The 144,179-nt window shown below is 29.9% G+C and overlaps 13 protein-coding genes across 15 annotated transcripts in view; 9 read left to right on the top strand and 4 right to left on the bottom strand.

The window, feature by feature from the left end:
* Positions 1-2,160, top strand: part of LOC114181164 (probable glycosyltransferase At3g07620) — a 3,039-nt gene extending 879 nt beyond the window's left edge. Inside the window, exons 1-4 of the mRNA XM_028067522.1 lie at positions 1-53; positions 140-270; positions 403-736; positions 1,383-2,160. The exon at positions 1-53 is cut by the window's left edge and continues 879 nt beyond it. Coding sequence (XP_027923323.1) covers positions 1-53; positions 140-270; positions 403-736; positions 1,383-2,051 — 1,187 coding nt within the window. The 3' untranslated portion in view covers positions 2,052-2,160. The remainder of the gene's footprint in view (positions 54-139; positions 271-402; positions 737-1,382) is intronic.
* An 11,658-nt stretch (positions 2,161-13,818) lies between these two features.
* Positions 13,819-15,370, top strand: LOC114181471 (ethylene-responsive transcription factor TINY-like). The gene has a single exon (XM_028067938.1). It carries the CDS (start codon positions 14,303-14,305, stop codon positions 14,978-14,980), a length of 678 nt encoding a protein of 225 aa, XP_027923739.1. The 5' UTR covers positions 13,819-14,302; the 3' UTR covers positions 14,981-15,370.
* Positions 15,371-39,439: 24,069 nt separating this feature from the next.
* On the top strand, positions 39,440-44,452 carry LOC114180407 (protein unc-13 homolog). The gene is made up of 5 exons (XM_028066726.1): positions 39,440-40,054; positions 40,894-41,760; positions 41,844-42,299; positions 42,764-42,953; positions 43,048-44,452. The coding sequence occupies exons 1-5, from the start codon at positions 39,644-39,646 to the stop codon at positions 43,965-43,967; spliced, it is 2,844 nt and encodes a 947-aa protein (XP_027922527.1). The 5' UTR covers positions 39,440-39,643; the 3' UTR covers positions 43,968-44,452.
* Positions 44,453-44,815: 363 nt separating this feature from the next.
* On the bottom strand, positions 44,816-53,834 carry LOC114182196 (dolichyl-diphosphooligosaccharide--protein glycosyltransferase subunit STT3A). 2 transcript variants are annotated; one of them, XM_028068995.1, is made up of 23 exons: positions 53,560-53,834; positions 52,787-52,849; positions 52,540-52,595; positions 52,349-52,420; positions 52,094-52,199; positions 51,963-52,013; positions 51,549-51,644; positions 51,266-51,325; positions 51,067-51,180; positions 50,489-50,575; positions 49,581-49,684; positions 49,395-49,490; positions 49,068-49,188; positions 48,898-48,978; positions 48,685-48,816; positions 48,348-48,575; positions 47,555-47,698; positions 46,734-46,920; positions 46,565-46,662; positions 46,350-46,429; positions 46,176-46,263; positions 45,204-45,293; positions 44,816-45,100 (listed from the first exon to the last, which is right to left on the bottom strand). In XM_028068995.1, the coding sequence occupies exons 1-23, from the start codon at positions 53,677-53,679 to the stop codon at positions 45,044-45,046; spliced, it is 2,331 nt and encodes a 776-aa protein (XP_027924796.1). In that variant the 5' UTR covers positions 53,680-53,834; the 3' UTR covers positions 44,816-45,043. The 2 variants fall into 2 exon arrangements, with proteins under 2 accessions (XP_027924796.1, XP_027924797.1); XM_028068996.1 differs by having other exon boundaries at positions 48,691-48,816.
* Positions 53,835-56,949: 3,115 nt separating this feature from the next.
* On the bottom strand, positions 56,950-57,726 carry LOC114181567 (lachrymatory-factor synthase-like). The gene has a single exon (XM_028068051.1). The coding sequence runs from the start codon at positions 57,655-57,657 to the stop codon at positions 57,139-57,141; it is 519 nt and encodes a 172-aa protein (XP_027923852.1). The 5' UTR covers positions 57,658-57,726; the 3' UTR covers positions 56,950-57,138.
* A 15,470-nt stretch (positions 57,727-73,196) lies between these two features.
* LOC114181612 lies at positions 73,197-74,143 on the top strand. The gene has a single exon (XM_028068113.1). It carries the CDS (start codon positions 73,288-73,290, stop codon positions 73,867-73,869), a length of 582 nt encoding a protein of 193 aa, XP_027923914.1. The 5' UTR covers positions 73,197-73,287; the 3' UTR covers positions 73,870-74,143.
* A 7,390-nt stretch (positions 74,144-81,533) lies between these two features.
* On the top strand, positions 81,534-90,363 carry LOC114182040 (golgin candidate 1). 2 transcript variants are annotated; one of them, XM_028068783.1, is made up of 21 exons: positions 81,534-81,800; positions 82,291-82,371; positions 83,092-83,141; positions 83,216-83,830; positions 83,916-83,978; positions 84,102-84,179; positions 84,287-84,490; positions 85,036-85,092; positions 85,193-85,267; positions 85,353-85,424; positions 86,164-86,226; positions 86,334-86,432; positions 86,979-87,056; positions 87,167-87,235; positions 88,387-88,434; positions 88,508-88,603; positions 88,683-88,759; positions 89,352-89,397; positions 89,496-89,594; positions 89,686-89,730; positions 89,856-90,363. In XM_028068783.1, exons 1-21 carry the CDS (start codon positions 81,773-81,775, stop codon positions 89,925-89,927), a joined length of 2,115 nt encoding a protein of 704 aa, XP_027924584.1. In that variant the 5' UTR covers positions 81,534-81,772; the 3' UTR covers positions 89,928-90,363. The 2 variants fall into 2 exon arrangements, with proteins under 2 accessions (XP_027924584.1, XP_027924582.1); XM_028068781.1 differs by having other exon boundaries at positions 87,167-87,247.
* A 4,612-nt stretch (positions 90,364-94,975) lies between these two features.
* On the top strand, positions 94,976-108,129 carry LOC114182675 (probable RNA-dependent RNA polymerase 5). The gene is given in 19 exon segments (XM_028069589.1): positions 94,976-95,527; positions 96,164-96,296; positions 96,830-96,904; positions 97,299-97,488; positions 98,530-98,728; positions 98,851-98,938; positions 99,022-99,162; positions 100,140-100,220; positions 100,332-100,403; positions 100,755-100,777; positions 100,779-100,850; positions 102,029-102,177; positions 102,300-102,522; positions 103,853-104,078; positions 105,678-105,838; positions 106,205-106,376; positions 107,168-107,306; positions 107,489-107,649; positions 107,855-108,129. Coding segments are annotated over 19 exon segments (2,913 nt in total). The 5' UTR covers positions 94,976-95,162; the 3' UTR covers positions 108,098-108,129.
* A 1,646-nt stretch (positions 108,130-109,775) lies between these two features.
* Positions 109,776-112,061, top strand: LOC114181842 (SNW/SKI-interacting protein A-like). The gene has a single exon (XM_028068446.1). It carries the CDS (start codon positions 109,905-109,907, stop codon positions 111,741-111,743), a length of 1,839 nt encoding a protein of 612 aa, XP_027924247.1. The 5' UTR covers positions 109,776-109,904; the 3' UTR covers positions 111,744-112,061.
* A 6,605-nt stretch (positions 112,062-118,666) lies between these two features.
* LOC114182184 (NADP-dependent malic enzyme) lies at positions 118,667-123,588 on the top strand. Its single transcript, XM_028068985.1, has 19 exons — positions 118,667-118,941; positions 119,500-119,620; positions 119,846-119,920; positions 120,116-120,267; positions 120,351-120,456; positions 120,565-120,630; positions 120,802-120,897; positions 120,981-121,052; positions 121,135-121,218; positions 121,296-121,394; positions 121,791-121,838; positions 121,930-121,983; positions 122,085-122,183; positions 122,264-122,353; positions 122,451-122,528; positions 122,654-122,728; positions 122,821-122,911; positions 123,049-123,177; positions 123,290-123,588. Exons 1-19 carry the CDS (start codon positions 118,790-118,792, stop codon positions 123,376-123,378), a joined length of 1,776 nt encoding a protein of 591 aa, XP_027924786.1. The 5' UTR covers positions 118,667-118,789; the 3' UTR covers positions 123,379-123,588.
* A 99-nt stretch (positions 123,589-123,687) lies between these two features.
* Positions 123,688-126,366, top strand: LOC114182185 (pentatricopeptide repeat-containing protein At4g21065-like). Its single transcript, XM_028068986.1, has one exon. The coding sequence runs from the start codon at positions 123,872-123,874 to the stop codon at positions 125,582-125,584; it is 1,713 nt and encodes a 570-aa protein (XP_027924787.1). The 5' UTR covers positions 123,688-123,871; the 3' UTR covers positions 125,585-126,366.
* LOC114182186 (2-oxoglutarate-Fe(II) type oxidoreductase hxnY) lies at positions 126,128-130,388 on the bottom strand. Its single transcript, XM_028068987.1, has 11 exons — positions 130,190-130,388; positions 129,928-130,123; positions 129,334-129,432; positions 129,145-129,196; positions 128,486-128,607; positions 128,296-128,396; positions 128,152-128,210; positions 127,759-127,815; positions 127,424-127,469; positions 126,877-126,956; positions 126,128-126,606 (listed from the first exon to the last, which is right to left on the bottom strand). The coding sequence occupies exons 1-11, from the start codon at positions 130,358-130,360 to the stop codon at positions 126,516-126,518; spliced, it is 1,074 nt and encodes a 357-aa protein (XP_027924788.1). The 5' UTR covers positions 130,361-130,388; the 3' UTR covers positions 126,128-126,515.
* Positions 130,389-136,381: 5,993 nt separating this feature from the next.
* LOC114182148 (putative ABC transporter B family member 8) lies at positions 136,382-143,747 on the bottom strand. Its single transcript, XM_028068931.1, has 9 exons — positions 143,393-143,747; positions 143,227-143,281; positions 142,772-142,950; positions 142,221-142,678; positions 140,791-141,331; positions 139,671-139,850; positions 138,154-139,440; positions 137,426-137,841; positions 136,382-136,960 (listed from the first exon to the last, which is right to left on the bottom strand). The coding sequence occupies exons 1-9, from the start codon at positions 143,639-143,641 to the stop codon at positions 136,603-136,605; spliced, it is 3,723 nt and encodes a 1,240-aa protein (XP_027924732.1). The 5' UTR covers positions 143,642-143,747; the 3' UTR covers positions 136,382-136,602.
* Positions 143,748-144,179: the final 432 nt, after the last annotated feature.

The following is a 144,179-nucleotide window of genomic DNA, read 5'->3' as shown; positions in this document are numbered from 1 at the left end:
CTTCAATGACACATATGAGCTCATTGCTTCAGAGTTTTAACTCTGCTTCTATGGTATGGATTTCAGCTTTTTGGTTCCAATTTGAGCCACCAGGAATCTTTATGGATCCTAATTTTCTTGTGTTATGTATTGGTGACAGAGGCCAAGGTGGTCTTCTAGACCAGACCGGGAACTCTTTTCTGCAAAACTAGAGATTGAAAATGCCCGTGTCATATCAAATTCTTCAGAACTCTATGCACCTGTTTTCCTAAATGTTTCCAAGTTTTCAAGGTATCCTTGCAATTCTTTTATGTTAAATGTTGAGCATTGTGTTAGAGTCTTTTACTTTTGTTCTTGTATTCTCTTCTCACCCTCTCCCTGTTTTTTTCCCCTCTTAAGCACATTTATGAATTTGTTCTTCAGGAGTTACGAACTGATGGAGCGCAAGCTCAAAGTTTTTGTCTATAGAGAGGGAGCAAAACCTGTATTTCATCAACCTAAGATGAGAGGAATCTATGCCTCAGAGGGTTGGTTTATGAAATTGATGGAAGGGAATAAAAGGTTCATTGTGAAAGATCCCCGAAAAGCTCATTTGTTTTACCTACCATTCAGTTCACAAATACTAAGAGCTACTCTTCCTAACCAGAAGCAGATGGAGCAATACCTTGAGAAATATGTGGACTTAATTGCAGGAAAATATCGATTCTGGAATAGAACTGATGGAGCCGACCATTTTCTTGTTGCTTGTCATGATTGGGTGAGCTTTTAATGCATCCCTTTTATTAGCATTAATGGAACATTTTCACAGGATAGTGCTGGTAAAATTCTCTTTTAAGATTTGGTGGAACAATGGACCCAACAAATAACAAACTTCGCTATGATAGATTTTAATTCATGACTCTGATATTCCGATAAGAAATAGACATTAATAGACCCAACAAATAACAAACTTCACTATGATAGATGATTCTGATATTCCGATAAGTAATGGACATTAATAGATCCAACAAATAACAAACTTCACTATGATAGATTTTAATTCATGACTCTGATATTCTAATAAAAAATAGACATTAAGCCTGATTCAACCTTATTGTGCAACTCCTTTTGATCTGAGCATCTTTTTCATAGAGTGGTTTAGTTATGTCATTGCTCATAGTTGTTGAATACTTGTTCTGCTCAGTCATGGAAGAACTTTCTCATGCTACAAAACCTATAACATCATATATTCCACATGTTTTACACAATAAATTTTGTAATTTGAAAATGTTCCACATAGGGCTTATCTATCTAGTGAAAAGGGACAATGTCGCCATGCTATATTACTTCAAGTTGCTGAATGGATATATGTTGTAGCTTGAGTTTTCTGCAATATTAACATAGTATGATGTACACAATTGCAGGCCTCCCAAATCACAAGGCAACGAATGAAAGGTTGTATTAGGTCTCTCTGTAATTCCAATGCTGCTAAAGGCTTCCAAATAGGGAAGGACACTACCCTACCTGTCACCTACATACACTCTGTGATGAATCCACTGAGAGAATTTGTGGGGAAACCTCCTTCAGAAAGGTCTATTCTGGCCTTTTTTGCAGGAAGCATGCATGGTTATCTCCGTCCAATTCTGCTGAAACACTGGCAGAATAAAGAACCTGACATGAAAATTTTTGGTCCAATGCCACGTGATTTGGAAGGTAAAAAACTGTATATGGAATACATGAATAGCAGCAAGTACTGCATATGTGCTAGAGGCCATGAGGTTCACACCCCAAGAATAATTGAGGCCATTTTTTCTGAGTGTGTGCCTGTCATCATATCAGATAATTATGTGCCTCCTTTCTTTGAGGTATTGAATTGGGAAGCTTTTTCTGTGTTTGTTCTTGAGAGGGATATTCCTAGTCTCAGAAACATACTTCTCTCAATCCCAGAAGAGAAGTACCTTGCACTGCATTTGGGAGTGAAGAAGGTTCAGCAGCACTTCCTGTGGCACAAAGTTCCTGTTAAGTATGATTTGTTTCATATGATTCTTCATGCAATATGGAACAATAGGCTTTCTCAGATCAGACCCAGGTGATGATATCATTGATGTGAATAAGTTACTTGAAAATTTGTAGAATTCAGCTTGAAAAATTACAGAAATGGTGGACTGAACAAATTAATTGCAGAAAGTTATTTCTGATGTTTTCAATGTGTCATAAGGCTTATGAACCCAAGCTGCACTATGCATAAAAAAGTTATTAATATTAATATATCTGTATAATGTTCAAAAGAATTAAGGAATGTCAGAAAAATATATGAATATCAAAATATTTATATCATGCTTCAAATGATAAGATATTCTTAAGAACACAGTAGAGTTAACTATGATGTAGACCTAAAACTTAGATGAACAAAATCTTGTTAACTGCTACTACTTCATGTACGGGCTTTTTTGTTATGCACCCACATTATTACTAACTGCATTTTATGGTATTAGAAAAAAAAAACTTAAACACTCTATTAAATGCAGCACATCGGTGTTGCTTGAAATTATGCGGGTGCAGGAAGAAAAATTATTTGCTTTGACATATAGAAAGCCCAACACAAGCTTTTTTGTGACCTGTGCAAACATTGAAGGCAAAAGTGTCAATTTTATGAAAGGAACTAAATAGATTATAGACCTTGGTTGGTTCAGATACCTAAAATTATTTTTTGTCGTTTCAAATTGATTTTTTAAAAGTAATGAAATGATGTAAAAATATTTTTATATAAAAGGAAAATAGGGTTCGAAATAATGTGTGGGTTGTACTAGAGTCCGTAGAGTGTACATACTAAGGAATCGTAATTGACAAGACTAATTCCATAAGTGCCCTGATTGCATTTATTTCTAATTGTACTACAAATGTTTTTGGGCCCATAGTACAGTCACATATTTTTCTTTTTTTAGTGTACATTAAATCACGTAAGAGAGTAAAAAAAACAAGAATCATAATCTCATTTTCTTTTAAAATATAGAAAAAAGTTGTTTGACACCATTTAACGACCATTTGATAACTTGTATAAAGGTAAAATAGTTTTAACAAAAGTTAACTTCTGTATCTTTAGATAAAAGAGAAAATAAATAGTTATGAGAAATAGTGTCAAATGATAATAAAAAAATGGTGTCAAAAGTGTCCTAAAATATAATCAAATTTTAAAATTATCCAAAATTTGCCACATATAAAAATTTATGAGAATATTTGAACAATGGGACAAAATGCTAATTTAATATGAAAAATACTTTAAAAATACAATTAATTTTCTAATTATATTTTCAATCTTCATTTCTTTTTCCACCTTCCCTTTCTTTTAATAACAACCAATTTATTGCTTTCTTCTTCTTCCTTCCTCTTTCTGGTCCCTTTTTCTATTATTTCTTCTGTTTCTTTGTTCATTTATCACCAACTAAACATCAAACATATAAATAGTCAAAACATTGTCCAAGTTCACCAACAAATTTTGCTCACCAACGTTTATTTAAGACTGGTTTTAGGAACAATTTGAAACATTTTTTCATTCCCTAACATAAGGTTACACCATAGATTTCCATTTATAAGTTTGTGTTGTGCTCAAGCATATACACTCAGAATTAACAATAGAATAAATGCTAAGGTGCGGTATTTAGTTTATAATGTTTTAAATCAAGGAACTTTCGTACATTCATGCAAACAAATAGCTTCAACCACAAACAAAATTAAATTCTATAGTATATTTTTTGATGAAAATTTCATGACAGACTAAAAATATCGTAAATTTATAATACACACGTGAGTATAAACTTTATTTTACAATTTAGTTTTGTAAAATTGAGTTATACTTAAAATTTATATAGTAATACAACATCAACATTGTCTCAAATATATCTTAACAAGGTTTTGTTGTTTGTTAGACTTATGATATTAATATTAGATTATGAATACAAAATAGATTATAAGAAGCGTCAAATCATCGACATAATAAATTATTCCAAATATTAAAAACAGTTCCTAATAACAAATAGTATGCAGAAGCGTACTTAATTAGTAATTAAGAATAATATAGATGATAAGTGATACTTAATCTTCCAAATAGAATCAATGAAAGATTAAAATTGTTTAGGTGCTAAGACAATATGCTCTTTTTCTGGTAGGTTTTTCCATAACGCATCTTACATATGTGTTTTCTTCTCACAAAATCGACTAATGGGATATCAATTTTATATCCTTAACAACAGAGACCAGGGACCTCTCAACAAGTTACTCAATACTTAAGTCCACCAAAAACCATTAATTGAACAATCCAACCCATTACGAACCGTTCATCAGAAACCCAATATGTATTATCTATAAAATTAATGATATTTACTAATAATACAATTTATTAATTAATATTAATCCACAATAATAATAAAATAGAAAATAATAATCTTATATAATAAAATTATATAAAATACAACTATTAATTGTTATCGAACTATTCATTTATATATAATCTTGTACTTGATAGATATACGTCTGAGAAATAAAATAAAATAAAAATTTGATTATTTTATATAATAAAAAAAGTGAAAAATAAAAATAGTTATTATACTAATATTTCCCTTCAACCCTCCAAAAAAAGCATAAATATTTGAGAAGTTGAGGAAGAATGAAGATGCGTATTTAATGCAAAAAAGGGAACAGATCCATTAACATTTACATATGTACAATATTCAATTCGATTCACCAATTCATATGTACGCAGTTATTGAAGTTCAGAATTTGGTTTATAGTGTTTCATCATCCATAAAAAGAGAACATACTCGTCGTTTTTTGCTTCAGAGAATGAAAAGAGAAAAAAATGATGAATAATGTGTAAAGAGTTTGAAAATAGATTATAATTAAATGAGTTGTGAAGAAATACGTCTAAATGAGGAAAAATGAGTACCTTTTTTCAGATTCCTGTTTATGTATTATGGAATATATTTTATTTTATTTCTGTCTTCATAACTATATGTTATTATAATTCACTATTTTATTCCCTTTTTTCTATGTTTTTTTTTCTCTCTGTCAAATAAATCATTAATGAGTTTTGGAAGGTTGGTATTTTTCTTCTCTTTTTTTTTCTAAGACTGCATAGATACAATAACTTACCTATACACATATTTAAAGAATTATATAAAATAATTAGACAGTTTTTTTACATAAATATATTTTTACAACTATTTTTTGTATAATTTTTTTAAAATTAGAATACTTTATTCTTTATAAGCTAAAAATAATTTTATCATCGGACAAAAAATAATAATCATTCTACATTTGGATTTATAAATTTTTACTGAGTTTTAATATTATTTATAATACATCTGATTTTAATAGATTAATAAAAAGGAATGATATATTTTAAAATGTCAATTTCAAATTTACATTACAACACAAAAACCAACCTATTAAAGAAACCAAATTCCTCATTCTACATAAAAGTAACTTATAACCTGTCTCATTGATGATAACTTTTTAACCTTTTAACTCAAGATAATTACTCCAAACATTTCATGATTTATAATTATAAGTAAACATCTTGTTCTCACACTATCAAATTTTTATATTTAATTTCTTCAACTTTATACTCTTTTGAGTTAATTATGAAATTATTATTTTTATATATTTAATTATATGATTCACTTTGATTTTTACAATTTTTTTTACTTAATTGAGTAAATATAGTTAATGTGAACTATTAAGTTAAATTGATCTTAACATTGTTCAAAAAGTGTCACACATTAAAATCTAAGTCATTTTCAACCTTGAGACCCATATGGTTTAACATGTAACATTTCATATTTTTGACACATGACATTTTGCAAACAATTTAACAAAAGACACATTTCAAATGTCGTTAAATTTAATAAGTTTTAAATATATTTAATTTGGTCTATTCGATTAAATTGATGTTAACACTATTTAAAAGATATCTGTGTCAAAATCCAAGTCATCTTTTACCTTATGATCCATTTGATCTGACATATGACACCTTTTAGATTTTGACACGTAACATCTTTTAAAAAGTTCGAAATTGGACACCTTCCAAATATCGTCAATGCCAATTTAATAGAAGTGATCAAATTGACTATATTTAAAAAAGTATTGGAACTTAATTGATTAAAAAAATATAACCAGATCAAAATGAATCATAAACTTAAAAATAGAAACCAAATTATTAATTAAATGTACTATTTTTCAACTTGTGGTTGGTTACTGTTAAGGAGTAGACTTTGAACCTAACTCAACCCCACAAAACTCATTAAGGTGAGGTTTGCACCAACATGTATAGTCTAAATTGGTCTTATCTATAGTCGATGTGAGACTTTCTACACACTCCCTCACAGGTATATACATCTTATGCATTGGAGTAACATTATGAGTAATCCAATAGTGGCCCGATGGCGGGTCGAATAGTAAACCCAACAAACAATAAATTTTGTTGAGATAGGCTCTAACTCATGACTTTGATACCATGTTAAGAAATAAATTTTAAACCTAACTCAATCCTTCAAAACCATCTTGTAGGATTAGATTTTCACCGATATATATATTATAAATCGGTGTTATCTCTGATGAATGTAATGTAAGACTTCTAAACATTACTATTAACAAACACGCACATAACTAAATGGATGATTGATATTGTTTTAATGTTTTAAGAATTGATTGTTTAATAAAAGAGGGCATTAATTTGAGTGAAGAAAATTTCCTTTTGTGTAAAAGTTTGAAAGAAGATGTAGAAGAAATGGCATGACTATTAGTAGCATGTGGTTGTAGTAAGGGGAAGCCTTGTTGAGAGTGGCAGTGATGGAGTTGCATGTGAATGGCAATGGCATCTATCAAAAAAAAAAATTAAGAGGAAAATGAAAGCCAATAACCAAATGGCTCCACTCATTTATGAGATTAAATTTTTGGGTCCTTCTTAGTACATTACCTTTCTCTTTCTCCCATTGCATCCTCAACTCAGTTTCAAACCACTAATCATTTTCACAATCCATATCTCAATCAACAAAAAAAAAATCTTCTATTTTACTACTTTTATTGTGGTAAAACAATTTTATTGTAACTTCTTTATTTATATGATTGAAAAAAATATCACATAATCTTGTAAGATTTTGTATGTGTCAGATATATTAAGAGATGTGAAACAACTGGTCCTTACATTGGATTAACTGGTTAAAGGATTATCAAGATATTTTTAATCATTTAAAATTATACTTGATCAAATATTTAAAAATATATATGTGCTTAAAAAAAGCTTGAAATAATTAATTATATTCTAATATAGTTTATTATACAATAAGTATGTGAAAACTAGGTTTGTGCAGATTAATCGATTAAATGGGTATCTTTAAAAACCATTTTTGAATAAAGATAATTGATTATTTTTATTACAATCTATGATTTCATAACCATATTTAAAAAAGTACTAATTTCAGCTTCATAATTTACTCATCATAAAACAAATTTTCTACTCAAAATCATTATAGAGGAATCCAACTTTTACAATTTTATACTACTATGTGAAGAAACTTTACGAATGTTACGAGAACATAATAAACAAAGTGAATATGCCTTTTGGCTTTTAACTTTTTGTTTTGCAAACAAAAGTAACACTGTTTCAACCTTTTTTAATTTATTATTTGAATAATAATAACTTTTTTATCACATAAAAAAAGCTCTATTTAACTTAAAATTTCTTTTTTGTGCCTTTTTTCATCATTTTTAGTCGTCGAACTTTTCAAAGAAATATTCATCTAGTATTTAATAAATTTTGTTTATTGTGATGTAAAACTAAAACAATCGTACTTATTTTATTAATATTAACAAATTATTATATTTTATATAGAGTTCTCAGGGAAGAAGATAAAAAAATAATAGAAGAAGTATTTCTGAGAATAATTAAAGAGTAGGACCACAGGAATTTATATGATACATACCATTAACCATAATTATGTTCGAAGAAATTAATACGGATCATATATATCCTATCCGATTCCGCGGGTTTTAATCAATTGTTCATTTATTGAGAAACTTTCAAATAACACAAATGATTTCAGCAATAATATTTATCTATAACTTTCTTGTTATAAAATATGTTATCCTATAATTAGGGATGCTAACGAGTGGATAGTAACTTCATACTCGTTCCGCTTTATAAATATTTGTCTCGTATTTGTATCTATATTTATGTGGATATCTGTTGTGCGGGTACCGGCATATTTGTTTAATATTCACGGATATTTGTCAGTATTTATAGAAAAATAATTTAATATTTAACGACATATTTAACCATACATTCAAATAAAAATACAATGCATAACATTTATAAATTTTAAACAAAATGCAAATAACTCAATTAAACAGTGTTGAATGACAGTTTACAAATAAATGAAGATTTTTTGAAACTAATAGATAAAAAATAACACATTCAAAAATCAATGTGTTAATGTTTTAATCATGTTTTTTTTATTTAATTTAAATTAAAGTATAACAGGTATAAATATTCACAGGTACAAATACTATAATACCCATACCCGTCCTATTATATGCAGGTATAAAAAGTATTCGTCCCCGTTATTCACGGGTATTCGTTCATTTTCTATCTATTATATGTTTTATTTCCAGATATATGCGGGTGAATTTTTTTTAACATTCCTTAATATAATAGTATATGGAATATAAAATCTATTTATAGTTAAATTTTTTATAGATAAAATAATTGAGTATCATATTTAAAATCAATTACTTTTAAACTATTTTTTACTTCCTTACATAATCAAACAGAAAATATTTATTTATTTTTTTAAAACCGATAAAGCATATCATTATTCCAAATATTTTAAATTTATAATTTAGGTAAATTTTTTCGAAATGTCTCAAAAGGGAAAACGAAATATATTGCTTCATAAACTAAAACTAACTATTAAATAATTCAATATAAAGGAATTTCTACAATTATAGTTTTGCATAAATTAATCTCCAATTACAAAATACTTACGTGTCAATAAATTTATCTAAATTTGTAACGCTTCAATTAGAAAATGACAATAAGATATAAATAACAAAACTTTTTTTTTAACAGTCACTCACTTAATTATTGATTGAAATTTTTAAAAGTACACCTGTAAACCCAAATTATTTAAGAAACCTCACTCACTCATAAATCTCAATGAAACTGCACTAATAATAAAATATATATTAAAATAATATGTTAGGAAAAATATATTGTAATAAGAGCATGCATTAATAGGTTTTCAACTACAAAAGTACTGCAGTAGATATTCCATTTTTAAGGCTTACTCCATTACAGACCCATTAAATTTGGAAACATATATAAACTTCCAATAATATACAATGCAATAATAAGGTTAGGTATATATATATATATATATATATATATATATATATATATATATATATATATATATATATATATATATATATATATATCAATGGATTGCTATTTTACCTCATTTAAATATCCATAATATATTTCTTATGAAACAAAGATAACATTGTTATTATTCTTGCAAAAGTTCAAATTTCATAAAGTTTTGGATATGAAAAAAATAAATTAGAAAGCAACAATCATATTTAGGCAAACCAATTAAATTGTGTTTATTTTGCTATGTCCACCAAGTAAAAATATAATTGAAAGAGAGTATACAATAGTTCACAATTCAAGTAATATCACCAAATTAAATCAATATATTAGAAAGTCAAGTGAGAAATCACGATCCAAGAATTACAAAATGTGATAAATGCATTGATATAAAACTAATCTAAATTATTACAACTTGACCTTAATTAAATTATTACAAGAAATGATATAATGAAAAATAATACTATGTGAGATAGAAAAGAAGGATATGCCCAATATCTTCAAATTTAAAAAAATGTAATATTTGATGATAAATTAGACTTTAGATTACAGGTCGAATCCATCAATTCACTTCAATCACTTATATATTATATTATTTTAAAAATACATATATACATTAATATTATATTTATAAATTAAATTTAAATTATTAATTATAATAAAATAATTGTAAAAATAATAATTATTTTAATTTATTTAGTTTAAAATATTAATTAATTAATTAATTAATTAAAAAATACATACACAGATTTTAAAAATACAAAATAAAAAAAAAAGTTTAATTGATGGGCTGAATTAGTACGAATTATAACCAACTCCTAATAAATTTGTTTAAACTTTCAATTATTTTTATTTTCCATTTTATATCCCCAAACTTTTAAATGGAAATTAGTAGATTTTATAGATTTAATTTTCTGAATGCAGTGTGCATGATTTTATCATACTAGCCTTTAGTTGAAAGAAACCTTATATCTTTAAAACGTCAGTGAATTCGTATTATATAATTTTATTTTATAAGTAAAGGTTAGTCGTTAATTTTGTTAGTATTAGGAGTTAAATTTACAACTTCTCATTTACTCTTTTTCAAACTATTCAAACCAACCTTAAATATTTTAAATGTTAGTAGAATGAGTTAAATTCACAAGCTTTTTTATTCTTCCTTTAGACTTTTACCATTAAGTTAACTTATAGCTTCCAATATGTAATTTTATTGGCCATGATCAATTTGGTTTAAGTCTTATCTTGGTAAAAGTTGAGTTCATATTCCCAACCAACAAGTTTTGAAGAATGAAGACTTAAGTGAAAAATGACCTAACCAAATTGTCTAGCACCCAACCTGAGTTTGCACCCGAATCTATAAATAAATACGAACCAACCTATCTTTGACATGGCTTTTTATTGGTCTGTTAGGACATGCTATGACTTTTTGGACCTAAAATTTAAATTTGGTCATTTGGGTTCCGATCCGATGCTTGAAGATGAATGGTACGCCTAAAGGTCAATCTAAAGTTTAGGTGAGAAAATTGGGCCTAAGTTCGTTATCTGAATAAATGACATTTTATTAACAAATATCATAGTATACGAGATACATTGTGTTTCATTATTATCTTTGTATTTTGTTATTATTTTTTATTTTATGTAATTGAAATATTCTCTTATTATCCAAAGAATAAACGATTTGTAAATCACTTCATCTTTAAATATAAGAGCACTCTCATAGTTAAGAAACAAAACTATATTAAGAAAAAATAGTCATAGAGATGTCAAAGCGAGTCTGGTCTAACGGGTTGGTCCGTCCACCAACCTAACTTAAAAGGATGGGTTGGGTTAGGTGAATGAATCCGTGAAGTCATTGTACGGATTTGTGCAGATTGCATGGATTTGTGCGGACCAACCTACAACCCGTCTATACCTCGTTCATGTGTTGCTACTTTTGTTTTCCTCAACCAATTTTTATTTTCATTTATGTGTTCGTAATCAAGAAACACCAAGACAACCCTTTATCAATCATCTCATCTTTTTGTACTAGGTGTATAACCAAAATCAAAAACATACCATGCACTCACAAACACAAATGTGAAATGCGAGAGCTGCCACCACCACTATCCATAACACATCATTAATTAGCCAACATTACCATGCGAGATTAGGAGAGCAGGTGCACACGAAGCCACACCAAGAAGTGCAAGGAACATCGAGATTAAGAAAGGAAGCGCACGGCGATTTCAACAACGGCAATCCTGATAGAGAGGAAGGAGGCAATGATTCCCTTGATTTTGTCTTAATTTTGATGATTTTGTTTTGTAGTTTTTTAATCTTATTTTAATTTGATTTGTGATTATGTTGATTGTTTTGAGCTATACATATATTCAGATTTTGGTTTCATTATTGATTTTTTGGATTTTTAGAGTTTTTTACTCTAATTGTTTCTTACTCAAATTTGAGTTTTTAGGATTGTCTGCAAAATTGACATATTTGTCTCCTAACTTGTTCAATTACAAGAAGAGTTTGATTTTTTAAGTTATTTTTATTATAAAGTTCAATTTGACTTTTTTTAGACTATTAACAAATCAGACTAAAATATGTTAAAATAAGGGGTTTTATTACCCTTTAATTAGTACCTTAGATAGTAATTAACTTTGAATCAAAAGAATTCACTTATTCTTCTATTTAACCATCTCGGATGACCATAAAATGTTATGTTTTGATAGCACTCGTTACACCTTAAAATGCAATTGGTCCAAATAATATTCACTTGCTTTTTTTTTACTATTTTTATTTTTTATAATCGTTGCAATACAAATATATATGTGTACCTAAATTAGTACACGTCTCATTTTCTCTGAAATAATCTCTTCTTGAGGAGACTTCTAGTTTACTCATTTCTTTTAAAATAATGATATATAATACATGTCCTCTTTCCTCACCAATTATATTATTATATTGGATTTTGGCTAATATAAAATTAAATTGAGGTACGACTATTATTGCTGGGTCCATATATATATATATATATATATATATATATATAAAAGTATAAATATCTACTGTCAGTTTTATTATAAAAACTAAATAATCTGAGTATTTAGAAATCAAATTTGCTATTGATTATACATGTAAAATTCTAATTTTGAAATGTGGATTTTGTTAAATGTTTCTTTTGGAAAAGGTAAGCTTGTAGTAAAATAAATTATACAAATAAATTAATTATAAAATTTAACATGATCTATCAATAAGATATAAACAATTTCTTTATCTAAGCATATTTATAAAAATAAAACTACCTTTAATAGATAAAAGCATATTTTCATACACATAATCACACTTTCGGCTTAATTACCTTCAAGTTCCCGTATTTAATTAACTTCTGTTAAATTGGAATCACTTCAAAACAAGAAGTAAAATTAGTAAAATTTTGTAAATATTTTGACAAGTTTCAACTTCTAATAATAAGCGAGTTGAAAAAAGTCTAAGCGATGATGTTTTAATAATATTTATTCTTTACTTATGCAAAAACAAGACTGAAAGCTGATATGATTATATATGCAAATTCATCTTAATACTAAATTTTAAATAAAAAAAAAGTATTTTTTTTTAATTAAAATAAAGTCAAAGTAAAATCAATACTCACAAATTTAGGTTTAATTTTTGTCTATGCAAAATATGGTACAAGAGAATAATAAGTGACTTTAAAATGTAAACATTGCCCCTGTTTTTTGTTCCCTTTATAAGACCCCTATGATACATGAACAAAAGAGGAATACACAGAGTAAATTTAAACTCCAAAAATTTACTTTCATAGTATGAAGCTTGTTCCTCTTCTTCTTATCAGTTCTATCTCTGCAACTGCAACAACATGAACCCTAACCAGAAAAACACTCCATAACAGTTCCTTATAGCTCTTAAAATCTCTCCCCACCCCACCCTTTTGGTACATAGCTTCAATATATACAATGCCACCGACATAGTTTACAATATATTATTTAACTAACATGACATAATCTTAACTAATTAATTCTACTACCACAACACTAACAATGGGAAGTGTTTTCTTTTCTTCTTTTCTTTGAGAGGGGACAAAAAAGGTGGCTACATAGGATCGTCTTCGCGTATAATAATAATAACAATGTGTGTAATGTGTCGAAAGAAGTATAGAAGCCATGAAGGGTAAATTAGTGATGTTTTTCACGGTGTTTTGCTGGTGTAGTAGAAAGCTTAGAGAATGGGACAATAACAGTATCCCTATGCCACAAAAGGGTGATAGGTGAAAAGGGAAAACCAAAAACAAAACAACATAACTCGTAACAAATATTTAAGATTAAATTTAGTTTCAGTGATTTTTACTGTTTGGTTCTCCCAAGATACAGACAAGAGAAGAAGAGTGTAAGAGTTATAGATATATAAATATTAGGCGATGGCATGGCATGCCATGAAAACTGTGGAGAAAGGAGTGCCAGGCTGTGAGTGAGGTATTGTTATTATTATTATTATTATTCATGAGGGTTGTGTTGTGTTGTGTTGTGACCTTCCTTCATCCTTCGGCACCTCCAAACAAATTAACTATAAAAATGTTAGAAGCAACCTTAGTTATGGAAGTAGCATGTTTATGTTGGCATAGATAACCTTGTTTGTTTGATGATGGGGTTTTGAAAGCAGAGCCATTCGTGTGGGTCTCTGAAGGGTCCTTGCTTACGTACATAACCCCCCACGTTTTCTTTTCTCTTCCCAATTAATTTTCCCTCTTCTTCTCTTTTCTCTCCCTCTACTAAAACCCCCTCTTTTCCCTCAAACTCTCTTCATCTCACTTTCCTTGTTACATTTTCTCACTCTTTCATCGCACACACTGTGTCACTGTCATAGGGACATTGTTACAAACATCAAACCAAGAACAGCAACAAAGAAAGTTCTATTCTTTTTAACATGGTCGACCCAGCACCCTCCTCGGAATCAGAGACAAGAAACGCCGTTGGTTCTGGTTCTGGTTCTGTTTCTTCGCCGTCATCGTCATCGTCCAGTTCCAAGAAACGAGGTAGAAGCAGCGACAACAATGGTAGTAGTAACGACGGCAAGCATTCGGTGTACAGAGGAGTCAGAATGCGGACGTGGGGGAAATGGGTGTCGGAAATCCGCGAGCCGCGGAAGAAGAACCGAATCTGGCTCGGCACCTTCGCCACCGCCGAGATGGCGGCGCGTGCGCACGACGTGGCGGCGCTCACCATAAAGGGCTCCTCGGCCATCCTTAACTTCCCCGAACTCGCCGCCTCCCTGCCGCGCCCCGCCTCCAACTCCCCCCGCGACGTGCAGGCCGCCGCCGCCAAGGCCGCCTCCATGGAGGCGCCTCCCCGGACCCCTCCCTCCCCGCCCGCAGCGCCGGAGGACGACCTCGGCGAGATTGTGGAGCTGCCGCCGCTGGGGTCCAGCTTCGACTCGCCCGACCCGAATACGGAGTTCGTGTTCCTCGACCCGGATGAAGGGTGGCCCTATCCTCACCCGTGGTGCCACGGCATTTATGACGGTGGGTACTTCATCGGTGACATGAACATGAACATGGTTTCAATGCAAGAGTCAGAAAGCATGGTTCTTTCCTTGTGGCCTTGAACTCAGGCAACAAACAAATTATTACACTAATGCTACCCATTGAAGTATGGTTTTTTTTTTCTTCATATTTTTGTGTGTGGTATTTAGTTCATCATCGTGTTTGTTTTTCTTAAAGTATCTGGTAAAAAAAAAAATTCGATTTTTCAGGCTCATGTATATGGAATAGAAAAATAATATCTATTGACCTGCCAAAATCGATACAATATATCGAGAAATTATACCATAATTCTCGATTAGGAACTTTAGGTTCAACAATTTTCATTATTTTTGTATTTTTTTTCCTTTTATTTTCTTTTCCTGAATTGCATAGTACTTATTTATCATATGGGCCCTTCGGCAATTTTTTCCTTTCAAGGGTCATAATATATGAATATTTTTTTGTTTCTTGCTTGTAATTACTCTCTCTATTCTTCATCTTCCTCTTCTGGTTTGTTACGAGCTTCATACACAAAAACAATGGTGGTAGGTGATTGGTGTTCTGGTTTCATAATGATGACGATAATGACGATGGAAATGCAGCGAAAGATACGTGTAGAAAGTTGTTCTAAGCTTACATTATATAGTTCTGCTTTTAGAGGACAAGAATAAAGGTTAAAGGAAGATTCTCCATTGGATTTTTATTTTTATTTTTTTTATTTTTACAGCTCATTCTTCCTCTTTTCATTGTTTTTTTGGTTTCTCTGTTTTCAGAAAATGACCCTCTTGACGGTAACAAAATTACAAGTCTACATCGTATATGTATGATCGAATAAAACAACAACCATAATAATTATTAATGTACTACGTGCACCCTTCCTTTTTTTTATAATGTTTTTCCAAACAGAATGAAGCTTCGAACACAAATTCAACTCATGGAGTCATGGTACATACAGCTAGCAATGAAGTGATGATGCTGTTCTACACACGCAACCTCAAACTTCATGTTTTTCATTTTCCTTATTGCAAATTCAAACTTTCTGCAAAAAGTAAAAAAAAAAGTGAATTTTCCTATTTTTTTACTTGTTAAGAAAAAAAAGATAAATTTTTATTCCGTCCCATGTTAGGATATTTTACATTATTTAATATGATGCGATGATTTGATTATTATAAATATTGATGGCAGGTAGCAGGAGTTTAATGAATATATACTTAATGGTATCACTATTTGACTAAAAGTATTATTGCATTAATATTATATGGAACTATTGGAACTAACGTATATTCCATTTTAATTGCGACTTTAGCCTTAATATACTGTGGTAGCTAGTTACTTCTAGATGCAATAATAATAATTTAAAGGCATGATACATGTGATTGATTTTTTGATGATATCATGTTATTGATTTTATATTTTGTGTCGTAAATAAAAGAAATGATGGAAGAAATCTAAAGAAATAAAAAAAGAAAGAAAAAAGTAAAAACAGTACTTTTTCCCCTTTTCTACATGATTTATATATGCACCTGACTTTAGTGGCGGTGTGGGGTTGTAATAGCTCTTTCTAGTGACAGTTTATTTTGATGGCATTGTTGTGACGCGTGTGGATGTATGTTTATGATGTCTACACTTTACAATATGGTCAAACACACACAAATTCAAGCTTGAATCATAAAGTAACACTGATAGCTGCAATCAAAAGTTGTAGTACATACACATAAATTTATATATATATATATATATATATATATATATATATATATATATATATATATATATATATATATATATATATATTTAATTAATCGGATGATACCCACTTTCGTTCAAATATGTCAGTTTGATATCCATTTTTAAAAATGTGTCAATTTAGTTTCAATTTTTGAAAAAAATATTTTAATCAGATATCTTTCGGACAAAAATTACTAAAACTGTTAACTTAATTCGTGACTTTTACCATTAAATTTTGATATAAATATCAATACTTAATTTTATAAGTCATTTTAAATATCAATACCGTTAACGGTGTTAATAATTTTTTGTTAAAAAGGAAACATCTTTTCAAAAGTTGACACTCAATTTTAACATCTTTTTAAAAGTAGATATCAAATTGACACATCTAAATAAAAGTGGGTACCATCCAACTAATTAAATATATATATATATATATATATATATATATATATATATATATATATAATATTATATCAGTGTGGTGGATCACCACATTTTATTTTATTTTCTTTCTTTTCCATGGTTGCATGTATGGTTCTCAATGAGCCAGAGTTGTGTCTGCTCTAATATTGTCAGTGTGACTGATGTTTCTTGTAAAATCATATAAATGAGAGAATAATTCTTTAACATCATATATTTTTCTATTATTGTTGGACTTTGTTAGAAGCTATATAAAGTTATATACATGAGTAAAATTTACTGAAGCTAAAGTGTGATTATTGCCTTTTTAATAAATTTTAATGGCTGTGGAAAGTATGAAATTACATGGTCACGTATTTAAATTATTATGAGAAAATTATTAAATAATTACCAAATTTAAAAATCAAAAATAATTAGTTATTAAGTATTTTAATATAAATTAAAAACTATTAATATTTAAAATCATCTTTATTATTAATAAAAAAATATAATAAACTTATTATAAATTAAAGTTTAAATTAATTTCTATTATTATATATCAAAGTTTTAACTACTAACTTTAAGTTATTTTCTATTTTTAGATTAGTGATCAATTTAAAAACAACAATAAATAAACTAAAATATTAATAACTAATATTAGAAATTAATTTAGACTCTAATTTATAAATCAATTATAATTTTTGTTAATAATAAAAATTCTTTTAAAATTTAATAATTTTTAATTTATAAAATGGTGTCAAACATAATTGATTTAAATTTTATTATTATTTATTTTTTTAGTGAATAATTTATTTTACAAGAAAAAAAATTAAGTTCTATGTAAATTCACAATGATCACTATGATCATATCATTGTCACAAGTAATCTTCGTGTTGAAAAATCTAGATTTAAAATGTCTCTGGTAATTTAAATAAGAACAGTTTTAGTAATTCATTCTCTTACATATTTTTTTTCTTTTTTTTAATATTAAAACGTATAGAAAATATTATGAGTGAAATTCATGAACTAAATAAAAATATTATATATATATATATATATATATATATATAAAACAAATTTTACTTAATGGATAATGTGTTAAAGGACGTTATAGCATTTTGTTAAAAATTTCAACTAAAAAGGGATAAATTTATATAAATCACATCTTATAAATTGATTTTAAAATTTAATTAAATTCAAAATTTAGTTGTTAAAAAACAATATAAAAAATATTCTAAACCTATATGTTTGAGATACGTATATTTCTTCACTTATAAGTCAATTCTATAATATTAAGTCTTAATATTTATTTATCAAAAAAAATTATTATTAATTTTTTTTATGATGATATTTTCTTCTTCCTTTTTACTATCAAATTAATTCTTTCTCTTCTCTTTCTATCCATTTTATGATCTCTGGTTGACACAGAAAAATTAGGTTTGGTTATATAAGGCATAATAAACATCATATATGAACATTGTATTGTAGTACACTTTGGGTTGTGAATTTAAATTTAGATAGTTATTGTCATCAGATATGAGTTTATGGTTAGGAATTATAAGTATCCCAACCTAAATCACAGAAGCCACTGCACAAGTACATTTGATTCGAAAAAAAAAATAAATATAAATCATAGTTTTCAACAAGAAAAATAATAATAATTAAAAAAAATGTAACCTTAGACAACCCAAACTAATATACAAGAATCTCTTCCTTGTTTTCTCCAACCTAACGTGTGAAGAGAGGCATTCCCTTGATTTATGCAAATTTGCTTAATGCTGAAAATGCTGTGTTCACACCACTCACTTTATTAGGGAAAGTTAGCCTCTAAGAAATATTTAGGTTAGACTATATATATAAAACATGTGTGCATGTTATTTTTTATCAAAAATAGTCTAACTACGAGTTAAAAGTCCTACATTAAATAAAATAGAAGGAGTTAAACACTATATAAGAATAAAGGTTCATAACATCATTGTCTTAAAATTTTAGAATAAAAGTGGTATCAAATATTTTATATGTGTAAAACTAATGTCATATAATCATATAAAACTATAATCTCTCGACACATGTAAATGGGGTCATAAATGTATTCGTAATTTTTTTTTTCATGAGTATTCCCAGATGTTCAAATAAACAATTTTTCTTGCTTTGAATTATGAAAAGAAAAGAAAATCTATTTCCAGTACATGCAGTTGGTGGCAAAAAAGTAAAATAGTATTTGTGACTTCTTCTGGTAAGATTTTGGTCGATTTTCATCTACGATTTACTACAATAAATAGAAACGCAATTTATGATGTGGTGGTCTACTGCTAGAATCTTTGTGCTCATGAATATGTGAATACAGTAAGTTTTGGTAACCCTGAAAATTTAAAACTATACTATGAACGATCAAAAGCATTTAGCTTTACAGAGGCACATTTATTGTACACTCTTCATGAAAAAAAGAAAAAAAAGGAGAGGAGGAATAAATATAGTAAATATATACAATTTCACCGAATAAATATTAAAAAGTAGACTTTAAAATCTCTCAGGTCCATATATATATATATATATATATATATATATATATATATATATATATATATATAAAGTATGAGATTAGATAGTAATGGGTGGTTTGATTACATTTCGATAGCATATGGTACAATAGATTTAATAAAGAATAAAATTCTTCTAATAACATGTGACATAATAGACCGAATAAACAACAAATCTCGATAAACTCTAATTCATAATTTCGGTATCATGTTAAAAAGTGAACAGTCTAACTCAACCTTACAAAACTGACTTATAAGATCAGGTTTATATCCACTTATATACTCTAAATTTGTTTGACCTCTGATTGATTTGGAATCTCCAACAATAATATTATTATGATCAATTATCACATATTTAAAACTCTTATAACGATTTTGTCTTTAAAAAACATCTCGTAAGTTAAAGAAAAAAATATTTAAATTGTTCTTGATTTCAACTCTTAAACGACGTGTAATTATTGCATGTACGAAACCATAAAAAAATCATAATTATATGTGTGTAAACTCTTTTTGATTATAATTTTTGAACACACATCATTAAACATGGCTTCCAAAAGTGGTTTAAAACACCTTTTGTTGATGCTGCTCTTACCTCTAACACGGCATTATTGGAAGAAAAGGAAGGTAGGTGCACTCAATTACAAATAGTGACTTTTGCTTCAATAATTGAGAAGTAGCCTTGCACCATTTCTTACACCTGTTTCAACATTGCAAGATTGTTTTCCCCACCATCCAAGGAACTCATTTCAAAAATGGTGTATATGTTCATGACCCCATCAAATAGCTGTAAGATATCAACCAAAAAGGACCCATTCTTTTGCTTACCACCCTTGGCTTCTAGCTATAGTACTAAAAAACTTTAATTTTTTTTCTCTTCCGATATATTGTCCACTTTAAAATTTTACTCGTCACAATTTTTGTTTTCAATGAGTGTTTCGAAAGATGAAAGAAAAAAAAGACATTTAAATTACTTTAGACTTCAACTTCTAAACGATGTGGAGACTATTAAATTAATTCGCGGCACTTTTCTTATCTCAAGTCTACGTTAATTAACCTAATTAACTACACCATGATTGATTTCAATTAAACTAATACTTAATTAACCACCTATCGTAGCATTAATTAGTATAGTACGTAAAAAGCTTCTGGGTGGTGGTGGTGGATATTCTTTTCGTGACTATTTTATTATTTTTTTCGTGCCTTTTTTATGGTATCTAAGAATAATTAATCATCCAATCAATTCTTGCATTATGGAACTTTGTTTTACGGGTCATTCATGTGCATATATATTTTATTTTTAAAGTGCTGTGGGAAATTCTTGTTGCACTACAAAGAGCAATATTGTTGATGCATTTTGACCTAATTAGGTTTATAAAAGCACATATTTTTATCGAGATGATGCTGTTCCTTTTCGTTTCACACGTGCTCTTTTATCCAAAAGTTGACTCTAATTAACGAAGGAATTAAAACTAAGTCATTTCTCTAAACAAAACATTTCAAAATTAATTGTTCCGATTTCGACTCAAGTTCGTTCGACAATCATGTTAGAAATAATTATCGTATTTCTGATGTATTGTCCGTTTTGAAACATTTAAACTCCGTCACAATTTTGTCCTTAAAAAATATTTCAGAGCGATGAAAGGATATAAAAATATTTGAACTTCGTTTAATCTCCACTTCTAAACAATGTAAGACTTATTTGATGTACCTGTTCTCTTATTTCACATTTAACCTATTTTAGTCATCAACCAAAAGATAAATAAATACCGTCTTATCATTTGATAAGATGTGAAAGGGTATCACTAGTTTTCTATATACCTTTATCAGATTCTTTCTTTTTCATTGTTGTTGCTTCAAGTTTGTTTTTTTCTGATGACGTGATTAATACACTGAAATTCTCTAATCTTTGTTTAAGACAAAAATAGAAACTATAACATCAAAATCTAACACACTATACCTAGCTAGTGAAAGCGCAATTAATAACTCACCTAATCATTGTTTAGCATAAATTAAATTCTAAAGCATGTGCTGATTTAGATTTGAGACCAATGTTTAATTTGTTTTCGAAGGAAAAGACTATGAAAAATAATGTGGATTCCATGGTCACATGCTTCTGCATATCGTTGCAAGTGCTTCAAACGACCAAGTCAAAGGTTTGCTTCAATTACCAACAAAACAACCATAAATCATAATTAGATGCATCAGAGAAAAACAGTGCCTGAAAGTACCAGTAACATATATATATATATATATATATATATATATATATATATATATATATATATATATATATATATATAAAAAATACTTGGCATTGCTAATCTTAACTAAAAGGTGGCTGAAAAATCGTATCTCTGCATAAAATCTGATGAAAGAGTTTGACTCAAAACCCTAATGAAAAAAAAAAAACCCTTTTATCACTGGCTAATTTTTTATGCTTACGGTATTTGACTTTAATTATAATAATTAAGCATCAATCTTTATAAATGCCTTAACCTAATTAAGTACTAAGCCCCAGCAGTGGCAATAAAGTGTAACAAACACAATAGGACACAAAAGTCTGATATTTTAATGAGATACTATTTTATTTTGAACTACAACATGACAGTTGTCTAACGATAACCATAAAATATATAAAATATTGCTATTGCTATGTGAAAACTTTTATAATATATAAACAATCAGAAAATATTATTATGTAAAATTTTATAACATATAAACTCTTATATGTTGTTTGATTGTAAGTTTATATCTACGTTTGAAAACAAGAATTTAACTCAAATTTTATAACACTCTCTATTATAAGAATATAAAAAAATAAAAAAATTTAAATACAAATTTAAAATATGTTATATAATCACTATTATTCACACGAGTATTTATCTAAGTGATATAAAAATTTTTAAGATGTATTATTTTTGTTAACATAACCAATATCTATTTAACAATACGTTGAAAGTTTTACATCGATTAGAGATAAGATAATTTCATAATATATAAATAAAATGCAAATCTCAACTTATAAACTAGTTTCTTGTAAATTAGTTTTGTAAGATCGAATTAAACTTAATTTTTTTTTTAATATGATATATGAGTTAAAAGGAGAATTTTCATAAAAATTGGTGTAATACTTCACTTTCCATATTAGTTAAAAGTATAACTAACCTTAATAATGGCATTGTAGTTATATGTATCAAATACAATGAATTTTAAGCATGTCTTTTAGCTACAATTTCAATGAATCCATTATTAGAAGTTTGTCACACTCACACACACACCATTACCAATCATTAGACATTCTCAAGTTTCAACCAAATAAAATTTATAGCCCTGGGTTTAACAATGTGAAACAATTACATTGCTCTAGAAATAAATGGAAAATTATGATGAATAATAATAATAATAGATGTGAGAGTGTGAGTCCCTAAAAGTGGTTGAGATGATTTGATGGCAATGGGATGGGAGACCCTAGATACATCTCTCTCTAAAATTTTTGTCTCTTAAGAAGGGTATGCTATCTTATTCCCATAGGACAACCCTTGTACCCCAACGGACGAATCCGATTTGGGACCTCATATCACAATAGGACAATGAGACAACAGTGATATGTGATAACTCTAGATTTCGTTGGAAATTTCCATTGTTTTTCAGTGTCAGATATGATCATTATTGTATGAATCTACAGATTCTCATGTGGCCTCATTTCCACTTTACAATAACATTTTCAATCAAAACAACATCAAAATAATGTTCCACTAACATATATTTGTCGTAATATCAATAACTGTACCAAATTATACAATTAATAATATTAATAATGGGGTTAAATATGTTTTTGTCTTTAGATTTTCAATGAAAATTGAAATTAGTCCTTTTCTGAAACTTTGATCCAATTTAGTCCGTCAATTTTAAAATTGCGTGGATTTAGTTATTTTAACCAAATTTGTTATATTTATTTGATGTTTCAAATGTGTTTCATAATAGTTTCTTAGCTAATATTGAAGAAAGAATATGTCAAATGGTGTAAATGTCTCAAATGCTATCATGAAATGCGTTTAAAACGTTAAATAAACTTAACAAAATTTGCTTGAAATGACTAAATTCATGCAGTTCTGAAATTGGGAGACTAAATTTGGCCAAAGTTTCGAGGAGGGACGAATTCCAATTTTCACTGAAAGTTGAGGGAACAAAAACATATTTAACCCATTAATTATTTCACTATGATAGTTTCACATCATTTAAAAATTGAGGTCAAACACAATTTAAATATTTTTTTCTTCTTCTGTCTTTCAAGATATCTTTTAAAATTATAAAACAATCATGAAGCTCCATGTTCCAAAACAAACAATATTTTGAAAATATAATAATTGATCCTAACAATGCTATCAGACTTGTGTTCAAAACATTTGTGTTCGAAAATTGACAATAATTATTCCTAATAATACCATCAGACAGACTTGAATCTAGTCAAAACAATAATAAATCGAATAACTCACATTTGCTTATAATGAAATGAAGCCATATATATATATATATATATATATATATATATATAAATTTCTGCAGCAGCTGACACCTGGGAACTTGATTTGTTTGAAAAATAAATGGGACATTGTATTAGTTGAAATTAATTAATGGGTAATCACAAAAATGGAAGTATAAAATTAATGCAAGAGTATTGAAAGTTCCTAGTTCCCCAACGGCATTCTTAAATTTTTCAGCTGCTTCTTTTGCTTCAAAAGCAGTAATATTAACAGGAAAAAATGTCCCTGTTCCGTTCTTGTGTGTTTGAATGTGGTCCAAAAAATTTATATATAGTTTCCACCTCTTCAAATGGGGCACATTCAAAGCCCTTGTCTCATCCACTACCAACATAACTAGTCAATTCAATGGATTTTTAACAATAATTTCAGAACAAAAAATAATGTACTATATCCAAATGTCACAGGTGTAATTGGTATGGAATAATTTTATTCCTACCCTCTATTCCAAGGGTTAAAAAAAAATGATCCTATGAGCTATGTGGTTGCATGAAAATATATATCATAATTGCAATTGGTAAGAGTTAGTGTAATTATTGCAAAATGAGGTTGGTTGAGTGTGGGAGATATTTTCTGTATTTTGCTTGCACTTTCTATTGTTGCTAAATGGTATAAAATTAGAGGGTTTTCTACAAATAAGGGAAGTTGGGCACTGTGAAGGCAATTATTTGAGATATATAATGGAAGGGTAATTAATGAATGGGGTGCCTTTCATACAGGAAGTTGTTGGGTACTAATCAGATGGGGACACATAAAACCATTGCCTTCTGTAATGTGCCCACACACTTGACCTATTCATTTTTTTATGTTTTTTTCTTTTTTTCGACACTTCACTTCCTAGATTCCACCCTAATACTTGTTAATATTCCATAACATTTATAAAATTAATATTTAATAAAAGGCTATTGTATCCAAATTCACTTAATAAGTTTCGAAAATTTAATTCAATCTTACAAAACTAAATTATATAAGATCATATTTATATTCACTCATATATCTTTAGTCGATATGAGATTTCCAATACATCTTATGTCGAATTATTTAAACCTCAAAGTATGAGATTAGATATTTGTGAGTGATCTGATATAGCATATAAAATAACAACAAACTCCATTACGACCTATTCCAACCTCACAAAACCGGCTTGTAAGGTGGAACAGAATGTCCAACAAATCTCGCTAGGATAGACCTTTTTTTTTAAATAATGACTCTGATACCATGTTAGAAATGGACTTTAAATCTAACTCAATCCCACAAGATGAGCTTGTAGGGTGAGGATTACACCCACTTATATATTGTAAATTGACTTTATTTCTAGGCGGTGTGAGATTTCCAACACTAATACCATTAAAAAATATTTTTTAAATTTAATTTAATTCTACAAAATCGATTTATACAGGTAATAAATTTCACATGTTAATACAAATACCAATACAACAAATCATAATGCAAGTAGTGCTATTTATTTTGTTTAAGAATGAGAGGTGACATAATCTAAAACTAACACATAATTAGATGTTATTAATGAGAGGTAAATCCAGGTTAGCGAACACTGCTATATAAAGGAATCAATAGCTAAAGGAGAACAACAATAACGATTATTGTTTGCAACCTTCAATAAAAAGAACAGTGAACACTGTTTTAAGAAGAGAACAAACTCAGGTATACTAATAACAATTATGAATTTTTGTTTTCTTTCAGTCATGTTATATTTTGAAACACAATATATAAGATTGTGTTCAGGAGAGAAAAATATTTTAATGAATATATTTTGTTAATTATCTTTTTTTTTTTTTCTTCTTCCTGTTTAAAAGACGACAACAGTGATTGTGTTGGAATATGATTGTATTTTGTCTGAAAGTGTTTGCAATGGAGAAAGGGCAATGGTGGTTTGATAAAGCATGAAATCCTTGTCACTGTGTGCTGGGTCTGGTTACAGGGATAAAGCATAAAATCTGTGTGATTGAAAATGACCAAACAATTGCATTTCTATTGCCATATTTTTTAAATATTAATTCTTCTTGGTGGAACACATTCTTTAATTAATATTAAATGTTTAGTTAAAATGAATTCAATGAATATTTTAATTATATTCAATAGTGTTAATTTAATCTAGTTAAAAAAATAATAATTCTACATGAGCAATAAAGTGACTTAGTATTAAGAATAAATGAAAAGAACAGAAAGATCGTGGGTTTAACTAATAATTTAAAGAAATAAAGTTTATTTAGTGAAGTTTAGAAGTTTAGAAGAGAGGGTGAGAAAGTTTGTGTTCAGAGTTCAACTTTCTCTCTAATAAAATCTATCCCTAATAATCGATAAAAAGAAATAATAAAATTCAAGAAGAAATGTAAAAGGTAAATTATTACATTTTTAATATTAAGGTCCTTATTTGTTTTATATTGAATTAAACATATTATTACATTTTTTATATCAATATATAAAGTGCAAATTTTATAGATGAAGTCTTCTTCAAACGAAAATCAAACCCAAGATTTACAATAGGTAATAATTATCCTCATATACTTTCAAATTATAATGTTATAAAAATGAATAACAAATATTTACTTTATAATTTTTTTTTTACTTTTTTAACATCCATATAAATTGTAATAATAATTTTACTATTTTAATCATTATTATAATATTTAATTTTTTAATTCAAGTTTTTATCATTATAAAAAGATGTAGACACCCAAATGCATAGGCTTATGTGTTTCGAGTAACTTATAATATTTCTAATATGTATTTGTCAAAAGTGGTGCCTGATTTTTATACAATTTTCTAAAAAATTACTAACTTACTATACATTACAACTTTGTCATTCGACAACAACATAATAAATCTATTTTTCACCTTGCTGTGCAAAACCTATTCATTTCAAATTTAGAGAAAAATATTTAGTGCCTCAAACTTTATATATTTCACATATAGATATTTTAAATTTTAACTTTATTTTAATTGATTTTAAAATTTTATCTCATTTGGAAATTAGATAAGCATATGAACTTTAGTTTTGTTAGAGTTGATTATTAAGCTTTGCTATTTATTGTATTATCAAGTTAACCTAAAATTATTTATTTAAAATATTAATCATTTATTAATATGTTGTTTGTTATTATTATTATTTGTATATTAAAATATAATAAAAATAGGAATTTGGAAGAAAAAAAACACAATATAAAAGTATTTATTTGATACTTTAAATTTTCAATTTCATTATATTTTAATGTTTGAAAAAGGTAAATAATAAAGACAAAACTACTAAATGAGTAAGGTGATTGAGATTTTCATTTTACACTTAATTTAACACTAAATTTGATATGAATCATTAATAAACATGTAAATTTGAAGAATTAGTTGAGATTAAGGTGTCTATTTGTAAAAATTGTAAATTTTAAAAATTAACATTTTTCTATGAGTTCACTCTCCTCTTAGCTATTACACTCTACATCTTGCTATTTTTTTATCTTACCATTGTCTTTTTGTTTATATATATATATATATATATATATATATATATATATATATATATATATATATATATATATATATTGTTTTCTATACATGATATCCTCTATATTGTTAATGTTGATATTTCATTAAGTTTTACTTTTCATCTAAAGTCAATATTATCAAATCAAACTAAAAGATAGAGAGACATATATAACTCTTTATTTAAGAATGTAGTAATTTAAATATCACCGTTTAATTATAATCTAGTTGATCTTATCCTATTATCCTATAATGAGAAAATTGATACGTTAACCCACAGCAAATTATACATGATTCCTCGCATTAACATGTGTAGAAGTATAAAAATAAAAAGTCGTAGTAGATTTGATTGGAATGGATGACCAAAATAATTAAAAACAAAATTATTTATTTGTATTTGTTTTAATTATATTTTTCGTCCTAAAATAATGTCATTGTGATTTTGATCTATCAAATCACTTTTAACTGAAAAATAATATTAATTTCTAGATTTCTAAATACTAACAAAAAAAAAATTGGTTAAATTTGTTTTTGGTCCCTCAAGTTTCAGTGAATTTTGGAATTTGTCTATCTTTGAAACTTTATACCAATTTAGTCATTCATCTTTAAAAATGCATGGATTTAGTCTTTCTTACAAAATTTTGTTAAGTTTATTTAACATTTTAAACGCACTTTATGATAATATTTGAGTTAACATTGAAGTGAAAATGTATCAAACAGGGTAAACAATTCAAATACTATCATGAAATGCGCTTTAAACGTCAGATAAAGTTAACAATATTTAGTTAAAAGGATTAAATTCACGTATTTTTAAAGATGAAAGACTAAGTTGGTCAAAAGTTTTGAAGAGTGATTAATTCTAAATTTAACTGAAACTTAAGAGATAAAAACATATTTAACGCAAAAGAAAAAAAAAATCAATATTACTAACAGTCAATTATCCGTTGGCAACAAGTGAATTTATTGATGGATATATCTGTCGATAAACTTGAATACATTTACTATTATAATCTACCAATAACTTGAAATTATTAACATATTTTTATTCTTCATTAAATTTTCGGAGATAAATAATATATTTTTAGTAGTGGTAATGTTTAAGCTGTGACCAATTACATGGTGTTATTGAGTGGGATTAAAAGAAGTGGACCCATTTTCTTTTATTGTTACTTTGCTGAAGAAAACATGGAGGAGCAACATATTGCTGCCAAATTTCTTTTATCCCTTATGTCAAACCATTTCAGTGCTGGCTAGGTTATAGAGTTGAAAAGAAAGTCAACGCAAATCCTTCTAATGCTTAATGCAACACACAAACCATGTTCTTGTTCTTGTTCTCAAAAAACACTTTAACAAGTAGAATTCATAATTACCTCTAACTTACTGCGACACTTATGATTACAACGTGGTAGATATTTGACATATTTCCCACGAAAAAACAAGAAATAGTGGTTTTTTTTTTTCTCATGGATTACAACAAAGCATTATGATATCATTGCATTATGGATTTTGTTTTCGCCATAGATAGTTACATTAGATGTTGTATATATAGTGTTTTGTCCTTTCTCAAATGGGCCAATGAGTAAAGTGGATCTTACTCAGTTCTTCTGCTTTGATAAGATTTAAAGTGAAAGAAGCCTAGAAGGGTTTGGTTTTATTATTTTTACTTTTCTTAAATTTGTGTAAATTCATTATATTTTTATTTTATCTTTTTGTTTCATATTGTGATATCGAAAGTTTCACATCTATAAAAAATAAGAACAATTTATAGTCTATGAGAGAGTAAATATTTCAGCGAGTGAGTTTTATAGAATTAAATTAAATTTAAAGTTTTTTATTTACTAATATTGTATAAAAGTTACTGATTGGAGTTTATCCTAATAAATTTATTATTTGTTAGATTTATTATTTCATTAATTATTCAGATCATTATTTATCGTCTTGACATAAAGAAGCACGAAACACTGTTAAAAATTTTATATCAACTAGAAATAATATCAATTTACATTAATTATATAAATGGATGTAAACATTATCTTATAATATTTTTGTTAAAACAGTTTTAAAATTCTTTCTTAATACATCACAAACTTCGATTAATATCGTTTGATACATGCATATACGTGATTTTTCAGATTTTTGAACTTAATATATTAATGTTAATGGAGCTAATAATTTTACATGAAATTTTAAAATCAATAACCATAATACAACACCATAATATTATTATGATCCAAAAAAAATCCAAATTCATATATATCATCGACGCTCATCAGATACACCAAAAAAAGTGGTAAAAAAACAAAAATAAAAAATAAAAAATTTCTCTTTCTTTTTGGCGGGAAGAATGGCAAATTTGTGAAGCAAGCAATAGAATAACATGAGCGACACCACTTTTTTCTTTGACAAAACCACCTTAAAACTCGTTACTCCTTAAATCATCATCATTATAATTGTCTAACCTATTTGAAAACAAAAGAAAAAGAAAATAGAATAACGTAAAATTAAAGGTACACACGTGACACGCATGTGCATGCAATGCAAAATATGAGAGAGGAACATTGGGTTTTTAACCTCACAAGAGAAAGGGCCACGCCGTCGCCGATGGAACCGTCTACGTTTATATTTATGTGTTATTATTAATATAAATATATAATTTCATTTTAAGTTTAATTATGGTGAATGTGTAGGTTTCTGTGTTACTGTCAAAATAAATATTAAATAAATAATAAAATAAAATAAAAAAGGGGGTGTGAGGTGAATAGTGATAATGAGAGGCTACGGTGAGAAAGATTTTTGAGAATGGTGAGTGTGACCAATCAACAGTGACTGTCGGCATTGTAAGCGTCACAGCACATGCAATGTCACTCTCAATGGCTTATTAGGTCGCGTAATAACCCACCACTTTTATATGAACCAAATGATATTAAAACTTTTCAAAATATTAATTAAGCTATTATAGGTATATGATAAATCATAAAATCACTACATTTTAATTTTGTTATTTTTCAATTAAAAATAGTTTGCCGACGTCAACATAAATATTGTAATGAATTCATATTTTACAAGACTGAACAAACATTTTTAAGATTAATATGTTAAAATAAATTAAGTCGGTCCAAAAGTTATATATATTCACATTTAGAAGTTTTCTTAAAGTAATAAATAATCAATTTATTTTCTGCTAGTCTTCAAGAAGTAGACACCTATTATGTACTTCACGCACTCTTAAAATGTGACTTACAGAAAGAAAAATATGTGCTTTTGGATTTTTTTTCGAAAACATTTATATAATATATTATTCGTATAAATATTAAAAGACCGTACTTATGATTGAATGTATTATATATATATATATATATATATATATATATATATATATATATATATATATATATATATATATATATGTTATAGAATTTCTGTAATGATAATTCTCAAGATTATCTGTCATGAAAGATAAAATAAAAAGAATATTTTACAATATATGTATAGATTTTAAAATATTCTTTAATATAATTATAATTAATTATGTAAAGAATAGTTTTTCCTATGCAAGGGCAAGTTAAAACTAGTTGGATAAAATTTTGTAAGGAAACTTGAAAATATTAATTTGATAACATATATTACCCAAAATCAAATAGAGCAACCAAATTTTAATGTATATGTAATAATTTTGTAAAATGTATGTAAGTGTAATAAAATAATGTGATCGGAAAACTACTTCTAAAAAATGTCTTCAAATAAGATATTTCAGAAAAGTTAGTACATGTATAATCGCCAAAAGTTAAAAAATATTTCAGAAAAAAAAAAACTTTGAGTTCTTAATGTTATGAGTTTGTTTAATTTAATATTTGAATTTGTAAATATTAAAAAACACAGTGCGGATTTTCTGAAACCAGAAATTAAATTGATGAAGGTTATATAAACTGAGACTAAAATGAAAATTTAGTCCTGACCAGTTCAAATTAAATCCTTAAAAAATTTTTTTCACACTGTTTACCAATGAAGACTAAATTTATAATAAGCTACACGCTGACATTAAAATTAGGTGCCAATTTGTTAAAATAAAATATTAATTAAAATAATATTAGTTGCATTAATTTTAATTTTACCTTTATAATTATGCATGTTAAAAAAATAATTAGAATATAATCATCTTTTCATATCAAATCATCTTGTTAGAGACTATCGCGTAAAGTGTTTATAGATACATTTGAGTCTTCGACACCTCTTTTGTTTTCTTATATTCCTGCCATGGATGCTACGGATCTTTTTTTTTTTTTATATTCAAATTGTCATTGACTATGTTGTAAAAGAAAATGTATGCTTTCACTTTTATTGTGTCAAAAATGAATTTTAAATATACTTTTAACTCGATTTAAAATTTCAATAAAAAAACTTATATGGTATTATTGGTATACTCAACACCTTTTTGGATAATTTTATTCTTGTCATACATGATTATTATTGTAAATTAATCATTTTCTTTTTTTTTATCCTAAATAGATGTTTTTCTTATTATTTGGTTCTTTTATTATAATTTTGATCTAACAAAGATATAACACTTTTGAGTGTATAGGAACATTTTTTTAACGGTATATAACCTTGGTTTATTTATGATCAATCCTCTCTCTTTTTTTGTGGACATAGGGTTCAATTCTTAGGTTTTTTAAGGTAGCAAAATACGACTTTTATTGAAGCACATAGAAGATGTAAAATGATTGGAAGAATGAAGAATGGAAAAAGATAGTGAGTGATAAAGTGGGGTAGCGTATTATAGGCTTAATCATATTGTTGAAGGAATAGAAAAGTCCAAATAGCACAACCCAGAAAATAATTGCATGAATCAAAACAAAAGTGCAAGAACGGCAAATTAGACCAAATCCATCTTCCAAAGATTAATGTGCAACGACAAAAAATGGTGGAAAGTGGGTGGTGCCACCCAAATCAACCATATCATTTTCTAAACCCCAAAAACAATCCAAGATAACAAATTCATCACATTGTGCAATTCTCTTACAGATAGTAAAATTAAAATAGAGATAAACATGTTTATAGTTTTTAAGTATTTTCTAAACTTCAACACCGAATTGAATTTTTATTTTTTTCTAACTTCGTTGCATTTTGATCTTTAAATCTTAAAATAAAACTGATATAATCTTTCTAATCCACTCATGTTTATTTTTTTTAAGTGTTAGATGTCGTTTTAAGTTTACACTTGTCAAACTATTAAATTATTATTGTTGGTGACATCAATTGTCTCGTGTTAGAGGTCAAGTGGGTTGGGTCACAATCAAATTGTGTCGCTTGGGTTAATACGCTCTTAAGTAAAGAGTTATGTCCTGATTAATGACTATAACTTTTGACATAGTGGTAAGTGTTCGATTCTAACAATTTGTATCACAGTCAATGTCACAAGTTCACAAGTTTGATTCCTAGTAAAAGATTCTTAATAAGACAATTTTTTAGGGAAAGATTGTTGCACGTGATATCAATTATCCCGTGCTAAAAGTCAAGTTAGTCAGATTACAATTACTATAATTTTTGGACTTTTAACCTAGTGTTAAGCGTGATATAATAGTAAATATGTTTGAACTTGTAAATAAATGTACATAAATTTAATGTTCCACACTTTAAATATTCAATTTTAAAATTTACAAACAAAATTATATTAAACTTGATATAGGGACGAATTCTAATTTCAAAGAAAAAAAATACATGTCATTTCACCGACTAGAAATCCAAATATCTTATCGAATAACGAGAGCAAATTACGGCTTAAAATGCTAAGTTTTTGGGTCTCTGGTTATCACTCTTTCTTTTCTTTCTGAATTGTCCTGAGGAATATTAGATTGCTTCATGTGTATTTATCCTCTTGGATCTTGATTTTCCTTTTTGTTATCTGGGTTGTGGGAACTTTAATGTTACGTCTTGTTGTGTGGCTCTATTATTTTGATGTTCTTGACCAAGGTCGTAGTCATAGTGTAAAGTTTTTCCAATTTGAGAATGACAATGATGGCAAAAAACCACTTTCAAAACAATTTCAATCACATCAACCACTCACTTTATTAGTGGTCTTTCTCTTCCTTCTCCAAGTACCACCACATCATTAACCATCAATGTGGCTATTATGCACACCAACTGTTTGCGAAAACCTTCCTATCACTTTCTTCACTTCTTTCTTTTTTCACATCAATATTGAGCAGTAAAAAAGTTGCCCTATATTATATTACTTCATAGAGCCAAGCCTATCTATCCCACAACACCATATAGACCAAGATCACATCCAAGGTTTGTACCTTTTAAAATAAATAGGAAATAAGGACGACTCATATATATAATATCACCAAAAATGAAAAAAAAAAAAAAACAGTAGCGTGGAGGTTAATGACAAAGTATAATAATTGATGCTTAAAAATGGGTCTTTATTTCTCGTCATATATATATATATATATATAAACATTGAAATTAATAACATGTCTTTACAATATCAATGAATTACTTACTTTTTTTAGACATGTTAATATTTGAATTTGAATTTGAATTCAATTTCATAAAATCGAAAATCGAAAAGGTTTGTTTCTATTATAAATTGATTTTATTATTAGTAAATACTAGACTTCTGACACATTTTCTTAATATATATATATATATATATATATATATATATATATTATGAAATTAAATATTTACGGATGATTCAATAATACAGATTCAACTCATAATTGTGACACTACGTTAAAAAGTAAATTTTAAACTTAACATTTTTATAAAATTAATTTATAAGATTAAGTTTGCATTAATTTATATATGAGTAATATGATGTTTTAAATACACTACTTATAAACCATAAACTAGTTATTTAGGATAAAACATGACAATTAATTCATTTTCTTTGAAGAAGGTCGCATAAATTGAAATTAGGTGAATTATAATACAATTTTTTTTTTTTAATTTCATGTTATGTACTATGAATATATAAATTTTTATGTTACTCAAATTATAGAATTCATATATAATTTATTATAACAAAACATAAGAAAAAGGGGGAAAATAAAAACATGAAACCAAAACAAATCTATAATATTGATAAAATAAACATTGTTGGATTTTAGAAATTTAAAATATTAACAAAAAATAATTTAATCAAATGATTGTACTTTTTACTTTTTTTTATCTGCTTGGTTCCAGTGAGGATCCAACCTGGAGGTAAGTATCATGATGATGTGTCATTAAAAAACAATCTAATAAGCAAATTACTTTTATGCTGTTAAATAATTATGAATTATTTTCAATTTGAATTTTAAAATATCTATTATAATATATATATATATATATATATATATATATATATATATATATATATATATATATATATATATATATATATATATATATATATATATATTATGGACAATTTATAGCCAGATGATATAACATGTGTAATTTATTCAAAGTAATTTAAGGGAGAGAGAAAAATGAGATAATGAAGAAGTGTTTTCTTTTTTGTTCTCCATGCATTATCATTTATCTCGCCCTATTCAATGAGAAAGTTATTTATATAAATAATTGTCTTCAATATGAAAACAACCTTTTTTTTTCAATTTTAAACAATTAATATATGCGAAACCTATATTAAGATAATAAAGAAATTATATAATCATTTTTAATTGAAAATACTCTCATTAATACTGAAAACTTTGTTAAATTGAAGAAAAAAAAGATGGTTTAAGAATTAGGGTTAGAATACAAATAATTGAGGCCGACAAAAGAGCAAAACGTACAGAAACTGGTGGCCTCTCAATGTCAACTTTGTTGTGTTCACAATATATACTACTTTTCTACAGTCTCAAACAATTTTTAATTTTTAAAAAAAATCAACTTAACCAAATAATTTCATTTCAACTAAATTAATTAATAAAACACACTATTAAAACAATTCATATTTTCTACTAATTTTATTTTAAAATTTTTTTGTAAAAAATATCTATAAATTGTTACGAAAAACAATTTACAAGAAATTGTTACCAATTTTCTTACAAAATATTTTGTATAAAATATTTTTCGTAATAATTTTTATAATAAATATTTACAAATTTTATAATTTTGTAGGAAATTATTACCTACGAAAGAATTACCGCCAATTAAAATTTTTAGAATAAATGGTAAAAAATAGTATTTTTTGACAATTTCTTTTAATAAATTTGTAAGAAAAATTTCATGTAATATGAAAATTTCTAATAGTTAGTTTTAACTGAAGTGAGATTATCTTTATAAAGTGATTTCATTTTTTTTTTTCAGTTTGGTCCAATATTCTATTCTGCATTCACATATAGTTTTTACATATATTTGAATAAGTTTCTTAGTAATATTTTTTGAGAAAATAATACAAAAAACTTATTAATATAAATTAAAATTAACCTGCGTATAAAAGAACTATATTTTTTTTTTATTGAACGTGCTTCAATTGGGCTGAAGAATTATAATATGGTTCAATTTTTTTTCCGTATCAATATCTGTAACACAGATATAAAACAAAAAATCAGTATCTTGGTATTGTTACATAAGTTGTCACTGTTGAAATATTCAACTAAAATCAAGATTTGTTGGTTGACCTATTTGAATATTAGCTTAAATTTCTTTTTGAAATTTTATTTTAATATATATATATATATATATATATATATATATATATATATGAAATTCTATAGATAAAATAATTTTACAATATATAAATAAAGTGAAAACCTGTTCTTATAAATTGATCTTATAAGATTAATTTAAACTTAAACTTCATTTTTAATAATATATATATATATATATATATATATATATAATATTAATGTTATAATTATTTGTGTTATGCATGTTGATAGAGTGATTAGGACTTACATGAAAAAAAAAAGATTTGGAACAGGTGGCACCAAATAATGGGTTGGTGTCGGTGGAAGAAGTAAAGTCTCAATTTTTTTTCATTTATTCTCAAACTTTATTATCTATCCACGTGCCCAAATTCATCTTATCGTTCTTTTTTTCTTTGTTTCTTAATTGAACTAGTTACGTTTGTCATTGTCATTCTCTCATGTTTATTTATTTATGAAATATAACTATTTATACATAGTTTCGCATGTATTCCATGACATTATAGAAAAAAAAGTCCTAAAAAAAAATCAATTTATTTTGGTTCGTATGTTTTTTTTTTGTCAACTCATTTTTGATTTATAAAGTTATGGGATTGAACACTTTTGGTTTCTACTGTTTGATTCATCACTTATATGTTATACAATTATTATTAAGAAAACTATTGATATATTTATCGAGATAATTTTGATAAAGCTTATTACTAAAAAATATTGTTAATATGTTACATAAATAAATAATTGATACTAATATTATGAAAAATAAACAGCTCCCAAAACAATTCAATTGTGTTTTAGATAATAGGTTGAACATGTGTCTGAAGGCACATTCATGATGGAAAAAATACACAAGAGTTGTAACAAATTAACCTTTTTAAATGAAAAACAATTTATTAACAATTAAATTTTAACACTTTCTTCTTACAACTTAAGATGACATCCTTTTAAAAATTAATTTATTTTTTTATTTTTCAAAATCATTAAAAAATATCACTTCAAATTATAAGAAAAAATTATTAAAGTTTAATTGTCATTGTTATCTTATTTTTGGCCCGTTAACTTCTTATTGGTACAATAGGAAAGAGTAACGCTTTCTCTTCCTCCACCTCCCTTTTTACTAACAGCACCTCTGTAAGAATAGAAAAGACTAGAATACTTTCTTGATTGCACCACGTTACTATCACCGTTTTTACGGTCATTGTCCACATAGTGGTCATTGCAAAGGAAGAAGAAGAAAGAGAAAGTTTATTCTAAAAAGTTTTGAAAATGGTCATTTTGAAAATTCTGGAGTGCAGTTAGAAATTCAGGGAGTGCAGGAAGTATAATCTGATTAGCGAAAACCCAGAGCTGAAACAGAACAACCTAACATATTGACCCAATTAACGTGGAAAATGCTTAACTAATGCATGAAAAGAGAATAAATTGGACATTTAATGGGCTTGAACTTGGTCTTGAACTTGGTCTTTAACTTGGGCTTTAACTTACTGCTCACTAAACATGAATTGGACATTTAATGGTGCAAGTCTTTTAAAATTTTGGTCCGGAGAGGAATATTTCACCGATCTAATTAACTCCAAGAAACAAAATTAATATTTTTTATAAAATTATGTGTTCCTTGGGATTTTACTTTTTAACTAATTTATGATTATTTTTAATTAAACTGTATTTGCTTGACATTCTTTGAATTATCCTTTGAAGGCATTTTAGTTTTATGGATGTCTAAAGAGAGTAATATTTCACAGCGTTAATAAGTAAAAAAGATTTATTTTAATAAAAAAAGATTAATTTTTAAAAAGTAGATAAAAACATTAAAAAGGTAAATATATGCCTAATTTTATTAAAGAAAAAACACCTAAGAAAGCGGCTCAATTAAAATGTTTCAGTATCAAGTACATATAAAGTGATATTATTGTAATGGATTATAATTAGAATAATTTTTTGTTTAAAGAAGTTAATGAAAAATAATTTTAAGACATTTATTTTTGTTTGAGTGTAACAAAAAGAATCTGTTTTTACAATTATAAAACGTATGGTATACATTGAGTTGAAAAGGAATAAAATTGTTAAAAGGAATCTACAAATTTCTATATTCATAAAATTAGTTTATTTTTCCAGAAAAAAATATTTTTACAATTTTCAACTACTATATTTAATGTACGTAGTAATTACTCTGTGTATAAATATTAGTTTTGATATCCAATTTTATACTTTGAGTAATTAAATACTTACGCTCACATTTATTACTTAAATTTTAAACCTTAGATACAGTTCTGTTTTAAGTTATAAATATTTCTCTAATGCAATGAAGTTTGTTAGCTCTGTAAAAGAAAAAAAAAAGTAAAGATAGTTATTTTAGTCAGTTTTTTTTTTCTCTATAGATAAAATTAAATAAAAACCACTTAGCTTCATTTGAATTTTTAATATTCTTAATTAACCCTTTTGCTTGACAAAATAAAAAATAAAAAAAAAATCAGAAAAAAGTAAGATTAGGTTATTTATTTAGAGAAAATAACATTACATTAAATTGACGTTTTCACACAGACGACAAACATAACTAAATTAAACGATAATCGAATAAGATAAAAAAGAATCCAAACGAGTGTCAGAAATATAGTATACAAGATCCACCCTTAACAGTACCATACATCATTATTAGAATACAACAAAAGAATTAGTATAATTAGGAATGAAACAAAATATTTTTATATTATATTCAACAATAAAGTATCCACTATAACACTTGCATAAATTTTTTTAATAATTCTTTTTAAAATTTATATTAATAAATAACATTAATAACTAGCAACCTAATTTTGTTTATACTTATTCAGCCAAAACATGACCATTCTTTTAATAAAAAACATTTACCTTTCTAAAAAAAATGAATTACGTATTAAAATATCACAATTAGTGCAAGAAAAAGTTTTGCATATCCAGCAAATAAATGATTAAGAAAAAAAATTATGTGTAACACGTTGATCTTATCATATCCAGCAAGCAAAGCATTAAAAAAATGGTTTAACAAAATGTGTCTCAATCCAAAAGATGCAATTTTGTTTTCCTCTTTATTCCTTCATCTTCTTTTGTGTGTCCCCACACTGCACTCTGCAACCACCGTTCTTCAATTTCAAAGTTCAAACTATGATCTCACTCACTCACACCCATTTTTCACAAAATTTTTCTCTCTTTCTTTAATTCTCCGACTGGCCCACGCACCTATCGTCAAAGTCAAGCAAGAATAACAAACACAAAGGGCCAAAAGAACCAAACTTCCCCACAAAACACTTTCTCTGACACCCAAGCAGAGAAGCCACGGCCCCACTTCACGCGCCTCAAAAAGTTTCAAACTTGCGCCTCCACATATCAAGATCCTTTCAATTTCTTATCTGGGTCACCGGCAAATGTCCGGAAAGAGACACAGCCAGAGCGCCATGCCGGTGCACCCAATTCAGGAACTTCCCGGAGCTCCGTTTGGCGACCCGGAAACGTATTTCTCAGAATCGGAGCTCCGGGAGACGGCGTACGAGATCCTTGTCGCGGCGTGCCGGAGTTCGGGGCCGAAGCCGCTGACGTTCATTTCGCAGTCGGAGAGGGGGGATCGCGATAGGGCGGCGCCCGCGCCGTCGTTGCACCGGTCGCTGACTTCGACGGCAGCGAGCAAGGTGAAGAAGGCTCTGGGGCTCAAAACGTCGTCGTCGAAGGGGAGCAAGCGCGCTCAGACGACGGGTGAGTTGGTGAGAGTGCAGATGAAGATTTCTGAACAGAGTGATACCAGAATTAGAAGAGCACTTCTCAGAATTGCTGCAGGCCAGGTTTTGAATTTAGTTTTGAGTTTAATTTTGTATCTGAATTCATGTTTGGAATGAGTTTTTTTAAGGTGGTTTTTGTCTCAATTAGTCGTAATTGAATGACAATCTTTCTGCTCTACAATTTAAGAAGCTATTAAGAGTTATGGAATTTTTGTTTTATTATGAGGGAGAAGTGGGTGGAGTGTGTGATTTCAAATTTTAAGGTTTGATTAAAGGGTTTAATTTGGACTTATGAATTGATTTTTGCTTAAGTAGTGCTTTCCTTGCAGTGGAAGTTTTGTTCATCTTTACCTTGTTCAGGTTTTCATAATGAGTGAATGGCACTTACTTTGACTTGATTTGACTAATGGAGTGTGTTGAGATTACATGAAATGTTATACTTAGGTTTTAAGCAATTAGTGTTTGCTTTTCACAGTTTTGTAACCTGTGCTATACCTGATGACAAAGATGCAGAATTCATCATTTGTCGTTGCCTATAATGCACAAATAAGATCCGACAATTTGATTATTCTAAAAGTACATTTGATGTGTACGTGTAAGATACCGTATCTGATACGATTGTCCTAAAAATATATACGATGCTATGTGTCTACTATACTTATCTGAATGTGTATAAAAGTTCATAAAACATAATAAATATGAAATTTCAATTTTGTAATCTAAATTAAGAACATACTTATTGAACATTACTGAAACCAGAGAACTTATAAATCATTGTCATCATAAATACAGTCTGCAGATATGAATCATTGTCATCATAAAGAGTTTTCATTGGTTCATTAAAAACAGTTCTTCTATGCTCTGTACTAAGAAGTTGTATTGAGTGTTTGTTCATGAAATAGCTTGGAAGACGCATGGAGACAGTTGTTCTTCCTCTAGAGTTAATCCAGCTGTTCAGAAGTTCTGATTTTCCCAGTCAACAAGAGTACGATATTTGGCTGAGGAGAAATTTGAAGGTTCTTGAAGTGGGGCTTCTCTTGCATCCTTGTCTTCCCTTAGAAAAACCAGACCCTTCTGCACAGAGCCTCCGGCGCATAATCCACGGAGCGCTTGAGAAATCCGTGGATATCGGAAAGAACGGTGAATCGATACAAACATTTCGGACCGCTGTGTTGTCTCTTGCTTGCAGATCAACTAGTGGTTCTATTTCTGAGACATGCCACTGGGCTGATGGTTTTCCACTGAACCTTTGGATCTACCAAACTCTTTTGGAAGCATGTTTTGATTTTCATGCAGAATCTTCTGTGATAGAAGAGGTTGATGAGGTGTTAGAACTCATTAAGAAGACCTGGGTTATGCTTGGAATCAATGAAACGCTGCATAATATCTGTTTCTCATGGGTCTTGTTTCATAGATATGTTGTCACTGGCCAAGTGGAGAATGATCTTCTGCTTGCATCTAGTAATTTATTGGCAGAAGTTGGGAAAGATAGTGGGTGTTCAAAAGATCCTCTTTGTTCAAAAATTTTGAGGAACACGTTGAGTTTGATATTAAGTTGGGCAGAGAAAAGGCTCCTTGCATACCATGATACTTTCGATGATGGTAATATTGAATCAATGGAAAGTGTAGTTTCCCTTGCAGTATTATCAGCGAAGGTATTAGAAGATTTCTCTCATGACTACAATCGGAAGAAGAAGAAAGAAGATGATGTAGAATACACTAGAGTTGATAATTATATTAGATCATCTTTGCATGCTGTTTTCATTCAGGCAAGTTCTCTGATTCGTTAAATATGAGTACTCTCTTGACGTATGAAAAATTATGACATGTTTGTATGTATGGTTTAAGGCAGAAATTGGAGAAACTGGAACCTAACAAGCATCCATCAAGAAAACAGAACAAAGCATTCCCCATTCTTTCTATCCTTGCTCGAGATATTACTGAACTGGCTTATAATGAGAAAGCAATATTTAGTCCCAAACTGAAGAGATGGCATCCTTATGCGGCTGGTGTTGCCATTGCCACCCTTCATGTGTGTTATGGAAATGAGTTGAAGAAATATGTTAAGGGTATTAATGAGTTGACACCTGATGCAATAGAAGTGCTGATGGCTGCAGACAAATTGGAGAAAGATCTGGTGCAGATAGCAGTGGCCGATTCTGTTGAGAGTGAAGATGGTGGAAAATCCATTATAAGGGAGATGCAACCTTATGAAGCTGAAGCTGTAATTGCTACTCTGGTTAAGTCATGGATAAAGATCAGAGTAGATAGATTGGGGGAATGGGTTGACAGAAATCTCCGACAAGAGGTTGTTGCTCTTAATCTTTGTTCTTTCTTGGGTTAAATATGTTTTTAGTCTCTTAATTTTTACACGAAATTGAAATTTGTTGTGTCCGAAACTTCAACACATTTTGTTCCCTAAACTTAAAAAATGAATGGATATATTCCATTTAACCGAAGTACATTAATTTTTTCTTTTACATGTCAAACGCGTTTCCCAGTAGACACTGAAGTGAGAATGTGTCAAACGGCGTAAACAATTCAAATGCTAGCATGAAACGTGTTTAACTCATCATAAAAATTTAATGTAATTGGGTTTTGAACATAGACGAATTCTAATTTCGCTTCAAAGTTCAAGGACTAAAAACATATTTAACCCTTCTTTGTTTTATCAAACAAAGTGTTTCTCCTTCCATTTAAGTTTTTAGAGGTTATTTTGAAGATGTTGTTGGCAAGTAATATAACTTTTAACTTCACCTTTGCTTCTCATAGGTGTGGAATCCACAAGCAAATAAAGAGGGCTTTGCACCTTCTGCAGTTGAAGTTCTGCGAATAATAGACGATACTCTGGAGGCTTTCTTTCTGTTGCCTATACCCATGCATGCTGAGTTGCTTCCTGATTTGATGTCTGGTCTTGACAAGTGCCTCCAACAGTATATTTTGGAAGCCAAATCTGGCTGCGGTATATAAATATATGTATTGCATAACATTTATTTTGCCGAGGGAAATTATTGAATCACTGTTTGACCAGGATTTCCCTTCTCTATGATCTGCAGGGAGCCCTAGTAGCTTCATCCCAACATTGCCAGAACTGACTAGGTGTTCGACAAAATCAAAATTCAATGGTGTATTCCGGAAGAAAGAAAGGTCACAAGTGGCTCAGAGGAGAAAAGCCCATGTTGGAACCACTAACGGAAACAGCTCCATTGATATAGCCCAGATGTCTGTTCGCATCAATACCATGCAGCGCATTCGAATGGAGTTAGGGGTTCTGGAGAAGAGGATAGTCGCCAATCTCAGCAGTTCTAACGATATAGCAAATGGGGTGAGCTTGAAGTTCAAGCTTTCTTCCTCCGCTGCTGTGGAAGGCATTCATCAACTCTGCGAATGTATAGCATACAAGATCGTTTTCCATGATCTGAGTCATGTTCTCTGGGATGGGCTATATGTTGGACAAGTTGTTTCTGCTAGGATTGAGTTTTTTCTTCAGGAGCTTGAGCAATACCTGGAGATCATATCATCTACAGTGCATGATAAAGTTAGAACACGTGTAATTGTTGAAGTAATGCGAGCTTCTTTTGATGGGTTCTTGTTGGTTTTGTTGGGTGGAGGTCCATCGCGCGCATTCTCTCTGCAAGATTCTGTGATTATAGAGGAAGATTTCAAGTTTCTGAGTGGCTTGTTCTGGTCTAATGGAGACGGATTGCCAACGGAATTGATAGAAAAACATTCTGCCACTGTGAGAGGTGTTCTTCCCTTGTTTTCTGCGGATACTGAGCACATAATTCAGCAATTCACTCAGCTTACGATGGAAATGTATGGTTCTACGGCCAAGTCCAGGCTTCCATTGCCTCCAACGGCTGAACAATGGAGCCCCACAGAACCAAACACTCTTTTGCGAGTACTGTGTAACAGGAATGATGAAGCAGCTGCTAAGTTCCTCAAGAAGAATTACAACTTGCCTACGAAGGTTTGAGTCTAACAATTGACAAGTAACTACTCTGATATGCCACGCCTTCTTCCACCCATTATAGATTTTTAGTTCCTTTCTTGTGTTGGAAACATTGTTTGGTTTTTGAGGATACGATTGAAGTAAAGGTGGGTGCAACTGTGCGTTATACTCTTACTGATCAAACTCTAGGAAATTGTGGTGCCGTATCAGGAATAATGCTCAGCAGTATACGTTGTACAGGTGTGATTCTTGGCTTTGCTAATTTGTGGGCTTATTTTCAGTTCTTGTCGAAACGCAATTACTGACGACACTGTAATACAGAGAAGTATTTATAGTTACTTACAGTTTGTTTTATTATTTTGTTGAATTGAATGTTCCATTTATCTGTGCAACACTGTAATCTCCTCCCCTTGGCCCCTCCCAACAAACTATTTGAGCTTGTTCTTGTAAATGAAACAAATTATTTATTTGTGTGAATTTATTAATCTTCGAGTCATTCATTGAATAAATTACTTATTTGAAGACTATACAATTATGCTATTAATGTGAAAAATCCGATTCCGTACTCTGGATTGATGACAAAAAACACAATTATGGTATTTTTCAAATACCTAAAATGTCTGCTCTAAATTACCATCAGTACTTTTGTTGCAAGTCCCCAACACGAAAAGTAAGAAACTTTTTGAAACGAGAAGCAGTATTTGACGTTAACAAACTATTTTAAACGGAAAAACGCTTATCTTTTTTAAACTTTGTATAGGGCAGTAGCAATTAAGTGTCTTGAAAATCTTCAGAACTTATTTTTAATTTAGCAAAAAGTTGTCCTTTTTTTTATTTTAAACAGATTTAAATAAATACCAAAGGCCGGAAAATTAACATGAAATGATTTTGCTGATAGGCATTTCAATCCTAAAAATGAGATCTTACAAAATTGGGTCAAAATATGGAGTTCCAAAATTTTCATTTGATCATTCGATACTCGAGAGTAACTAACCATGCCGGCAAAATCTCTTTCATGGCAATTGCATTAGTTGTATACATGTATACATTAAACGCACACTAATAAGCTTACCCCTACCCCAGGAAATGAAAAAACTAAACTAGAAGGGATTCCTCTTCAGTCCTTTTCTTTTCGAGGCAGTTTTTGAGCTTGTTTTCTGCAAAACATGGAAACCAGAGACCAGTCATGATTAGGTTAAAGTGATCTCCAACTACAAATACTAAGGAATTAAGGTACATAGAAAACAATCATATACTCACCGATTTCGACTTTTTAGTCTTTCCTCTTATCCTGTTCTTTGGTGGTTTCAACTTGTATATCCGAACCATCCAATGGTGAGTTGTGAAGACCTGAATCATTAAAACCCATGCATTAGTAAAACTAAGACAATAGAAGGTACTGAAATTGTTAATTCTCATCAGAATAACTGGAAGAAAATTGTTAACAAAGGAATTTTTAGAGTACTAGTTAAGGAATCAAAAGTAGAAATTTTACGGCCCCCACTACAACCCCATTTACCTCTTCCTTCAACATTCTTTCATATTATTAAATGCATTTACTGATTCAACCAATTCTTCAGAGGATTCAAAGGATATTATAGAAGAATACAATACTACTTCTATTAACAATATCCAAAAAATTTTACAAAAAAACCCAAATATACGACTTTTAAGTTTTACTAGTCCAATAAATGCCAACTAAGTAAACCGGCAAAAAAATATAGAATGGCTAATACTTCAAAGAACTCTATATTCCAAACCTAAAAATTTGAGTATTTTATTCTTTTCAACTAGAACTTGAGAGAGACCAAATCATCAGTTGGAGTTATGGGGTACTAAAGAGGGTGCAAAAAGTATAGATTGTAAAAAAAACAATATAGCGCGAGATAATAGAATCATATAAAAATGACAACTACAGATAAAATAAAATATACTATCCAAAATTTCAAACGGTAAAGTTTATTACCACTATAGTAGACTAAAGAGGAACGATGCAAGATAACTATCCAAACACAAACAGAGACACTGTAACAACTAACAAATGTGGAACATTATAAATAAACTATTGAAGACATTGCACCACACAGGTTCTCCATATATTATAGAACAAATTCCATGTATGTAATTCGTCATGAATTCACTGAAATAATTTGAGGATCATAATAGATGAAGCACACAACAACACAAAGTTCCAAATATAATATGTTAACACATCGATAAAAACAATCTGACCTCCTCAAAATGCGTAAGTTTGAAATGTTTCTTTCCAATTTCTGTCCGCCTCACTCTGTCGAAAGCTTTACCATCTGTCTCCACAAACCTAGAGAAAAAGCAGAGCAAGGGGAGTAAGACAGCATACTAGCTGAAAACGTTAAATTTGAAAACCTATTTTAGATAAAAGCTTACCTGTAATATGAAAGTTTATACATGAGGCAGTTTAGCATTGTTGGTGTGGCCATGGAATCAATCCGATATTGACCATCCCTCTTGAAATTTGAAAAAAAGAAGTGTTAACACTCCTCAAAAGTTATATCACAAGTGAAGCTAGAGTGTCATCTATTCTAGGAAACAAAATATCAAGGCCAGGATAAAACATTGAACCCAGGAATCGTTTAACTTACTAAATAATCTGGTTCCTTTATGTGAGGGAATACACCCCCTCCAATACGAACCATCCACAGGAATTTATTGATATCATCACTAGGATAGCCGACTAGTCCTGTTAATAATTATAGCATCTAATCAGAACAAGGTGACTTAGGATAACCCAATAAAGAGAAAGAAGCTGACCTCCGAAGACAACAAGGACATATTTGACATCCAGTGAATGGAAAATTTCCCAAGCTGCCTTCTCTGGAGAAGACATGGCAGTACCAACAGTAGCAATATGTGTGTTATTCCAGGTGTTATTGTCAACAATGACTGTTCGGTTAGCCATTGCAGTTGTTTGGTACCCATAGTCCCACCAAGATGCCACCTACAACAATTTTTATGAACGTCAATATTTCAACATTTTTTAGTGTTTTAATCAGCATTTTTTTTCTCCATTTGGAGTAAGAATAATCTTAGGGCGCAAACAGTTTAGGAACTTCAGCCACAAAATTTGTAATTTAGAAGCACTACCCAATTACTTATATAAAACAATATTTGCTTAAAGCTTTAACCAAAATTCGAATCATTAACTAATTTTCAAATAATCCCTTTTGAAAATATGAAGCATGTTAATAAAGAATAAGTAACTTCTCAGCAAATTTCCACTGGTCACAAGTGGAAAAGGTACCAACAGTTCGTACAAGGAATGGAGCATGCCCCAAGTTAATATATAGCATTAGTTAAATCACCTCAGTCTCAATTAACTTTTACCTTTTACATGATATCAAACTACTGAATGGCCAATTTAGTTCACCTACGGAAAGATCATCCGTCAAATTCTGTTCGTTTAAATTTAAGTAGCATAAGATTCTTTAATTTCAAAACATAACTGATTACCCTACATTCTGAACTTGTAAGAGAAAAAAATTAAGGACAGAAGTTAAGCAACATGGGTAAAAAAATTGCACACATGACACATGTATTTCAGCCCAAAAATAACAAAATCCCATAGAACTTACTTTATCATCTACTTCTGTATTATGACTCAGCCAAGCATATGCCTCTCTAAAATCATCAAAAACATGAAGCCCATCGTGTGAATGTGATGTTAAAACAATAGAAGGGGCTGAATAAGCTTCTGCTGCCGCCCATACACTGTGAACCTACATTTGAGATCAATATAGAGAGGAACTTTTTTATAACATATAGATTGTTTCAGAAAGAAATTAAAAAAATCAACACAAGATATTATACTTCTAGTTGAGGATTAACTAGCAGAATCCACACTTTTTAACTTGGCGTTTGTTTCAAGGCATCATAAAGGATTCCTAGGAAAGTAAGCTTCAGAATGTCACATATTAACATTTGGGTCACTTTTTGGAATAACATTCTCAATTCCCATCGGAATGGAAGTTACTATTTATAGTAACTACCTCTAACCCACTTCATTATTTCATCACATTTATTTTTCCACTTTTAATCTTTTTTTAATTTTTGATTAAAAATATTCTTTTCCATAATTGCTAAATGTCAATCAAACATGTCCAAGGGAAATACTTTTCTTGACATAATACTTTTGGGAATGTAATATGATACCATGAATCAAGGGGTTCATTTAATAAGGAAAGTAAATTGTAAAACAATGCTAATAAAATACATCAGTTAAATAAAAAAAAAATCTCTATCAAATAAATAATCCACATAATTGGACTTCATACTCCTAGTGGAGAAAAAGCAAAAAAAGAAAATATCAAATAAATAATCCACCTTAGAAACTTCAACTGAACAAAATCATCATGATTAGGAAATTACCACATAGAAGGCACCTAGCAACACAAGCAAGATAATAGCAACGACGGATGTTTCCAGAGGTAAAACGGAAAGCCTTTTCTTAATTTGTGACTTGCTAAGAGGCTTTTCCACAGGTTCCTTTTCCTTCTTCTTGCTTTTCTTAGAGGTCCGTTCCTTTGATGTGTCCTCAGTTTTATCTGCCTTAACCGAATCATTTGGCACAACATTTTCAGAACTGCCTTCCCCTGCCTTGATAGTCGAAAACACAATTTGAACAAAGCAAACTAATAATAAAACGAGCAGAAGAACATATGAAGTAAAGTCAAAACTGGTGACCATTAAAAAAAATAAAGCTTACATCAACCTGAGAATGATCTGATAAGTGGGGCAACTGAAACTTGATAGATCTTGTGAAAACATCAAAAGCCTGAGAAAGAGCAATCCCAGACAATATACATGCTGCTGGAGCAAGTACAAGCATCAAGCGAACCTGATATTCATCAAGATTATGTCTTCAATAAAATAATAAAAAGGCAATTGAATGAGAAAACACCTCCACTATTATGCTTACCATAACTCCGGAAAAGTATACTGATGTAACAATATAAAGTACCACAAAGGAGCTTGCATCAGATAGAGGAGAGAAACATGCCTATAATAAGTAAGCACCATCACGATTTAGTTTATATTGAGTATGGAAAACAAAAACATAAAACAATTTTTTTATAAAAAATAACTTACAATAATTCCAGCTGGAACAAGGAATGCCAAGACATTGATGTCCATGAAGTATGAAGGCCAAGTAGGTGGCTGATGCTCACTAACACTAGCAATGATTGGAATATACTTGCTTGCATAAGTACTGCCACACAACAAATACATTAAGTATTATAGCCAAATCATAGAAAGGAAATATTTTGCAGAATGACATAAAAAGAAAGGTGATATTCAAAAGTCTCTTCTTTGGGCTATAGTACTATATAAGGTAAATTCCATGGCTATTATGAAATTGATTAACCAACAATCACTTAATCATGGAATATTAGTTTAGGTGAAAACAGCTCTTACGGATCTAGCAGACTTAAACTTCTTCCACTCCATCCTTTTGTTGGGCTTGAAGCTACCAATGCTATAAGTACTGCCACCATCGCAAAGCATACAGCCCTGCAAAATAAACAAGAATTGCAGGTACTAGTTTAATATCTTCCAGCAATGTTTTGAATAGTCAAATAAACCAACAGAAGGGGCACCTACAGGCCAACAGAAACAACTAGCGCCACGGCTACTTTGAACATTTTTGGGGAAAGAATTCCTTTAATATAGTACACAAGAGCCACTACATGGATGATAATGAAAACCTGCCCAAGAAAAAATAGGTAGGTAAAAATACGGCTAATAAGGTGTATATAAAGAGACCGAAAGAGGAAAAATACTATAAAAAATTTATTGCATATGATAAAAAATAAAACGTATGTATATATAATCATTGCGAAATAATGATTAAGTCATTACACTTGCAAAATAAATTGCATTTATTTCATATTTAGATAAGAAGATTAAATTTAGAAGCCAGCATGAGATTTGCAGAAATTGGGTACTATATTAAATAATGATTAAGTTAAATTAAAAACTAAAATAACAAGGCTAACCAGACAGAGCAGTAGTACCAATTGGTGACAAGATGACCGTTTAGTCACCCACGAAGTTGGTCATATGGCCTTTCTGAACTTTTAGTTAACAGAGCATTGTAACATTGTTTGATCCATACAGGTAGGATTTAATTAACAAAGTGTTTTACAATGCACATTGTATCTTTCATAACAATATCTGTATTTCTGAGTTATCTCAACTAAGTTATCAACTTCCAAGTTCATAAGCCTGTTTATAAGAATACTGACACTGACTAACTACAGGGTTATTTAAACTCTTTCGTTGATATATTAGCACATAGTTTTTCCTTCCACATAAACAAAAGGAAAAAATACAATATTCAGTTAACTATTTTATTATTACCACTATTATTTTGTGACAACAATCCCACTGAAAATAAAGCACTCACAAGAAAATGTATGCAATAATAGTGTTAGGCTCAAACATGCTCTTGGTGACATATCTTTATTGTAAGTTCGACATAATCCAAAGACGGGTGGAACTGAACTCACCAGAAATGATGCAAAATGCTCTGATGTCATTACAGCATTAAACCCAACCACTGGCACCAAAGAAGCCAACAGTGTCCCCAATACAACCTGCATTAAGAAAAATGTAATGTGAATCGGGAGCAAGATAGACTGATTGAGATAGGTTCAAAATATACAAACCAGATTCAGAACAGAAATACCTCTGGCTTGTAATTGTAAACAAAACACAGTAAATTCACAAAAATATAGTAAATATGTGACTAAAGGATCTACAAATGCTCATATAGAAAAATGAAGATTTTATGTATAATTAAATTCTTCATCCATGTATTGGAAAAAAGCAAGTTGAACCTCATTGTCGAACATTTTATCAATCTGTTAAACCTTGACAAAAAGCCGAATCAACTTGCGCCATGAGGCTTTTTTGTTGTTTATTGTTGTTAAACCTAGACAAAACTCTCACATAATATTATCCAAATTACAGCTTACCACATTAAGCACAAGTAATATACAATGTACATTCCAACTACCCAATTGTAAAGGGCAAATGCATTTATTTAAACTCTAAAAATAACTGTACGACTGAAAGAGCTACTTACAAGAGGTGCATATGCAATGTAGAGTCGAGAAGAATAGCGACCAGTTACAATGCACAAGAGTGCATGCATTGGAATAAGATTAATGATAAAAGTGTACCCTCCCCACGAGCAAACCTGAAAGATAAGAAATGAATTTAACATGAACAAGAGGGGTCAGGGGCAAAGACAACCAAGATAAATAGTACTGTAAAAAGCTTACCATGTAAAAGTATGCTATGGAATTCAGTGTGGCATAAAAGAGGGATCCTGTGTTGAGCGTCTGCATGATGTGAAATCAAGTCAGAAACTTAAATAGAAAACAACACAAAGCTTAGTGATTTCTAACTGCAGATGCCACCGAACTGACTGTTCATCAGAATATTCAAATTACACATTATTGGACAATGATAATAGAGCATTGTAATAATCTGGTGGAAATTTTAGAAACAAAAGTCATTATACAAATCAATGCAAGAAAAAAGTTCCTTGCTTTGGCAGATCACCTTAATATAGAGATAGAAAGTGAAGATCAAAGCAAATATAGCAACAGCTTCATTGTCATAGCTGCCAGCCACTGATCGAGATATATAGGATGGAACCTGCATTCACGAGATAAATCAAGTTTAACTACATGTAAGAGGGACGTCAGAGCCCAGCAAACAAAAAGACCCAGACATATTAGAATATAGCAACTGTTAGTAACAGGCATCATTAATTTACAATACACATCAACACACGTGGTTACTAACCAGCATCCAACAATTTTTTACTAAACATTGATCGGCTAATCATTCAAAAAGAACGTTCAATGGTTGAGCCAATAATTATGATCATAACAATCATAACTAAAATTTTAATAATTATTAGGAAAATTGAAGACAATCTCGTCAAGTCACAAAGCTTATTGAGAAATTCACCATAGCCAGAAGAATTGCTGCTGTCAAGCCAGCCCCCGTACCCTTAACCTCCTGCAAAACGAAGCAGCTCAAATTAGAAAGCACACAAACAACAGAAAAAATATCAATGTGAAATTTCGGCATCAACAAACCTTTGTCAGAAGATAAGTTGCCCATGAAGCAAAGGCTGAGAATATAGGTGCAGTAAACACACAGACGGTTTCAACTGAGAGAGGTATGTTCAGGGAATTCAGTATCCTGAAACCAGATAGGAATGTTAAAATTGTACCAACCAGCTTAGATACGCTTCAAAACCACTGCTTGAATGGATGTTTCATATTAGTATATAACAAATAGAATAATCACAGCATACGACAACAAACATTTACAGTGTTTGAAATGCCTACCACCATAAGGTGCCGGCTGTCAAAGTCAACCCAGGATAAACAGTCCCACCAATTACACGACCAAGGGGATACCTTGAAAGTGACAGGAAACAGAGACATTATATTATATCCAGAAAGATTTAACAATAAGCTGTTTAAACTGTGCAAGTATAGAGGAAAAATGGCTTCAAAACTAAAAACCATCCGCTTACCAAGTTCGGTCATCAAACCAATTCCAGAAATCATATATCCCATTCTTTGTCAAAAACTGAAACCAACAAATACATCTCATCTTTCTGAAATTTTATTGCATTGAGATTAACAAAGTAAAATTGAACAAACGTTATGGCCATGAAGAAATTCCAATTTCCATTATATGTTACCAAAGATTCCTTAGTCATCCCACTAGAATATTGTAATATGAGCAAAATAGTTCCATTCCAAACAGTTCTTGCTCACCTGAGTGACTCTATAGTTGAAATAAGGATCAAACTCGTGGATAACACTCTCATACTTAATAACCTGTACACAATGCATAAAAAGGTGAGGGAGTACAAGAAAAACTCTGCCAAACTAACGGAAATAAGATAACCTACTCCGATGCCGCAGAAAACAGAAGAAGGCTAATACAAATAGAAATTTGAGTAAGCATTTAGTATTCAGTTCATAGAAATGGCCACACCAATATCACCACTTCCGTACAATTATTTCAACAAAACATGACAGCACCAGGGATTCGTGCTTTTGGAACCATAACCAAAGAAAAAGAAACTACCGAAACACAGATACACTGATTAAAATTTCAACCAAAGGGAAATGCTTTAATTTAGAATCTAATCTAATATTTCAAATACTATAATCCGAAATTCGCTTCAAATGCACGTACATTTGAAATCGCAAAACATCTTCTCACACATTTCAGTCTAAGCATTACTCTTACACCACTAGTGCAAGCGTTTTTTTAATCGTTGACTTATGTCGCGAATGAAGGAACACAGCTCGGTCAATTCGCAAAATACAAAATCTAAACACTAAACCGTCACGGCTAAGTCACTAAGATATGCTCGATGATTGTTACAGACACGAAGAAAAACACGAAAGTTAAATATAGCTGTAATCCTGGCTACTGAATTTAGAAGCAGACAATCACGTTGAAAAAGGAAAACGCGGAATCGAAACGTGTTTCAGGTAATCAGATCTGCGGAAGAAGGATGAACGAGGAAAATGCTTACCGAGAATAGACGGATCGAGAAGGCCAGAACGCCGATCAGGAGAAGGATAAAGAACGCGAGAACGTTGCCGAAGGCGTGCCTCACAGAGGACACGCCGTTCTGAGCATCGGAGGCCGCCATTGACGGCCAAATTGAGCTCTGAAGAGAGAGAATTTAAGCGAAGACGACGAAAGAGAGACAGAGAGAGTTTCAGTGTGACTCACTGGGGTTTATATCTGTAGAAGTCTTTGCGGAGCCGATGGGGAACACTAAGCTACGTTGGCTTGCAGAGAATCAAAAGACCATATTGGGTCTGGTTTTATTGAAAATGACTGAAATGTCTCTTAGGTTCTGACGTGGCGAAGTTTTGTTGGGCTTGTTACAAATTTTTGCCACTCTGGGTCATGTGATTGGACGAAGACTCTCTCGTCTTGGGTCTTCGCTTCAGACATGGCTGATTTTTCATTCTTCCTCCATTGTTTTCTGCCATCCCATAATTTCTTGGTGTATTTTTTACTAATTTTTAAAATTATTATTTTACATTTTTTTAAAGTGATTCTCTCAAAAATATTTGTTTTAAAAAAATTATAAAAGTTTTCTGAAATTTTTGGACCGTGATTTTTAAAATAATATTTTTATAATAATATTTATATAATTGGAATAGGATTTTAGAAACATATAATATGCATTATAGAACAATTTTTTTGAAATAAAATTTTCAAAAAAAAATTTCACAGCACATATAATATATTCTAGAATAATTTTTTTTTCAATTTTCTGTATGATTTTTCTTCTCTTCTAGTTTCATTGTAACGGTGACGGTACATCAATAACTGGCATTAATGACAATAGTAATAGTGTGGTGCAGTTAGCATAGTAGTCTATTTCTACTAATATATGGGTGCAGTTAGTAATAATAAGATGCAGGAAGAAAAATCTATTATTACTTAATTGGAATTTGGGAAGCAAGGTCCATGATTTCCGAAATAAGATTTTTGGAACTAAGAATTTTATAATAAGATATATAAAAAAAGTTAAAACAAAAATTTCAAAAACATGAAATACATTTTGAAACAAGTTTTTTGGAATAAAATTTCCAAAATATATATAATACCTTTCTATATAAGTATTTTTTTCATAACACATTTCTTTTCTTTTTCTTTATCTGTAGGATTTTCTCTCTCTTCTTCTTCATCTGTGGCAATAATGATATCACTGTTAGACGATAACAATAGATAGCAATGATGTGGTGCAACAAAAAAGACATTTTAATCTTTTTTTTTCTATTAATATGGCAGTACAGTTGATAATAAGGAGGGTACAGGAAGCAAAACCTATTATTATTACTGAAATTACAATGTTAATTGGAATTTGGGAAGCAAGGCCCATGGATCAAAGACTTGCAAGCCCAATTCAAAGACCGAGTTTTTATTAGGTACTATTATGTGACCTTGTTTCATAAAAGTTCAAAAAGTGTAAAATAATTAATATTAATAAATAAATAATTATTACTAATAAGTAAAATAATTGTTTACTTATTTGTTTTAGTTAAATATATATAAATTTTTCCTTTACTTCATATATAAATTTATTTATTTATTTATGGATTAAATATGTTTTTTGTCTTCTCTCTTAATGAAAATTGAAATTAGTCATTCTTAAAAATTTTGAACTAATTTAGTTCTTTAATTTTATAAATGTTTAAATTTTATTAAGTTTATTTAACGTTTCAAACATGTTTCTCAGCTAACATTGGAATAAATATGTGTCAAACATGTTTCACAGCTAACATCGGAATAAATATGTGTCAAACGGTATAAATAAACTAAAATACTATCAAAATATGTGTTTGAAACGTCAAATAAATTTAATAAAATTTAATTAAAAAAAGTAAACTTACACATTTACATAATTAAAGAATTAAATTATTTTAATATTTCTAAAAAAACTAATTCCAAATTTTATTATAAATTAAACAACAAAAATATATTTATCCTTTTATCTATTTATCATCGGAATAATAAGAGTAGTTACATGTGTGTGTCAGTGACTCACATGAGCGTCTGGTAAAAAAAAAAAAACAAAACACAAGTTGGTAATTCAAAATTGTCATGGCATGGGATCAGGTAAGGACTCGTTTTCATTAGTTGGTGCTGTTAAACATAGCCACCCAAACAAACTCGTTTTCATTTTTTTTTTCTTTTAATTAAGAGTCACGTGCTCTTTAGAAAATTACAGATTTACAAATACAAATAGTATGCTGACCACACGTTATAAAATTTGGCAGGTGTCGGTACTGCAGTTTTTATGAGCGCCCCTTTATAATTGGTCTTTTTTGTCGTTTTTTATTCAAACATATACCTTAAAAAAACTTTATTTGAATAACTACCTAAAAAAAGTGTTCTAAAAATTACTTTTAATATTAATTTCCCATGTAAGATAAATCCAGTTATAGAAGTTACTATAACGATATAATAATCAATACAGGTTGCATTTTTTTCTCAAAATTCTACCTAATTTATTGGTTCCTCACTTTTAATAAATCCTCATTCCCCATCATTTTTATTTTTTCACAAAAGTTAAATTCAAAACTTCAGTAATAAGTCATCGAGAGACCAAAACCAATTTACAATACAAACCCAATTAATTAGAAATAGTTGTGACGCGGGATAACAAATATAAAAATAATGATGAGATATTCGAAGTTAATAAATGTCATTTTCGATCTTAAAGAAATTAAAAAAAAAAGGTGAAATTCAAACTTAATTTCTGCAATACAACACATAATTTCTCTACATTATTTCTGCAATATAAAATTATTTTTATTTCTATACCTATATACTATAAGTTAATATTATTTTTATCCCTAGATTCTAAATTAATCATTATGCTAAGAAACAATGATAAATATTTATCATAAACAATATCCATAAATTCGCAACCACATCTATAATTAAAAAAATTAAACTGGAAAAACTCATGGGCCACATGTTGATAAATGACAATAATGTCAATCAATTCCATTGTAAACATCCACTTGTCTAAATTAATACACTTTTTATAATAACAAAAGTTTATTAAAACTCATAAACCCGATAGATACTTATCACAACAACTCCTTTAACTATCTAAAGAGAAAACTAAAATACAGATGCATACAAATTTTGAACCACAGTAACTCCACTTCAGTTTTATGATATGCATGCATAATAAAAAACTATCATTAAAAAGTCGTAAAAGAACATGTGGGTTCTGTTAGGTTTACAGATGAGTTTGATCAGAGAAATACAACACTAATGAGACCTGAGCCCAATCATGTAAGACATTGACATCATTTCCAATCCAAAACTTTAAGACAATGGGTTTATGAGTTTATGAGTCTTTATTCTTATATAATTCTCTACTTTTTCATTTATAACCAATGTAAACCTTAAACTCACACTTGGATTCCCACCAAGATGTATTTCTTCTACAAGTTTGAAAGAAAAGAATGAGAGAAGTAATGAGTTGAAGTTTTCACTGCCAAAATACTAACGACTAATACCTGTCGATGAAAAGGAACAAAACATGTAAATAAACAAGAGTCTCTGAGTTTGTCCTTTACTTGTGGGACTCGAGAGCTTCTTCCATGGTCTTCAAACCTTGTTCCATGTTCTTAGCCATGGCATGCAAGCCTTTGTCTGCGAAGGAATCAAGATATTCAAGTTTCCACCCTTCGACCGGTTCAACTTCATAGCGCCACTCAACCTCACACCCTTCAGCGGTTGGCCTCACCGTCCAAGTTGCAAAGTAGGAGTTAAACCCAACGTTTGAATCCACAATACAATAGGTGAAGGTCCATTGAGAAGGGTCGATGGATAACAGTTTCTGCTTGGTCCAGTTCAAAGCTTTTTTGTCATCACCATCCACTGGTGTCTTGAAACCACCGCAGAAACGCACGCACCCTGGTTTCCCAGAGAGGCCTTCGACGGGAATGCAGAGAGGAGTGGGATACCATTTGCTGAGGCCAAAGAAATCCTCCAACAGAGGCCAAACTTTTTCTGCTTTCACTCCTTTTACTTCTGCTATGGCCTTCCCCTTCCACTTTTCTTCGCTTCCTTGTTCAATGGACTCCGCCATGTTTAGTATCAACAAAGGAAGCAGTAGCTATGTCACACACAACAAGAAAGAGTTGAGTTAGAAACAATGAAGTGCATATCATTATGAAGGTGTAGCCCTATATATATACAAGAGAAACCGGTCCTACATAATGCGAAGTTTTACCTTTATAAAAACTTTGTATTCATTTATTTAAGGATAACATAAGAATTAAATATGTTTGTAATACTTAATTTTCACTAAAAATTAAAATTAACCTCTTTTAAAAATTTTGAATCAATTTAATTTTCTAATTTAAAAAATACATGAATTAAAATTGTATTTATAAAAGAATAAAAATAAAAGATAATAACGCATTAATGTAAAAAAAAATATGGAGTGTCAAAAATACCCTTTTCATTTTTGAGAGTGTGCACTATTTGGAATATCCCTTAGATGATAGTGATCGTTGGGATATGTCTAACCAAGAAAATTGGACAACTCCATGAATGACTTTATTTCTGAGGTTTTGCAGAATACGACAAAGAGACATCGTACAATAAAATAGCCATGAGAATCATATTCTAAATCTTTCAACAACAATTGTACTACTAACAACTCTTGAATTCAAATATTCACACCTTTTCAATACTCATTCAAATATATTCATGAATTTGTGTTTTTGCTCCCATCTAAACCTTAAATACTCATTAATGTTTTCTTTCTTCCTTTTTAAATGTCCTTTTTCATTAAAAACTCACTTCTCTTTATTTATTTATATATATATATATATATATATATATATATATATATATATAGAGAGAGAGAGAGATATGTATATATATATTTAACTATTTATAATATCATTATTGTTTGAAAATTTTATCTTTTAAAAAATTATATCATTATATAAAATATTTTTTAAAATTAAACAATATATCTTTTAATAAATAAATTATTTTTATTCAATAAGATACATAAGTCTTAAATTTCCCTCCTCAGGTATAATTACATAATTTTTTTACTTGCATAACTTATATGTGCTTTTTATAATTTTTAAATTATTCTTTTTAAATTATATTTTTTGGAAATAGCGGAGCTCGTCTGTTTTGTGACTAGTAAATAAATAAAAAAAGGGAACACTGTAATTTATATTCCATTTAATATTCTAAAGTGTTACTTTTTTTCAATTTCCACGAGATATTGTCGGAAAATCATGTGTGTTACCTAATGTCCAATTCAATGTCTTTGTATTAAATTTATGAATGGTTGCTTATTCAACCTATGTACGATTAATCATTAGTGTCAGCCAACATTGAATGACTTTTTTATGCCTTCGAAAAATATTATTATCTAAATATAATGATTACTTTTTTTAATATCTTTCGGTTATGACTAAAATGTGGGAATGCAAAAGCTTTTAGGTCGAATTGATTGTAGAGTCATATAAAAGTAAGATTTGTATTTTATAATTTTTTTTCACTAAAATAAACTACTGTAAAGTTAACTACGATATAAAAATGAAAATATATTATTTTTTATTTTAGAAATTTTTTTTGTTAATTACTAAATAAAATATTAATGAGATAAGAGACTTATAAAAATCTTAATATATATATATATATATATATATATATATATATATATATATATATATATATATATATATATATTTGTTAGTAAAACTACCTCGTACAGCGAACATGCATGATCCATGATTCCAGTATATCTTCTATTCACAAATTCAATATTTTTATGTTTTAGAAGACAAATATATATATATATATATATATATATATATATATATATATATATATATATATATATATATATATTAACAATTGACTTTATTAGTTAAATGTAAACGTACTGAGTAAGGTATTTCATGAACGCAAACTCTCCAATTTATAATTCGATTTCTTATATTATTTTATCTTTAAGAACTTTTCCAATAAATATTGATGACGATTCCATAATATTAAAATAGCACACATGTCATCCAAACGTTTTTTTAAAAATCACTGCATTTTGAATTGGTCAAAAGTTGAAAAGTAGAGTTTCTAAGATATCATGTTAAAACTTTATATAAGGGGAACCAAATTTTGAAACACCACAAAACAAATCATATAGGCACTCATATGAGAATCACACTTTTAGGTTTGTATCCATTACTCAATACTCATATATATATATATATATATATATATATATATTTATCTGTTATCAGCATTCAATACTCATATACTAACATTTAAGACTACTATTTAAATTTTATAATACTTTTGTGTCAAATTTTGGTAATACGATACAAAAAGAAAAGAGTTTTAATTAGGAAATTATTTTTTATTTAAAATTATATATTTACCAACAATCAAATAATTTGTAGTAAAAATATATGTTTTATAAAATGTTTTTAATACTGAAACAAAAATTGAAAAAATATCTTAAAAGTATAAATAAAATATCTTATTTATATATATATATATATATATATATATATATATATATATATATATATATATATTAATATATACTTTTTAACAGTAGAATGAATATATATGGACAAAGTTGGTCTGCGCCAACTCATCTAATAATCACAAATCAACTCCATACCATATTAAGATAATTGAAAATATATTGTTTAAATAAATAAAAATAAAGAAAAAATAATTCGAAGAATTTCTCATAGTAAGATAATAAGATAAATATAATTATAAATAGGTTGTTTAAATAAACAAAGAAAAAATAATATAAAATTTCTCAACCTAAATAATTAGAGGAGTATAGTGAAAAATGTGTTGTTTAATAATTAGAAATAAAGTAAACTATTATAAAAGAAAATTTTATATATATATATATATATATATATGAATGATGGAGAAAATTGTTGGAAAATTAAAGGAGAGTTTAAATCACACGTCAAATAAAGATAAGCAAATTAGATACATTATAAAATAAATTATAAAATAAATTATACATAAATCCATTGTCTTAGAAGAATTGATGCATTATCTTATACGACTAAATTTAATCGTGAATGTCTCGAGATATCTATCGGTAGAATCAAAGTCAATAATAATCATCTTATGTAAATTATGAACTTGTTCGAATTAATCGGACATTTTTTTTTTAAATATTATTTGGATGAGAGAAATATATTTGAAAAAGTAGAATAAATAAAAGTTAACTTTAATCGAATAAGTTTTTAAAAAAAAAAATTATTAACATTTTTTCCAAAACTTTGTATTTCATTTCTTTAGATCACCATATTATTGAAAAATCAATTTTGACATCAATACTTAATAATTCGTATTGGCATCCAACCTCATAATCAATGGCGGAGCCGGAGCTTAGTGGGAGGGACCTTGGTCCCCTTCCACCATTTTTTTTTTATATTAATTAATATAATTTAAAATATTTTTTTTTAAAACATTGATATATTTTTATATATTTATATAAAAAAATTTAGCACCTTAAAAAAAACTTATAATCAATTTTTAGATGTGATTGGTTACATATATTATCTTTTTACTAATTATATTTTGTAATTTTTTATTAGATTATGATAAATTATTTTTTAGTTTATTTTTAAAAGTAGGTTTATTGATGAAAAATAAATGAATTGATTTATTTTCTAAAATTGATAAAAGACAAAATATTTATGAAAATGAAAACATAACAATATGATTACTTTTCTATAACAAACAATGAAAACTATTGAAAACTTATTGAATTAGTCTATACATATTAATAAAATAAAAGATTAATTTCTTATCAATAATATAATGATGCGCATTGAAAAAAAAACTGAGAATTTTAATTTCGATTCTATTAGTAATAAGTTACAAAATATAAAAATACAAAGGAAGGAAGAATAATTATTTATATATATATATATATATATATATATATATATGACTTACTTGTATTGTAGGGTTAACATCCTTAGTGCTCATAATTATTCTTCCTTTCTTTCACATAATAGAGACAACACAGAGAAGAAAAATAATTCAAATTGTCATTTTATAACTTTGGTGCTTAAAATACTTTTTTAAAAGGATAAAATTTTCAGTTCTCCTCGTTAGAATAATTTATAATTATTCAATTTCTATTCTATCACAAAAATGTATTAGAGTCTATACGTTTACATAAATTCTAAAGTAAAAGATGTTAGAATTTATAATCCTCTTAACATATTTATCTTTTTCTTTAAATATTTAAATTTTTGCAGTGTGATGAAAAAGTGAGAAAGTGAAGAAAAAAAAAATTAAAACAAAAACATGTTTTCATTAAGTAAAGATAATGAAAAGATAATATAAATGAATGAAAATTTTATAAACTATGTATATTTAACCACTCCATATTTAGCTAGATTTGCATTCATGATGACAACATAGTTAATTATGGTTAAACAAAGCTAATTATGTCCTATTTAATATATTTATATTTAGTCAAGTACATAATAATTAAACTTACACTATGTATGAAAAAATTGATAGATTTGGACCTATCATGTACATCGCATATTCAATTATTTAAACTTTGTAATTATAAGAGGAACAAAGTCAACCTCACTTTCACTTACCTCTTTCGGAATATAAATCAGTTTATGATTCGCATCCACAATTTATTGCATTTTTTTTTCCTTTAATGAAAGAGCACAAGCACCTTTCATAATGGATTCTCCGATATAATATGCAAGTATAATAAATCATATCGGTTATTTTTAAACATAGATATTAAATTGAAATGAAAGATGATTTTTTTCTTAGATATATTTTTATTTTAAAATTTTAAATTAAATGAATATAATTATTTTAATTCAATAATCTTGTTTTTTTACTTTTTAAAATATATTTTAATTAATATTTGAGTTTAAATAATGTTAGAAGTGAGTTTTAATTCTAACTTAAGTCCATGAAATTGATTTGTAAAATTAAATTATATATTATAAAATTGTCTTATCTCTATTTGATGTGAGACTGTCACCAAATATATTAAATATATATATATATATATATATATATATATATATATATATATATATATATATATATATATATATATATATATATATATATATATATATATATATATATATATATAACCTATATGGTCCCAAAATAGAATTACTTTTTTTTGGTCGTTGGAACCCACCTCTCCAATAATGGTAGTATTATATTTATGTGGCAGGCAAGAAAATGTATTTATATGTGATTGGAACTTTATTATATAATAAAATAATGTATAAATACATGGTGGTTGTTGCTTGATTATTTTTAACTTCACACTTTATTATGAAATTAAATAAAAAAGTTTATAATATCCAAATATCAATAATATTGATAGATTCTGTAATTAAGTAGTGGAAGTGGGTGGGTGTAGCTTTATACAAAAACACTTTTCAACCTTTTGCAAACCTAAACCATCCACATCCCACCACATTGTGTGTGACACTTACCAACAAGTTTTAAGATTCATCCTCATTGACGGAACTTGGACAAAATATTTAGGGATGTCAAATTAGATTTGTTATATATAATTTTTTTTAGTTAGAAAAAAAGTTTTTTATTTTTTCTCTTCATTTCCTCTTCTTAAAACAAAACACACATAATAGTAAAATTCAAAAAAATATGACTATTATCATGCTATTATATCATGATACCAAACCATGAATATCATTTTAGATAAACTCTTCGTACCTCATCAATTTAATTTAGTGGGTATTGTCAAATTTGACGATGCTTTTTCTGGATTGCGTTTTAATACATTTTTAAATTCATTATATATAACTCTAAGAACTTTAGAGATTTGTTTTTTCTTTGTGTTGAATTCTTGGTTCTTATGAAAAGTTAAACGTATATGCATTTTTTTCATCTTTATCACAAACCTTCTTCTTTAAAAAAATAATCAATTTTTTTACTTTTTATCATAATTTTTCTAATATAAATTTATCACATATCACCTATTTAAAAAAAGATAAAATTTATATTCACAAATCATAATTACCACAATGCAAAACATAACAAAACTCATACCACTTTAATTAAATAAGTATAAATTCAAAACTTAAAAAAAAAATTACCATAATAAGCGAAAAACACAAAATCCCTAAATTTCATAATTAAGGGTTATAATAATTTGGGAAAAAGTATAATTAGGGTTCATACCAATTTCATAAAAAAATTCCTAAAATCATAATTAGGTTTATACTAATTTGGGATAAACTTAATTTGAAAAAACACACTAAAAGGATCATAAATCTAACATATATATGTCATAATAAGATACTAACATTGTGAGAGATCATGCGAGAATGTATACTTAAATCTGAATCTATGTGTTTCCTAACTTTTGTTTCCCAATCTATCTCTTTGTATTTATTTCTCCTACACACTTTCATAATAATTTACACGATGAAAAAATCTTATAGCCAACAAAAATTCTAATCTCTTTCATAAATCAATATCTCCATTAAATTTTTTATTTTATCTTTTATTATAATTTCCATAATATAAACTTAATATAAATAATATATAAATATAATTTTAAAAAATACGTATATATATATATATATATATATTATATAATAAATTCCAAAAAAAAAAAAATGGGAGCCATGGCTCCCCTATCTTATTCAATAGTTCCGCCACTGCCCACCCTTACAAAATTGAAAAAAGACAAAAAAAAATTAAAAAATTGATCAAATTAATTTGCAGAAAAATGAAACTAAAAATCACTTCAGCCTTGCATAAATGAGAGGAAAATATGTCTGTAAAAAAGTGAAAATAAACTATTTGATTAAAAATAATAAAAGTGTAATTTATTAATTAAATTTAATTAAATTTTGTAAATCTCTCATTATCCTCGTACTCAAATTTTTTATATTTTTTTGTAGTCTTTGTAGTTTATTTATTTTGATTAATAACTTATTATGCGTCTTGCTTATTTTTCTTTATGTCTTAAGAAATATAAAGTGTTGTAGTTAATATAAAATAATATTAATATTAATATTAATGTAAACGATAAATAACTTTTATCGTTCAGTATATTTTTATGTTAATCGATCAATATCGTATTATTTACCATAAAAATATATGTAAGTAAGAGATGACGGGAAAAAAATAAAAATAATGTCACCTAGTTGAAAAAAAAGTTATAAAGACTAAACCGAAAAAAAAATACAAATTTTAAGTACTTCATAGAAACTATATTTAATAAAAAATTAAGTAAATATATTTAATTATTTTAAAAAAATCTTGAAACTTAATTAAATTTTATTATTATAATAAAAAATATGACTTTTTTCACGTAAATAAACTCTAAGACAGTGATAATTTTAAGACTTTAGGTAAGGACAATATGCTAAAATGGAAAAAAAAACAAATATATAAAATTAAAGGATAATATGCTAAAAAGGGAAAAAACAAATATATAAAATTAAAGAGAACAAGATATTTTTTTTAATATATTTAATAATAATTTAACAAAAATAAAAAATGCGTTTATCCACAAAAACTCGTGTACACCCTTATTTCTTCATTATTGTTACCTCTTTAACCTCATATTCTTCTATTTTTTGCGGTCCACTCATTCAAACCTAAGATATCGTAATAAAGCTGAAAATGACTTCTCATTTAAGAATGTTTCGCGTTCTCTCATGGACATCACTTTTGTGTGTTTTCCGTTTTAAATAATTATGGCTCCGGTGTAACTTTTTTTCTTTTCTGTATGAAATTTTAAGAAAATAATTAATTTTTAAAAAAAGTTGAAATATTTTAAGATGAAATGTATAATTGGAATAAATAATTTTAAATTTCATTTAAAAGTTAATGATTTGAGAATTTTTATATTCTTAAGTTTATTATTTTCTTTTTATGTTCTTTGATTTCTCTGGTTTTGTTTGGAAAGTTAACTTAATTAAGATTAAAATATCGTTGGGGAGATTATTTTTAGAATAAGGTCACAACTACAATATTTTTATCAATGTCATTTAACAAATATTTTCTATTTAAATTTATATAATTATTTGTATTGTTAGTATAAATTATTATTATTACTTTTATTTGTGTATCACGGATATTGCGTTTATTCTTTATTAGTCATTTGTAATAGTTACAGGAAAATTCAACAAACATTAACTAAAACTTCTTGTTGATATAAATTGAAGAAAATTCTGGACAAATATTAGGTCAAAAAAATCTAACAATGTTGTTTGTAAGAATAATGTAATTAATATTTTAAACTAAACAATTATGATTGATATTAACTAAAAATAGTATAAATTAAAATAAATATTGACGAAGTTTGATTGAAAAATAATATCAACGATTACTAATATTAACATGTTTAAATTATAAATTACTGTTCAATATTTTAAAAAACTATATATTTTGTGATTATTAAAATAATTTATTCAGAGAAGGAAAACTTATATTCAATAATTTTGATTTTTTTAAATAAAACTTTTGAAAAGTTAGACAATTTAAAATAAATTCAATGTTTTTAAATATTTGAATAAAATTTATTATCCAAGCATAAAAACAACAAAATTAATCTAATTGAAGATTTTGCAATTCTACTATAATACTTTACGAGTTTTATAAATTTTATCATTTATCTTCTTTTTGCATTTAATCACTAAAATGTCATTTTTTTGGTCGTATTTCCACCATATTTTTTCTTTAAATTTATTAATTTTTTTTTCTTATAACCATTTTGAAATCCAAACAAAACTTAGGATTCAGTTTGTTTCTAAGTATTAAAATGCGACTAAATATTATACATAAGGAATTAAAAATAAAATACACTAAAAATGGAAAATAAGAACTAAATTAAAATAAAATAAAAAGCGACAATATATTAGTAAGAAAGCACAAGAAACCAGAGAAATAAATATTAAAATTAAAAAATATATAATCTTTTATCATGAACTGTTAAATGTTAATTTTTTTGGTAATGGAAAGAATCAAAACCACAATCCTTTTTCTTCCTTCTCATTTGATCGTTAAATCACTTCATCGCTCTTAGATATAATCTTTACTTTTCATTAAAAATATGAAAAAACAAATTACATATAAATATAATAAAATATTAATGTGTATAATTGATTTTTAATATACTTATTGTTATCAAAATAAAATCACTAAAACAATTAATAAAATAAATTTTATCGATTTAAAATTTGATATATAACATAATACATAATTGAAATATGTAAATATAAATAATAATTAGATATTTATAAATACATTTTACTGTTAAATAAAATGAATAATCAAAATAAAATAAAATTGATCAATTTAAATTTAAACAAATAAATATTTCAATAAAGTCATTCACTCACTTTCATATATAACATTTTTATTATTTCTTATTTTCTTTTTTCAATTCAAATATCATCATTTCTCATCTTCTTCTCATTTTCCACGATTGATTTCATAAATATCTAATTAATCTTTAATCTAACTTTATCCGTACTTCACAAAATAATTGAAATCTGAATGTGAATCAAACATTTCCATAAGATGTACTTCTTTTAGTTTACAACGTTCTAAATGTGGTCGTTAATTAACACGTGCTAATACCACAAAGTTGAAAAGGGGAACACAAGTTCTAGGAACTTAGAGCAAATAAAACAAATAAAGTTACTTAATTTTAATTAAACAATTATTATAGGATTTTTTTTGTAATTCAGACAATTTTTTTTAACCGTAGAAGTAGCTTACATGGTTATAATTCCTTTTATGCACCTACTTTTAAGGAAAATTAGTAAATATTTCATTAATGAATTTTACATAAATTAAGATTATAAAAAATTATCGATCTATACATAAAAGGTGAGCTTAAACTTCTCAAAATCAAGAAAACTAATAATAACTAATCAAATATACATCAAAAGTAGTGTAATTTAAAATGATAAACTTCAAAATTAATATCACCGCAATCTTCTTGCTAAAGACATATACTTATTTCAAAAATATAATTTAGAGTTGCGTTAAAATATATGTTCGAAAACGCCTTTTCCGAATAAGTTCATGTTTTCAAAAAACTAAGTTTTGGTATTTTCTTACTTTATTTTATTTTATTATCATTTTGTTTGTAACTTTTTGTATAGCACTAGTTATTAAATGGTGTGTGCGCATCCTTTAAAACATTAAAGGAAGTAATTTCAAATTGTTTTATTTTTCTAACTTATTATACACACAAAAAAATCACAAATTATTTTAGCCAAATAAATACACATTTATCAACATTAATTTTACAAAATACAACCATAGTTATAATATTTTATTATGATATGAAAATTATTTTATTTATTATAATCATTCTTAATTTTTCCATTTCCGATTAATTCATAAGTATTAAATTAAACATATCTTTTAAATTTATACTCACATACGTTTACAAAAGAATTATAATTTTTTCAACAAAGTAATTTATTATAAATAAATACAAATTTATAAAACTATAAAAAATATGTTGTTAAGAATTTGTTCCTAAAAAATAAGATTCCAGTAACAAACAACTTGCAAAATTAGTAAAAACATGATACAAATATAGTTTTTTGCAAAAAATAAATAAAATTGTACTACTAGTGATTTATAACACCTGACAAATATACTCACATGTCAAAGAAAAAAAGTTTTAAACCCTATAAAACTTATTTCAACTCCTACGGAAACACGTATAATTCATCTACATAATATAATTGTATTTAATTTTTAATATTTATGAAAACTCGTTACATATGAGAAAATAGGAGCTTAAAACATAAGTATTTTACTCGATCCATTTAAAAAAAACGTGGTAAAATAATTATTGCACATACCAAGTGCCAATTATTAATATGGAATATATAAATAACAGAGTTAAATATGTATTTGGTTATTTAACTTCCAGTGAATTTGGAATTAGTTCATTTTGTAACTTCAGATTAATCTAGTCATTCATCGTTCGAAATATGTGGATTTAGTCATTTTAATCAAATTTTGTTAGGTTTATTTGATGTTTCGTACACATCTCAGATTTGTATTTGAGTTGTTTATATTGTTTGACACATTTTATTTAATGTTAAGTCAAATACTATTATGAATAACGCTTCAAATGTCAAATAAACTTAATAAAATTTAATTAAAAGAATTAAATTCACGTATTTCAAAAAATGAATGACTAAATTAGCTCAAAATTTTAAAATGAATTAATTCAAAAATTTATCAAGAGAAAAAGACATATTTAATCCTAAATAATAAAAGGTGTCCACATTAGCCATGGAGTCTAGGTTGATTTTTAAATAAATGAATGTTTATTATCTCGTCCATATACAAAATATGAAAAAATCACGAGCCTTGATTTTTATATATTTTATGATAATTGTAACGAGCATTGTAATATATTTTAAGAAAATACAAATAGTTAAATCCAAAAGAACAAGATTTCGAACAGAGAGCGAGTAAAGTGTCGTGTGTGGATATGAAACACTTATCAGTTGGGCTTGTACGGCCCAGTATAAGCCCATTGGGCGGTGGCCTCATTCAGCATCTGAAACAAAGGAGGCCATAAAGAATGAAAAAAAAAAGGCTGAACAAACATTTCTTAAAGAATTTGACTAAATTCAAATGCATTTACACTGTGAAACTTATAATAATCCATTTTCAAATCATATAATATTCTAAATATTGTAATTCTATTGATGTAAAGAACCACTTCAGTTGAAATATTTTTGCCGAAAATAGGATTTAGATCACTTTTGTTTTTAATTTCGAAGGGGAAACTAATAAGAAAATAGAAGGTGCATTATTATTCTTATATATAGTTTAAAAAATGATATTGACATCATAAAAAATTGGAAAGGTGTGTGATACATATACGATTGACCATGCAATGTTACACTTATAATTTGAATTTTTTTATAACTCATAAATACATAAATAAAAATCCCATAAAAAAAAAACTCAACTTTCGTTCAAAAATTCATATATTTTTCTCATTACATTACAAATATATATCCTGCACACACGCTAAATTTGCATGTTAATATTAATCACCATATAGATTCTCTACGAGTTTTTAGTATCATTTTTATGTTGAGTTTTTAAAATATATTTAACTTTTATTTGATGTAATATATGGACCATGCATACTTTTCTATTATTATAATCATAAGATATAAATGTTACAATCTTTTTTCAGATAAGCACCATTTTTTTTCGTGGCAGATGAATCTGAAGCCAAGTGTCAAGAAAACACAAATGACCCATAAATTACAGAGACCACCATGAAAAAACTTAAGTGTAAAGCATTCTAACGATTTTATTCAGAAAAAATAAAATAAAAAAGTTCTAAAAAGCAAGTGCATTACAATTAAAAGACAAGAGTTTACAATTATTACTGCTCAATGCATATCTTTTAGCTGGACCACTCATGATTTAGGACAAAATATCTGATTAATTTTAACCACTAATCACTTGTGTTTGACATTTGTCAGGTTTAATTAGTCGATTAAATGCAGAATTAAGCAATATTAATCTTTCACTAATTTTCTGTCTCGTGATAGTTACACGTGTGTGTCTCTTTCTCTTAAGTTTTCAAGACTTTCCATAAAGGAAAATTTCTTTTCATTCTTTTGTTTTTTCACCCATCGTTAATTCTCATCCATACAATCATTTGTTTCGAGCCTTAGCAAGAACAAGAACATTGTGTGGAGAAGTTAACAAGGAAAATGATAATTAGGGTTAAGCAAACATTGATTAAACAATTAAATTTTAAAAGTAAAGCTTTTCTTTAACAAATATCAACACACTTCATGATAAAAAAATAAAAAACTATACCACTAACTATTTAACAATTAACAATAATTAATAGTTTTTGTTTGATAGATCTTTCGAAACTATGATATTTTTGGATTTTAAAAAATTCATTCAAAAAACAGAACACAAAAATATGAGTTCAACTGGACTAATATTATTTCTAATTCAAAATTTTAAGACAATAAATTTGTGAGTTTTCTTACTTATATGATGTTCAATTATCTAATGTGAGACTTTTAGACCCAGACATAAATTTTTAACCTTTAGAATCATCAAGACCCAATTTACAATATCATAAAATTAGTCAATAAAGTAAATATTGGAACAAGTAAATAAGAGAAACAAAGTACTATGATATTTATGGAGAAAGATGTCAAGAGATTTGACACGAACGAGTGATAAACAAGTTTATATAACAAAAAACGACACCATTTTTCATTTAAAACTTCAACACAATGTATAAGGTCATGAATTCTTCTACTTATATTAATTAAGTTTAATTAATCGAATGATATCTATTTTCGTTCTTATATGTCAGTTTGATATCCGCTTTTGAGAAGGTGTCAATCGAGTCCTAACTTTTGAAAAAGTGTTTCAATTAAATCCATTTAAAAAAACTAATGTCATTAACTTTATTCATGACTTTTACCATTAAACTTTAATATAAATATCAATACTTAATTTTGTAAGTAATTTTAAATATCAACATTGTTAATGACGTTAATAATTTTTGTCTAAAAGAGACATAATTGAGGTATATTTTCAAAAGTTGAGACTCAATTGACACATTTTTAAAAGCGAATATCAAAGTGACACATCCGAACGAAAATGAGTATCATCCGACTAAATAAACTTATTAATTATCTTACTTATTTGTATACAATCTAAAATTTTCAACCGAGCTTATATTATGAACAAATAATTAATTACTTCATCGTTAGTGTGCATAATGCATGACAATAACGATGGATTAGCCATTTTCAAGAACCCTAGAAGTACTTGTTTGCAAAGAAAGTGATACATAAATGTGTTGTCTTGGAAGTGTGTTCCTTTTTCTGTCTTAAACGTGTGGAGTTTAACAAATTGGGACCAGAATGGTGATGGATCAAAAGGGTAGCCATTGAATGTGTACATAAATGATAAAACAGCACTTCCAATTTGGAAAAGAGAAAGAAAAACAATGGTCCTGTGTTGGTGGTTGAGCAGGGAAAGTAGAAAGTTTTATTTGGAGCCTTATGAGTAGAAATTTTATCTCGCGAAACATGGTGCCAAAGATCTCAAACATATCTTATATAAACAACTTTCTTTAGAAAATCTACCCAATGAAGCAAAGAAATATAACACTGTGTTTAGACTAAAATATATAGAGAGAGAGTGAGGAAGAGTATACTATACTAAATAATTAATAATTGAAGAAATGTAACTTAGTTACTTTACTACATAAAAACATTGCTTATTTTTATGAATAAAAGGAAAATAATAATAATTGGAAAAGAACTCGGATAAAAAAAAATAATCTTTCTACGGTGCGTGTCAGAAAATTAATTGACTATGGTCAACACACGCATGCCTTTCAATTTTGTTACGTTGTGTATTATGTTATGACAAACTTAGTCTCTACGTCAAATGTTAACCGTTGTAGTATCACTATTATTATTATCAGTGTTAGTTTCTATAGGGGAGACCTTCTAGTAAATTCCAATCCAACTTTCAAACAAACAATATAATAACACCAACACAATCATTCATCTGGTTCTCAAACGCGATTTTGGCTCGTCCATTCCAACCCCATTTCATTTCAATTAATTTTACCTTTATTTTTCTATCCGTTGGTTTTTTTTCTTTTAAAATGGGAACAAATCGTTAAGGTGGAGAACAATATTATAGGTGAAATTGTCCTTCACTCTACTGGTTTCCTTTTTTATTTTTTTTTAAAAAGTGAAGTTGTCATCTTAAAAACCGATTTCTATTAATTGATAAAGTGAAGTCGTACTCGTAGAAGACGACTTCACAGTGTAATTCATTGCTTTGCATGATGCTTTTAAATTTCATTACTGCTTCAATTGATTAGGATGTTGGTATCACTGTGTGACTCATGAGTTGTGTCGTACAATATTATTATTGCTTTATTTGATTAGTCAGAGAACTGAAAAAGAGAAGAAAAAAAGGAAAAAAAAGTTGAAAATAATTATATTTTTCCATAAATATTCTTTACTCAACAGATTAATGTTTTTAATATATTGTCCTTCTATGATATTCATCGAGAGTGACAATCTTTTCTATTGTTTATTTTCGTGGTCTGCTATGGATTAAACTTGAATTTCAGAAATGTTAAAATTGAAAAAGAATAAAAAAGTGAAGTCGTCCTGAATAAGAACGACTTCATTTTTTGGAAAAAAAAAATCGATAGAATGAAGGACAATTTTAGCTGTAATGTCGTCCTTTATCCTAACGAATTATCTATATTTTACAAAAAAAATTCGAATGGACCTATTTTTACAAATTCGAAGTTAAAAAGTTTCTAAATAAAAAAAAAAAAAAACCAACGAACCCTTCTTTTTCCTTTAATATTATTTTGTAGTAAACTCACACTTCAATCGTGCTTTAGTTTGAAAAATAACCGATTTTCTATAAAAGATTAAAACTTTCATATACCAACGTGATTTTGATTCGAGTGAAAAATTATATTAAAAGTTTTAAGTTCTGAAAGTGGAACTTGTGGAACTTTAGAGCTTTAGATTATAATATCCCAAACACCACCCTTTATATACCACCAAACTTCGCATTCCACACTACACATTCCATTTCATCTCTTCCAACACATAACAACAACAGAGTCTCATTCACCCACCACCTTCGACCAATGGAAATTCAGGCAAGCCCAAGCCCAAGCCCAAGCCCAAGCCCAAGCCCGAAGTTGGTGGCGGCGAGGAAGCTCTGGAACGTAGTACGGATCGTGTTCTTGATGTTGAGAAAAGGCATAGCCAAGAGTAAACACGCCGTTGACTTCAACTTCAACTTCAACAGAGGCAAACTCGCCGCCGCCAAAGCCATCCTCCACCTCCAGCGCCACCATCACGACGCCGTCTACCCCCACCGCGACTACGAGTTCAGCTGCAGCAACAGCCCCGCCGTCACGAAACGCGGCAAACACCGAACACGGTTCCCGCAGTACCAGTACGACGACGCTTCGAGCGTTCGGAAAGTGCTGGAGATTCTGAACAGCAATAACCAGATGGAGGGTTCTCCTCCTCCGCTGAAGAGTCCGATTGGGAAGAAGGTGAGAATCACGGACTCTCCCTTCCCTCTGAAGGAGGAGGAAGAGGACAACCAGGTTGACGTGGCGGCGGAGGAGTTCATCAAGAGGTTCTACAAAGACCTTAACTTGCAGCAGAAAATGGCTGCTATTGAATCACCCTACCATTCTAACTTCTGGGGCAGATGATGATAACCGTTACTTTTTTCTTATCATCAAACTACATCGTATAGTTCGGAAGTACTATGTATCCATCTTCATCTTTCTCTGTCACGTACATACTCATCTTGTTTAGATAAATACGAGTTTAATCGATATATATAATTAATATACTGGTTTTGTAAAGTATATGTTCAGTAATCAGAAATTATACGTCATTATCATGGGTACGAGAGTGATAAGTTAAAGTGTATTTTTATTGTTTGTTCAGTATATTGTTTTAATTTGTTCATGCGAAAATAAATAAGAGGAATGTCAGAGAATATAAATAATATTTTACTCAAATCCTCGACTTCTCCATACTCTTCAAGGATTTCGAGGATCCTCGACTTCTCCATACTCTTCAAGGATTTCGAGGATCAAGGGAGCAAGTGTTCTCAAGAGTCAAATATTATATTAATGAATTAATCAAAGCGTACTTTAATTTTTCATGGTTCATATATATTTATAGAGTCATTAATTGTGTCTGTTTCTATTTTGTGAGTTGGGCCCCTTCTAACTATTTTGGGTCAATATTTAGATGTTTCGATTGGTTTGGATTGAGCCCAAGTTCTGAGCATCTACGAAGGCCTAAGCCTGTAATTATCGACTTTTTCATGATGTTGTATCTTTTAAAGTAGGTGACCTAGGCTGTCATGTATGCAATCTTATTTGGTTGAATATTCATCTGCTGTTTGCATCATAGGACTATATATAGGCGGTTTAGACCGCATGGTTATCTGAATTTGTCTAAATATAATACACGATTGCTATTGAACTGCTATTAAATCATTCATTAGTGTTTTGTCTCTTGTACACAAAATATATATGTCTAAGCGTAAAATGAATATATTGAAAGTTTTACATTAACCGAAACTTAATACTAAATTTATAATATATAATTAAGTAAAAATCTTATTTTATAAGTGATTTTTATCTATAAAAATATTTTTAACTTTAAAACAAAATTAAAAGTTTGATCATATATGTTGGGATCAAAGGCACTTGGACCATGGTAATTTCTCCTTGTTATCGTATGCACATGGTGTTTGTTTTTACCAATAAAAGTTATTTAATTTGACACGCAACTCATCTCAACCATTTTTTTTGGCCACATCACCTTCATGTTTTTCACAGCCTTTTGTCAAGTGAAAAAAGTTACATGGTGAGAGTTATTTGCACGAAGAGAGTACTTGGTTAGTTAAAGACACACCCATGGCTAAGTTGATGGTTCTTAGATCACAGTTTGAGATGGAGAGAGATTTTGATGCAGCTTGTAGGTAACTTTGTCTTTTGTTTACTTTTTTTTTTTAAATTAAATATATTTTTATCCTTTAAATGAAAATTGAAATTAGTTCATCTTCAAAATTTTAGATCAATTTAGTCCTTCATATATAATAAATAGGTGAATTTAGTCCTTTTAACCAAATTTTGTTAAATTTATTTAACATTTTAAACGTGTTTCTAAGTAAACATTAAAGCGAAAATGAGTTAAACGATGTAAACAACTCAAATACTGTCATGAAATGTGTTTAAAACGTCAAATAAACTTTAAAAAAATTGGTTAAAAGGATTAAATACATGTATTTCCAAAGTTGAGGGATTAAATTAGTCAAAAATTTTGAGAATGAGCTATTTCCAATTTTCACTGAAAGTTAAAAGATAAAAAACATATTTAATCATTTTTTTATTACTTTTTCACATGTTTATAGCAAACAAAGAAAGAATAAATTTCATCATTTATCATGATGTGAAATGTTTGGTTTTGTTATATTATCATTATTGTTGATAGTAGTAAGTAACAAAAAGAATGGAGTATTGTCACACGAAGAAAAAGAGTTATGTTTGTGCTTGTCTTTGTACTTAATAGAATTTTCTCTCGGCTCTCAATAAAACTTTGCACTTTTTTTTCTCTCATATGAAATGGAAAATAAATCAAGGAAACGTTTATGAGAGAAAAATCTAAGGTAGATCTTATGTATGGTTTTCCATAGAAATTCACCAACATATATGTTAGCCCTAGTATACAAATAAGAAGAAAATAAATGTATCACTTTTTGTTGTTAATTTTTATTAAAGTCGGCATGAAGAAAAGGTAGTTAACATTTTAACGAAAAGAAAAAAGAAAAAAAAAAAAAGCACTAGTGTGGAAAAATGAATAATTTTAATATAGTGGTGCTCTATAATTGGAGTGAAGAGTAGTCCCTTTCGAGCATTAAAGGGTTATCTCACTTTTCCTCTCTACATTGTGTTAATTGGCTAAACTTAAGTTTTCGGAAGGATATTTTAACCTTTTCTTGAAGTTAATTTTAATATCTTTGACACATGGCATTTTCATATATCACTTCACGTTTAATTATTATTTTCTTTTACTTAAAAGCTTAATGTCACAATCAATTTCATAATTGGACATCAATCATATTCATTAGACACGTATGTGTATAGCCAAAATATTCTTTTTAAAGTTTTACATTGTAGGAAGAGTTTAAAAAATTAATGCATTTTGATTTGTTAAATGCTATGCCTTTTCTACCATTTTAGACACGTTATTTAAAATAAAGGACAATGATATTTTAACTACTAAATTTTGACAATTTTTTTTTATAATATAAAGTGTCATATTCTAAATGGTTGTGGTTTATGAATATTAAAAATGAAAGAAAGGAAAAATGAAAAATCACTTCAAAGTTAACACCTAAATTATAAGAGAAAGTTATCAAAATTTAATAGTCAAAAAATTATTTTCCTAAAATAAAATATACTCGAAAGTCCCGTTTAACTTTTTAGGAGCATTAGATAAACCTACGAGATTAGTTCTACAATTAATTCTCTTAAAAAAATAACATAAAACAAAAATGTCCAACGTATTAGATAAACTTATGTTTTGTTTAATGATTTTTTTAGTAGAAACATCATTTTACTTATTGTAATGATAATAATGGAGAGTTACTTAATTAGTGGGATAAATCAAACGTAGTGCATTGATTTGTCCATTTGTATAAAAAGTAGTGGCAATGGCAATAGTAGACCCATTTTCTAAAAGAGAAAAAAAAGTTATGCTGCTTTTGGTTAATCACATAGGTAAGACAAAGAAGTGTTGCTTCAACTAATTAAGAATTGGTTTAAGGTTTCTAATAAACTTCAAAGTTTTGATTTTGTGTAGATTATTTAAATGTGTGCACGACTAACTACTACTACTACACGTATTTAATACGTGTGCCAACACGATGAAAGCTTTTACTTTATTAAAAAAAGGAGAAAATAATAATAGTTTTTATATATACCTTAAAAAAATTCATGAATTGCTGAAATTTTATACTCAATTTCATTTAATTACTTTAATTTGAATTATATTTGGTTTTATTTTATTTTTTGTTAGAATAAATAGTATAAATAAGATTTATTGTAAGGTCTTACTACTAGAAATTATCATATTACATAATTTTCTTTTTACAAATTTGTTAAAGTAATTCGTAAGAAAAGATTTTTTTTCTGCCATTTTTTTTAAGATTTTTATTTGTTATGTAATTTCTTCGTGGGTAATCATTTTCTACAAAATTATAAATTTTGCAAGTATTTTTTACAAATTTGTTGCGAAAAGTGTTTTATACAAAATATTTTGCAAGAAAATTGATAGAAATTTCTTGTAAATTGTTTTTCTCAACAAAATTTGTAAATATTTCCTAAGAAAAAATTTTCAAAACAAAATTGACAGGAAATATGAATTTTTTAGTAGTGCTTTATTTTTTGCTAAGTCTAGTTTCTAAATATATTTGTTACAATTTTCTTCTCTCCTCTCATATATTGTATTTGATATTTCTAAAGTGATTATAAATATAAAATCATAACAATATTTGAAGTTCATTCTATTTTTTCTGTATTTTTCTCAGATGTTTTGATTTTTCTAACTATGTAAAATAATTTATATTATTTTTTCTTAGAACAATAATATTTTAACTACTAAATTTTAACAACTTTTTCTTACAATATGAGGTGTCATCTTCTAAGTGGTTTTGGAATATTGATAATGAAAAAAAATGAAAAACCGGTGAACCACTTAAAAAATGCTACCTAAGATTATAAGAGAAAGTTGTCAAAATTTAGTAGTCCAAAAAACATTTTTCTTTCTCTTAATAAGCCTCGAGTTATCATTTTTACATAAAATGGGTGTTTTAATTAATATCAACCATAGATGTGTTACATTAAAATGTGTACTAGGTGAGAAAAATCTAAAATCCCAAACAAAGAAAATAACTATCATGTTTTTACTCTAAAAAATTACATAATTTTAATTTTTCCATGAACCAAAGGTGTTAATTACACATTCTTCCTACTTAAGGGATGTTCATATTTTGCAGCCATTGGTCTTTATGTCAAATCGTGAAACAATCTAAAATTGAAGCAACTTGGATCCTCTTTTTTCTTTTCAATCCAAGGGACAGGTAGAAGAAGATACAAAATAGAATCTCTTATCAAATAATTAAAAAACCAATCAAATTGAAACTTTTGTCTTTATTATTTTAAATGAAAATTATGACGTGGAATTGGTTTCTTTAACTAATAATTTTCTCCAACCATACTTATCTTCTTAAATTATTAATAGAATTTAATTGTTATGGTGCACTAATTGGTTTTCGTTGTTAGTTATTTTTTCCTTTAAAATAATAATAATTTTATAGTGATTTTTTTATTTAACTTTTGAAAAATCATTGAAGGATGTGACGTTGACGTGGGTGTAATGTATTGACCAAAAAGTAATTATTAGTGGTTATAATTAATTTACATATAATTTAATGGATAAGGCTGGCTCCTCCTGTCTCTTTTGTCTTTACAAAAGTACTTTTTTTTTGTATTAGTTTTTTCTTTCATATAAAAAATAACCAAATGAAAAAAAACTAAAAAACCATAAATTATATGATTAAAGAGAAATAAGTAAAAATTTATTTTATTTATTTGTAGTAACTTTATAATTATATAAACCCTAAACCCATAATTATACAAAATAAACAAAACAAAATATTTCACAAATAATGGGAATTATTATATCTCAATCTCCTTTTGGAATATCTTTACTTTTTGAACCTCCCTTATCTTTGCGTGCTACAACCTCCAATTAAAAGAAAGCGCATAGATTCACACATGAAAAGACAGAAAAAGCTATTGTGTTGAAACATTGTTATATGTGTCTTTTAATTTCAGTTGACAGTTATTTGTAACTTTCTTTTTCTAACACCACCGATAATCATTAAAGTATTTTTATGTTATGAGGTTTATTTAAATATTAGTAAAAAAGAAAATATTACCATAAACGCTTAAGTTCACATTTTGATCTATAATTACAATGATTATACTCGATAATGGATTCGAGTAATTTGACATATCTAACTATTTGAAGTGATATTTCAATTTTTTTTTTCATACACATATAGTATGAGAACAATTAACATATATAATTATATCATATAAAAAAATACACACATATTATTTTAAATCAACATATTTCATGTTATTTTAAATAAAAAAATTTGAGGTTATTTTTAAACCCTAAACCTTTAGTTAATTAAGTGATTATTTTTTAACAAGATAATTAGTTTTTTTAAAATTAATTTAATATTTAAAAAATAATAAAAAATATTTATATAATTTTAAATAATATTGTATTTTAAACTTTTAAATTTTATAATAAGCTTTTGAGTTTTTGAATTGTGTAATTTAAATATATATTTTAGATTATATAATTTGAAATGCAAATTTATATTTTAGACTACGTAATATAAAAATATATCGTAAATTGTATCATCTAAAATATATTTTAAAAATTAGGAGTGTATTTTGGATTTTCAAATTACATAATTCATAATCTATTTCTAAATCTAAAAATGTAATTTAAATGTATAGATTATGTAGTCCATCACGATTTTTAGATAAAAAAAATATAATAGTCTGTGTAATATAAAAATATATTTTAAATCACACGATATAAAATACATTTCAGAATATATAATCTGAATAATATATTTTCAAATTACCTAATCTAAATTACATTTTTTTTTAATGTATTGATAAATTATGTAATCCAAACTATTTTTAATAAATGAATAATTTAGATTTGTATGTAGAGATATAAGAAGAAACTATTGAAAAAGTAAATGAAAGAGACTCCCATATCCGCTCCACCCCTCCTACTTCAACTTGTCTTTTGACAAGGGTGGAACTGAAATTTTAGAAATTATAGGAGTGCATGAAGCAAATATGGATGTGCAGAAAGCAATTCCCTTGGAAAGAATGAACATGCGTACAGTCCACTAGATTTGGGCCAATGAAAGCCCAATTAAGTTTCCGCGTTTTATTCATGGCTATTATTGCTCTCAATACCCTATAGTTATTTTTTTTCCATGAAGTGCACCAGTATTTTTGATGGACAAAAACATCCTTTTAGTAAATATTAAGATAAATAAATTACATATTCCGCATAATAAAGAAATATTCTAAAATGCATTTTTTTATCAGCTTGTAAAATCCATAATTAAAAAGAATATCAAATACATCTCCAACTATATATTTGAAATAAGATTAGACAGAGACATTTCTTTGCTGATAAAAACTGATTATTCAAAAGCTTAGAATGAATTTTTGTCCCATAAATATCATTTGCATAATTCTGAATAAGAAAACATTTTCGTTTTGAAATTATATTTTTTTTGTTAAACCGTATACTAGTATAACACGCTAGTATTCAGATCTTTTACACATCTGAAGCTGCAAAAATTAAATTAGAAATGAATAAAAACTTAACTGGAAGGAAATGTGTCTCTATCTGTCCCTATCATCAAAAGATCTGTAATCTCACTAAACATAGAAATGGACATGCCACCCTATTTTGGAGAGAAATTTTATATTTTATAATTATACTTAAACAGTTAATAAAACCAAAATATAACTGACACTTCTTTGATATATATATATTATTTTTAAAATACTTTCACTCTTATTTATTTGAATTAAATATGTTTTTTTCCTTAATTTTCGGTGAAAATTGAAAATATTTCTTTATCTAAATTTTGGATTAATTTAGTTCCTCAATTTTGGAAATGCATATATTTAGTCATTTTAATATTTTTTGAAATTTATTTGACGTTTTAAATGTATTTTATGATAGTATTTAAGTTGTTTACATCATTTTACTTATTTTCGCTTCAATGTCTATTTAGAAATGCGTTTAAAAGTCAAATAGATTTGACAAAATTTCGTTAAAAGAACTAAATTCACTAATTTATTATAGATGAAAAAATAAATTGGTTCAAAATTTAAATCTAAAATTCAAAAAAATTAATTTCAATTTTTACTTGTAAAAATTAAAAGAAAGGGTAACATATTTAACCCTATTTATTTTATAAGTGCAAAAGTTCTTATGAAAAGTAATGGTAACGTTTTTTATTTTTAAATTTGTATGAACAATTTTTATATATTAATATAAGTAATTATGCACTACTTTTGATTTTGTATTTTTGTTTTCTTTAAAATTAACAATGAAATTATTATGACATATATTAATTTAAGTTTAATATGTAAAAGAAACTTATTAAGCAAGTGTTTGTGCTGGTCAATATTGTAGTAATATTCAAGGGAATATTTATTTTAATTAGTGTAACACACCTGATAATAAGAAAATTGCGTTAAAGTAAGAAGGTGAATAGAGGAGTGGCGAATCAGAAACTCAACAACAACACACCGATAAACAACCTGTTTTATTATATTTCTCGCGCGATTCGTCTCAGGCAAGTGCAGAATCGAAGCGACGTCGTTCGTTGGGCGATGAAAGCAGCTCAATTAGTGTCGGATCTCTGAACACTTCGGTATTCGAATATTGAGCAACTCGTTGTTCGTTCTCGCAATGGATTCGTGGCTCAAAGCCGCTGAAGGTAACGGATCTCATTCGTTTGTTGTATATCGATCCTCCGATTCCATTTCTGATTCCGCCAATTTTCCAGAGCTCAGATTTTGTGGCATCTTGTTATTGTTTTCAATCTCGATCGATGAACCTTCGGTAGATAGTTGAATGCTCATCTGTGAAATTTCATTCGATGTTATTTTAGTTTTGCACTGTGATGTTTATGTATTGGAAATTAGGAATGAACTGGTGAGTGTTAACGGTTTCATCTATGAAGTATAATACGTGCTAATGCTCTCTTATTCGCGATTTGTCACTTCACATTTAAGAATGAAGGACGGCATTGTCTGTTATTAGGAGTGTTGCTTCATTTTGTTTGTTTTGGAGGGGAGAGATGGTGGTGAGAGGGAGTTATATCACTTGATGTATTTTCATTTCAGGATGTTACGGTTATGGCTGCAATTCTTTTCTTGTTGAGCTTAGTTCTGACATGGACCTCTTTTTTGGCCTTGGTTGATCAGGTTTATTTGAAGTCGTTGATCGACGAGCGAAGGCTGTTGTCACTGACTTATCGGAGGAGCAGTCGGAATTGAAATCTCCAGGTTTATATTTAGTTCTTTCGGTTCACTCTGTAGTTAGTTAGGCTTAGCCATCAACTTATGCTGAATACTTTTTTTCTCTGGAATTGGACTTGCGTTATTTATTGCCGAAAAGCTGTTCTGTTATATAGACAAATATCCAGGCCATCATGGTCTAAAACATTTAATCTGTTTGGTTCAGATTTTTTTGAAGAAATAATTATTTTTGTAAGCTTGCTTAAGTGATCTTTTGAATAATGAGTTATTTCCCCAAAATCAATCTAAAGGAAGCATGCACTATGCTAAAATTTTGTTAAGTCAGGAAAAGTCCAATGTAATTCTACAACTGTGAAGTTGTAAGAGCTAGAATCAGTGTGTTCTTAGAATTAGACATCCCTTTAAGGAAAGTGGTATTGGCATCATCTCCTTATAAACTAAGATGCCTAAAACTATATATTGTACCTTTTTACAGCTTTTCTCTCTCTAGATGTTACATGTACCCCCTCGGAACCAGACTAATATATAAGCGCAACACAAATAAATTGCGCATTAAGCCTTTTTAGATGCAAGGGTAGAAGAACTTTTGAGTCCTTCTCTAATGGGAAAGCTCTCAAAATTCTTCTAGCTTGTACGCAACCAGGTCTATCATGTCTTTCAGATGTACATTTCACTATTTAGCTGTACATTTTCTCCTATATAAGAAATGCTTACACTTGTTTTCTTGTCACCTTTTTGAACAATTAGCATCAAATGGGCAAGCATCACTAGGCAAGAGGGCAAAATCAAAACCAAAGGTATTGCCACTTCATTACCATCCAGCAACCACATATTATATTCACATCAAACTTGCCTTCTTGAATTTTTGCAGGCTCAAAAAGAACTATCCAATTCATCTACTACAATCAGTGATACTACCAAGGAGAAAAGTGGATCTCCAATAGCACCTGTGGTCATAACAACTTCTACAGATCAAGTTGATCCTGAAAATGACGGGATCACTTCCCAATCTACAGACCAACCAAGGGAGTCACGACCTAGTGATGCAACATCACCCTTGTTTGACACTTCATTATCAAACATGTTAGATGATGATGATGTCGCTAAACATGACAAAGATGATGCGGAAGCATTAGTAAACGATGCAAATGTTGGAGTTGCCACTGTTGCTGCTAATGGTGATCCTCCCCAAGAGAATGCTTCAGATACTCGTGAGATGAATCCACTTCCTGCTCCCAAAGGAATTGAGAGCCCTCGTGATGAACCCACCAGTGCTGGCCAAATTATCAAATCTGGAGATTCAGATGGCAATAAAAATATGGATCAAGAGAAATCTGAATCTGTGGCTGCTGAAGCATCTCCTGATAATGACACCATACTCAAGGATTCTGATGTAAAAAAAGTTGAATCTGTTGAGGACAGAATAAATGCAGAAGATCATAAAACTGACATCTCCCCCAAAAAAGTACAGGATCAACTTGATGAGGTAATACTTATAATGGGCAAATTTATACATTCCCGTACACATTATAAAAAAATTCTCCTGACTAATTTTTTTAGTTGGTATATAGGCTCAAGGATTGCTTAAAACAACAAAATCGACTGGTCAGTCTAAAGAGGCAAGGTTAGCTCGGGTAAGGGTGTTGGTTAAACCAACATTTCTTTAGCTTCATGGGATTAGTTCTAGAATCTCAATAAGATTTTCTTCCTAATTGGTTGCTATAGATGGTGGTTTGATATTTTCAACTGATGCTCAGGTCTGTGCTGGATTGTCATCCCGCCTTCAAGAATACAAGTCTGAAAATGCACAGTTGGAGGAACTTCTCACTGCAGAGGTGAAGCACCATCATCATTTCCTGTTTCAAGGAATATAAAATCTCATTTTTTGCTTGAATAGAAACATATTTACTACTGTATCTCGTGATTATTTCTAAATCTACAGAGAGAATTGGGTAAATCATATGAGGCTAGCATAAAACAGCTCCAGAAGGATTTGTCTGAAAGTAAAAGGGAAGTGACAAGAGTTGAAGCAAATATGGCTGAGGCCTTGGCAGCAAAAAATGCTGAAATTGAGGCACTTCTAAGTTCTATGGATGCAGTTAAGAGGCAGGCTGCATTGTCGGAAGGAAATCTAGCTTCCATGCAGGTTCCTCTTTGTCAATTTATTGAAGTGTGCCTAGGAATATTTTACTTACTTTCATGCAACAGCTGTTTTCACCTGAACTATCTTCTGTGCAATTTACTTTCATCTTGTAGAACTATTTATTTGATGAATAATGAAGGTTCGTATTTGCTTCTAGGAATTTTAAGATGTAGTTTATATATTTTTATCTACCAACAGTTTTTGGACTATGAATGATAAGGTTTGCTGGAATAGCATGTTTACCTATCTTTTTCCACTATCCAGAAAAATCCACTGGTACTTTCTTTATCGCCTTATTGCTGTCCAATGTCATAGCTATAAGATGGTCGTTAATTTTCAGTGTGTTTATATGTACGTGATAACTGATAAATTTATATGTTTAACAGATATCAGGGAATCTTTTTACTCAACGAATCAGGAAAAATATTAGCTGTATTAGGACTTGTTGAACTAGGGACCCAAATGATCTTCCTACTTGGTTTCCTTTATTAATTTTTAATGTAGTGTTATTTATTATGACTTGGGTAACAATATTCATATCTTACCAGGCAAGCATGGAATCAATGATGAGAAGTCGAGAGCTAACAGAAACAAGGATGATGCAGGTAATTAGGTTCTCTTCTGCAAGTATGATTACTATATTTATACAATATATCCCATCTACATGATGAGATTGTATGAATATTAAAACTGCTGTTCTTGTAGGCTCTTAGAGAGGAGCTAGCATCTGCTGAGCGAAGAGCAGAAGAGGAGCGTGCTGCACATAATGCTACCAAAATGGTCTGTAACTGTAACTTCTGTCATTTATTTCTCAAGTTTCTGTGTTTTGCATTATATTTTAGTGTTTCTCTCATTGGTAGAACAGGCTGCTATGGAAAGAGAAGTAGATTTGGAGCACAGAGCAGTTGAATCATCCACTGCACTTGCAAGGATACAGGTAATGTAAGCACTTGTGGTTTAGATCCACTTTAAAAGGTTGACTCATCCCCACACTGTTTTTGTAAAGTGGATTTTTTCTTTCTTTCTCAACATGCATTTCTTTTGGGTTCATCCGGTTCAGTTCAGTTTGGTTATCTATTTTATACTCATACCTGGTTTGGTTTTCTCAAAGGACCAACCAGAACCTCTTTATAAAATGGTTTGGTTTCTCATTTTCTCAAAATGGTTCATTTTTTACAATTTTGTTCAGTTTAGTTTTAGACACAGGTCATATACATAATTCCATATCCTAATTATCGTCCTGGTATGCAAAAAGTACGTGTAAATCTTCACTTGCCAGGGTGTTTGGGAATATGAAAGAGTGTTGTGCAATGGATATTTGAGATGATTATAAAATAATTTTCATTGACAAAAATGTTAAAATTGGTCACATTAAATTTGGAAATAGGAGTTGAGATCTTCTCAGCTAGTTCAATACTTCTACGCAAGTCTTGACTACATTCTCTCACGTTTTTGGTAATGTTTGGCGTCATATATGCCTTTTAGTATTATTTAAATTTTTTACAGAGATCTACTTTTCCAGAAAAGGATGATGAGCAATATTAACAAATCCACAATTCTAAAGCATGCATTATTAAGGCTGCTTCAGTTCCCCTCTCGACCTATTTTTCTTCCAGAATTGTTATTGACATTGGGTAAAATGTATGCACTGATTTGTTTGTTGCTCCTCTTTTCAGAGAGTAGCGGATGAGAGGACAGCAAAAGTCACAGAACTTGAGCAGAAGGTGGCACTTCTCGAGGTACAAGAATAAACGCTTAACATTTTCCTTTCTGAATTTTAGGGCTGATTTCTGATTGCTATTCCGAAAGATATACTGAATAAGTTTTTGGTAACATCTGCGACCAGGTTGAATGTGCATCTTTAAATCAAGAACTACAAGATATGGAAGTCCGTGTGCGCCGGGAACTGAAAAAGTCCCCAGAAGAGGCTAATCAAGTAATTCAGGTATAACAGATTATGGATAGGAAAGTTGGTCAATTTGCAACTTATTAGGTTTATTTCCTTATATTTCACATCTTCTTCAAAGTTCATCAACAAATATTAGTGTTAGCATATTTCCAAGGTCAGCGTCCTTTTTGGTTATTGCATTAACCAATTCAAAGAACATTTGATTTTCTGTATAAATATACACAAAGCAGATATTTGTTATTTATTTTTACGTGTTAAGCTTCACTGTTTTAATGTAGACAATTACTCTATTTGCTACTTTACACAGCTTACACAACTGGATAACTTACTACTTTTATGTTCGTCTTGCTAATTCTTTTAAAATATAAAATTAGACCTAAATGCCATTTTTAGCAGAAGAAAATTAAAGAGAAGTGGGAGAGTGAAAAAAAAAATTCCATGGTCATGGTTGAACCAGGGCATGGCTGGGTACATGCGTAAAGTTGGCACAAACATTTCTAGATGACAATTATGACAGTAATATCAGTGATCATTTTTCATTCGGATGGAATTTATAACGATGGAAGTTTTACATATATTAAGATGCAAGCATGGCAAGATGAATTGGAGCGTGCCCGTCAAGGTCAGAGGGAAGCTGAAAACAAGCTATCTTCCTTAGAGGTAAGAATTTCTTTATTATTTTGTTGTGAAGTTTTTTGAGATAATGTCTTCCTGTCTTGCAGGTAAAGTTTCACTTCTCATTGTTAATATGTTTGGTTTCAATGTTACAGGCTGAAATGCAGAAAATGAGAGTTGAGATGGCTGCCATGAAGAGGGATGCTGAGCATTACTCACGTCAGGTAATAATCGAGGTGCTTGTTTAAAAAATTTCTTACATAAAATTTAAATTTCCAAGTTTGATATATAAAAATAAATGAAACCTATTTGTTTCTTAAGTGGGCAGAGCTTAGACGTTCATACTGCTGCATTGCTGGTGAAGTTTTAAAGTCATATTCTCATGGAATGCATAATTTTCTGTAGCTTTTTGTCATACAAGTGGTCTTGTTTATAAGTTTTTGAAATAACTGCAAAAAAGATAAAAAAATGGCAAAACCATTTCCATCCGAGGAATAATTAGTTAATGGTTACTTATTAACCATCCAAGTGAGTGATTAATCGGTAATTTTTTCTAAACTGAAAATATTTTTTTCAGTTAAATCCGTTTAGTAATTTTCTCTTTGATTTTTACCATGCATGAAAAAATATTTTGAGCATCAGTTCCTTTCACATGATATATTAACTCTTATGGAAGTATACGTGTGAGTTGTAATGGACTCGATTTCAGATATGAAGGTGCATCCTTTTTAGGTATTATGGAGTGTTATACTATTTGTCTAAGCATCTACGGTTAGTTATATCCACCATAAAATGAAAAACTACGTTTAGTCATATCCACCATAAAAACCAAAATGAAAAGTTACAGTTAGTTGTATCCACCATCAAAAATACAGAAAAATATTTTGCTATTTGTCTAAGCATCTACAGTTTCCATAGCATTAATGAAAAAAATGTATTTGGTCATGTCCACCATCAAAACATAAATGAAAAATTACTATATGCCACATACACCATCAAAATACCGAAAAATATTTATGGTTGACTAATGGGTGATCTTTGACTATTTGACCTTGAAAAAAATAATTGCATCGGGTTTGAGTTTTAAATGGTTGTCATGATTTACTTGTTAAATAGGGTAGGCATAACTGCATAAGCATCCATTCATCTTCTGCCCATACTCAGTCACATGCCATGTGTTTAATATCAATCAGAGATTACACTACCTTGAGTGATGCTAGCAGTACTTTCTTTGACCTTTTCTTGTGTTGGTTGACAATAACTGTGTAGGAAAATTGGAGTTATTTTAGTACTCGTAACAAGTGTATGTTCTGGTGTTGAGATCATTTGGGAATACTACTGGCTTATTCTAAACACAGTCTTAATCTTGTAACAGGAACATATGGAATTAGAGAAACGCTACCGGGAACTGACTGACCTTTTGGTAATTTATGTTATGATTAAATTTCATGCAAATTCTCAGTGATATTCAATAATTTGTGTTATTTTCATTTCAGTACTACAAACAAACACAATTAGAAACCATGGTCAGTGAGAAAGCTGCCGCAGAGTTTCAATTGGAGAAGGAAATCAAGCGCCTCCAGGAAGCACGGGTAAGTGATTAGGTTCGTATGGCTATTTGATTAGTAGTTTGACTGTACTGTGATTTTATGTCATCGTTATATTGAACAGGCAGAGGCGGAACGGAACAAAGTTTCTCGTCGAGCATCATCATCATGGGAAGACGAGACTGAAATAAAATCACTGGAGTAAGTTTCTTCTTACTATCTTTATAATACTTAACTTGTTTTTCTTGTAATGCATTTGATTAAAATGAACATAAACTACAACCTCAGTGGTTGAGTTTGTTTAACTGTGCTTAAAAAAAAGTAATTGTAAAAAGCAGAAGTGACAGTTGCTTCTCAAGGATGTGTTTCTCCTTTTTTTCTTGTTTCTGTTTTCTTAGATAGGTTTATCCTAAAAATTGCTAATAAGTATTTTTTTTTATTAAATAGTGTTTTTTTCTTAATTTTTCTTTTCAAACAAACAGACCTTATTTACCCTCCCGGCAGCGATGGAAGTTCCACAAATTCATTAAAATGTACTGATCCTTTGTCGAACTCTATTTGTTTACCCTCCCCGTGTTAAATCATCTGTCGGATTTTCTTCCTATTCTAATCTGTTCGTTACTTCATAAATGTTAAAGTTATGGCCGCGACTTGTTATAATAGCTTCTCAAATCATTTTATTACTCAATTGTGCTTCTATGTACCATTCTCTGTCACTCCAAATGGTTGTGCCGTCTGTTTTCATTTTCCATTGTAGAGTTTGGAAAGTTATCTTACAAAGTAAAAATTGCAGGCCCCTTCCTGTGCATCACCGTCATTTGGTCGGTGCAAGTATTCAGGTATAGCAGCTTACAAATCATCATGTTGCATTCCATTTCGTGTCATTTTCATTCTCCTTTTTAACAATTAGACTTTGTTTGTGGCATGTCTCGTGCAGTTGCAAAAAGCAGTGAAACTGTTAGATTCAGGGGCTGTCAGGGCCACAAGATTTCTATGGAGATATCCTACAGCTCGAGTTCTTTTATTTTTTTATTTGGTGGGATCAGTTCATTAAATATTTAAAATAGGTGGTAGATGAAATACCATTGAAGGATTGAAATTTTACTGACCTTTAGAAATTGCAACAGGTCTTTGTACATCTCTTCTTGATGTATCTCTTGCATCGTCTACAGGTAAAGATCCGAGTGCAACATGGGTAGAATATGTCAACTACTGATGCATGCAGTATCCATAAAGCTACTCGTTTGAGAAAAATCTTTGTGGAATCTGATTTTTTATTTTTTTATCTTCTATTTAGGAACAAGCTGACACAATGGCTGCCAGAGAGGTTGCGGAATCTATGGGACTCGCTAACCAGAATATACGATGACTGATAAAAAAATATTTCATCTAGTAGGGTCTTATGTCAGGTGTTAATACCTTCCAGACAGCACATATTTTCAAGTGTACATTTCCAATGCCGCTGCTTATGGTGTCTTTATAATGGTTCCGCAAAGGATTTCAGCATTGCAAAAAACCAAAACAGAAACTCAGGTGAAGGCATCTATTGATCTTTTGAGAAACTGCTGCGGGATACTGAACTGTTGGGAAAATTGGAGTTTGCTTTAGCCAAATGATACACTATCGAATGGATGGCAGCTTCTCTTTCTTGTGTAGTGACTGTCATCAGAATTGAATTGGTTAATTATATGTTTATTCGTTTTTTTCTTCATTGAAAATGTATTTCAAGTGGAACGTTGTAGATACCAACATATTGTAATATCCCTTTTCTTCGTTCCAAGGACATTTGCCAAATCTAAAGAATACATACATATATGGGTATAAATTTTTAAAAAATGTATATATAAAATTTAAAAATAAAATAATTAATATATTAATAAAGTAAAATGATAATGAAGTTACCAAAAGTATAGTTATAGAAATCGTAAGCTTTTATTTATTAATGAAGATAATGAATATATATATATATATATATATATATATATATATATATATATATATATATATATATATATATATATATATATATATATATATATATATGAAGATATTTTTTATTGAGTGTACATTTTTTTCTTATTTTATCTAAATATATATTTTTTTTTAAATTGGTCAAGTTTGTGACAAATGTTAGCTAATAAAAGGAGAGAGATGAAACAATTTAATTAATTTCATTTTAATTCAGTAGGAATTATTTTTATTTCTACATAAACCATAATATTCGCAACATATATAAAATATCATTTTAATTACTTTGGTCAACTATTTGCATTCTTTAACCTTTTTGTGATGTTCATTTGCAGGATCTCCACCCTAACATCTCAATCTCCATTTTTATGCTCTCTGCATAATTCGATGAAAAAATTTCAAGGTTACAACAAAATAAAAAGTTATTTGTTGTATATTTTTATGTCCACTCTGATATCTCTTATATTTTATTTTTCTCTTTATCATGTCAAAGTAAATAATTGTTTGTGTTCTTTAATCGGTTTGAATTTATTTTTATGTTCCAAATTTTATAATTTCAAGCGTTAAATATATTTTTTGTCCCTCAAGTTTTAGTAAAATTTGAAATTAGTCCATTTTTGAAACTATTGATCAATTTAGTAATTCATTTTTATATATGCGTGAATTTAATTCTTTTAACCAAATTTGGTTAAGTTTATTTGACGTTTCAAAAACGTTTTATGATAATATTTAAGTTAACATTGAAGAAAAAATATGTCAAACAGTGTAAATAATTCAAATATTATCATGAAATATGCTTGAAACATCAGATAAATTTAACGAAATTTGGTTAAAATGACTAAATTTATACATTTCTAAAGATAAATAACTAAATTAGATAAAAATGTCGATGAAAAACTAATTCAAACTTTCACTAAGAAATACAATAACATATTTAACCTTACTTTTAAATACAAGTACGGAAGATTCCTAACATTTGTCTTTTGTGTATGTGATATGTATAAAACCTATATCGGTGAAAATGCATTTAAAAGTCTTGCACAAACCTAAACCTTTTTCTAAAAGTGTAACCTATATCTTTGTTTTACCAAATACTTATACAACCCAAATGAATGGATTGATGATTATGTGTTTTGAATTATTTCACAAATTAGACCTTGACTATACGGTGTATCAAATATAGGTTTTAATTTTCTTTCACAAATTAGTCTTTGATTTGTCTTTATGTTATGTTTTTTAAAGTTTGTTTATTCCAATCCGTAACCTACTTTTTATGATTTCAAAGACTATTTTTGTGAAACTGTAACCTTCCTCTTTTTGTGAGTGCTATATGTATGAAACACATATTGGTGTAAATGAATTAAATAGTCAATCTATGCTGCGTTGTATAATCCCATGTCGTTTTGTGTAACCTACATTTTACGCTTCTCAAATAGGTATAACTTTCAATGATGTAATATATCTTGCGTCTTATTATTAACGAGAGATGATACTTTAATTTACTTTTTTTTTTATCTATTTTTAATTCATAATTTTAATCATCGCTAAATTATCATATTACATTATTAAAAAGAATTATAATAAAAATTTAATAGTGATCGAAATAATGAGTTAAAAATGAATCAAAAACAAGTTGATTAAAATATCATTATCCAAAATGAAAAGATCAAAAGAATCTAATTCATTGTGTTCTTCACCCCATATTTATTTTGACTATTTTCACTTATAATAATAATATTTTAATTCACTATTTTTATACTTTTTATCATATTATAACATTAAAAAAATAAAAATAAATAATTTAAAAATATTTAAAGTGATAATTTAAAAATGGATAAAAAAATTGATCAAAATATCATTATCCTATTATTCTTTCACTTAGTATTCTTTCAAACCCTTTCATGTTTAGAAAGGGTATTTTTTTTGTTATTTACTTTTGGACAAAGAAAGAGAAAAGGAAAGGAAGATGTAATTAACTTAAAAGAAAAATAATGGCTATGAAGGAATTTCTAAAGAGGAGATACATCATTGGTAACAAGCCAATAATTTTTTATGCTTTATTTAATTTATTTTTGCTTTTCAATTTTTCTTAATTTAAAGGTTTTATTTCAATCTTTTTCCTATATTCTCTTGTTGTAATAATGTTTGTTTCGTTCTTTGTTAGTCTTCTTTATTTGTTTGATTTCTAATTTTTTTGTCTTAACTTTTCTTATTTAATTCCACAATTTCAAATTATGGCATTAAAAAATATCTTTTTTATAGACTCAGCTTTGAATAAATATTATAAAACTCAAATTAGTTTATTATAACAAGTTGAAAATCACACTTTTACATAACAAAAAAAAATTAAATTAGATTTTCAAATATATAAACCTTTCACAAGTACAAATCCTTTCACAAAATTTAACTTTATAATTTTGTAGAGTAGCAACAAATATGAACTTCTAGATCTTTATAATTTCAATAAACTTAACCATTAATATTATTGAAACTAATATTATTTGTTAAAAATATGAAAATGATTAAAAATTTATTTCTTTTTGTAAATGTTATTATTAATTGAATAAATGTCATGAAGAATTATACACATCTTTACAAAAAATATATTAACAGTACATATTCTAAAATATTTCGTGCGTTGCACCGGTACAAAATTAGTTCTTTCCATAAACACACAAGTTTTGTTTGACATAAATATTTTTACCAATTTTATAAACGTTATTTGTTCGATTCAAAGTTAAAAAAAAAATTGCCAATAAGAAAAATTGTCATACTACGGGTAATGATTACTGAACAAATATATTTTAAGATCATTAGTTCAAAAAGTAACATATAAGTAAAATTATTAAACGGATTTTTTAAGATTGAGTTGATACTGGATTTATTGTTCTACAATAATATCAGAGTTATTAAAAGTTTATTAGCTTAAGCAGGAGATGGTATTCACTTTCATTTTATTTAGATGTATCAGTTTAACACCCGCTTTAAAAAATGTGTTTTAATTTTTGAAAAGATATCTCAATTAGATTATTTTTAGCAAAAAAAATTATTAACACTGTTAACGATATTATATTTAAGATTACTTACAAAATTAAGTATTGATATTTATATTAAAATTTAGTGATAAAAGTTATGAAAATTAACAGTTTTAGTAATTTTTGTCTGAAAGGGATATGATTAAAATTTTTTAAAAAAAATTGAAATTAGATTGACACATCTGAACAAAAGTAGCTAACATCCGACTAATTAAATCAAGCTTATTTTAATAAGAGACATATTTTTATAACAATTTTATAAAAATTAGATTAGACTTAAATTTAACTGATTTAATATAGTAGTGCCATTAAATGTTTATTTTAGTAGATATTTGAATCTATGGCATAATCCACTTATAGATGTGATTATTATATTCGTTATTAGTGTTAGATATTTAATATTGACTATAGATTGAAAACAGAACACCCAAATTTAAGTTAACTTATTTTTAGTTTTTATACAATTTTACTAAATTAAAATTTCAATTTTGTTTGATACCGATATTTATGAATTGATATTCAACAATTCTAGCGAAAATTAAATATAAAATCTTATTTAGACCGCTTAAAATGTTTTAACATTAATTGAAGAAGGTATTATCTGTAATTTTGGAAAGTAGACACAAAAACGAGTCATGTAACACAAATCCATAGAAAATAAGAGAAGAAAATAAAAGGTGAAAAATGTGATTTTTGAAAAAATACTGTGTTAATTAGGCTTACCATTTATAAATATATGTATATCTAATTCTTTATTTATAAAATATTTGTGTATTAAATTAATCTTCTATATATAATAATTGACTTTTTCACGATATTTGAATTTTGAAGAGGGAAATCTTATAAGTTAACGTCAATACAAAAAACGGTTGATAATTTTAAAAAAGCTTACATCAATAATAATATAATATGATAATTTTAAAATAATTAAAATAATAAGTTAAAAATAAATAAAAAAGTAAATAAATATTATTATTCTTCATTTATTTGAATCCTACAAAAACTCAACATTCATATACAACTAATTTATTTTCACTCTACACACCAGTAGTTGAAAATCCATTTAAACTCGTGTTCTAAATTTTTTAAAATTAATTTAAAACTAAATACGTTTTTAGTAAAATTGGAATTTATTTCTATATCAAATTTGAATATAAGTCAGAATTTAAAAATGATAAACTCTGTCGTTTTAATCAATTGTGCTACAATATATCAAACAATGTTTGAATTTATTATCTAATATAAATTCTGTTTAATAGATAACAGAAATAATCGAAGTCATTAGATTTCAAAATTTAAATACTAAAATATATTAAATATATTTTATTTATTAATTTATTATATTGAAAAATAATTATCCGACCGGACTAAATAAATAAATATTTATGAACACTTCACTGTATATAGTAAGCAGAAAAAAGCTAGTAACGTACCTTTGCCTCCTTTGATTTGACTCTGTTAGTGAGGTATGGTCTTTTCGTTGCAGCGAAGCAAGAGAAGCAGAAAATGATTCCATTGCACCACTATCGCCACTTTCAATATAAATATTAATATATTCTTCTCATCACATTTGCAATGCCATTTTCGTTCCTCTTCTTCTCATGGCGGAGAACCACCACCACCACCACAACAACAATCACGTGCTTCTTCCCACCGCGGTGGAGGCTCTTCTAGACACCATCTGCCGCGAGCAGAACCAACTTCCGCCGGATTTCACCCTCCGCCGACGCCTCGCCGCCGTCGGGGAGCAGCAAGCGCTTCAAATTCTCCAGGTCATCGCTGGACAGCAAATCCGGTGCTCTCTCTCCGCCTTCATCGTCTACATGCTCAAAAACCCCGTCACCGTCACGCCCTCCCCGCCTCGAGCCCTCTCTCCCACGCGCCCTCTCCAACCGTCGTTGGCGTTGCACGCGCTCGGAGAATTGGAGTTCCGTAAGGCCTTTCTGCTTCTGAGTTACATTGGAAGGTAATTTATGCAATGCTGACCTCATGACTAGCCAGTTAGTTACTGCTTCCTTGCTGACTCAGCAGAACCCAATCTTTCTCTTTTCCTCTCTTCTCTGTTTCTTTGGTATAAATATTAGATCATCAAGCTTGGAAAAAAAAAAGTAGAGAATGCTCCGCATCCATATTTTATTTTAGTTTTTTTTGTTAAAATAAGAAAAATATAAGGAACGAATTTTACAATGTATGTTTAGCTAAACTTCTCCTCAAACGCTTACAATGAGATAAATTTGTTTATAAATTAAAATGAACTTACATATAAATATATTTATAAAAATTTTCTGTATTAGCTTTGGAAGTCTAAGCATAAGCTAATTTTATAGATATGTTTTTTTTTTTTGGAGAAAGTTTATTTAAGTTACAAATTAATTTACGCAATATAAAATTTGTTTTTAAATATATTCTCGAAAACTTAGATGCGCGAGTTTGATTTTAACTTACTAGAAAATCTAGATTTTCTTCTCTTCTTGCGAGTGTTTGTAGAACTATTTTCTCTCCTTTTATTCAGAATTTTTGTTTTTGGTTTTGAGGTGTTGATTCAGCTTGTGTATATAAGCTGATGAATGGAATGCATGTGGTTTTCTTTGCACGATTGCAGCGAGACTCTTGAGAATGTTACCGATGCTGATTATATTAGAAGCCTTAAAGACTTGCCAATGGCAACGTTTGAGAAAAGAGTATGGGAGGCTTTTGGGAAAGATCACATCTACTCTCAAAGTGATCGGCAAGTGGTAAACGTTGCTATCCAATGACGGATTAACTAATTTTTATAGTGCAGTTCATTTTATGAGTTTTCATCTTGTTTAAATATTCCCAGCTACTTCATTTTGCAACAACTAAAGCTCATCAACAAATTGAAATGATAGTTTTATTTTTAGGAGCATGATGACTGTATACTAATAGTATAAAACTGCTTTATACTGTCACCAAATCAGAAACTAAAACTGATATGACTTTTAAGATACGTATTGTAAAACTGTTTGACACAGTACAAAGCATATTTTCTGTAATTTTAATTAGAATAGAAGGTTAAAATGTTGAATTCTATGTGTAAGTGATGACATGGTTTAAATTATTGTTGAATGATTTTATGCTAGCCCATCCCTTGTACGCCCATATGGTCATGGAACGATGAAGAGAAAATGCGGTTTAGGCGTGGGTACAAACTTTCACAGCATACAGTGCTGAATATAAATCATGCAGTGTTGGCTATCTTCTCTGATTAATTATTGCTTGCTTACTATATTACGTTTGGTTTCTGCAGTATCTTGATTGGGACTCTGGTAGGACACATGTATATCAATGTTATGTTTCTTCTGATGGGAGCTTAAGGTTCAAGGTTTGTATGTCTCTCTCCTCCTTTGGATCTTGTGTATTGTTAAATAATTGTCCTTATACGATGGCTCCAATGCTATATTAGAGAAGTGTAAAAGCATTCAGTTATTCAACTGATGCCCTTTCTCTTTCCCAGTCTGTTTTGCTAACAATAGGCTTTAAAGCCTGTATATACTATTCTTGTACTCTTGGATGAGTAAGTAAAATAATATACAATTCACAGTTTCATGTTTACTTTTCTCCCTTATATTCTTTTCTAATATGCTATAATACTGAATAAAAAAACTCCATTAAGATTGTGTATGGTCATATACATTTTAGTCTTTACTGATTAAGTTGTGTATTTTTATGTGAAACGTGGTTTGTTTTATGGCCACTTTCTTTAAATTACAATTCAGGGACCCATACTACAAAACACACAAACACACTTGCAGAGATCTCTTGGTGATGACAATGTTTTGCTAGTTAAATTTGCTGAGAATGGGAATGTGAGGAATTTAAGGACCAGTGTCGAAGAAGCAAATAGTCTCTATGGAAAGTTTGGAAAAGAAGGGATCAATGTTGGTCTACGTTTGTATCGCTTTTTTGGTAATTCTGCTTCTTGTGTTAGTTTTACTTTGTTTTTATTTTCCTGCTTTTTTACAGTTGGTATGATCTTGAAATCAGTTGTTTATCTAATCAACATGTAGCTGGTGTAAGTAGTCTGGGAAATTTGTATTTTCATTTATTCTGTGCAACATATATCTAGACTACAAGTATACAACCCTCTGATCTTTTATATTTATTTTTTTCCTTCCTCATTCTGTAAATCATTCTACTCTCTGCTTATTCACATTTAATCTGCTCTATATCTTAAGTCATATTTGTGAATTTTCACTTGCTTGATAATATTTTTGTTGCTTATGTGTCAGTTTTTGTTATCAGATTTTGTGGCAATTCATATGAAGCTACATTTTTATTACTTTCATTATCTCAGGTTTTAAATTCTTGTTCCATTAGGTTCTTGTGTTATAATTTTTATTTGTTAAAGAGTATTTGTACATTCTCGAGTTAATTTCTGTAACTGTTTAGTATGCCCAATTTCTCTTTTCTCAATCTTTGGTTACCTTTCAGTCCTTGAAGAGTGGATGATTAAAATACAAATTCATTTCTTTGCTTCTTTCTTATATTTGTTTATGTGGTTCTGTGTTCTGTGGTTAATAAATGATAGACAGATGTATGTGGATTTAGAATGCTGTTTATTGCATTTTATTTATTAGATCCTATATTTTGTTTTAAAAGTATTCTCATTTGGTGGTTGCCCTGACCACATGTTCCCAGCTCATATTTTAAATTGCGGTTGTGTTGTGGCATTGGGGGCTAATACAGCTGTTGCCACTTGAGATAGTCATGTTAGTTGACATAGATCAAGATTTGAAACTTGCATAAAGCTTTTCTTCCTTGGGTTTAGTGTGCAAGCATCTGGGTATAAGACAAGCAGTAGGTATGCTGAGGACATTACATTGCAGTCCTAGTGACTGAGAACTACTGTAGCTGAGCTTCAAGTTGGTTGATACTGGCTACTGAAAGCATTCTTAATTCATCTCATTGTCATGTGTTTGATGCTATCTCTTGTATTTTGTATGACAGTTTTTAAAGATGGTGGAAAAGAAGAGAAGAAGAAGGACCCTACAAGTTCCTCTGTTAAGTGTTATTTTGTTAGGATGCAATCTTGTTGTTCTGCAGATGAGAGTGCTAATTACATTTTGTCTAATAGGACAGTGTCTGAAGCAAGAGCTTTATTCATGCATGCTCACCTGTTGCCCAGTTTAGACAAGTATATGGCTAGGTACGAGTTAGAGTTTTTACGAAAATACTATCATCATTTAGATCTTTTATCTATTTTTCTGTGTTCTCCTGCAGTGCCGTTCAAAATTGATCTCATGCAATGTACTAACCTAAGACATTCAGGTTCTCTCTCATTCTGTCAAAGACCTTCAAACTCAGCATTGACTTGGCAACTGTGAATGTCCAAACAATAGAAGATGTATTTTGCCAGGTATAGTCAATTTTAAGTCGCCTTTAGGGATCTATGGCCATGCTTCGAGAAAATAATTTTACTATTTCTTTTATTGTGTTTAGGATAAAAAAGGCAATATTATATATGATAATGAAAAACCACGTATTCTAACGGATGGAACTGGGTTCATCTCTAGCGATTTAGCATTGCTCTGCCCTAATAGTGTGTACAAAGGAAATAACTTGGAGAATAATTACATTCAGGTATCTTTACTTTTGAATTTGTTAATTCACTAGACTTTTCTTTGCACTTAACTTCATTCATTTATCTATAGTTGGTCAGAACTCGTGCTAAAAATCCACTTAATGAATAAATGTATATGTATTGTGAATCAGCCAGTTGTTTTTATCATAATCGTTGCCTGTTGATTATGTATCTAGTTTCCTTGATTCACGCATGAATACTAATGTCTTAGAAGGATAAAGCTTGACTTTTACATTTTCCAGTTCATATGCTTTCAATTTATGCTGCCTTCTTTTTCCTAGTAATTTGGTATGAAACATAGTTGATTGATGCAAAGCTACAGTAAAATGGCTAGAGATACCACACGAATTAGTGATACAATGAAAATAATGAATATAAGAGGGGGGAAACCTTCACTCTAGTTTTGGGGGTTTAGGCCTGTTATCAGGTTGTTGTAAGACTACCTACATGTGTCTAATCTTGTAAATGTTTAGTCCTTAGTGTGAGAGTGAGAAATATGGATTGGAAATTTTAAATTGATTATTTGTATGGTTAAAAATAGTGTACACAAGTGAGGGGAAACTTCACCCATTGAGGTATAGAAGAAAACAGTTTTGGTTGAGTGTTTTTTGTGTTGCTTTTGTATTTTCATGTGTACATAATCAACTATTTGATAAGAATAAAACATCTTAAATGAAATAAATCCATGCAGAGAAGAAGTGGAAGGAAATGTTTCTATTAGTAAAACTTTTTGCTAATTGTCTTCAATCATATGCCGTTGAAGGAACTATTTCTTTTTATACACACTTTTTATTAGATGTTTTTTTGTCTCTTGATTGCCTGGACTTTCTGTTTTTCTGCTTATGCCTTTGTTGCAGTTACGTTTCTCTCAAAAAACTTAAATATCAACTCGTGTTTCTAATATATTTCAATGAGTTTTATGATCTAGTTTTCTTTCTTTGATTATTCTGCGCATTGTGACTTCCTTTAAACTTAGGAAATTAAAAACCTTGTGGAACTGGAGGATATGTGTAAGGCAATGGGAGAAACAGAGCAGAAGCTGGGCACACATCAACCGGTAGATTATTTGTTTTTCATTTTCCATTTAACATATTTTATATATGCATGTGTGCTGTGTGATTTGCATATATGTTATTTTCAATAATTTTTTTTTTCTCCAATTGTCTAGCCTTTGCTGATTCAGTGCCGTCTCTTTCACATGGGTTGTGCAATTAAGGGCACTCTTTTGGTTAACAGAAAGGTATATCATCTGAATTTTATACTTTCGGGTATTTCAATATTCTTTCCCTTGATGTTTAATTGGAATTGGAGTTTTGTATGACAAAGTGGATGAGACAGAGAATATATTTATGATTTTTTAAAATAAAATTTGGTGGACATGGAGAGGCTTTTGTGATCCAACGTTCAATATCATAGTCCGTCTGGTCTTATTGGTGTCCTCCTGTACAATCTTCCTCTAAGTTTAATAGTTTCCTTGATGTCACAAGCTATACCAACAACATTCATCCATTTCAAGAGTTAATTATATTTATTTATATTCTTATTTGATTCCAATGCTTGTTATTTGATACCATATTTTTTAATCTGACAGCTTCCTCCTAGGACAATACAAGTTAGTGATTAAAGTTGAGAAAGACCTTAGTCTGAATATGCAAAGCATAAATTCATTGGAGGTAGTGAACACAAGGTATTTCTATTTTACATCAATGAGGGGTTAATAGAGGTTTTTTCTCTTGTTTCTAATACGACATTTTGGCTTATTGGGATATGATGAGAGCCTTGGAAGGTTGCTCTTTAGTGAAGGGCTTTGGATGAAGATCATACTTGATGACCCTATGCAAGTTAGTCATGAACATTGTTCATAATCTAGTCCAACATGATAGATCTAAATATATTTATACTGATAGGCACTTCATCAAAGATAATCTTGACGACAGGGGCCTAGTGGTTACAACTCATCTTCCCATAGGATTTCAAATAAAGACATTTTCACTAAAGGACTTGTTGAGGACAAAATCCAGAATCTTGTAAACAAGTTGGGAATGATTGAGATTCATTTACCAACTTGAGGAGGGAGTGTTGTAAATAACATATTATTAGAACAAAAAATATTCTGAATATCTCTAGAGTAATTAGGAAAAGATGTCTTCAAAGTTTTCCTATTCATTTCAACATATTTTCATTTCCTTTTTAAAAGTTTTGACTATTGCAAATAGAGATGATAATAATGTAATTGGGGTGCTTGGTATCAATAAAATAATTCTTTATTTTCTTACATAGGTTGAGTATGTAATCATTTGAGCATATTTTCTTACAAATAGAGATTCCTATCCATGATCACATCAGGATATAAGCAGAGTGTCGGGAATTGAGACATATTTGTGTTTCACTTGAAAATATCTTAGAAGGTATATGAATTTAAAAGCTTAAACTGGTAGAATGTGTCCAATTGCAGAAGCTTGATGATATGGTATGTTCATCAAACCATATGCTTTATCAAGATACGTCACATAGCTTTTCGCCAGACCAATGTTTGACATCTTCATATTTGGGTTTCATCATACAAGGCCAATTGCTTAACTGGTCTGGTGCACAATTGACATGGTTTAGGTATACCCATTCAAAGTAAGAGTCTTTTAAGAATAAAATGGCTTGGAAATGCTTTTATCATCTGGAGTAAAACTTAGTAGCCTTGTGATGCGTTTATTTCTTCTAACAATATATGATAATAGTTATATTATTCCTTTACGTCTTGCCTAATGCTAGAAGATTTTTGGAGCTTCATCTAATCTTTTTTATTCGTTAGTAGGAAAATATTGTTTGTATTGTTTGAAAGCTAGCTGATCTGAAGTCTACATATTTCAGCATCAAGCCAAATAGAACTTATCTATCTAAAAATCTGATTGCACTTTTGAGCTATGGAGGAGTGCCAAATGAATTCTTCAAGGGTTTACTAGAAAGTAATTTGGAAGATGCAAATAACGTTTTCTCCAATAAGCGTGTTGCACTCAGAGGTTGCCCACCAATGCTTCTTTTGGTCACTTTTCTATCAAAAGCTTTTCTTTATTTGGATACAGGTCTATCTGTACTGCTGCACAAAATATGAATGTTCTTTCATTTTTTGGTTAATTTGCAGCATCCGTTAATCATGGCGCCATGGATGAATACAATGCAACAGAAATGATTTTATGTGGAATTCCTCTGGATGAACCATTTTTGCAATATCATCTGTCTATACTTGCAAGGGAGGAAAGAAAGAAGCTTAGAGGAGGGAAGCTCTATATGCCTGATTGTTTCTATTTAATGGGGACTGTAGATCCCACTGGATGCCTAGAAAAAGATCAAGTTTGTATAATTCAGTAAGCATAAATCTTTTATTTTTCCCAATGTATTGATCTTTTATCGAACCAAAATAAATCTTAAAAGTTAAATGTGCTTTATCTTCAAAGACTATTGTGAAAGGAGAATTTTGGTGAGGCATATCTTCTACTTAAGTTAATAAAACTGTACAAATGGGGTGCATTTTTGTTGTTCATTCTTTTGAACGAATTGGCACATTTATCTACTTTTACATTGCTTGTCAAATAGATTCAACATCAATAGCCTTATCTCACATTCTCTCTCGGTGAGGTGGGCTCCATGGATCATGTGATGCCTTTTAACCTGATTTAAAAGTCCTCATGGATATTGTTCACCATGAAATCTCTGTCAATTTCCATCAATCTCCTTCTTGACCTCTATCCTTTTTTACATGACTAAAAATCCTGTATTTTACTTTCTTCATCAGTGTCTTCAATAGCCTTCTTTACACATTTCCAAACTATATTAACCAATTTTTTGTTCAATAAGAGTCACATCAATATATCCTCGTATACATTTTCGTGAGTGTAACATCTTCGCTTCTCCTACAACTGTTTTCTTCCATAATCATTTCAAAGCCGAACATTAACCATTACAGAGTGTAATTGATTGTATAATAATGTTAAAACTTACCTTTGAGCTTAGTAGGTACTTACGGTCACAAATAATCCGTGATGTGTTTCTTCCTTTAATAATCCAACTTGTATAGTTAATAAATTCAAGAGAAGTATAAACATCTATGACTCTTCTGCAGTACCCATTAAATATTAATATGACTAATGTTGTTTGAAAATTGGTCCAATTCTTACTATGGTAGTGTCAGACTTAGCTTTATCATTTTCTTTTCTTCTTTTCAAAAGGAGAAGCTTGGGGAAAAAGATTTGGAGAGAAGCTCTTAAAAAATGAAGCAACTTAATTATTATAAAAGAAAAGGAGAGAAACATAGTTTTTTTGAAAAAAAGCTAAATAAAATGACTGACAAAAAAATGTGCACATCGTAGTGTCTCCCTCTCCATCTCATCTTGAACTAATTGATGTTGGATAGTGAAATTAATCTTTTCTTTTGTTAAATGTGAACTTGTGTATCTGTTATATCTAGCTTCTGTTGTGTTATTGTAATGTCAAGGGCAAACATAGAGGTCTATCTTTAGCTTATGAAATGGGGTAGATGATATTACTCAACTTAGTGGGATTCAATATTGATAGGCAAAGATAAAACAAAATGATGATCATATTCAACTGTGTGCACTAGTAGATCTTTAATATAGGAAATGATGTTTGTAATTTAACATAGTCATATGTGCTGACTGTTTCATTCCTCATTTGTAGTGAGAATGACCAAATTACAGGGGATGTGTTGGTCTACAGAAATCCAGGTTTACATTTTGGCGACATTCACATAATGCGTGCCACACATGTGGATAAGTTAGAATCTTTTGTTGGACATAGCAAGTATGCAATTTTTTTCCCGTGTGTTGGAACTCGCTCAGTCGCAGATGAGATTGCTGGAGGTGATTTTGATGGCGATTTGTACTGGGTTTCCAAACATCCTCAGGTTCCAATATCAATTTCAGTTTAGAAGCCCTCATTTTCTTACTACATCGAATGGTATTGAAGGAATTGCATTCCTTCAGTGTTTCTTACTAAATTTAATTGTCACATTTTATATTTTCCAATTCCCCTTAAGTAAATTCAAACGAAAAGAAGATTAAAAACATTGCTTGGAAAGATTGTAGTTATTTAAAGAGGGAACTATAGAGTAGTTCTTAATACAATTCTAAATTTTGAATTATATATTTATACCTCAATTTGTCATAACATTTTTAAAGCTGGAAAAATAAGAAATAAGAAATTTCCTTTTTGAAGAGCATTTTCTGCTGCATCAAATCTGCTGCATGTGATCGGTGCCTCGTATATTGGTTGATGAATTCATCTGTACCTTGATTGACTATTGGATTGGCCGTTAGGTATTAATATGTTAAACGCATATGAGATAACGGAAACCTGACACAATTCGTGCAAATATCACTGCATTGTTTTTTAGAAGCAGAAAATCATGAACTTCGGATGGTTGGATGAATCAGAATATAGAGACTTAGATTGGGATTAATTCATTGGAAAGGGGTTAAAAAAGTGTTGAATTGAATGTTAATTAGATATAGTAAGATATTAAGATAAGATGGCCTGGTAACCCTTAAAGTCATACAACTGAGGAAATGAGGCAGTGTCATCATTTTGAGTAACTGAGATTTGGTTGTATCCTGTATCCTTTTCCACATCCTATTATCTTCAGAAACTGAAGCTCAAACTTCTCATCCTCTGAAAAAGTTGCTAGTACCCTTACACGTTTTGCTAGAAAACTGAAGCACAAACTTTAATCAGAGCAATACAGAATATTCACTGTATTATAAATGAATTCAGATCACTACCAAAGTGATAGGAGACAGGAGATGAATATTTATAGGTTTAATTAAGTTGTCCCTCATAGATTTGGATATTTTCATGAGTCCCTATTCAACTATTATATATTTTAAAGAGTCCCTGTAGTTTAATTTTTCTATTAACTAAGTGAGGTGGCTATTATCATGTCTCGATGTCATCTTATTTGTTTCCACATGTTAAGAAATGTGAGATTTTGTGTGTAATCTACAATGGTATTGCTGTTTATGTAAATTGGCAAGTGAATTTTATTGTTTTAATTGAAAATATGTTGGATAACAAGATCGTCATGCTTCTCAATGACTTATATGTCATCACCTACAACAACTAAGAGGTTCTTGCTGCTACCACCATTGGTATAGGTGACGATGTCGGTCCTTGTTATCTAATATGTTTTCATGGAAGTTATAAAATTTATTTGTTAATGACAAAACCTCACTTATTAACACATGGAGACAATTAAACAAGATGACTGAGCTATATAACAATCTTGTCACTCTGTTAATGAAAAAGTTAAATGGTAGGGACTTAATTGAAAAATATAAAAATTTGAGTACTCAATAAACCATAAAAATTTAATAGGGACTCAATTGAACACACCTAAAGTTATAAGGGACTAAAACTTAACTAAGCCATATTTATATTTGGGCCCGATCGTAGTTCTTTAAAATTTCCTTTATATTGACAAGTTTTTTTCCTTTCTTAAATGTTTCAGCTTTTACAATATTTCAGAAAGAGTGACCCTTGGATGGAAAATTTTGCCCCTTGCCATTCTGTCCAATTGGACTCCAGTGCTAAAAGGCCTAGTGCATTTTCAGCCACGGAACTTGAGGATGAACTTTTTAGACTGTTCCTCAAAACTCGGTTCCAACCAAGGTGTGCATGACTGTTTACAATAGTAATTAAGTATTGATATCTTACTCTCTTATGTAAAAAAGTTTTGCAGACATAATTGGCCTGTATGAGTCATAGTTACCCTGAAAAACTTTTAATGCATTCTAGTATGCAGATGTTAAGTCTTTTTATCAATTAAGTGATGTAACACTTCACCTTCTTTATAATTTTCTGTTGTGCAGTTATAGTAGTAATATGCATACTTCTGGCATTTGAAATTCCATTTCATTAGTGTTTTCACTTTGTATATTGTTTGCTACCAAGAGGAAACATAACTGTTATAGGTAATAAGTATTTTTTTCGTTTTTAATTCTAAGATCCATACATGAGAACTTGTTCTCTTTCCAGTAATGCAATGGGTGTGGCAGCTGACAGCTGGATGGCACTGATGGATCGTCTTTTGACATTAAAAAATGACTGCACTGAAGAGAATGAGAAGAAAAAAGTGAAAGAAAATATACTTAAGTTGATCGATATATACTACGAGGCATTAGATGCTCCTAAGAAGGGCGGGAGAAAGGTTAGTTTTGTATTGTTCTGTTGTTGCTACAAACTCTGCCTCTTTATTTGGGACATACCAAACTAACATATTCTTGTTATGATAATTGGTTGGGTTAATGTTCCCATACTGCATGAGATTATTATTTTCAGTAATGAAATCTATACGTAGCTAAACATTTTCAGTATGGATGGGATAACGAGGGTCTTATCACTTGTCCCCTAGGAGGTAGAGGAGGAAAAAGAATTTCTGCTGTGGACTTGTGCAAGGTTGACCTTGGGAGGTTCTCCATTTAGATGCCAAGAAATTTTACAGATATCAGCATTTTGGTTGTAGATAATGTCAGTGATTATATATGTTAAATTTCCATAAACTGGATGAAACTTGACCAATTAATAGTGAGGTTACAGAATCTTCATATATTTTTGTCAGTGGACAGTACTGTGATTAGTTGATTTCATTTTCAATTACCATGAGGATTGATGACCTTGTCTACACTAAAGAATGTTTCAGGAATTTTAGAACATTTGAAAACTTGTTGGGCCTGTGGTAGTCACAACACTGAGATTAGTGTCTTCCTGATTTGGTTGGCTGGAGAAATCGACAAAATAAATTCTTTATTTCCCTTTAATGATTTCTGAAGTTGAATGGGTTTACTTTCTCAAAACCCATTATTAGTGCTCTTTTAAAATGTTGATTTTGGATAATTGTTAGGGCGCATGAATCCAGTTTTATCTTTGAATATTTTTCAAATATTTGAGTTCTTAAAAACAGAGTTTTCAAATTTGAACCCTGTGGTAATTCTTTAACAGGTACAAGTTCCAGATGATTTAAAAGCAGAGATGTTCCCACACTACATGGAAAAAGATAAATCATTCACTTCAACCTCTATTTTAGGTTTAATTTATGATTGGGTTGGTACATGGCAAACAAAAGACTTATCTGGGGAAGGTGAGAGCTGGAAATTAACTCATTATAATTTAATTATTTCTGCAATACTTTATTACTTCTGTTGGAGCTAGAGATGAACAACTCTTATATTTTAGGCAAAAAAATAAATAAATAAAAAATAATTATTCACCCAGCTTTGTTACCCTAATATATGTTTATCATTTTACTGTCCTTGCCATCAGAAATTAGATTGCTCTCCTGTTTTGACGTTGAAGTACCTCCCAGCTGTATGGAAAAGTGGAAAACAAAATATAAAGAATACAGGACGGATATGACAAATGCCTTGAAGGACATTTCTAAATCCAAAGAGGAGGCAGCTAAAGTCATTAGAAAATATAAGGAGGTATAGTTTCAGTCTCTTTCTTCCTCAAGCTTTATACTTTCATGCATTCATTCCCTTTGAATTTCACCATGTGAATGTTTATAGATCTCTTCTATGAGATCAAAAATCTTGGAGTCTGACCAAATTATTCCTGTGCAATTATTCAAGTCATAAAAAAATTCCAAGAATTTTCAACATTGTGGCACTGATATGGACTCTCTTGTAGGAGTTATATGGTGCCACTGCTAAGATGGAGGATAGTCCGAAGAATATTAGTGATATTTATGAGGAGGCTTTGGCTATTTACCACGTCTGTTATGAATATGCTGTGCTAACAAAATCAGTCTCTAAATGTAGTTTTGCTTGGAAGGTTGCGGGTTCAGCTTTGACAAGTCTTTATATCATAAAACAAAAACAGAAGCCTCTGCACTGTGCTCCATCTGTATTGCGTGAGATTTTCGGCTCATGAATTATGTTATTATTAACTGTTGTTGTATAGTATGTGCTAACTCTTTATTTTCACTTATCCTTCTCCTGCACCATCTTTTATATCTCATTATTACTCTTTTCAGTTCACTTTTCCTTTCTTCATTACATCTCATTTCTTTCTCCAAAAATGTTTTTTTAATACTATATGCACCACTTCACAGTCCACTTTTGGAAGAATTTTAGTCATCCAAAAAGTTAACTTTTTGTATTTGTAAGAAAAGAAAAGATTAAAGGATAAAATAATGAATATAGAGTGTATGGAAAAATTTGTTGGGGTCAAAATAATTATTCTCTTCTTTCTTGTTTTTTCTATTATATAACAATACGACGATATAATGTTATAACAATACAACGATATAATGATATGAAGACAATATAATAATACGATGTTATAAAGACGATATAATAATATAATGTTGTAACAATCAATAAAAATTTTCAAATTTATAAAAAATTTAAAACAATTCACCCTAAAATGTAAATAGGAATATAATAATAGTGTGTAACTATAACATGATTATTCATTACAAATACAAAACATAGACAAGATTGATATATAAATGAGGTGAATTCTCTTCACAGTTATTAAGATTCATATCTATTCTATCACATGAACTCCTTTTCTTAACCATTTATCCGTCTTGATTAATTGATTCATTTTTATATATAAATTAAGTTGTAATGTGTTAAATAATTTATGAATTGATAAAATAAATTTATAGCATGATTAAATTATTTATTATAAATTTAATTATATAATATATGAATTATTCATCTTGCCAAATATAAAAAAATATTTAAATTATGATGATGCTGATGATGTTATAAAATTCATAATCTAATAATTAAAAAAAAAAGTTATGTACTCATCTTATAAAATTAAGTAAAAGTACATGCACGATAACATATGTGTAAGCATTTTTAAATTACTAAAATTTATTTAAAGTTTTTAAATATAATTATTTAAATATTTAAAATAGTAAATAAAGAATAAAATTAGAAAAATAAGAGGTATATAGAATTATAAGTGAAAATTCATGTACCATAATATACGTTTACGCATATTTTAATATCTAAAAATTATTTAAATTCTTAAAATATAATTATTTAAATTTTTATTGTAGTAAATTAAAAAATAAAATTATAATATAGGAGATATATATAATTATAGATATAATTGTAGATAAAATAAGTTTTAGTTATTAAAAATAACACATATTACATATAATATTGTGTAAATAATATTATAAGAATTATTTAAATTTGAAAATATAGTTACTAAAATAATAAATAACAAATAATTATTTAATAATAAATAATTATTTGAATTTAAAAATGTAATTTATGATAAAACTGAAAAATAATATTATGAATAATTATTTAAATTTAAAAGATAATAATTAAAAGAATAAAATTTAAAAAAAAATTATTTACACACAGTTATATATATATATATATATATATATATTTATTTATTTATTTATATATTACTGATAATTATTTTTAATTCTAATATACTTTATATTTATATTTATATCATTGATATTATTTTAAAGATCAAATTATCTAAGGGTAAAATAATAGCTAGGGGTGGAAATAAAAATCGGCTTGTAAATTAATCTCTTGCAAAACAAATTTGTCCAAATAAACCCCAAAATCTCCTTTTTAGGGTTTTCACTTTTCACACGAAAAACAATCATACTTATCGATTCACGTCCTTCTCGAGAAATCCTCTTCTGAAGGAGCTACTTCCTGGTGCGGTTCGATTTTTTCTCCAAATCAAAACCATGGCCACTCTGAAGGAGCTACTTCCTCCTGCGAAATCCTCCTCCACCACCTACTACGATCACACCAACGATCCATGGTTCAAGCAGCGCTTTTCCTCCGAGGAGGAGAAATCCGCCGCCGCCGCCGCCATCAAGCAGAAACCCGTTCCACCGTACCTGAAGCGCGCCGGCTTCGTGCCCCGCAAAATCGAAGACTTCGGTGATGGCGGCGCCTTCCCTGAGATTCATGTGGCACAGTACCCTCTCGACATGGGAAGAGACAGGTCGTCGAAACCTGGATCCAAAATTCTTCCCGTCACCGTCGACGCACACGGCAACGTCGCCTACGACGCCATCGTGAAGCAGAACGAAAACGCGCGCAAAATCGTGTACACGCAACAGAAGGACCTCGTACCCAAGATCCTAAAAAACGACGAAGACTCCGATGATGACGACGTCGTTTCCGACGATGAAACGCAGAAACAGATCGAGGAAACGATGCAGGAGACGAAAGCCGCGCTGGAGAAGATCGTGAACGTGAGACTCAGCGCTGCCCAACCGAAGAACGTTCCGAAGCAGAACTCCGACGCGAAATATATAAAATACAAACCCTCGCAGCAATCCGCGGCGTTCAATTCAGGTGCTAAAGAAAGAGTGATTAGGATGGTCGAGATGCCGGTGGATCCGCTTGAGCCTCCGAAGTTTAAGCACAAGCGTGTGCCGAAGGCGTCGGGGTCGCCGCCAGTGCCTGTTATGCACTCGCCGCCCCGGCCGGTGACAGTGAAGGACCAGCAGGATTGGAAGATTCCGCCGTGTATTTCGAATTGGAAGAATCCGAAGGGTTACACTATCCCGCTTGATAAGAGGCTGGCTGCTGATGGGAGAGGCCTTCAAGAGGTTCAGATTAATGACAATTTTGCTAAGTTATCGGAGGCGCTGTATGTGGCGGAGCAGAAGGCGAGGGAGGCCGTTGCAATGAGGTCCAAGGTGCAGAAGGAGATGATGTTGAAGGAGAAGGAGAGGAAAGAACAAGAATTGAGGGCATTGGCGCAGAAGGCACGGTCGGAGAGAATTGGAGGGGAGAGAATCGGTGTTGTGCCGGCCCCACCTGCGGCTGTGCCCGTTGATGACGATGATATGAGAGTTGATTATGAGCATGAGAAGGAGAATCCGAGGGAGAGAGATAGGGATAGGAGTTTTGTGAAGGAGAGTAGAGAGGAGAGGGAGGAGAGGTTGCAGCGTGAGAAAATTCGAGAGGAGAGGAGGAAGGAGAGGGAGAGGGAAAGGAGGTTGGAAAGTAAGGATGCTGCTATGGGGAAGAGGAGCAAAATCACACGTGACAGGGATCGTGATATTAGTGAAAAAGTTGCTCTTGGTATGGCTTCTACTAAGCCCGGGACTGAGGTTATGTATGATGAGAGGCTCTTTAACCAGGATAAGGGAATTTCATCTGGGTTTGCCACTGATGATCAATACAATGTGTATGAGCATGGCTTGTTTACTGCGCAGCCTACTCTCTCGACCTTGTATAGGCCAAAGAAGAATGTTGATGATGAGACTTATGGAGGTGCGGATGAGCAGTTGGAGAAGATTATGAAGACTGATAGGTTTAAGCCTGATAAAGGCTTTGCTGGGGCTTCTGAGAGGACCGGTCCGAGAGATAGGCCGGTTGAGTTTGAGAATGAGGAGGCTGATCCGTTTGGTTTGGATCAGTTCTTGACAGAGGTGAAGAAGGGTAAGAAGGCCATGGAGAAAGTGGGTGGTGGAGGAACTATGAGGGCTAGCGCTGGATCTTCGATGCGGGAAGGTTACGATGGAGGTTCTGGTAGGACTCGCATTGGATTTGAAAGAGGGCATTAGGGAGCATCATATTTGATTTGATGATTCATGACCTGTTTCTTATGCTTAGTGTTGTTAAGGATCCATGGAGGTTGGTGTGTATGAAAATGAACTGTCCTGGACAATGTGCTTCTGTTAGCATTTCGGTTTTTATCCAATCCTCCTAGTTTGTTTAGGTGGGGAAAGTTACTTGTTTTTTTACACACTTTTTACTCTTGTTAAACTGGTTATGGATGTCACGAGAGTCTATCTTTCAGCTAAGTTATATATTGAATGAAATGTAATATTCATGATAGATCCTTGTCTGTTGGAGGCATATATTTGCTCTGTTTTTCTTAAGCTTTGGTGTTGTTTATGATCTCAAGTTTGAAAATCTTGTTCTATTACCTACTTGTGTTAGATTGTTAATAATAAGTTTCATTTAGGTTAGTCTCATTGAAGTGCGTTTGTTGATTCTGGAGTTACTTTGTGACGTAGTGAATATGTGACTGAGAAATGCATTTCTTATATATGTTATATGTATGTGTATATTCAGAATGCTGTTCCTTGTTCTTTCCTTTTTTTTCCCCCCGGATCAAGCTCATTTCAGCTAGAGATGGCAAATAAACCCGTCCCTGTGGTTATTGCCCGAACCTGTTCTCGTTTTGACGGGAATCTCCGCATTGACTGGGTATGGGTATGGGTATGGGTATGGGTATGGGTATGGGTATGGGTATGGGTATGGGTATGGGTATGGGTATGGGTATGGGTATGGGTATGGGTATGGGTATGGGTATGGGTATGGGTATGGGTATGGGTATGGGTATGGGTATGGGTATGGGTATGGGTATGGGTATGGGTATGGGTATGGGTATGGGTATGGGTATGGGTATGGGTATGGGTATGGGTATGGGTATGGGTATGGGTATGGGTATGGGGAATTTCCGACTTTTTCAGTTGGATATGGGGATGAGTATGGGGATGTACATATACCCGCCATAATATCCGTCCCCGCCATATCTCCATTCTCGTTTAAATTATTAAAATATTCACAATTAATCAAGTAACTCCTATATATATATATATATATATATATATATATATATATATATATATATTTTTTTTTTTTTTTTTCTTTTAATTATTTCATTTGTCATGAAACTCATTCTCATCTCCAATATATTTTTTATCTTATCATAACCTTTATATAATTATGTTAAAACGATGTATTTTAATAAAAAAAAATATTATGTCTCACATTTGAATATTTATATTATTTTTTAATATTTTTATTTATTATAAATTTTCCTTTCACCTGAGAATGTTTATACTCTCAATTTAAGATAATATAAAAAGAATTCTTTACTTATTATTATTATTATTAATTTTTATTTAATTTGAAGAACTCTTTTGTTTCATTAAAATAATTTTCGTTATTTTTCAACCATTAAGTATATATGTTGATATTTGAAAAGTTTCTTAGTTCTGTAAGATATTTTTCGTTATACAATGATCGAATCTGTACTTGATTTAGTGACCAATTTAATTACTAATTTATATGTAATTTAATGACAAATTTTTTGGTCACTAATGATATTTCTATTTAATTTTAACCACTTCAAACATAATTTAATAATTAGTTCTGTAAGGTATTTTTCATTTTATCATACCTTAATTATACATTTGATTTCCTTTGTGCGATTTCTTTCGATAGTCTCTCAAATTATTTATAAAACACACATTTGTTAGTTTTTTAATATTTTTATTTATTGTTTTATTTTTATCATGTAGAATAATATTTTGATATATTCTATCTAATTATTTTTATTTTATAACTCATTATTAATCATAATGTAATTTTTTCACTTTAAATTCTGTTTGAAGTGGTTAAAATTTTATATATATATATATATATATATATATATATATATATATATATATATATATATATATATATAATGATATTTAGGAATAGTATATGATAATTCACTACAAGAAAAACATGAAATTTAGTCAGTAACCCATATCAATCACTATTTTTCGTCATTGGTGGTAGTAGTTGATTTATTGTCTGAATCAATGACTAAATTAGTGACTGATTCAATGATCGAATCGATACTTGATTTAGTGACCAATTTAATTACTAATTTATTTGTAATTTAATGACAAATTTTTTGGTCACTAATGATATTTCTATTTAATTTTAACCACTTCAAACGTAATTTAATAATTAGTTCTCTAAGGTATTTATCATTTTATCATACCTTAATTATACATTTGATTTTCTTTGTGCGATTTCTTTCGATAGTCTCTCAAATTATTTCTAAAACACACATTTGTTAGTTTTTTAATATTTTTATTTATTGTTTATTTTCATCATGTAGAATAATATTTCGATATATTCTATCTAATTATTTGTTATTTTATAACTCACTATTAATCATACTGTAATTTTTTTTACTTTAATTGTATAAATAACTTTTATTTACTACAATATAAAAATTTAATGTAATTGCTATGAATATTTTTTTGTCACTATCCAACATATATTGAAGTTCAAAAGATACAAAATCTATGTCAAAATTTTATTATTATGTTTATTATTTGTTATTTGTGTCATTTTGATCAAGTGATGTATTATAACTTTTATTAGTGTATAAAAAAGAGATTTATTATAATTTAAAAAAATTGAAGTAAACAAACATTTAAAATATATTTTAATTTGAATATTTGTTTTTCTTTTATTATTATGTTTATTATTTGTTTTTTGTGTCATTTTGATCAAGTGATATATTATAACTTTTATTAGTGTGTAAAAAAGAGATTCATTAGAATTTAAAAAATTGAAGTTAACAAACATTTAAAATATATTTTAATTTGAATATTTGTTTTCCTTTCATATTTTTTTTGAAATATTTTTTAATTTTATCAACTAAGTTCATCAATGTTGTAGTTTGCAAATTTAATAAATGTTTTGATTCACATGAAATTTTATTTGGTATTCTAATATAAAATGTAAACAATTATAATTTATTTTAAGGTATTTGGCATCGAAGAAAATCCTCCTAATATTGAATATTTCATAATATTATGTTTTTTTTACCGTAATTTTTTTTCTTTTATAAAAATTAATATTGAAGTAGTTAGAACACGGATATGGGTACGAGATTATACTTGTTATCTGGTGGGGATGGGGATGAGAAAAAAGTTTGATATCCGTTGAATTTGATTATGGGGATGAAGATGAATTTTTTATGCGAAAATAAATATGAGATAGCGAAACCCGTCCCCGCTCCGCCCGTTGCCATCTCTAATTCCAGCTGATGCGTTCCACAATAGTGGGGTGTTGTGGTTGCTGAAGCAGTAACAGTTGATAACCTGGTACGTGTGCAAAACTTTTGCAAAATATTTCTTTTTCAGGAGTTATATTCTCAGATATATTACCTAGGAATTTTGGCTACTTTTTAATTGTTCTAGGAATATTTTTAAAATTTAAAATATTTCAAATTAAAGTTACAAGTGTGTCAGAAAATAAATTTTCCTATTTTCATGGAAAAGTAACTTAAATTCCTGAGCGTGATTTTTCAAATTTTTTAATAAACATGAACATATCTTATCCATCCATAAGCGAACTGCATGAATTATCATCTGAATAGGGTAGAGGATGAAGCCTACTAAACAAGAATATTTTTGAATTATAGGTTTATTTTAAAATTGAAGAAATTGAAGAAAGTAGGAGGAAGAAGGGTTTTGCGTTAATTTCAAAAATAGGGAAAAGTTTGTGGGGGAGAAAACATAACAGAATGAAGTGACTAAATCGTAATTATGTACATTGGTGATAGGTGATCTTTGATCTATAAAAAATTACCTGAAACATTAGGCTCGTTAATTAATGCTTTGAAAACGGGTAACTCAGTTCAATTTGATTTAACTTATCAAAAATTGATCATCTAGTAAGTCAATCTAATATGGTTTATTTATTATTGAGTAAAAAAATTCGAATCCAACTTGAATTATTGTAGGTTGGTGGGTTAAACAGGTTGATTTATTAGGTCACTTAAATATAAAAATTACAATTTCTTTTTTTTATTTTTTTCAATCAAAACTAAATTTTAATTTTAATTAAAATCTAAATTAACTATATAATCCAAATACAAACAAAAATCACAAAAATACAAATGATCTGTGTTGGTTAAAAAAAACAACTTAATATGATTTAAATGCAAAACTCAGCTTAACAAAAAACACTTTTGTGATCCTTTATTTGTGATTTGGTGAGCCAACCCGATTCACGGGTTCAATCCAAGTGAGTCGAGTTTTATGTAAATCGGGTAAAAAATCAACTTATATTAAAATTTGTAAAATTTTTTTAACCCAATCCCTAATAAATTAGATTGGTTTATAGGTTTCAACCCATTTTAACAGCTCTACTAATAATAGTATATCTCTACCTTTACTGTTTTATTTATTGAATTAAAATTTAATTGACATTATACTTTTTAGTATTTCACATATTAATGTTGTATTAATTTTTAAATACTTGAATACATATTTATTGATATATTTTATTTATTTTTATGTAATTTGATTTTAATTTAAAATGTTGTTTGAGAGAGATCTAATTTAAAATTAACATGGACTAAATTGGAAATTTCCTTCTTTCGTATTGCAATTTTACATAGGGATCGAAGTATCATTTATTGCTTTTAGGCATTCACTCGTCATAGATATTTTGTAGTTACATTCTCAAAAGGTCTCACTTTGATCCATAAATTTTTTAGAACAGACTAATTGAATTTTCTCGAGAAAAATTATGTAATTTTAATTTATTTTTATTTGTTGAATAAAATTAAGATTGAGTAAAACGAACTAAAGTTACATAATTTTTTTTTTTTAATTTATGGATGAGGGAAACCTTTTTTTCCATAATTTTATAATCATTTATTGAAAAGACATTTTTTGTCTTACTTTTATATAACATTTCATGAATATTTTAACAATTAAACGAAGACGATCATGCGCACACACTATTTTTAAAAGAATAATGATTTTCTTTTTCTCACAAAGTTTGACTATTTTAAAAATTTTCTCAAATCAAATTATATTTATTAATTTTACATAACTTATAAAACTATCTGTTTAGTTAAATTTGTATTTAAAATAAAAAAAATTAATCCGATCCAATGATTTTCTTTCTTCCAATTATTAGAACTTTCTAAAGAAAAGAAAGAAAAAAAGAAAAACGTGTAGTTTAAAGTCAATACTAGGGTGCTGTTGGGGGACCACTGCATCATTATTGTCTATCTTTTCTACCCATTAAGATAAGGTCATTCACTCATGACTCAGATCAACAATAAGTCATATTCCATTTAATAAAATAATTCCTTTATTTCTACTAAAAAAAGTCTAAATTATAACAATTTGACAAATTGTTTAGGCAAATTATGACAATTTCATACAAAATGACATTAATTTGGACAGATACTTGGAGGAGATAAAATTTTGAAAAAAAGTATGCTATTTTAGTATAACTAATGATTAAGTTCTTTTCCGATTCTTGTATTTATATGTACCAAAATATTTATTAAATGTCAATTCTATAAACGATTCTTTGTTTATTGAGAAGTTAATTATTTCCTAATTGTTTAGTTAAAACAGTCATTAAGTCATGTGCTTCATTGTAACAAAAGTCCAAGTCTTTTTATTTTGGTTTAATTATTTTTTGTCTTTATTTTTGTTAGAAAATTTTAAATTAGTCTTTCAAATTTTTTAAGTTTTAATTTTTTTCGATTTTTAAAAGTTGATGCAATTTAATATTTTTGAAAATTTTTAAAACTAATCAATAATTTTTTTTATCAAAATTGTCACTGTGATTATATTTATTATATTAAAAAAGCAAATTATATTTATTAAAAATTTTAATTTTGATAAAAAATTCTTATTTGTTTTAAGAAATTTAATGAAAAAATCAAATTACATCAATTTTTTTAAAATCAAGTTCAGATTAAAACTTAAAAAAACTGAAAAATCAATTTAATATTTTTGAATAAAAATAAAAATCAAACGAGTAATTAAACTTTTCATTTTCAATTAAAGATGCAGGAAAAAAATAAAATAAGAAAAATGGTAATTTGAGGTTTTAATTTATTTATAAAATATTAAAATAACAGTGTATTCCACTTCATTATTCTATTTTTATTTCAATTATTCCATATAATTGCTTCATAGTTCTCGAAGGATATTCGGATAATGGCGCAGACATGACTTTACTCAACCACTCCTGTTTTTGTCTTCTTTCTCTCTTTTGTTTCTTTGACAGATATTTTCATCTTTTCCCCTTTCATAAGACCCCACAATTAAAATTGTGTCGGTAACTTCAAATAAATTTGACCAAAAACTTAACAATCTAATCGCATTTTAAACCTAATTTAATTTTATAAAATTAATTTTTAAAATGAATTTTATATTTAGTTATATACTATAAATCACAGCATTGATATAATCACTTATTTAATGATAGCAACAAGATTAAAAAGCAGTAGAAAAAAAAAATTAAAATACAAAGCTTTCTACTTCTGTTTCTAACTCTGTCGTGTTGTGTGGTTTGTCAGTGTTTTTTACTATTCTTATATTTTCACAGAACGTTTTCTGCATATAATCAGTTCGTGCTTTTCATGTATATCATGTTATGTATTATATAAGACACGACAATTTTTCCCCAACATAGAGCATATGACCAATATAATATTCCAAAGTACATGTTTTCGATTTTTCTTTTCCTCTGTTATAACAACCCCTTTAATTTTAATTAGGTCCACTTGAATCTAACAGCGCAGAAGCACTGTAAAAATGATTTTTTTAGTGATGGAATGAAGTAGAAGTGGTGCATTCGTTCACATGGTTCACTTTTCGAAGAGAAAACGACACAAACACTTGTTTACTTTTCTTCCCTTGACTCCCTTTATTTAATGTATTGCGAGTCATCATGGGAATACATAAAAGCAGTGTTTGTGGTGTTTGTGAATCATTGGCATTGTTTTTTGCACTTCACAGTTCAGAATTGTATCAGAGAGACAGTGGTGAGTTGAATGGAGAGCATTTTAAAGCCCCTGAGAGATGGTGAGTCAGTGCTTGATCTGAGTCCAAGATCAACCGTGAGTGGTGGTGTTGAAGATGTCTACGGTGAGGATCATGCCACTGAGGACCAACTTGTCACCCCATGGACTTTCTCAGTTGCCAGGTCAATCTCTCTAGCTTCTTCAATCTGTGTTTCTTAGTTTCCACACTTTCAGTTTTTTACATCATGGCTTTAATCACTTCCGTTGAAAATCTCACAACGACTAAAAATAAAACAAGTTTATCGTATCTAATAAGTGACCGTAAACCTCGGCACACAAGTCGATTTTGTAAATTTGATTTAAATTTAAAGTTCGGTTCTTAACGAGTTTTACTATACTTGACTTTAAGATGTCTGCGAAAGTGGTTAATTAGCAGAAATTGAAGTTGTTGACTTTAACAAAGCTTTGGCCCTTCACTTACAACTTCCATACATAACATATATGAAGTTAGATGAGTGAGTTTGTGTAGAAATTAAGTATATAAGTTGATTCTAGCTTGTGAAAGAAACTTAGTTCATGTCATGTTCTTATTTTCTTCTTTGTTAAGTGTATATGAACAAAAATTATTCAGACAGTATATATAAGATGTATAGGATATGAATGCTAGTGATTATTATATTTGCTCTTTTTTGTTTTAGCTGAAATTGTGGTCTGAGTTTCTGTATGTTTTTGTGGTGCAGTGGGTACTCTTTACTTAGAGATCCACAGTACAACAAGGGGCTTGCTTTCACTGAGAAAGAGAGAGATGCACACTATTTGCGTGGACTATTACCTCCTACAATTATCTCCCAGAAACTTCAGGTTTGCATTGATTGATGATGAACTGTGATTTCTGTCTGTTATCTTTTTAGTTTACTTTCTCCATTAAAAAAAATGTTTTTCCCTTCTGATGAAAGTTTCCTGTTGACTAAAAATAAAACCAATTAAGTGTATAAATATGGGTGCAAACTTCACTTTACAGACCGGTTTTATAGGGTTAATCCTTTTCCTCTTGTTTTAATCACTTCTTTAAACTACTGTTTTCAGGAAAAACAGTTGATACACAATATCCGACAGTATCAGGTGCCATTGCAGAAATACATAGCTATGATGGAACTTCAGGCACGTTTCTCTATTCATCATATCTTCCATGTTTGTGGTTAAGTTTGTCTTGTTCATGATGTCAGTACCCTTTAATATCATTGCAAATATTTTATACTAATGCTGTGTCTTCTATCCATGGAAAGTGAAAATGAAAATAAAGCATTTCTCTAGTTCTGAAAATGGAAAAGTGAAACATGTTTTGCTGGTACACAGGAGATGAATGAAAGGCTGTTTTACAAACTTCTAGTTGACAATGTTGAGGAACTGCTCCCAATTGTGTATACTCCTGTTGTTGGTGAGGCCTGCCAGAAATATGGGAGCATCTTCAAGCGTCCTCAGGGTCTTTTCATAAGTTTGAAAGAGAAGTATAAATTTCTTTATTCATGTGCTTGTATGAAATTTTGTGCTACATTTGATGCAGGGTCATTGAGTTGTTGAACTTTTTCAGGGGGAAGATCCTTGAGGTGTTGAAAAACTGGCCTGAAAAGAGTATTCAAGTTATTGTTGTAACAGATGGTGAACGAATTTTAGGACTTGGGGATCTTGGATGTCAGGTATTTGACTTAGAAAAACTATGACTCAAGTTATGAAGACAATATATAGATATATTATGACAGTTTACATGATTTACTATTTACACAATGATGTTGAATGTGGTTTAGGGAATGGGAATTCCTGTTGGTAAATTGGCCTTGTACACAGCATTAGGAGGAGTTCGTCCATCAGCAGTAAGAGTTCTGCATATTTTCCTGTTATTCTCATTATCTGATTTATATCAACACATGTATTCTTTGTCTTTTTTGATCATTTAACATTAAGAACTTCATTAAGTGAGTAATAAAGTAATCAAATTCACTCTTGTGAGTTTTGTTGTGATGTTTTCTTGTTTTTGTGGCTAGTGTTTGCCTATTACGATTGATGTGGGAACAAACAATGAGAAATTACTGAATGATGAGTTTTACATTGGGCTTAGACAAAAGAGGGCAACAGGACAGGTTGGTGCATGTGGCTTTCATTAGCATCATTTTCTTAACTTGCATCAATCTTGATGCTATTTTGGTTTCTGCTTTCTCCTTAGGAATATTCCGAACTTCTGCATGAGTTCATGACTGCTGTCAAGCAAAACTACGGAGAAAAAGTTCTTATACAGGTTTCAAATTTTTTGTATGATTCTTAACATTTCTGAATTCATTCAATGCAGTATCAGACTACTGAAAATTGTTGTTCTGCAGTTTGAAGATTTTGCAAACCACAACGCTTTTGAGTTGCTTGCAAAATATGGTACAACTCATCTTGTTTTCAATGATGATATTCAGGTACTGAGTTGCATAAAGGATGACATCTGCATCTTGAAGATTTTTATGTTCTAATTATTAATGCATTGTTGTGTCAGGGAACTGCATCTGTGGTTCTTGCTGGGGTTGTGGCAGCCTTGAAGCTCATTGGTGGTACTCTGGCTGACCACACATTCTTGTTTCTTGGTGCTGGAGAGGTATTTTGATCCTTTTCTGACTTATTATGTATACAATCTTTCCCTGAAGCTGAAGCAAAGAGAAACAACCAGTGGAATAGAATAAGTAGTATTTAGTTATGAAAATTTTAAATACCATTAAGAAGTGAATTTTAAGTCTAACTTAACCTTACAAATTCGATTTTTAAGGTAAGGTACCCACTTATATGTTTTAAATTCGTCTTATCTCTAGTAGATTTGAGATTTCTAACAAATATTTCTTTATTTTTTGTATGTATTTTTGTTTTGAGGCATATGCATGCAAAATCTCTCTCATTCCTTGTTGTTTATTTAATTTAGAACTTAGACTCACACTTGAATTATTATCAAGAGTTTGGCAAAATAGTTTGTCCAACTTATGTTCTGTCATGTTTTCAGGCAGGGACAGGAATAGCAGAGCTTATAGCTCTCGAGACATCTAAGCAGGTGAATAGCTATTATTGTTTATGCAGTGGTCAAGTTGTGTTTTTTACTTAGTTTTAAAATCGAAATTGCTGATTTCTTAATTCTTGAGCAGACAAAGAAACCTATTGAGGAGACTCGCAAGAAGATATGGCTTGTCGATTCAAAGGTAGTATAAAAAATCACAGGCTTCAATGAAACTATGTTTTATTTAATTTATGTTATCTTTTGTCTTAAGTTTCTGCAACACATATCCTTTTTCTCTTTCAGGGTTTGATTGTTAGTTCAAGAAAGCATTCACTTCAACATTTCAAGAAGCCATGGGCTCATGAACATGAGCCTGTTGACACTCTCTTAGAAGCTGTTAAGGTGTCAAAATATGTCTGTTTATAAGTTGCAGTAGGTTGTGTTTTGATGTGTGTCTGTCCTTAATCAGTGTACATCTTCAGGTAATCAAACCTACAGTTTTGGTTGGATCATCAGGAGTGGGAAAAACATTTACAAAGGAAGTAATTGAGGCTCTGTCTTCCATCAATGAAGTAAACTCTAATCTCCTCTTGCATGTGATAATTTCTGTGTTTCTTTAGATAGACGATCTCAGATAGAAACTGTGTCTCTGTCATGCCTTCTCTGCAGAAACCTCTTATTTTGGCTCTCTCCAATCCAACATCACAATCTGAGTGTACAGCTGAAGAGGCTTACCAATGGAGTGAGGTAAAATAAGACAACAGTATTTGTTTCTTGAACTGGTTGAAAGAGTTGTTTGATTTGATGCAAAATGATGCCTTATTTGCAATAGTAGCTTCCATAACTTATCTTTGCTTGTCTTCAAAACACAGGGTCGTGCAATTTTTGCTAGTGGAAGTCCATTTGATCCTATAGAATACAAGGGCAAAGTGTACTATTCAGGCCAGGTTTTGCAATCCTCTTCATATTCATCACCAGTTACTCTTCTATTTAGTTATACAACAAAGAATCATGTCTAAGTCTTGTCTTGTCCATCCAGGCCAACAATGCTTACATTTTCCCTGGTTTTGGTTTGGGTTTGGTAATCTCTGGAGCAATCCGAGTTCATGATGATATGCTTCTGGCAGCATGTAAGTGGAAAACAAATTAAAACATCCAACAGACATGATGTTTTATGATGTTCTGTTCTTTCTATCCTCTTTGTTTCATTCTCTCAAGCTTCTTTCACTGCCATTATTGATTCTCAACATTATTGACACATATGCAGCGGAAGCCTTGGCTAAACTAGTGACTGAGGAGAACTATGAAAAGGGTTTGATTTATCCACCATTCTCTGACATCAGAACAATTTCAGCTAACATAGCTGCAGATGTTGCTGCCAAGGCATATGAACTGGGTTTGTGCTCATTATCACAACAACTCTCATGCTTTGTTCTAGTTTATCACAATTTCAGCTAACATTTTACATGTTTTGAGACTAACAATTGTGTTAAACTTTTTTTTTTTAGGCTTGGCTACACGTCTCCCTCGTCCTCAGAATCTTGTTAAGTATGCTGAGAGTTGCATGTATACTCCTGTGTACCGAAACTATAGGTGAATTATGGGGCAAATTTGGCTGTAATAAACATGAATCTGTAGGTGCCATATGTGAGAGTGGTCTTGTGCTTTTTCCTATGTAATCACCAAAACTACTGGTGAATTATGCTTTTGGCTTTTGCTGTAACAAACACAATGCTTTGTATTATGCAATCTTAATTTCATCTTATGCCATGCCCAATAAACCTTCTCATTCAATAGTTTTCAACAACTGATTCATGTAATTAATATAATTGCACCACATTCTATTTCTATTTGATCAATTTTACATGCATAAATACGAAATAAAAAAAATGTAATCTTTTAACACACAAAACCCTGAAAGTGGCCTGAACTGAAACATCCCGATTCTCACACACCAACCGTCGAACACCTTAAAGTCACCCAAACCGCCATTGAAACGAGACTCCCACATAACAACCCAAATGAATGGGAACGAGATTGAAACAAATAGAATGAATTGATGAGAAAATGCAGAAAAGTGGAAGGAGAAGATGGCGAGATATTACTCCAACATGAAGAGAGTGTACGAGTTACACGCCACGCTAATCAAACGAGGCCAACACCAGAACCCTCTCTCCCTGCGCGCCTTCATTCTCCGGTGTGCCAACTCATCATCACCGCCGGACACCGCTCGTTACGCCGCCTCCGTGCTCCTCCGTTTCCCCATCCCCGGCGACACCTTCCCCTACAACGCCATCATCCGCCACGTGGCAGTTCACGCTCCCTCCCTCGCCCTCGCCCTCTTCTCCCACATGCACCGCACCAATATCCCCTTCGATCACTTCACCTTCCCCTTCATTCTCAAAACCTCCAAACTAAACCCCCACAACATCCACTCCATCGTTCTCAAGCTCGGTTTCAACTCCTCCATCTACGTCCAAAACGCCCTTATAAGCTCCTACGGAACCTCCTCCGGCGGATCCCTCCAACTCTCCCTTAAACTGTTCGACGAAATGTCCCACCGAGACTTGGTCTCTTGGTCCTCTTTAATCTCATCTTTCGCCAAACAAGGGTTCCCCGATGAAGCCCTTACGCTTTTCCAACAAATGCAGCTCTGCCAGAGTCATATCTTACAACCCGATGGGGTCATCATGCTTAGTGTGATATCCGCTGTTTCGAGCTTGGGTGCCTTGGAATTAGGTATCTGGGTTCACGCTTTTATTTCCAGAACTGGGCTTAGTCTTAGTGTTCCATTAGGTACTGCACTTATTGACATGTATTCTCGATGCGGGGACATTGATCGTTCTGTTAAGGTGTTTGATGAAATGCCTCACAGGAATGTGGTAACGTGGACCGCGCTCATTAACGGGCTTGCCGTTCATGGACGTGGTAGGGAGGCTTTGGAGGCCTTTTATGATATGGTGGAGTCTGGTCTGAAGCCTGATCGTGTTGCTTTTATGGGTGCATTGGTGGCTTGTAGTCATTGTGGGCTTGTGGAGGAGGGGCGGCGGGTTTTTGAGGGCATGTGGAGTAAGTATGGGGTTGCACCGGGGCTTGAGCATTATGGTTGTATGGTTGATCTTCTTGGCCGCTCAGGCATGGTGGTTGAAGCTTTTGAGTTTGTGGAGGGGATGCTTGTTAAGCCAAATTCGGTTATTTGGAGGACCTTGCTTGGGGCATGTGTGAATCACAATCATCTTGGGTTGGCTGAGAAGGCCAAAGAGAGGATCAAGGAGTTGGACCCTCATCATGATGGTGATTATGTGCTTTTGTCAAACGCTTATGGTGGAGTTGGTAAATGGGTTGAGAAGGAGGGGGTGAGGAATTCGATGAAGGAGGGTAGGATTGTGAAGGAGCCTGGCCTTAGTTTGGTTCACGTTGATCAAGTGGTTCATGAGTTTTTATCTGGAGATAATTCTCATCCGAAGTGGGAGGAGATTACAAGATTTTTAGGTTCGATTATTGACACAGTTAAACTTGGAGGTTACACCCCTATTACTTCTAATGTGCTGCATGACATTCAAGAGGAAGAGAAGGAGCATTCTCTGGGCTATCACAGTGAGAAATTAGCAGTGGCTTTTGTTCTTCTTTATCATAGGGATAGAAAGACCATTAGGGTCATTAAGAATCTTAGGATTTGTTATGACTGTCATAGTTTCATGAAGCACGTTTCAAGTTTCTTTGATAGATATATTGTCATAAGGGATCGAAGTCGATTCCACCATTTTAGCAAGGGATCATGCTCTTGCCGAGATTTTTGGTAAGTTAATCATGTTCAAATGTCAAAATTCAAGTTTTACTAGCTTCTACGGTTATATACGATTCCATAAATTGCAAGTCTAGCATTCGCATCCTAATCACTCAAAGACAGTGTTCAGTGTATAAATATATTCAGTTTGTTACCAAATACTAATTTTTAGCTTTATTTATTAAATATTTAATCTAATGGATTGACACATTGTTTTGGGATTGAAATGCTTCCTTTAAAGCAAAAAGACTCAATTTTTGAACACCCACTTTTCCATAATCTCTTGACAGGGCCATTCTACATCTTTCTCTCTCTATCCACAAAAACATAAGATTTGGATGTTTCTGCACGTGTCTGACAAAGAAACCAAATTGGCTTCTGGACCACCATCATCACACCATCCACAAAAAAAAACTTTCTTCACCTCTTTCAAAGAAACCCCACATAATTTCAACATCATTTCACATTCTATCACCAACACACGTCACACATTCGTAATACCATTGTGTAAAGCATTTGGAGAAATAAAAACACTAATAAAAGTGAGTAAAACATAAACTTTTGTTTGCAAAGTATATTTGTTGACTAGAAGCAGTGCTAATTTTCATCTTCATATCCTATTCCCAGCATTGGGCTGAATAAAAAAATACATCGCTTGATTTCATTCATGTTTTTCTTTTAGCTATAGCAATAAGTACCAAACCATGTAGCTATCTCCCCACCCCGTCCCCAGGACTATCTAATTTGTCATTCCAACAAAATCTAAATAACATATCTAACATATGATGCTGTTGTCTCTAAAACAACATGCAGTTTAAAATTCCCTGGCTACTCAGCTCCAAAAGACAAACTACTTAAGCTTCTTGTTTATGGTAAATATCCAAATCAGTGTAAGTGAGTGTTCTTGTGAAAAAACACTAGGCTGTTAAGTTCCAAAGGTTGACTACTCAAGCTTGCTGTTTCTTGTAAATTTTCAGATCTGCATGAGTGTCCTTGTAGCGCTGAGTCAGGTAGTCCTGGCATAAGATGGGAGGAAATCTGGTAAAAGAGAAAATGCAAAGATGTTAAGAGCCTCTACAAACAACACAGATTTTAATACCGTGGTTGCTTCCTATTGATTTATGTACATAACATTTGGGTGAACAATTAGGCAATTTTCTTCACATTGCTTTATATTATAAATGGCCTGTTTTAGTACTGTAGTGACCAAACAAACAAGCCTCAGAATGAAAGTAGAGAATCTGAATGTGCGATTAACTTTCTAACATACACTATGCTGCTAAATTTTAGATGACATGTTTAACTTACTTGGCAGGATTACTATCAGACTTGCAGGTTGGCAAGCACTCTACTAGACAATCATGACTTGGCTCCAAGAAGTATGCAATCTGTAAAAGGAAACAGCACAGTGATGAGCATGTTGCATGATTTTGCCAAGCTTTGCAAGTTAAAACTGATATGATATACATAGATGCATAATCAAGAAAGAGACCAAATTTTGGAATATAATAACATAGTGATGGTTCATGTTGTCACTATCAATGAATAAAAAATGGGAAGACCGACTGTGCTGGAAATTTCAACGACCGTGACAGAAGTCAATCCTGGAGGCTGTAACCAGTAGCCAATAATTGTCCTCAGCATTATGAATTCCAATGCTGGTAGAAGATAATAGAGAACCACAAGACCACAAGATAAATATTGAAATACTATTTATATTTGACCAGATAAGTGCTGAGATATGAATAAATATTGAGGTCTTTATGGAGGCTAAATATATTATGTATTAAACAGTTTAACACCGATTTTGCTATGAATATAAATGATAGAAGGTAAATAGTAAAAAGAGGCTTACAGAATATCTTTCTTGACCATTTCCTAGAACTCTGTGCAGTGTGGACCTGAGCATAAATACAAAGTAATTTTTTGATTACAAAATTTAAAGGAAAAAATGCCCTATGAGAATACACCAAAGGTCCAATCACATATTCATAAAAATACTAATCACAAATCACTTGTGTACATACACAGTCTAAGCTACTTCTGAAGCTTACAATTTTCTCTAGAGAACAGCAACAGTAGTAGCTCATAACACAGATGAATATCTGTCTTTTGAATTTCTCTAATCTCAGAAGTACGTCTGCCTTAATTCAAAATTAGAAATATTCAAAAGTGGGAAAGATTTCTTACTTAAAAACACAGTTGCTCCAGCGCTCCAGCATGTCACCAAGATTCACAATGAAGGCTCTGCAATATAAACAGTCTGTCAGAAGGGCATGACAAAGGTAATAAAATTAAAACCTAGTACCATACATAGTTCTTGTCTTTGTATAGTACAGCTCAAAAAGAACTAAAATTTCAGAAACATATCAGTTGTGCAGATAAGTGTAATTTTACAATGAATACAATTGCAAAAACTGGCTACGAAACTACCATAAACAAATCCAGAAAAAGCTAATCTTGAAAGAACAAAGGAGTGTCAGAAGAAGTTAGAAATTAACTCATGAATTAAAAGGTATGGATGAAGAAATAAGTATGTTGCATGCAAATAGAAACAAAAGCTACAATGACATATGGACTAACCCCTTCAATGGTGCCACATCCTCCCATATCTGAGGTTTAGCATCCCTATTCTTGCATATCTACAATGGAAGACATTATTGGTCTAAGTTCATAACACACAAATGTTTGTAATTTTCAAGAAAAAAAAATCATTTGCTTTCTTACTTGAAGGCCTGAAACATCATCTGTTGCCAACAGTGTTATTAAACCATAGTCAGTGTGAGCTCCAGCTCCATATAATCCTTTTGAGGGATCTGATATTTGACCTTCATTGAACAAAGTGACACAGTTCGGAATTTGTGACTTTCTACATTAAAATTACAAGACTTATTTTGAAGAAGATCCCATACAATACCTCCATAATGCAGCAAACGCAGAATTGCAATTGGCTCTCCGAACATTTTTGGCTGGTCAAAAAATGTTTCATCCAAATCAAGTGCAAGGGCTATTATCTTTGCAACAGCTTTCCCCACTTCTCTGGATTACCCAACAAAATAGGCAGAAACAAATTACTAGAGAAAAGAAAAAGTGAAGCCCTTTTCCCTCAATGCAGAATTTGAGTCCATATGAACAACCAAGGCAGTTAAACATGATCTATAGTTTCCTTCAGGAGTCATAACATTGACAAGAAAATAAACAAAGTAAGACCTTGATCATGATTTTGTTGAAATGGAATGAACAGCCAACAAGAAACACAATGGAAAGTTTTTTGTTGAAATGAAAACCAAACACTGCTCCATATCATGGTTTTAAAAAACAGTCCATGATCATGATTCTGAGCAAAACATAATGTTCAAGACAGCAGAGTGACTGCACAGGTAGCACATTTCTGAATTATAGAAAGAAGTGACAAAATCATAACTGCAATTCAAAGTCTTGCTTCATCTATTAAAGACCAAGGTTTTCATATACTTATAGTTAAATTTCACATGCAACACAAATGATCAAAAAGCATACTAGCTGAGATAGCATCTTATGACAAAAATAAATAAATAAACCATCGGTAAAACGTACAATGTCTCTCTATGGAACTTTTCCATGGTCTCCCTCCACCCCGGCAAAACATCTACATAGGAAAAAAGTTCAACAAAAATTTAAAACAACAAAATAAAATCCAAAATGTTGGAAGACTCAGCTGGTAGAAAACAGACTTTTTGTATTTGTAAATAAAAGTTTCGAAGGCAGAAAAGTTGACTCGTTTACCTGGTGCAGGCCATTTATTCTGACCATAGAAAGGCTTCTTCGATTCTGGGTCATCTTCACCTTTTTCAACTCCAATATAATACCCCTCTTTGTAGTCTCCTGTTTAACCAAGTAGAGAAGAGGTTATTAAGGTTTTGAAAGACAAAACTTGCACACGGTTATTTCAAAACTTCTAGTGCTTTAGAATTAGAATTTATTGTAATACTCGGCACAGTAAAGGCTTACATGAAATACCAACATAGATCTTTTATGCAAAAAGCTTCAATTTTGGTAGAAAGGCAACACTATAAGCACGTAAGAAACCGACCTTAAGTTTTGTTCAGTTTGATCAAAACTAAGATACAGTTCTTTCTGTACTCTTGTGTTGATTTTTAATTAGAATTGACGTTTTATTTCGGTAAAACGTGACAAATTCTTGCATCAAACATCAATATCAAGATAGATTAGACATGCAAAACTTCAATTATGACAAGAGAGTAACACCAAAAGCAACCATTTTTCGGTTCAGAATCAGCAAAAAGAAGGATAAGAAAAGAGGGTGGTGGAATCCATGCAAACATGCAGAAAAATCTGAAATGGGTACTGCATACATACCACGAACTTGATTTTCAGGATCAAGAAGTTCATCAAGAACAGGGGTATATCCCCTGTGTTTTTCATTCCTGAGAATCTTCATTTTTTCCTCGAGGGGGAGAGAGAAAAACTTCTCGCTCTGTGTAAAAACCTCGTCCATGAATTCCTGGCTTATGCCATGGTTGACAACGTAGAAAAAACCGGAATCCAAACACGCCTGAAACAGAACAACAACATAAGATCACAAGAAAACAGAGAGATGAAACAGAGTAAAAGAGCAAACCTGTTTGAGTAAACGAACGGATTGGTCGATGTCGGAGTTGGAAAGGTCGATGCAGTTGAGGACAGAGAATTGTGTACTCTGTTTTCCCATGTTTGAAGAGCAAAGAAGGACAGCCTCAAATTCCTGAAACCACTTTGCACTTTCCAATGACCACCAAATAAAACTCAACATCACCTTTGCTTATATAAGGAAATTTTGTAGCAGCCATAACTTTTCTTTTTCGAAAAAAATAATTTTTTTTTTCTGCTTGTTTATGAATATAAATTTCTTGGTTGGAGGTTACTGTGGAATCATAGATCTGCTTCCTTTATTTTTTGTTCAAAATTAGAATTTTATCCTTATCTTATCTGGATGATAATTTTGTTGTTAATTACAGTATGTATAAGTAAATATATATTCTTTTAAAAGTTTATTTAAATATGTTTTTACTATTTAAATTTAAATGTAAAATTAGAATTTATTTATATTTTAAATTTTGATCATTTAAAATTTAACAACGAGTAAATATAATTTTTTAATTATTTTTTTACGTGTTAAACCGTGTTTTTTGTATTTTAGTATATAATTTTAAAGGTTAAATATATTTTTTGTCTATTAATTTTTAGTGAAAATTGAAAGATTTCTTTTTCCGTTAACACAATTAACATCTAAGAAAAAATATGTCAAATGGTATAAACAAATTAAAATATTAGAGGAAAATGTGTTTGAAACGTCAACTAAACTTAATAAAATTTAGTTAAAATAACTAAATTCGAACATTTAGAAAAATTAAATTAATTTAAGATTTCTAAAAAAAAACTAATTTTAATTCTCACAGAAATTAAAAGATAAAAACATTTCATCCTAGTTTTAAATATTAATCTTGAATGCTGATTTCCACGTAATAAAAAGTTTGTAGTACTCAATTTTTTCTTATCCTTGTTTATGCAATTGTAGTAAGTTGGAAGTTTTTGACCATATGATTCAAGTCGTTATGTTAATAATTGTTAATTTATGTGTTAAGAACACTTGTTAAAGAGTTAAAAGGAATCATTTTTACTAAATATTTTTTAATATACTTTATAAATTTTTATTTTTATTCTTAAACAAACACGGGTTGACAAGATTCTTGTTTTAGTTGAACCAGTAGATTTGAATTTGAGTTTTAAGTATATAAGTATGCTAAATATTTGGATAAAATTTATTTAAATGGTTTTTCTTAGATTTTTGGATTTCTGTAAATTGAGATTGACAATGAGATTTTTTTATAATTATAGGGTTTAGTCAAATATAGTTGTGTAAACAACCATTTATTTTTTTATTGTTTTTCCATGACTCCAACAACTTAGGTTTGAAAATGTGGATTTTTTTTCTATTCAAGACAAACCTTTCTGTTTTCTATCTTTGTTGATAATCTCTCACATTATTCAAAGGGAGGTGATGAATAAAGATTGGAATATGTAATCTAATATATTTGGTATTTAATTATGTTTTAAATATTATTATTATGACCAAATAAATATAGGTGATGACTAAGAGGATATGAGAATAATCCATGCTTATTACTCATCTCACTCTTTCTTTAAAATTTAATTCATTTATATAGTTTCAATAAATTTTGTTTTCAATTATTATGTCCAGTTTACTTTAAATAATAAGTATAATTACTAAATAAATAATAAATGGAAAATTTATTGTATTTTCCATAAATGTGAACTTTTAATTGTATTGCCTAATTATTATTATAAATTGACTTATGTATGAATTACAATATTTATTTTGTATTCTAGTAATTAATTGTAATTAAAGTACAAAACGTAAGAACAACGTTCCGAAAAACGTTATGCTTTGAGTTCATGTTGAAAAATTCACACTCAAGCTAGTTTCGTAATTAATAATATGAGATTAACATATATTATTTTAAATATATTGTATGATTAATTGAATTCTTTTCATTCGTTTAAAATCATTTTCAGTTTCACTCTTTATAAAAAGACAAGGTGAGATAGGAGATAAATTTAGACCAAAAAATAGTTATAATATTAACTATGAGTTGACAAAAAAGTTAAAAATATTAAATAAAATAAGCATTAATCAATTACTAATTTTCTTTCTCTTTTAAGAGTGAGTTAACCAACAAACCGGAAAGGATTAAAAAAATAAATAAATTAACTGATTGATAAGTTAGACACAAAAATACAGTAGTAAAAGCTATATTTATTGAGGAAACAAAAATAATAGAATACTCAACAAATATTTTAAACACTAAATAAAATAATTTTTTTGTATAGACTTTATTTAAAATATCAAAATTATGAAAAAATATTTAAAACCTAAATATTTTAGAAATTAAAAATTGTTGTAGATCTTATATTACATTGAATTAATTTTTTAAGATTTTATATCTTGAATAATAACAAAACATGTATTAGAAAAATATAATATAAAGTGTGTACTAAATACTTATTATCATAATAGTTTTAAATTTTCCTATGGCATGCATATATACCAGTGATGAGAGGATATATGGTTGCCACATATCAAATCAATCGACACTTGGGTACACTTTTTGACTAACTTTTTTTTTTCTTCTAATTTCCGTGGCCACAATTTTTGTGCTATTGTTCAGAAAATTTGTGCCCACCAACCCAAACATTTTAGGAAAGAAAAGTTTCTACCATTATTTAAAAAAAAAAGTTAAATATGATTTTCTCCTTTTAGAATTAGTCATTTATAAAAAAATTTGACCAATTTAATTTTTTATCTCTAAAAATACATGAATTTAGTCATTTTAATCAAATTTTGTTAAGTTTATTTGAAATTTCAAACGCTTTTTATGATAATATTTGAGTTATCATTTAAGTGAAAATAGGTCAAACAATATAAACAATTTAAATACTATCATGAAATGTGCTTGAAATGTTAGATAAACTTAACAAAATCTGGATAAAATGACTAACTCCATGTATTTTTAAAGATGAAAAACTAAATTGGTCAAAAGTTTTAAAAAGAGACTAATTTCAAATTTTACTAAAACTTGAGGGACCAAAATCATATTTAACCCTTTAAAAAACAATAATTACTAAATATTATGTCAAATGAATTGTAGTATTACTAGTTTACTTCTAAATTTTTATTTCATTGGCATGAAATAAAAAGAGTACAACATGCCATAGATAATTTATCGTCCAATTAAAAAAAATGATCTTTCTAATCATTTTGCATGTACCTTTTAAGTGGACTTCAACTACCTTATTAGACATTTTGTCTAATCACCTTTGCCTAACATGATGTTCTAGTTTCATAATTATGGGGAAAAGTACTGAATTCAGAAAATTTTCGTGATGCAATGGATACTAACTATAAAGGGAAAAACAGTGACAAATAACCGAACTCATGCAATTATAATGAAAATGTTTTTCATAATGAAAATGCTTTTGTTTAAGAAAGGTATTTTTTTTTCCTCAATTTAAATGTATGGGAGGTAGATTGTACTGTTGAATCACTCACTACTAAATAAATGGAGTGTAGCTAATCAATTCATAATAATCATAAGTTAAGTACAATCGATGAGTCTAACATCAAAAGAAATTTTGTTAAAGAGAAATTATATAAATATGATTCAAGTATAACTCACATAAAATATTTACATTATTTTTAAATCAAAATCTTATATGATATTTAATTTTTTCATTTTTATATAATATATATTTAGATCTCACTTAAATTTTCAAGAGAGTGTTATGACCTTAATTTATTTATTGCATGGAACTTTGGTTTTAATTCATAATAATTATGTTTATTTCAAATAAAAAAAAACAAAAGCTTCATTATAATAATTATGGCCTTTTTTCTTAGAAGTTAAAAATTGTTTGATTTGTTCTTTAGAGATGACAAAAATATTTATATTCGTGGACATTAGTAAATAAAATTCATGACAAGTAGTTAGTAGGTATTTGTTACCTACGAGTAACAGGTAATACTCGTTTATCAACAGGTTGGATGTGGGTATCATACTATCTATATTGCGGGTATCCGTTACTCGCATAAAATTAAAATTTAATTTATATTTTATTAAGTTAAATTTAATTAAATACATTTTATTTATTTATATTTTATTAAGATAAATTTAATTAAAATTAAAATTTAATTTATGTAATATCATATTTTATATATTTTATAATTTTATTTTAAAAAATTATAAAATATATATCATTTTTAAATATTAATGGGTATGAAGATATTCACAAGTACCTGCAAGTATTAAAAAAATTTGCAGATATTTTTTAAATAAATATTCGACAGGTAAACGAATGATTTTTATTTTTTTTCGGGTAGGCACTATTTGTACCCACCGTTGACCTCCCTAATCCTCTCCATAGACTGAAAATTAATCACACACTAAAATTTTTTCGGATAAAATATAGAAAACAAAAATGTATGTGAGAGTATTTAAAACTACAAATTAGTTTTTTTTTAGACGAGAGCTCCTAAACTTAATCACAACATTTTACTTTTCACGTTAGGATCCTTGTACTTACAATTGCATGAGCAATAACATTCTACATTAAGAAGTTCCAAAAGATATTGCTTTTATTATATTTGAAATTGGTATTACATTTGATATTGGATTCGGATCGTACCCATGTACAACACTTGTACAAGCCCATTTGGACATAATTTGGGGGGCTTCTCTCTGCACCCCAAACCTTCTCCTGTACCCCCAATAATTACCTTTTTGACCCTAATCAAAAGTAAGAAACGGATTTCGAAATCTGTTTCATAAATTTTCATGTTTTTTTATGAAATGAATTTTGAAATCCGTTTCAAAAAAGTATGAAACGGATTCTGAAATCCGTTTCACAAAAAAAAAATTAAAATTTGTGAAACGAATTTCAGAATCCGTTTTAGAAATGTATAAAACGGATTCCGAAATCCGTTTCACAAAAAAAAAAATTTGTGAAACGGATTTCAGAATCCGTTTCAGAAATGTATGAACGGATTCCGAAATCCGTTTCACAAAAAAGAAATTAAAATTTGTGAAACGGATTTCGGAATCCGTTTCAGAAAAGTATGAAACGGATTTCAAATTCCATTTCAGAAAAGTATGAAACGGATTCCGAAATCCGTTTCTAGAAAAAAAAAATTTGTGAAACAGATTTCGAAATCCGTTTCATACTTTTTTGAAACGGATTCTGAAATCCGTTTCACAAAAAAAATAAATTGTGAAACGGATATCGAAAATCCGTTTCAGAAAAATATGAAACGGATTCCGAAATCCGTTTCTAAAAAAATTAATATTAAAAACGTGGTTGTCGTTGATGTCGCTGAGGGAGGGGTCGAAGGTAGTGTGACGAAGGAGGTTGAGCTGGGAGAGGGTTGGGGGAGGCCCATGGAGAGGGCGGGGAAGTGGGTGGAGGAGGCGATGAGGAAGGCGAGACCTTCGCCGGAGGGACAGGAGGGAGAGGAGAGGATGGAGAAGGAGAAGTGGGAGGAGAAGGAGGCGGTGGAGTTAGTTTGGGAGTAAAGAAAATAGAGAGTCAAAAGGATAATTATTGAAGGTAAAAGAGAAGGTTTGGGGCTGCAGGAAGAAGCCCCCTAATTTGGACATATAATACGGGCCCTTCAATGTTGTGCATTTTTATGCATTGGACCAAAAAAGTTGTCCTGAAACCCAATTCACCTTAGATTAGCCTAAACATTGACCAACTACAACGGCACTTATTTTTTTTCTGCCCTCCATAACTTTCTTCCTTTAACCTCAAATAAATAAATTTCCCATTTTACCCTTTTTCAAATTGTACAATTTTATTTTTAAGAAAGACTTCCAGCTTGCACAACCCGAAAGCTAAAAATAATTTTCAGATTATATAATTCAAAAGTTAGTTGGTTTCCGGATTACACAATAAAAAATTCATTTAACTTTCGGATTAATCATTTTTTTTAATTTCCGGAATGCATAAAAAGGGTAAAATGGAAAGTTTTTTTTATATTGGGGTGCAGAAAGAAACATAGGGAGATGCAGGCCCATACATTTGACTTTTTCTTTCTATCCTTTATAAATTTTTTTAGTACTTTTTTTTTATTGTGTCTCCATGATATACCGAGTATCGCTATTTTTGAGGTTTTCAAATATATTAAAAAGATAATTAAAAGACCAATATAATGTACTTTTAATGCTCAACAAAGAACAACACTAAAAAAACCAGTAGAGAATCTAAACTCCTTATAAGAATAGTTCACACCTTCTTTGTTTCAGAAAAGGTTGATCGTACATGTAAAATCTTCTAACCTTTCCACAAAAATGGAACAACCCTTTTAAATTTCAGATTACATAATTCTGAATGTGAAACCATGATTCTGAATTAACTTTTCCACAACGAAAGAGTGCATATACTTTCTTTTTGTACATGAAAATTATACAATTATGGTACCTAAGTTTGGATTTGATGGCTGGCAAGGTTGAAGAAGGCACCTCTCATGTGCCTAAGTTGAGCATAGGTTCCTTGTTCCAGGACCTTGCCCTCACACACATAAGCAATTGAATCAAGCTCTTTGATAGTGTTAAGCCTATGTGCCACAACAATGGTGGTTCTTCCTACCATAGTCCTATCAAGTGCTTCTTGCACAACTTGTTCTGATTGCACATCCAATGCACTTGTTGCCTCATCAAGAAGTAGTATCTTTGGGTTCCGAATTATGGCCCTTGCAATTGCTATTCTCTGCTTTTGCCCTCCTGATAACTGCACTCCCCTTTCTCCACATTCAGTTTCATATCCTTCTTTCAGTGATCTACATCACACCAACATGGAAAATTCACTTCTTTACACACTCACAATTATCTCAGGCAACTTTGTCTAAATCATCAGACATGTGTACACTGACGGAACTAAGACCTTAAGTCAGTGAAGACATGTCATATAATGTATTTGTACACTCTCAACTATACACAAGTGAATGTGTATCATAAAACACCGGTCAGCGAGTTTAAATATATAAGATTAGGGAGGACAAAATAAAATTTTCAGATACTTAGTAATAATTTTAACAAAATCAGAGAGTACACTTGCATACTCTAGTATACACATGCACACCCTGATGTACACGTAGGTCTGTCACAACATGTGGATGTGTTTGAGTATATTAACCATGAAGCAACTTTGTTAAATTTGATTGTATATACTTTTCACAAATGAATATGACAGTTTATGGTTAAAACAAGTGAGCATGTAGTATCCATGTAGAGAGAAAACTTACGAGATGAACTCATGAGCATTTGCAGCTCTTGCAGCCTCAACTACTTCATTCTCAGTTGCATCTTGCTTCCCAAACAAAATGTTCTCACGTATGCTGCCAGAATATATCACAGGTTCTTGGCTCACTAGTGCTGTGTGCTGTCTGTACCAGTGAATGTCTAATTCCCTTATGTCTACATTGTCCACTTTTACTGAACCTCTCTCCACATCATAGAATCTTTGGATTAAGCCAATCACTGTTGATTTTCCACATCCACTTTTTCCAACCAGCCCAACACTTTTTCCTGGCTTCACCTCCAAGCAAAACTTGCGCAAAATTGGTGTTCCTGCCCTGCTTGGATAAGCAAAATCTACATTCTTCAACTCTATCTTACCACTCATCTTTTCCAACTTAATGCCACTAGCGTTATCTCCAGCCTAAAAATAACACCATTTCATCAGTAAAAGTTGTAACATATTTATGATAGGGAAGCATAGCTGTGCTTGTGTCTATGCAAGTGTGCAAATAAGATTAATAAAAGTGTTGCACCATTAGTTTTGTCGGGAATAATCCAAATGTGAGTTTAAGCCTCACACGAAATAAAAATGACATAAATTATGAGTTTTGCATCTTATATGGTGTATAACTTTGTTATTTTTATCTGATGTGACACTTAGACTCACATTTAAATTATTCTGAACAAATTTTGATGCTATAGGATGCGCGAATAATATACAGAGCTAACATACCTTGGGAATTAGTGATTTCCTGTCAAGAATTTCAAACACAGATGCCACTGCTGTTGAGCTCTTGGCAAGGTCAGAAGTCATGCTTCCAGCATCAGCTATGACCTTGCCCGTGCTCACCAGCACAAAAAATGTTTTGAACACATCCCCAGCTGATATTTCTCTCTTTTCAACCAAAGTACCACCATACCAGAAATCCAAAGCCCATGACATGAACGTTAGGCACTGAGCAGAACCCATTCCTATGCCAGCTAGCCAAGACTTCTTCCTAGCCTCCTTCCTTGGAGCCTCTTGCGCCTCATCAAATAGACTTAGAACTTTTGGAATGCTCCCAAAAGAAGTCACAATTCTGTGGTTATAAACTGCCTCCACTGCAATCTGTGTACTCTGATTCTGTGCCTTAACAAATTTTGTTGAGAGTGTGGAGAGCAACACTTTTCTTGTATAAAAGCAGAGAATTGTGAGTGGCTGCACTGCTATCATAACAAGAGCTAGCTTCCAAGCCACGGCAAGCCCTATGATCATTGCAATGGTGACAGCAGAAGTGGTTTGCACCAGTAAAGAGAGTCTATCTGCCACAAGAGACTTCACCATGGAAGCCTCATTGCTCAACCTTGAGCATAATGCTCCACTGGAGTTTTGTTCCTCATCAAACCAAGCAGTTTCAAAGGTTAAGATATTCTCCAGCATGCGCAGCCTTATCCTTTTGGTTAACATGGCTCCCATGTAAGCAAAATTGTAGTGTTGCAAGAGATTGAGAGTGATGGAGGCAAGGGAAAGAGAACAGAAAATCAATGAATAAGTTCTGATTCTGTGCATCATTTCTAGATGGCTTTTGGCAAAAAAGGCAGAAATCATGCCCCCTATGGTTAAAGCATATAGTGGTTGAACTGAGCCAAAGGCTATGGCTGAGAGGGTTCCAATTAGACCTTGTTTCCATTCAGGAGCATTGAGAGAGAGAAGTCTGGTGAAAGATGGTGGAGGGTGAGAAACTGGAGATGGGGTGGTGGTGGCTTCAGCAGGCAATGGTGACTTTGGAAATATGGCAGGACTTGACCTTGCTGTGCTTGGTCTACCTGCACTGCTTCTTGGTGCTGAAAGAGCACCTAGTTCTGAATTTTGATCTTGGTCATCCATGCTCAATTGTGTCTGTAACTTTGCTAGATTTGCATAGTGGCCATTTTGTCTGTTGATGAGTTCATTGTGTGTGCCGGTTTCAATGATTCGACCACCACTAACAACTGCTATCAGGTCTGCATTTCGGATAGTCGATAGCTTGTGTGCAACAACCTGATCAAGTTCAGTTCCTGTTATTGACACTTGTTTTATTCTGATATACGAATCTGAATTCTCTACTTATTTTTATGTCTTGTTTCTCTGTTGTGCCTTCAAAATACACCGATAAACAATCTTGATGTTTGTTTATCGGTGTATTTTAAAGACACGGCACAACACAACACCAAAAATCCAGTAAAGCATCTGAACTCTGATTATACTAATACATTGATGATTGCACTTACCAATGTAGTTCTCCCCATGGATGCTTGATCGAGGGCATTCTGAACCAGTAATTCTGATTCAGAGTCAAGAGCACTGGTTGCTTCATCAAGTAGGAGAATTACAGGATTCTTTATGATGGCTCTTGCAATGGCTATTCGCTGCTTTTGTCCTCCTGAAAGAAGTGCTCCCCTTTCTCCGATCTACTTGAAAATTGATTAGGTTAGTAATATATAGCTGCATTTTTCTGATAATATAAAATGTAGAATCAAACTTTTATGTGTAGATTAAGCATCTATGGTGGTGAAATTGTAAACTAGAGCTTGTATCTTTCGCAGAAAGCTTCTAATAATCACAATATTTATTTTCTTCCAAACACATGCTTAATAGTATTGACAGATAAACAGATAACACTTTTTTGGAAGAAGCTTAATTAAGATTTATCTAGTTCATAAACTTGTGCATTTTTTGTTGTTCTTAAAAGTTTATATGAGTGTTACTTTTTTTATTCGATTCCAACTCATCGATTAACTTACTATACAAATAATAAGAAAGAAAACATTTTGAGCATTTATATAACAATGTTTTCAATAAAAAATTAATTAAAAATACTTAAATTGATTATGTCCTTAATTAAGCCTTTGCATATGTAGGAGAAGAACAAAAAATAAATTAAACTTCTTTTATAAATTAATCATATCCATTTCAATTTTCTATATAAATCAATTCTATCTATGAAGTTGCATCATTATTTTTATTTTCTTTTATTAGTGTCTATTAGTAAATTCAACCAAGTAGAATTGTATTGGAAATTTGAGCGATTGAAGTTAAGTTAACTAGTTGCAAGGTCAACAGAAAGAAAATTTTATAGCCATATATACATAAACATTCAGACACAATTTTTTTTTTATTTTTTATTATCATTTAACATTATCCTTCGTAATTATTTATTTATTTATTTATTCTAAAAATATAAAAGTTAATTTTTGTTAAGAATATTTTATTTCCCTAGTTGTAAATTAACTTTTATAAAAGTTCTTTTCATTATTTGTTTTTAACTAAAGTAGATTGATTTTAACTAATTTTAAGTACTTGTTTGGATAAATTTTGTTCAAACAAAGTTCATTGAATAAAGTGATTCACCTTAGTTTCATAACCTTCAGGAAGCTGCCTTATGAAGTTGTGAGCATTGGCTGCTGTAGCTGCTGCAACTATTTCATCCATGGTAGCATCTGTTTTCCCAAACATAATATTCTCCTTTATGGAAGTTCCAAACATGGCATGTTCTTGACTCACAAGCCCCATTTTCCCTCTTATCCATTTCAATTTTAGGGTTTTTATGTCTACACCATCAACCCTCACAACACCTTCATCTGCATCATAAAATCTCTGCATCAATGCTATTGCTGTGGATTTGCCACTTCCACTTGCACCAACTAGAGCAACCGTTTTCCCTGCTTCCACTTGCAGATTGAAATCACTGAGCACAACCATATCTGGACGAGAAGGGTATGTGAATTTCACATGCTCAAACTCTACCTTCCCACTCATGTGATCCAACACAAGCCCTTTTGTGTCTTCACCATCAATTAATGGTGTTCGATCAATCATGTCAAATATTCTTGATGCTGCAACAGATGCTTCTGTGAAGTACTTCAAATCAGGAAGCACCACTCCAAGAGATCTACATGTTAACATGCATTCCAAGAATCAGCAAAGAACAAAAAATACACCACTGTTTATAAGTCTTTTTTCTTGTATGGTTTTTAACTTTAAAGAAGAATATGCAATATAATTCTTATCCTAGATCCTTTGTCGAGTCTGAATAAAATCTATTCGATATTGGTTCAGAAAGAACGTGTGAAAAATGTTACTCGAGACAAGGAGGATCGCAATGAGATGAAAATATCGACAATTATTAAGGGATATCTCATTTAGAGTTGCTTAAAGAGATCACTTTCTTTGAAAGAAAGAGCATTTCAATGAAGTCACCACTTCTTTCAATTGCCTCCTTTACCGAAGATATTGCCACTACTATGTCTTCAAATTAAATATCATTTTGTAAGATACTAAAATATTTGGTGCATTATTACTAAAGATAAAGACACCGAGACTTTTTCTGAACCGATTTGATTCCAATCTTATCATACAGAAAGGCTATAGTTATGTAGAATTAAACTAATATATTGTTTTTAATTCCCTTTTTCTAAAGAGAACTATGATAATGTCTGGCCATGACAACTAGATCATGTAAGATTATAAATGTATTCTTAACTTTAGATTGATTGAACTTTCTGGCCCTATCCCAATTTTTAATTGATTGTTAAGATCCATCGACCTGCTACTTTAATATACTTTACATCAGCCACAAAAATAATGTAATGAAATTTCATGCATGATTGAAACATGTGATCATTGGTGATGAATAAACCTTGATGGATTCATGTATCAGATTTTTTATGCAGTGATGGTAGCATATGTTTATAGCTTTGTGGATTAGGTTAGGATTTAGCGAGTTAGATTGGAAATTAAAGTTGAATGCAAAAGGAAAAGAGAGAGACATAGTTACTTACAGTCCACACATTATGAAGGAAATGCCTGATGCATAGATTCTTCCACCACTTTCACCTTTGTACATAACCAAACGGCTTCCATACCAAGCAATGAAAGCCCATATTGCAAAAGAGAGACCTGTGCTTCCTACTGCAAGACCCTTTGCTATTCCTTGTTTGATTCCAAGCCTTGAGGTTCTACACAATATGTCTGAATATCTCCCACTGATTCTCTTCTCTGCAGTGAATGAATACACTGTTTTCACTGAGCTAAGTGCCTGTTCTACAATGCTGTTTGCTTTGCCATATTCTTTCACAGAGGACTTCGACAAATAGATTAGATACTTTCCATAAATCATGCCAGGGATGATCAGAAGAAGCAGCGTTGGGAATGCTACTAACGCCAATCTCCAAGAAAAATATGTGGCAAACGCAACCCCAGATATGAATGATGATGAGTGCATCAAAAATAGGGGCACCTGAGAAAGGATGAGAAGAAGACAACATAAAATTACAAAGATTTTCATGGTACAAAACAATTGATGTTGCCTAAACTAGGAGAAGAATATGACCTTTTCACTCAGAACTTCTTGGATGAGAGAAGTGTCTTTTGATATGCTGTTAATGATTTCAGAAGTGGTTGCTTCTTGAGAATCGAAAAACCCTACTTCTTGTCTCAGGACAGCTTCCAAGTACTTGTAACGAATTCTCAGAACCTGTCTCTCACTTGTTTTGCTCCAGCAATACCCTTCTGCAGTTAAGCATATCAAGTATTGATTAACTAGTGTTTTCTCAAGAAGTTCCTATTCTGATCAAAAGTTTAAGAAAATACTAGTCTACTTTTTAGGGTTTCATAATATAATGACCAAAAACATGTCTGCCAAATTAAACATGTGAAAATTGAGGTTGTTCTAGTTAGTGGCTACTACAGTTAGATGCTATAGCTAAATGTTGCACATTAGTTATTACAGTGTTCACACCTTTGTCCTCAAAAAGTAAAGCAAAAGAAGGTTTGAATTTGGATTACCCATGAAGGCCACCACCATCACTGCTAATCCCAAGTAGACAAAATATAAGCTGCACTGCAAGTGACAATCAAAAAACAAAAATGAAAGAAGAGAGAGAAACATATTAGTTGGTCAGAAAACAGTGTGCAGAAAAGTGAAACAAGAATTTAAGGAATATGAGTCAACCTTTTCAACCTCAGCCATGTAAGTCTTAGTACTACTTTGTTGTTGGTTGTTGTTACTGTAACCTAGGCTGTTCATGATACGGCTTGCAAACAGCAACAAAATATTTGTGGACATGCCATCTCCAATTGCTCCCAAAGCACCCATTAGCATGAGCACAACATCAATCCAATCAGCATATCTCAAAATTATGGCTATGGAAGCTCTTCCTTTTCTTCTCATCTCTACCTTCTGTGTCTCAGTCTCATCCATTCTTGGAGAACCCTTTTAATATGAAGATTGTATGAAAACCTTGTTAGAGTGAGTGAGAAATTGTGTGTTGTGGGGGCACATCACAATGAGATGATTTTGGTTTCCAAAGCCTATATATATATATATATATATATATAAGAGTGAGGAGTGAAGTGTGAACACAGGTCCATGTGCATCTCTGTCATGACTTGAAAGAGTGAGAGAGGCATATTCTAATGAATAATATCATGATCAAAGGCTTTTTGTGTGTAGTATTGTGGGGTTGTTAAAGATGATTTTGTGCTTCTCGTTTCATTTCTTTGTTTGTTTTTCAATTCTTTAATCTTCAAAATCCAATAGATTGTCACAATTTTTTGTCAAGTTTTGGAGAAAGATGATATGACATACCAACATTTTTCCATCACACCACTCGTTCCTCTTTCTTTCTAATTATTTAGTACTCTCATTTCATGTCACACTTTGGCCATTGTCGGTTTATTGCAATTTGCCACCTTTTTTGGTATTTTATTATAAATAAATCACCACTTCAGGTTCTAAT

This window comes from Vigna unguiculata, chromosome 4, assembly GCF_004118075.2.
Source record: "Vigna unguiculata cultivar IT97K-499-35 chromosome 4, ASM411807v1, whole genome shotgun sequence".
Lineage (NCBI taxonomy): Eukaryota > Viridiplantae > Streptophyta > Magnoliopsida > Fabales > Fabaceae > Vigna > Vigna unguiculata.
The sequence above is the reverse complement of the archived record's forward strand: the minus strand, read 5'-3'. Positions and strand labels throughout refer to the sequence as shown.

What these genes read in the sequence shown, in the direction of transcription:
- LOC114182185 (XM_028068986.1), top strand. Translation starts at nt 123,872, where the DNA reads ATGGCGAGATATTACTCCAACATGAAGAGAGTGTACGAGTTACACGCC.
- LOC114181567 (XM_028068051.1), bottom strand. Translation starts at nt 57,657, where the DNA reads ATGGCGGAGTCCATTGAACAAGGAAGCGAAGAAAAGTGGAAGGGGAAG.
- LOC114182040 (XM_028068781.1), top strand. Translation starts at nt 81,773, where the DNA reads ATGGATTCGTGGCTCAAAGCCGCTGAAG. An exon ending in CAGAAACAAGGATGATGCAG is followed by an intron (nt 85,093 to 85,192) that starts GTAATTAGGTTC and finishes CTGTTCTTGTAG; the next exon opens with GCTCTTAGAGAGGAGCTAGC. An exon ending in CACGTCAGGTAATAATCGAG is followed by an intron (nt 87,248 to 88,386) that starts GTGCTTGTTTAA and finishes ATCTTGTAACAG; the next exon opens with GAACATATGGAATTAGAGAA.
- LOC114182196 (XM_028068995.1), bottom strand. Translation starts at nt 53,679, where the DNA reads ATGGCGGCCTCCGATGCTCAGAACGGCGTGTCCTCTGTGAGGCACGCC. An exon ending in AGCATTTTGCATCATTTCTG is followed by an intron (nt 49,685 to 50,488) that starts GTGAGTTCAGTT and finishes TTTCTTGGGCAG; the next exon opens with GTTTTCATTATCATCCATGT. An exon ending in TATAAACTTTCATATTACAG is followed by an intron (nt 46,264 to 46,349) that starts GTAAGCTTTTAT and finishes CTTTTTCTCTAG; the next exon opens with GTTTGTGGAGACAGATGGTA.
- LOC114182184 (XM_028068985.1), top strand. Translation starts at nt 118,790, where the DNA reads ATGGAGAGCATTTTAAAGCCCCTGAGAGATGGTGAGTCAGTGCTTGAT. An exon ending in TGTTTCTTGGTGCTGGAGAG is followed by an intron (nt 121,395 to 121,790) that starts GTATTTTGATCC and finishes TCATGTTTTCAG; the next exon opens with GCAGGGACAGGAATAGCAGA. An exon ending in CTCTCTTAGAAGCTGTTAAG is followed by an intron (nt 122,184 to 122,263) that starts GTGTCAAAATAT and finishes GTACATCTTCAG; the next exon opens with GTAATCAAACCTACAGTTTT.
- LOC114181842 (XM_028068446.1), top strand. Translation starts at nt 109,905, where the DNA reads ATGGCCACTCTGAAGGAGCTACTTCCTCCTGCGAAATCCTCCTCCACC.
- LOC114182186 (XM_028068987.1), bottom strand. Translation starts at nt 130,360, where the DNA reads ATGTTGAGTTTTATTTGGTGGTCATTGGAAAGTGCAAAGTGGTTTCAG. An exon ending in ATGATGTTTCAGGCCTTCAA is followed by an intron (nt 128,211 to 128,295) that starts GTAAGAAAGCAA and finishes CTTCCATTGTAG; the next exon opens with ATATGCAAGAATAGGGATGC. An exon ending in TCTGATAGTAATCCTGCCAA is followed by an intron (nt 126,607 to 126,876) that starts GTAAGTTAAACA and finishes CTCTTTTACCAG; the next exon opens with ATTTCCTCCCATCTTATGCC.
- LOC114181612 (XM_028068113.1), top strand. Translation starts at nt 73,288, where the DNA reads ATGGAAATTCAGGCAAGCCCAAGCCCAAGCCCAAGCCCAAGCCCAAGC.
- LOC114181471 (XM_028067938.1), top strand. Translation starts at nt 14,303, where the DNA reads ATGGTCGACCCAGCACCCTCCTCGGAATCAGAGACAAGAAACGCCGTT.
- LOC114180407 (XM_028066726.1), top strand. Translation starts at nt 39,644, where the DNA reads ATGTCCGGAAAGAGACACAGCCAGAGCGCCATGCCGGTGCACCCAATT. An exon ending in TCAGAATTGCTGCAGGCCAG is followed by an intron (nt 40,055 to 40,893) that starts GTTTTGAATTTA and finishes TTCATGAAATAG; the next exon opens with CTTGGAAGACGCATGGAGAC. An exon ending in GGAAGCCAAATCTGGCTGCG is followed by an intron (nt 42,954 to 43,047) that starts GTATATAAATAT and finishes TATGATCTGCAG; the next exon opens with GGAGCCCTAGTAGCTTCATC.
- LOC114182148 (XM_028068931.1), bottom strand. Translation starts at nt 143,641, where the DNA reads ATGGATGAGACTGAGACACAGAAGGTAGAGATGAGAAGAAAAGGAAGA. An exon ending in CCATGGGGAGAACTACATTG is followed by an intron (nt 139,441 to 139,670) that starts GTAAGTGCAATC and finishes GAACTTGATCAG; the next exon opens with GTTGTTGCACACAAGCTATC. An exon ending in GGAAATCACTAATTCCCAAG is followed by an intron (nt 137,842 to 138,153) that starts GTATGTTAGCTC and finishes TGTTATTTTTAG; the next exon opens with GCTGGAGATAACGCTAGTGG.